At 42.6% G+C, this 126,427-nt stretch overlaps 3 protein-coding genes across 5 annotated transcripts; 2 read left to right on the forward strand and 1 right to left on the reverse strand.

Moving 5' to 3' along the window:
* Positions 1–1,134: 1,134 nt before the first annotated feature.
* Positions 1,135–55,028, reverse strand: LOC119651456 (ubiquinone biosynthesis monooxygenase COQ6, mitochondrial). The gene is made up of 9 exons (XM_038055061.1): positions 54,795–55,028; positions 54,547–54,737; positions 54,241–54,480; positions 7,571–7,678; positions 7,339–7,509; positions 6,919–7,106; positions 6,715–6,830; positions 6,487–6,653; positions 1,135–1,271 (listed from the first exon to the last, which is right to left on the reverse strand). The coding sequence occupies exons 1-9, from the start codon at positions 54,976–54,978 to the stop codon at positions 1,242–1,244; spliced, it is 1,395 nt and encodes a 464-aa protein (XP_037910989.1). The 5' UTR covers positions 54,979–55,028; the 3' UTR covers positions 1,135–1,241.
* On the forward strand, positions 30,457–48,789 carry LOC119651455 (transient receptor potential channel pyrexia). 2 transcript variants are annotated; one of them, XM_038055060.1, is made up of 11 exons: positions 30,457–30,828; positions 45,198–45,441; positions 45,505–45,760; positions 45,924–46,083; positions 46,198–46,327; positions 46,379–46,723; positions 46,785–47,272; positions 47,369–47,452; positions 47,504–47,660; positions 47,722–48,011; positions 48,070–48,789. In XM_038055060.1, exons 1-11 carry the CDS (start codon positions 30,808–30,810, stop codon positions 48,694–48,696), a joined length of 2,802 nt encoding a protein of 933 aa, XP_037910988.1. In that variant the 5' UTR covers positions 30,457–30,807; the 3' UTR covers positions 48,697–48,789. The 2 variants fall into 2 exon arrangements, with proteins under 2 accessions (XP_037910988.1, XP_037910987.1); XM_038055059.1 differs by lacking the exon at positions 30,457–30,828 and adding an exon at positions 36,126–36,345 and having other exon boundaries at positions 48,070–48,788.
* Positions 55,029–59,438: 4,410 nt separating the features above from the next.
* LOC119652935 lies at positions 59,439–120,465 on the forward strand. Of its 2 annotated transcripts, XR_005249623.1 has the most exons (3): positions 59,439–59,993; positions 60,090–60,339; positions 119,559–119,680. XR_005249623.1 is itself a non-coding variant. In XM_038057325.1 (2 exons), the coding sequence occupies exons 1-2, from the start codon at positions 103,397–103,399 to the stop codon at positions 119,960–119,962; spliced, it is 684 nt and encodes a 227-aa protein (XP_037913253.1). In that variant the 5' UTR covers positions 102,558–103,396; the 3' UTR covers positions 119,963–120,465. The 2 variants fall into 2 exon arrangements, 1 of the variants encoding a protein (XP_037913253.1); XM_038057325.1 differs by lacking the exons at positions 59,439–59,993; positions 60,090–60,339 and adding an exon at positions 102,558–103,676 and having other exon boundaries at positions 119,559–120,465.
* Positions 120,466–126,427: the final 5,962 nt, after the last annotated feature.

Consider the following 126,427-nt stretch of genomic DNA (forward strand, 5'->3'; position numbering starts at 1 on the left):
TTCCTACCAAATGCAAAATACATCATTGGCCCAATCTGAATAAATTATACACCTGCTGCTTGCAAAAAAAATTTTATATTCAACCATATAACCCTAAAGTAACAATTTTTAACAAAATAATTCACTTGCTTCTAATAATTTTTCATAGGTCAATACAAGAAATTAAGCTCCGCTAATATTTAATATTCAAATTCCCCTAACTAAAAAAAATTAAAAGATGCAAATTTGATTTCACATAATTATACACTACTATACTCGCGGGGTTCGCTAATCAAAACCCTCCGAACTTTTTCCAACAGACTTGATACACCTTCTGAAAAAATTGATATAATCCATCTTAACCGTCGATACATTCCTTGGGTCCCAAAAATTGATCTCAACCGTTGGGATAATCTTTGAGTTCGTCTCCTTTCCCCCAGCAATGATCGTATTTCGTCAAACATGTGTGTGTTGTTCAACTCAAAAGGCGATGCTGAATAGATAGTTTGGGAAGATGAAGTTACTAGTTGACTACTCAGTTCTAGATAGTTCACTTGCAGAGCAAGTAGGAACTCCTGGTTCGCTTCTTGTTGTATCCTGATTTGGTGATCTACTCGTTCTACTAGATTTGTTAATAAAATATATTTTCTGATATCCTTGAAGCGCTTTTGCTTAACTTCGAGGCGTTTGAAATTGATATCCATGCAAAAATTCTTGAGATCTTCAACTGTCGGACAATCTTCTAGGTCGTATTTGAAATCAAAATCGTCTAAAAAATGAGAAGCCATCTTAGCATTATTCGCAACACAAGCTCACCGAGCTGATGTTTCCACAAAAATCTAAATAATAATTCGATTGTCGCTTTCACAGATTTTTATAGCGAGATAATTTTAAAAAGTAAGTAAAAAACACAGTTAAAATAGATTCATTAGAAAAATTTAACTGTTGAACAGTTTCTGGTACAGTAAAACTTTTAACAACTCATTGCTTTCCAGGTAGGAATTTATCTAATGTTGTCTGAATGGAGAAGGATTGTAACAGTCTTTTCCATTAATGAATGCGGGGAGCACTTTATTCCTAACTGTTGAAATTTGGGTTTCCAAACTGTTTACGGATATTATAATTTCCCGGCTAAGGGTCAATAAAACTCCAGGCTTGTTCAGAATATACCAAAATCTATTTAATCGTTAACAAAAATAGAATCTTAAACCTCATATATCTTTATTTCCCCAAATAATTGTGATGCAACTAGAGCTGTTACTTTATCCCATCGCTTGTTGCATGAATATTTTCTGTAAGAAAAAAACAAAAATTAACTTTTTTATGTAGATAATTAAAATATATTGAAAAACAAATATTTAAGATTAATAAAATTATATTCTAGCATAGAGCAATATAGTGAATCTTCTGCATTCCAGCAAGGGCTATACATAACTTTACGAATCGCCGCATTCACTACCTACGGTACTTGGTTTAAATTTGAATCCATTTAATCTAGATCAAGGGAAATTCACCTTTTTGGATAAAGTAATTTTGTTCCTAAAAGTTTAAAAGAATCTTTCATATTTCAGGTAGGCAAATTGTCGCCGAATGTAAAATTTTCAAAATTTCACTCTCGATCGCAGATGTCGCTCGCCTTATTAAAATATTGCGTGGTCCTCATATGGTCCCCACACAAAGTAATCTGGTGCGGCAGCCAAACAAACTCTTTTTCCTCTTTTTCTTCAGCCCTTGTCCTGTTCAAAAGCGGGGTTGACTCGTCGTGATCAGTTTCGCGATTTGGTTCTATCAAATGCCTGATTTGGATGCAATCTTGAGACTTTCAAATCCCCATCCAGCATATCAAGCCACCGTTGTTTCGTTGCTAACTTAACATCGGCTTCGATGTTCAGACCAATCTTGGCAAGTGAATTCTCGTTAACGCGAATTACGTGACCACACCATCGAAGACACCTCTCTCGCAATTTTTCTACGATCGATGCAACCCCGTACCGACCGCGAATATCCTCATTTCGTATGTGATCAAAACATGTCACGCCACTAGTCCAACGCAACATCTTAGTCTCCATTACTGCAATACGCAGTTCATTGTCTTTTATAGTCGGCGTTAGTTTCGTTACTCTAACCCTAGTCGTTTTTCGAATACTAGTCAGTTGAAAGTAGGGGATCTGCTCTTTTTAATTTTTTTTTCATACATGTCTAGTTTTATCTGTACCTTTCAAAATTAGAGGATATTAGAATACCAAACTGAAATAGGGCTGTCAAAGGGTAGTATAGGTCCCAAGGCGAAACGTGGATTGCTGAACCAACAATATCAGCTCTACTACCAAACCCTATATGCACCTCCATTGTGATCGCTAGGAGTTCTTTCTTAATTAAAAACTGCAGACGAAGAAGGATGAAGGCGAGTCTCCCGTGCCTAAACACGGGACAAATTCTTATGGTCCTCCAGGTTGGAGATTGGCTAGGGCTGACAACCTTACACGGAAAACCGATGTTACGAAGCCACAAAAGGAGCCTCGAACAGGATGGACTTTAAAACGACGAACACGACAACGACAACGACAACGGAATAACGATTTGTGCGTTTTTTCGTGGAACATGCGCTCCCTGTACAGACTGAACGTTGCTCAGCAGCTGGCCGATACTCTGACCCAATATAAGGTTGATGTAACAACGCTGCAAGAGATACGATGGACAGGGACTGATTTCCTGGAGAAGAACCACTACACCATATATTATAGTAGCCATCCAGTAAACCTACTTCGAGGGTTTTTTAGCCAGCCAAAATATGAAACCTGCTGTTATCGACTTTGAAAACATAAACGAACGGCTATGCACTCTGCGCTTGCGAGGCAAGTTTAGAAATATAAGCTTCAAAAGGGAGATGTACCGCAGTGCAGCAATTATAGAAGTATCACGTTGCTGACTACCATCTATAAGATATTCTCCGCTTTCTTGCTAGGTCGGATAGCCCTTACGCCTAGAACATCATTGGTCCATTCCAAAGAGGCTTCACTCCAGGCAAATCAGCATAGCCAGCGTAAAGCTGGACACGACCATGATCCTGACCAATGTGCGAGACCAGATAAAAGCAGCAGGATCACTATCGAGACTATTCAACATCAACAACGGTCTAAAACAAAGGGATGCTCTATCATAGGTCCTCTTTAATGTGACCCTAGAGAAAGTGATTCGCGATGCAAATGTCACTGCGAGAAGCACCATCCTCTTCAAGTCCACCTAACGACTGGCCTATGCTGACGATATTTACATTATGGGAAGAATAACCCGAGATCCAGATCGAGCAGGCGGCGCGAGATCTCGAGCTGCACATTAATGAAGGCAAGACGGAGTACATGGTGGCAACGTCAGCGCCAAAAACCACAGAACGAACAACATCGAATGGCACTGGTCAAAACAAGGCAATAAAGATCCTATTTAGGGTCGAAAATCCCAACCGATAACAGCTATGATGATGAGATCCGCGCACGGTTGCTGGCTGCCAACAGAACCTATTTCAGCTTACAAAAACTGTTTCGCTCGAAACGTCTCACCATAGGCTCAAAGCTCTAACTGTACAAGACTATGATCTTGTCAGTCCTTATGTATTCCTCGGAGACTTGGGTTCTTAGCAAAAAAAAATTGCGAACTCTTAGCGGCGTTCGAGAGAAGAATCCTCCAAAGAATTTTCGGCTCCCTACATGAGGATGGACGATTTCGTAGCCTACACAACGACGAAATCTATGAGCGATACCATCGCCTCCATATTTAACTAATTCGGCTGCAATTCCATCCATTCCTGGCGACTTATGATTTTTAAGCCAGTGGATTGCACGGACGGCTCCTTTTTCCGTCTGTGAAGTCACTTCTCCGCTCGACGGAGTTCGTGATAAGTCTCCGCGCGTGCCCGCGTTCTTTGAGAATGCAGCATTCTTCCGTTCCGTTTCTAGCTTACATTCATCGTCAACCCAGCCGTTCTAACTTTTTTTGCGGCAGGGGCCAAGTACCTTTGTGGCCGTATCAATAACATTCTCCCGGTGGTTGTGAAGATCATTTGTTGATGCTTCATCTCCAGGATCTCTGTTAACTGCGGTTATTGCGGCATCCATTTCCCTTTTATATCACTCTCACCTGATTGTCAGAGGGGATTGTAGGTGGTGTCGTAAGTTTGGAGCACCATGCTAACGAGATAGTGGTCCGAGTCTACATTGGTCCCCTTATATGTTCTGACATTCGTCAAGGCTGAGAGGTGGCGGCGTTGAATCAGTACGTAGTCAATTTGGTTGAAAGTGGTCCCATCTGAAGAGGCCTACGTATGTTTGTGAACCGCTTTCCGCACAAACCAGATACTTCCAACAACGATTTCGTGCGATAAAGCTAACTGAATAATGCGCAGTCCGTTATCATTGGTAGCCCTATGCAAACTATGGGAGCCTGAATACGGGCTCCGTCCCTACTTGATTGTTGAAATCTCCAAGTATGATTTTGATATCATACTTGGGACAGGCTACGAGGGCCCGCTTAACTGCCTCGTAGAAAGTTTCCTTGTGTGACTCTGCAATTTCCACTGTAGGAGCGTGAACATTTATGAGGCTTATATTTCTAAACTTGCTTCGCAAACGCAGAGTGCATAGCGTTTCGCTTATATTTTCAAAGCCGATAACAGCAGGTTTCATTTTTTGGCTGACTAAGAAACCTACTCCGAGGACATGGTTTACTGGATGGCCACTATAATATATGGTTTAGCGGCTCTTCTCCAGGAAACCGGTCCCCGTCCATCGCATCTCTTGCAACGCTGTTACAGCAGCCCTATATTGGGACAGGGTATCGGCTAGCTGCTCAGCAGCTTCATCTCTGTACAGGGAACGCACGTTGCATGAGAAAATGCGCAAATCATTATTTCTTTGTCGTTGTCGGGTTCGCCGTTGTGTAGTCCGTCCAGTCCGAGGCTCCTCCCGTGGCTTCGTAACAAGTTGTTTTCCGTGTAGGGTTGTCAACCCTACCCAATCTCCAACCTGGAGGACTAGTTGGTACAATTTGTCCCGTTTTTAGGCGAGGGATACTCGCCTCCATCCTTCTCCGTCTGCAGCTTTTCGTTAAGAAAGAGCTCCCAGGGGTCCGTGGAGGTGGAGATAGAGTTTGGTAGTAGAGTTGTTGGTGTTGGTTCCGCAGGCGTTTCCCAGGTTTTATGCTCCATCATGGGTACCAATCCTCGTTTCGCTCTGGGACCTATACTACCCTTTGACGACTTCTGAACACTTCGTCAATGTTTGGATTCTCCTTTCCTCCCTATAGGAAAATGTGTGATTCATGTAGCCTAAAAGTATGTTTACGAACCCCAGACCCAAAAGCAGGCAGCAGTTGACTGAACGAATATAGAATAAGTGAGACACAATTTTGGCGTTCATCTAAATTTTATACAAAAAACAAAAGATATAGAAACTTTTGCGCCACCCTTACGATATACAGCAGAGGGTGGGATTAATTTAATGAAGTGACCATAGAAAACTATTTAGTTTTATGTCAAAACAATCTCATTTCAAACCAAATGTCAAATCGGTCGCACAATCGTGAAAACTGGTTATTTTATGCTGCATAAAAAAATCCATCGGTAGATCGGGATAACTTGGGGATGATTCCACGTTTTTAATCAACAGTTTACAGCTTAATGATCTCATGATTTCAAATTTCTACTCAGCCACAACGATGCATAGACTATAGACTACCATTGAGACAAGACACACTTGTACAGGATGCGCAGAGCATATCTCCGCACTTCGTTTAGTCGCACACCTTCTGATGATCATTTTTTTTTTGTCGAGTCTCTTTTAGTTTCGAGTGATCTCTCCTGTCCTCTTCTTACCTGTCATCATAAAGTTGTTATTGCTCTGGAACAATATTCTTCCTATCTTACGATGTAAGGGAAAGCAATTAACAGAGACCGTCGCTGTCTTTCAAAAGCTCCATGCTTTCGTCAATGCTGCATAATTTTGTCCACAATGCGTGAATGAATCACTTAGATCCAGTGTTTATTTCGAATGAGAAATTCAACAAGTTTTGGAAAAAAAATATTTTTTCGGCCGGGGAATTCCCAGAAAATGCATTCCAAGTAGCATAACATAAGTCCAAAATAATATGTTTTCCTCATTTCGTTAATAAACAATTTTTTAAACGAAGTCTGTGCGTAGGAAATTTTGAGGGAAGCTCCCTCTTGCCGGTTGCGTGTTTGCCATTGTAGCCCAGAACAAAGCACGATAATAATAACCTAACCACTAACCAAGCCAATCCAACAAAAATAAGGCTTATCTCCTAAAATTGCGATGGTTGAAGCTTAAAAATACATGCGTACTTTCCTTAACTGTTAGAACTCTTCATAGTGGAGAAAGAATCAATCCTTTCACTTACGAAATAATTTGTAAGGAGGCAAATAATTACCAACGCAACCACCAAACTTCAGATCAAACTTAAAATTAAAAAATAGAAAATATGAAACTATTTTCTTACCTTCAATGGAGGTAAATTTTGTGTTATTTGTAATCCAAGGCTTCGCAACATAACTACAGGACTAAAGGTGGTACTATATAGCTGCTGCAATCCATGAATACCAAACATAATTGGCACATTTTTCATTAATCGTTCTCGTTCATATTTCAGCAACGCATTTTTGTCGCCTGAAAATGAAAAGACAAATATACTCCCTCTATTACTCTTGCTTGTTAACTTCTACCCTACCTATTGGATAACCACTATAAACAGCATCAGCTAGAACTTGGGTCAAACATTTAACATCACCGAAACCTAAATTGACACCCTGACCAGCCAGTGGATGGACCCGGTGAGCTGCGTCCCTATTGAAAAAAGGATAAAAATAGTATTAAAATATATTATTATATTATTAATATTATATTATTATTGGAGAATTAATTCAATACAAACCCAACTAAAGCAGCTCCTTGAGCTACATAGGAAGGAGCATGACCAAATCCTAATGGGAAACACGCACGCGATTTGTCTTTTACCGCTACTATAGCTGGAGGATATTGTCGAATTGTCTTAGCTGAACAAAATGTGCTCAATGTATCCATTAGATTTGTTGTCATTGTATCTTTTGGATAATCTTTGTACTGGAAGGATTGGAAAACAAAAAATAAAATCAGTAATTTATCTATAAAGCTGTTTTGAAATGGTCGATAGTTTGTAAGAACCAACAAGCCAATGGGGAGTTGGTGAATTGAATGGATTTATTGAGTCGCTAAGAGTAAACCTATGTATTTCCAATGCAGTAATATCATTAATTCAAAACATAATTTGGTTCTTAACGGCTTATTACGAAAAAATAGAAAAAAAAGGACTCACAAAAGCATCATTTAAAGCATCTACAAACTCTTGAGGCGGCATCGATTGAAGTTCTTTAGCTTGTGCCGGTGTATGTGTCCAAACCAAGGAGCTCGTTGTATCATTGAGTGGTAATAAAGCTACAGGTCCTGTTGGCAAAAAACGTTGCCAAGCAACTGAATTGTCGCCACTCTGGAAGGTAAATCGATTGAGAATTTAAATAAGCAAATTTTTCTCTACTCATTAAACTTACATCAGAAAGCTCCACCGTCGCAACAAGGCCCATTTGGTTGTAGTTGATAGTGAACGGTTCAATATTCATACGTTTTCGTACTAAGGAATTTATGCCATCAGCTCCAACCTGAAAATTAGAGAAGAGTATTTTCTTAACTATCTATAATTACGTAGATATACGAGACTATGAAACAGCTTCATCACATGGAAGATGCAAGTCCGGAAAAAAACAGGTTCGTTATCTAAACCACATCGATTAACTCATCACCATCATCATTAATGGCGCAACAACCGATATCCAATCTAGGCCTGCCTTAGTAAGAAATTCCAGAGATCCCGATTTTGCGTCGAGGTCCGCATGGTGTTAAAGCAGGACTTTAGAGAATAAATCTCTGCCCGGGTGAATGTTTTACGAAAAATTCGGGCTCGGGAGAAAATTATGCAAGCGAGAAACTCCAAACTCGGGAGAAACATGCTATTTCCCCCCCCCTCTCTCATCAGGTCTGGGGTACAGTAAACAAATATGAAAAGGTTTCAAAAATATATATTATAGTGAAAGAAAAAATAATAGGAAAAAACTCATACCAACATTTCAATGAGCAAAAAAAAAAATTATCGAAGCTATTTTATGTTCAGTGTCCGGATGGCTCAACGGTTAGAATGCTAGGGTATCGTAACGGTTCAAATCTCACTAGTGGCAGAGGGACTTTTATCGTAACTGTATGTCGGATTTCAGTCGACTTGAATGAATGCCTGAGTCAAATCTGTGTAATAATCACAGGCGGGCACAATACTGACCACATTTGCCCCTACAGTGTATCTTAGTTCTGTAGTGTACCGTTACGGTCTTAAAATAAGTGCGTTAACAAGCTTCAAGGCCCTAATTCAATTGGATTACCGAATTAACGATTATTATTACTTTAGATTAGCAACTAATGGACACATATGTTGAGCTGGAAGAAATAATCGGAACAAAATTCTTTTCTTGCTGTGCCGAACATAAGTTCGGCATCCTGAAAACAAAACGTCGGATCAAAAATGCACAGGCAGATCAGTAACGGTTTGTGGTTGACCAGTTGCTGGTGCTGATCTTATCTGCTTAGAACGTTTGGTGAAGACTCCTATACACCCCGAAAACTTCGAGGAGGAGATGCCAATAAAATGAGAGGTCATGCATGACAAAGATCCAGAATATTCTCCAAAACTGGTGAAAGCTCATAAAACACTTGTAGATTTCTTTAAAAAAGTCTGCGAGAAATCATAAGTATAAAAATAAGTGTGCAAGAACCATCCTGGTTGGTGGGAGTCGACCAAGATGGGAGACCTATCCCAAAAACCTAAAAAAATGACGAAATTGACCGTGAAGTTCCGCCCGCAAATATTGGAGCCCCACTGAAGTGTTTCGTCGAAACGCACTTACTCGCCTCTTTGCTAGTCAGGCTCGAGAATTTGGCTGCAGGGGGTCCTTTGAATACCTCAGCCCCTCACGCGTCATTCAACAAAACTTCACGTGTCCTAACATCGATGCAAAGGAAACTGGAAAACAAAACAAACATCGAAATGTCGCGCGAGTCTATCGAAACAAAACATGCGAGCTAGAACTACAAATAAAGAATGAACGGCTCCACCGCGTGGGCGGAGACGTAGAACTCCTGATCCGAATGCCCCGATTGAGAAGGAAAATCCCCGATGTACGCGAGGAACCAGCGTTTTTTTTTCACTTAACGAAGCGGACTTTGGGGATGATCCGCCAAGCATACTGAGCATGATGAATAGATCACCGCTGAATGCACCCGCCATGCCCCTACGCCGAGTATAAATTTTGCGGATGTTGCCAAAGAGGAGGTTCGACGAGCCATAAACAGCTCGAAGATCTGGAGAGGCTTTGACCTGGATCGGGTTTTCTGGTATAAAAAGTTTACCAGTATACACAGTCAGTTGGCCCACAGCATAAATCAAGTCATTAATCGGCTTGAAGAATTTCCTTCTTTCCTTACTTTCGTTAGTTTACCGAAGCGCAAGCAGTGCTCGATAATTCTACTTATAACATGTATTGGGAACGGCAAGTTCTGGCTGATCGTCATATAGCGCACAACATACCTGACGTGCTAGTAATGACAAGGGTAACTCCACTAGAGTTCATTTATCTTTTAAGTAGGTAGAATCGTCAGAGAACAGAACAGAATTGTTTCTATCATAAATATTGATCTTTGTTTCTGTAAAAATGTCCAAAGTTGCATGCATAATCCTTCATCAGACGTTCTTTTGCATTTAGTTCCCACTTTACACCTAGAACTGTTGATATGATCCGATACAAAGAGCTTGCCTATAGAAAATTGTATACCTAGAACGCCAAGACACAATCGCCGAGGTCAGGAGCCTTCAACACGACCGAGCAGCAAACAAAAGAACTTGAAATAGTAATGGAATACATGTGACAGACAAGAAAGGCGGTAAGTTTGAAGTACAATGCGATCATTCCCTATTTGTTTTTTTTTTTTGCATTTCGACCTGGAAAATATGGGCAACGGTTTCCTCGCCAGATGATGTCGACTCTGTCGAATCTACACTGGGGAGATCGAACCGTCCTTTATCGAGCCAGCACCCACCCAATAACAATCCCAATATATTCTAGCATTGGCATTTGCATCCATAACATTTCGCTTTGGTCAGAAACATGCGTTAGCAATGCATTTAATAAAACATAACATGATTTCAGATTTCAGATCAATATGGAAACAACAAAAAAAGGTTAATGATCATTTTTGACATGTTACGAAATTTATATATTAACCTTGAAAATATGAAAGAAGATTCTAGGGGCTTTCGGAAAGTTAAAAGGTGAGAGAAAATAGAATTGTGAAAAGGAAAACAAAAAATCATCATTTTTAAATTATTGTTCTAAAATAAGTTAATGTCGGAATGGGAAGTAGGAAACTGAAGGAGGTTAATTGAAATGTTGAAGGAAGTAGGAGAAAAATGAAATAAGATGCATGCAAGGAAATGAATATCTTGTCACAGTGAATTTCGTACAATTATCTTTTCTTACACAATTTTTGACAACTAACCCCATAAGTTCTTTATGGTGCCCTCATCCGGCGACTCCGGAGACTACTCTTAAACCCGAATGTTTTCTTAATAGGAACAGTTTCGTACCGAACTTGCCGTGTTTACGGCAGTATTATTATGATGAAAAGCCCACTCACCAACTTCGAACTTCTACCTAATCTTAACTTTCGGTCGTTCCAGCAGCTCCTTGTACTGGAGGTCAATTAGTTTCCCCGATATCATAACCAAACTAATTGGGCCATGATAAGCAATTACGTTACATACCATTACGGAACCCATTCCACAGATCATGAAAGTAATATTGAAAACCATCTAGGCCATAGCCATGCCGGTTTCATTTTCATACGACGTCGCTTGGTTGTTAGGAAAGCCTTTACGATGGGTTGAACTACCCTGGCACTAACAGAGACGCCTACATTTGCTACAATTTGCCTTGCAGTCATGGTTGAACTTTCTAGCTTTCCTAAAAAAAATCTGAGTAGATGGTTGTAAGGTAAAGAAAAAATCTTGACTGACGGTTTGGTCCAGTGCAGAAGCAATTCATCAGACGCTGCCTCACCTCTGCTCTGGGAGCAGCGTGGCCGAAAATGGCGACAGGTGGTAATCGCTCCATTTTTATATAATCGCAAATCTACACCAGATCGAAGTAATTTTTTTTTTGTTGAGGATGCTGGGAGTCCTGAGTTCGTGTCCACTAAATGACGGATCGGACCACTTGGGAAGCAATTTCCTTCCTCTCTTATGGTCCACGATTAGAGCGATTACCGCCTGTCGCCGCCACCTTCGGTCACACTGCTCCCAGGGCAGAGGTGAGGCAGCGTTTTATGAGTTGCCTCTGCCCTGGACGAAACCGTCAGTTAAGATTTTTTCTTTTCTTTTTGAACTTGGATGTTTAACCCAAAAAGAGAGGAAGTAAGTTCCTACCCAAGGGGTCCGGTGGGTCATCAAGTAGATGCAGACTCAGGACTCCCAAAATCCTCAATAAAAAAAAGGTTTTAAAGTTTAGTTTTGACATTTTTCTGTTTATATTCCCTTTTTTTTAATTAAACAAAATTACAATAGAAAATAATTCCTAAATTCAAATCTATTCCAGATAACCAAAGTCCGGATAAATCTCCGATTAACGTAAGCAAACCAATCATCCGAATAAACAAATCCTCGTCCGTAAAGTATTGATAACAATACAATTCAAAGCTTTGTACTGTACAAATCAAATCCAAATTAATAAAAATAAACACATCATAAATAACACTTCATGTTTACAACTAATAATAATTTAGAATCAAAATTACATGAATGGTACCCACAGAAAACTATTGGCGTGCCACTCCGATCTGATCCACCTGGAACCCAAATTGAGCCGAACGACCGTCCCCATTCCGTTCAAACTATAAACGGCTAATTATCATGAATGCAATTGATATCACTATTTATTTCGGTATTTTCTTTTTACGAAAAGACAAATTGGTAAATATTAAAAATAAAGAGAATCAAATGAAAAATCTTTACACATGTTAAGCATGTTAAATCAGGACATCTTCATTTCTTGAGACATATCGAGAACATAAGTGTTGCTGATGTTAATATATTGACTCATGAGATTTTTAACGTCCAAGCTGCCATGGTGCTTCGAATTAGTAATAAATTATGGGGCAACTTCGAGGTAGAGTCAGAATCATCAAAGAGTTGAGCAATTTTGTGAAGATAAGACAGATCACCAAGGTGTTCATTGCACAAGGAGCCGAAAATTATATTGAAAGGATGATCACTATCACTTGTGGTATGACTTGAATAAAAGACCAAATGGAAACGCGTATAGGATTTTTAATTCTTAGATCCAGTTAATGGAGTCCAATAAAAATATATATGCGATTACAAAGGAAGTGCAAGAAGACTTCAAGGGCCGTCCCAAGCACGTTTCAAAAAGGAATAGGGATAAGTCACTATAGTTCGAATGGCCGTCTAACATCCAGGCGTCTCAGGGAGGACCTTCAAACCTATTTGTTATTAATTTATTGCATCTTCGACAATGGAAACATTGCTGGCATAATGGCGGACTCACCGGTAACGACCTTTGACTATCGTATCAGGACACGAGTTGTTTTTTGGAATCTGCGTAGCGAAGCTGAATCACCTGGTGAATGAGCTAACGCTGGTCGACCGTTCGTGAAATGAGGCAGCTGGGTGGCGATAAGGTCGGCTCAGAGCTATTGAAGTCCCTCTGGTTGGAGCGACTCCCGGAGAGCTGCCGCGCCATCTTAGCCTGCGCGAACTCGAGGTCGCTGGAGGTGTTGTCCACCACAACCGATAAAGTTCACGAGGCGTACGCAGGCCCCATGGTCGCGGAAGTCTCAAGAGACACAAATCGGGAAGTTTATGAATTAAAGACTATGGTAGCGACACTTGCGGACGAAGTCTCGAGGGGCAGATCAGATCTTACAATATTCGATACTCTGAGCTGGTCTGCTACAGGTAAGTGGACGTGAGTCTCGGACTACGCTGAACATATTCGTGGCGGTTCGTTTTGGCGGACATTAGAACCTCCATTTTAGGCGCAGGTTTCCTGTGTCACTATGGGCTGTTGATACAAAGCTTTGTACTGATGAAGGGAGTAAGTTGCTCCCGAAATATATATTTACATAATAAAATAAAGTTGTAATTTGGAGTAAGCTACTGGTCTATCAAATTTATTTATCAGTGACTAACCGATTCGTCGTCCTGATGCCTGGGTGCGCAAGATCGTGTATTGCGTGGAATGCTTCCTTGTGAAAATCACCCGGAATAAATGGCCTGGGTCCCTTATCTGAAGTCTCGCAGAGTAAATAAGATTTTGAGCCGAAAATAAAAAATTCCTTCAATTTATATTTGGAGTTTACCTTCAGGCTTTGAAGCTTTGCGTCGTCTTTTGTGCCTCGGCGATTGCCGTATAATCGATCGCGGGAGGGATTGTGACCTCCTAGATTCGAGACAAAGTGTCAGCAGCAACATTATCTTTACCAGACACGTGTTGGATATCGAAAGCAAACTGGCTGATGAAACTCAGTTGCCGAAGTTGGCGAGGAGACACTTTGTCGGACTTCTGTTTAAGCGCGAAATTAAGGGCCTTGGGGTCCGCAAACACCGTGAACGGTATGCCCTCAACGGAGCAACGGAAGTATTTAATGCCGGCGAGTAGCTCACGATCGTAGGCGCTGTAGTTACGTTGAGCTGGATTGAGTTGTTTCGAAAAGAAGCTCAGCGATTACCAGGTTTGAATTACTCGTTGGTGAAGAGCGGCGCTTACCGCTGTGTCTGAGGCATCGACGAACACAACTAGGGGTGCATCTGGCCGAGGAAATTCGAATAGTGTAGCATCAACAAGCTGTTGTTTGAAACATCTGGATTGTGTCTGTAACCTCGCGGGAATCTTTAGTTTTGGGGCCAGACAAGTAAGCGTTGAAGATCGCTTGGTGTTGGCGGCCTTAGGTAAGAAACGACTATAGAAGTTTAACATGCCCAAAAACCTTCGTAGATCCATCACCGTGGTTGGTAGGGGAAAGTTTTTTTATAGCTGCCTGGATTTGGTTGAATGCCGTCAGGGCCGAGAAATTTCACCTGCTGCTGTAGGAATTTGCATTTTTCAACGTTAAGAATGAACGTGGCCTCCAGTAGACGTTGAAAAATGCACTCGAGATGGCCCAAGTGCTCAAATTCGGAAGAAGAGGCGACCAAAATATCATCCATGTAAACGAAACAGAAGTATAACTGTAATACGCGGCATTTCTAGCGAGTAAATTATTTGAAATAAAAAAACTTGCTTTTTCTATTCACTAGTATTTATTATTGGTCTTTCAGACACCCATATTTCGGGAGCCACTTGTTCTCGAGTCTTGTTAGCCGTGATGAAGTATTGATAACCTCATATGCTTCACACTTTGAGTTTAATATTATTAGCAAATGCCAAGAAGGTAACCTACATCAAGCACAAACGAGTCGGGACACCGGAAGCTAGACGCTTCAGGTATGAAAGGTTTTGTGTATTTCTTTTATAAAGAGATTTGAGTATGCATTTGTCCCATTAGCATGTAGCACGTAAAATATGCATATATTATGTGAAAATAGCCTCTTTCAAGTGATATTGACATTCATAGTCATGAATTTGTTGAGGAGCGACAGCTTTGGCCTAGTATAATTTTGTTAGTAATGGTGCGATTTTCACCAATTTGGTTAAATTATGCTCATGCATGTAGCCTACATTGCTGCCAAATTTTGTGATTCTAGGGTGAACTTAAGGGGGGTTTTCCTGTCAATTACTGAAAATTATAGTAATATACTATTATTAACTTTATTTGAACAGGTATCGGTATGGAGGGTATTTCGGAGCCTAGGGACCATATAGTAGCAGCCCCCTGATTTTTTTCAGATTTTTCGTTTTGGCAGTTCCTGAGAATGGGTTCGTTAAAAAAATGACCACTTTCAACCCCCCGCACTCCCCACCTTTTCAACGAAATTCAAAACTAAGACCGGCTTCGAAAAGTACTAACCGAGACCTTTAATTTGATAAACCACATGACTATATTTGATGAAAAAAAAATGTACACCCCCCTTTTGCATGTATGGGGACCCCCGCCCCCCCTTAAATTCGTCACAAAAGAATGTAACTCACTATATGCGTGAGCGTTCACAGTTCCCACCTTTCTACCAAATTTGGTGTCAACCACTATAACCGTCTCCGAGTAAAATGCGTGTGACGGACAGACAGACAGGCAGACAGACAGTAAACCGATTTTAATAAGGTTTTGTGTTTACACAAAACCTTAAAAAAGGCTGGGGAGAATTAAATTTTAATATTTCACCCGAATGTCAATTATTCTAGTTAATTTTTACGTTAGCATCTTATTTGTATGGCTTAGGATGCTATTAAGGGGGTCATCCCGTGTGTCGGGTTGGAGAAATCGATTTTTTTTTTTGCATGAATTGTATCTATATATAGCGGAGAATATGTCGGCAAAGGGATTTTCCGATATTCCGAGTCGTTCAGAAATTACAGTGTTAAACAGGTAAGGAGTTTGCAGCCGCGGCTAGAGTACTTGATGAGAAAGAGCATCGAATCTTTTTTTACCTGTTAATTTTTTACCTGAGCCTTATAAATTCGAACACAGATATAAATATAAAAAGATGGAAAACCAATCAATTGTCTAAACTTATTTGCTGTTTAGAATAAAAAGGATAATCCAGTCTAGAGTGAGCACTGAAAGGCCTTCAAACTATAGTTATATTTTGTTGTAAGTATTGTGCTCTTTGTGTGTTCAGTGATTTTTTTAAATGGATCGTAGGAAAGGAGATCGCTTTAACATTCAACGTCATGCTCGCACTAAAAAAACGAGTATTTCATGGGAATCGATACTTATCAGAGAAAAAAAAGGACTTCGCATCAACATCAGCAAAGAAACTTTTAGCAAGCATGAACATGGATGTTCCAATTGCGACAAGTTTTGTATATTGTATATTGGATTTTTCTGGAGTTTTCTCCGGTATTTCTGCAAATAATAAAATAGACGTAATAGTAGAAAAGGAATGCGTAGGACATGTCGAGAAAAGAATGGAAACGCGGCTTAGAAATGCAAAGAAGAATCACAAAGGCATTGGTGGAAAAGGGGCCGGAAAACTTAGTGATAAGGTTATTAACGACCTCACTACATTTTTTGGGCTAGTTATTCGTCGACACGCAAATTCGATAGAAGGAATGAAGCAAAAAATTTGGGCAACTTTCTTCCATAAATGTTCTAGAGACGAAAATCCACAGCATCAAAATTGTCCAGCAGGCGAGGAGAGTTGGTGCAAATGGCGCAAAGCGGAAGCTAAAGGAGAACTGGATAGTTTCCACCACGAGAAGACAGCTTTGACTGAAGAAGTTCAAACAGTCATCAAACCAATCTACGAAGATTTGTCACGAGATGATCTCTTGAACAGATGTTTAGGAGCAGAGACCCAGAGTAGCAATGAGTCGTTAATTATTTTCAATGAAGGATTCAATGGCATTCTCAAAATCCTAGTGACAATGGGATGTCAAGTTGGTCACATATGTAAGGTTTATGTCGACCGCCGTAATGAAGCGCGAATTTGGCGGTCCGAACGACGATCGACTGACCTCGCTAAAAGAGCCAGAATTGAAACCAGAGAGCAACAATCGGCCTTACAAGACTTTTTTGAAGAAACGGAGGGTGCTCTCTATGGACCAGGTATAGCAGATTACTGGTGAGTTAAAATTTTACTGTTGATAATCACATTTAAATTTTCAAATGCGTTTTTCTCGAAACTGCATCTTGAAAATCGGCTGCCACCATAGCTCAAAAACTATCCAACCGAATTCTTTGAAATTTTCACGACTTCTTTAATACATATTTCTACGGTCCGCAAACTAGGATAATTGCAATCGGACGGGTCGTTTTTTTTATTCATAAAAAAAGCCGTAAAAAAACACCAAAATTCAAAAAATTAAGTTTAAAAGCCCACCAAAAATTTACCTTTTAATATTTTCTAATTATCCTAGTTTGCGGACCGTGGAATACTGTCCACATTAAAATGCCGTTTCGTTTTTTTTCTCAGATGAACACAGCGCCCTCCTCCTTAGATTTCACATAAGTGTTTTACACAAAATCTTAAAAACGGCTGCAGATAAGTAGATTCTTTATAAATGCGACTTTAATATTTCACGCGAATGTCAATTATTTCCGTTAATTATAACGTCAGCATCTTATTTGCATGGCTTCGTAACCAGTTAATTCGTGTGAAATTGCTAAGTTTGAACTGCGATAACTTTGGCATTAATGGCCAGATTTCCATGAAATACGAAATATTGTCCTCTATGCTGGTACAAAATTCGGAAGTCCTAGGATGAATTTAAGGGGGGTTTTCAGTAAATTTCTAAAAGTTAGTAATATACTATTAGTAAGTTTATTTGAGCAGATATTGGAATGTGACATATTTTGAGGCCTAGATTTCATCCCTGTTTTTTTTCGGATTTTTGGGATGAGTAGTTTCCGAAAATGAGTCCTGTTTCACTTTAAGTGCATACATTTTGACTCCTTACTCACGCAGTTGCAATTCACGCCAAAACTAATGTCAGTTTCGGAAAGTAGCTCGATTTCTACTTTCTACTTTCATCTGATACCCTACACGACTATATCCAGTGAAAAAAAATGTTGATTCCCCCCTTTGCATGTATGGGGAGCCCCCTTTAAAGTCCACCTAAATTTATGCCAGTCGCTGTATTGTTTTACACAAAACCTTAAAAAAAATACAAAAAAAAGAAGTTTAAAAATATTGTTTCCTCCCCTTAAAAGCTCTGGTAAGGCATACATATTTATACACTCATCTTATCAGTAAATAATTAAGTAAATATTATTGTTTTATCTAAGTCAAGTCAAAGAGGACAGAAAAGCTGAGTTCATTTGAAACTTTCGTTGAATAAACATCTCTGAACGAGAATGCCTTTAACTTTTATCTTTATCAACAAGTGATGCAACACCCATTTCTAAAAGAAACTTTATTGGATAGGGGGATTAATGAGCTAGACAATTCAAGCTGATGAAAGCAATTATAAGCAATAGAATAGCGTAAATCTGTGTGATTGCAAAATTCCATCATCAACACCCTCCAATCATGGTGCAACAAAATCCAGCTTCCAAAGTGTTAAATTCAACGTACAACTTTTCTCTTGTACGATTAAATGTTTAACGTTCCCAGACGATCATTGTTAAATATATCTTCTCCCGCAGATCCAGCTGGATGATATCTATCACATCACATAGGCGCAAAATACTTCTGCTTATGCTTCATCAAATTTTCTACCCATTTCGAATAAAAGTGTATCTTACACTTAGTTTGCGAGATACAATCGGTATGAGCACTTCGGAAATTCAAGAACAAATCAAATTCGGCCGTACGTGCGGAAACAGTTCAATTGTGAAAAAGTTTTTGAATTAATTTTTTCAATCGAATACGCTCAGTTAAAAATAGAAAAAAAAGTGTATAAAATAAATAAAAATATATTTTTAGTTTGTTTATTTAAAATTAAACTATTTATTTCGTTAGTGGCATTTGACAACGCGGCTAATCATCGTCTTAAAGTTCAATATGATCTTGGATCGTTTGGTGAATAATAATTGAGTGTCGTCTGTGTTGGAAGGAAAATAAATTTAAACAAAAGAATTCGGAAGTAAACAACAACTGAGAATGTTATTTCCCAGGAAAAATTTAATTCATTGTGAAAAATGTAAACCCCTTGGGAAAAAATCACTATTTTGTGAATAAACAAAAAATTGTGTTTAATTACGGAAAAACCGGAGAATCAATGAATCTTATTTTCTCATTTTAATCCTTCGTCAGAACAGTGCCTCAAGTTTAAAGTAATAAACAAACAGAAATTCACAAAAACCAGCTGCAATTGCGCAAAAAAAAATGTGTACTCAGAGTGCAGTTGAAATTTTTTGAAAAAAAAGTTTCCGTTTATCTGAAACGTTAAAATTTAAAAATTGTTATGCCTTTCAACTACTATACTTTTCCAAGCTTTCTGAAAAGCATTTTCACAGAGAAATTAGAAACACTAGATTCTTTCTTCGGCAGTTTGTACCCTTGTCAGGAGTTATTGTAATATTCAATACACTTCTCTATTAATGAACCCCCTCCACAGAGCTCTGTCTGTGAATCTAAAGAGCAACTCGTATCTTATTTTTTAAAAGATGATCGAAAAGACTTCAGAAGCCGGATTTAGGTTGATAAATTTAGGGCAAAAATTGTGGCTTTCCATTCAAATCCCAAACAATTTTCATCTACGAATTGGAGAGATTTTCTTGAGAAAATACTTGACCCAACTAAATTAAGTAAATTGATTAGATTTATCAGGAAGTTCGCAGGAATTTCCTGGATTTCAGTCCCGCTGAAGGAGATGATTATTGATCTGTGGTCACCCCCTTAGAAGCGTCCATTATAAAAGATTATGAAGCGGAAACAAAGGCTCATTCGTACTAAAAATTTAAAATAGAAATCACTAAACTATGTAAATATCCCACGCATAATAAGTTAATCCGTGAAGGCTGTTTAGATTTTTTTTTCATTTTCATTTTTATCTGACAGAAATATCTTTTGTCTAATGTATATTTTATGTTTTCTTAAAGATCACATTTTGCGGTAGTTTAGAAATATTTAAAATTTGATTATTTGATTTTATTTCGGGATATATTCAGATGAGTAGAAATTAAGTATCAAACCGAAAAGATTGACGCATGGTTATGCATTAGCGCGGTTCTAGATTTGTTTATACCGTTTTCTTGATTTTGTGCAAAAATTTAAAGCAATTGGATGCTTTTTGAAATTAGTTCAATATCTTGATGGCTGTGGTAGTCAAGCTTTTTGAAGACCTCTCAATCTCGTTACCCCGGATTCAAATCCCAGTCGTCATGGATGATTGTGTTCGGCTTTGTGCTATCCCGCTACTGTAGGCTTACCACTTGCACAACATTAGGTGTGATAATAATGAAACTGGAGTACAGTCTGTGTAAATGTCCTATACTCCAGAAGGAAGTGGACGGGGTGCATACAATAAAGCCAGTCCATCCGTTTCATTATTTATTTAATTTTCTACAGAAATACTGTCTTTAATATGACAGCCGAATTGCTTAAATATGGAGGCGACCAGTTACACCAAGTGGTTCATCAACTTGTGCTCAAGGTATGGGACAGCGAATCAATGCCTGACGATTGGCAACGAGGCATTATCTGTCTCATACATAAAAAGGGAGATATCACACAGTGCAGCAATTATAGAGGTATCACGTTGCTGAGTACCATCTATAAGATATTCTCCACTATCTTGCTAGGCCGGATAACCTCATACGCCCAGAACATCATTGGCCCATACCAAAGAGGCTTCACTCCAGGCAAATCAGCAACAGATCAGATTTTCTCTCTGCGGCAAGCGATGGAAAAACTGTTGGAATATGGACAACAGTTGCACCATCTGTTCATCGACTTTAAAGCCGCCTATGATAGCATAGCCAGGGTAAAACTGTATACGGCCATGAGAGAATTCGGTATCCCGACGAAATTAATAAGACTGACTAGGCTGACCCTGACCAATGAGCGAGGCCAGATAAAAGCAGCAGGATCACTCTCAAGACCATTCCACATCAACAACGGTCTACGACAAGAGGATGCGCTATCATGCGTCCTCTTTAACCTGGCCCTCGAGAAAGTGATCCGTGATGCTGAAGTAAATGCAAGAGGTTCGATCCTCTTCAAGTCCACCCAACTACTGGCCTATGCTGACGATATCGACATCATGAGAAGAGCCACCCGAGATGTACAAACTGCCTTCATCCAGATCGAGCAGGCGGCGCGAGATCTTGGTATATCGAATTGGTGGACCTCGGCGCAAACTGGGATGTCTGGAGTTCCTTATTAAGGCAGGCCTAGACCGGATACCGGTTGTTGCGCCGTTGATGATGATGAATATGACCAGGGTGTGGAATCTCCATCTAGTCAAACCCTTTACAATTTCTCATCTTTCCTTCGGGAACTACCTCAAAATATACTCTGCTCCGTCGACAGCGCACTTAACTACGACTTCCGGACTGATTACATTTTATTAGGGAGATGATTCCATTACAATTTTCCCCACGTATATTTTCCAATGTCACCGCCCTAGGTAGTCCTTTCTTTGGCGTTCTTATTTCATCCGTAAATCTGGTAAAATAAAAGAATTCGTACTGTAATTCTTCCAGAACACTATGCTGAAATGTTCAACTGAACTCTTGTAGTATCCGTAGCCTCGCGTCATGTGAATTATTTCGCTCTATCCTCTGAGGAGCTGACGAAAAGATTCATTTGCTACTATGCACCATTTTTTCTACCTTTACTTAGCTTCCTTCAACACCGTCATTAACCGCCCTTAACATTCCTATTTTTCACTCTGACATTCACTTATTTTAGAGAACACTCATTTAGGTATATTTTTATTTTAACTGATGGCCCGTGCTTAGAGGGTCCTGTCGTCCTGTTTTTGTTTAAGAGAGTTCTTTTAGTTCTGAGGACAAAATGCCGATTCTGGACCTCAGAAAACTATGTACAACTGAAGGCGGGTGGCTGGTTCGCGGTATCGCGTTGGATTTAGCTTTCTTTGTTCGCCGAATTTTTATAGGAGTTTTTGAGTTTTCTTTGGAATGGGTCGTGTTTTTGAAACCGGTTTGTTTTGGATCTTGTGCAGATGTTTTTTCCAAAAAAAACGATAGTTTCCGTATTTTATAATGCGATTTCAGATGATCTAATGACTATCCTGAATGGCCGACGACAACCAAGAGGGGAGAGCTGCCCCGAGACCTAAAAGGAAAAGAAGGTTGGCGTAATTGGCTGTGAAGGCCCGACAAGGGTTTGTTTGGCTGTTTGCTAGCGGGGCTCGGAAATGTGTATTGGAGGGGGCGAGGTCCTTGCATCTCTCACGTATCATTATACAAAACTTCAGGTCTCTTTAACCGAGACGTGGGTCCACACTACAACCTGAAAATCGAATCTACATGGGACTTCGCGTGCAAGTATCGAATAATCAACATGCGAGCTAAATTTTGAATTGAAGCAAAAAAACAACGACTCAACCGCGCACATGGAGCGGTCAAACTCCGGACCTGAGTACCGCGGACACTACAATCTGATAGTTTAAACAAGTCGGGAAACCGGAAGCTGGACGCTTCAGTTATGATAGGTTTTCTGTATTTCTTTTATAAAAATATTTGAGTGTGAATTTGCCCCATTACTACATAACACGTAATATACGCACAAATTATATAAGAATATCCACTTCCGGGTGATATTGACATTCAAAATCTAGAATTTCCAAAGAAGTGACAACTTTCACCTTTTATAAGTTTGTTAGTGATAGTGTGATTTCCACCAAACTTGGTAGGATCAAGTTCTATATAATAGCCTATATTGCTGCTAGGATGAACTTAAGGGGGGTTCTGCAGCCGATTACTGAAAATTATAGTAATATACTATTATTAACTTTATTTGAAGGGATATTGGTATGAAAGGTATTTGGGAGCCCAACCACCATATAGTGGCAGCCTGTTGATTTTTTTCAGATGTTTCGGTTTGGCAGCCTCTGAGAATGACCCCGTTAAATAAATGATGAATTTCGGCCTCCCGAAATCCCCGCCTTTCCAACAAATGCCAAAACTAAGACCATCTTCCAAAAGTACTAATCGAGACCTTTCATTTGACACATGACTATATTTGCTGAAAAAAGAATGTACACACTACTTTTGTATATTTAGGGGGCCCCCCTTAAATTCGACGTAAAAGAATGTAACTCACTGTATGCGCGAGCGGTCGCAGTTCCTACCTTTCCACAAAATTTGGTTTATCTTCAAACTGACTTTGTTGGTCTCTCTCTCTAAATCCAGAGCAATTTAGCCAAAGTCGATGCCTCAGTGAAAGAGCAAACAGATGTCATTAACATAGTCGAAGTATTGAAAAAAAATCTCATAGTCCATTGAATCCCTCACGTCCTCCAGACAGCATGAAGACAAGATGAAACTCTGGTGAACTCCGCTTTGAACGTCAAATTCCTCTGAAGTTTTACCTCGATGAAGTACGTGGCGCTTTACGCCATCATATGTCGCTCTAATAATAACTATTGATTTCGCGAGAATAGCACACCAGAGACACTTCGTATTCACGCTGTCCAAAGCCTTCTCGAAATCGATGAACACAAGGTCTAATCTAGTCTAATTTCCGTGCACTTTTTCAAGCAAAACCGTGAGGTATTAATGTAGTCAATGCAAGGAGATCCAGAGCGGAAACCTAGAGACTCTTTGTCGATCAAGCTCCTTGGTGAATTTCAAGATTATTTTAAATATTATTTTTGTAATGGTACAGAAAACGCAGATATCATTGCAATTGTCTCACTCGAGACGAGCACCCTTCTTTGGAATCTTAACGATCATCCCCTTTTACGAGTTTACAAATTTTACAAGTAGCAAATCTGCAGAAACTGTAGTTTCGACGATCAGTAAGTCTGCGAGGGGACCGTCAAACTCAGAGGCTTTACTCCGTTTGAGTGCATTTATGACCGAGATGATTCCTCTTCAGATACTAAACACCTGGGATTACACATAAACAAAAGCAAGGCAAGGACACACTACTCAATTACAGATAAGAAGATACATCTTCGAAAAAATTAAATCATTCTCCTTTCTGGGGCCAAAAGTCACAGCCGACAGCAATGGTGCATTCTAGGAACTTTCGAATCCTTTAAGCCCAAACCGGACCTCAGTTGTCATGCCATTGTTGACGATAGCCCCTACATCAAACATACTAAGCAGTTCCTTAAGTAGGTTTCCCGCTCGTCAGATGGCGCCGCTAGTGAAAAACTCATCCCTGTTGAAAATTGTCGTCCTTTCATAAGGTTATTGCCAATGTTATTTCTATCGCAACAATTCATTATTATAGTCACTGACAATAAACGACTTTCCCATTTTCTTGGAAAATAGAAATAAATGAATCACGATATAGAGATTTTACGTTGGTATAATTTTTAAGAGAGAGTGTAGCAGAAGCAGTCCGTACAATTCATCGGCTTAAAAATCATAAGTCGCCAGGAGCCGATGGAATTACAGCCGAATTGGTTATATAGAGGCGACCAAGTGGTTAATCAATTTGTGCTCAAGGTATGGGACAGCGAATCAATGCCTGACGTCTGGCAAAGAGGCATTATCTGTCGCAAACATAAAAAGGAAGATATCGCACAGTGCAGCGATTATAGAGGTATCACGTTGCTGAGTACCATCTATAAGATATTCTCCGCTATCTTGCTAGGCCCGATAGCCCCATACGCCCAGAACATCATTCACCCATACCAAAGAGGCTTCACTCCAGGCAAATCAGCAACAGATCAGATTTTCTCTGTGCGGCAATCGATGGAAAAACTGTTGGAATATGGACAACAGTTGCAGGGTAAAACTGTACACGGCCTGAGAGAATTCGTATCCCGATGTGGGAGGCCAGATAAAAGCAGCAGGATCACTCTCAAGACTATTCGGCATCAACAACGGTCTAAGACAAGGAGATGCCCTATCATGCGTCCTCTTTAACCTGGCCCTCGAGAAAGTGATCCGTGATGCTGAGGCAAAGGGACAAGATCCTCTTTAAGTCCACTCAACTACTGGCCTATGCTGACGATATCAACTTCATGGGAAGAACGACCCGAGACGTACAAAATTCCTTCATCCAGATCGAGCAGGCGGCGTGAGATCTTGGGCTTCACATCAATGAAGGTAAGGCAAAATATATGGTGGCAACGTCAGCGCCAAAAACCACCAACCAACAACATCAAACTGCACTGGTCAGACGGGAAGAATAGCCTACTTCAGCTTACAAAAACTGCTTCGCCCGAAACGTCTCACCATAGGGTCAAAGCTCTTACTATACAAGGCCAGTCCTCAGGTATTCGTCGGAGGCCTAGGTTCTTAGAAGGAAAAATTAAGAACTCTTGGCCGCGTTCGAGAGAAGAATCCTCTGAGGCTGGACGATTCGGTAGCCTACATAATGACGAAATCTATGAGTGATACCACGACCGTCTCATTATGGATAAAATCCGGCTCAATAGGCTGCGTGTGCGGGTCACTTAAACCGTATGGATGAGGATGATCCAGCCCGAAAAATCTACAAGGACAATAACTATGGTAGAAAAAGAAGACGAGGCAGACCGTACCTAAGATGGAACGATGGGCGCAGGCCAGGACGCCAGACAGCTTTTAGGGGTATCGAATTTTTAGATCTCAGCGGAGTATTTGGCGTTCCTTACTAAAGCAGGTCTAAACGGGCACTGGTTGGTGCGTCGTTGATGATAAATATTGACTAAAGATACGTTACTCCAGAAAAAAAGTCGAGAATCCTTTTTGGTCTATTGATATTACTCCTCCTTCTTTACCCTATATAATTGAGTATCATTTAATGCTGTGCTGCTGGTGAGAAATTGGGACATAATCTGGCCTCCAAAGGATCCCAAAGACTCCACTGTTAAAAATCAAGGCGAAGGTGATACATTATGAGGACCCTAATAGATGTGCATACCGGGATATAGTTCAGGTACAGATGGGATTGATTATAGTTGCTTTCATTAAACTGCCAAATTGCAATACATCATTATTAATGTAAGGAATATTAGTCGCCATTGTTATACGTCAATAGTAAGACAATAAAATCAAGAAATGTTAACAAAACTTTTCGACTGAACTATAAAGTTTGGATCAAGAGTACCCCCAAACTGACATTGATGCTCCTGTGCAGCAATACACATGATGACTCCAGATATAAAGTAAACAAAAAATTAATGACTTTGTTTCAAGTTTGCAGAATGTGGAATTTTTGGCTATTCGTGAGCAACACAATGAATTCTGCTGTTTTCCGCAAATTCAATTCCTTGCTCTTCTTGGATTCTTTGATGAGAGTTTTATATTTAAAGATTTAAGAACTCAGAAAAAAACTATGACACACTTATTTCCGATTAGCAAGTAGAAGGGCATAAAAGTGCTCGCCTCATTTATAGTTAATTTTTCTTTTCTTGTGTCCGCAAAGTAGAACAATGATATGCATCATTGACACACTCATACGAGTAATGCAACTGAAATGTGCATATAAGAATGCACCCACTTTAGATCGTTGTAAAGAAGTGATTCAATTTGCGTTTCCTGATGACATATTGCATTTACTCATATTCTCGTTGCATGTTCAATATGACCATTTTCAGAGCAAGAAAATATTTTACAACCTACATTGGATACTGACTACGTTTCATACTCCCCACCATTTCTTTTGCTTTAGCCTTTCTCGCGTTTGGTAGCGGGGTCGGCTTGGACCCGGTGGAATCGGGAGACTCTCAAATCACCGTCTAGCGTATCAAGCTACCAAGGTCGGCCATTTTGTCATATTTCATCGACATCAACGTTTAGGCCAGTCTTAGCTAATGATTTTTCGTCAGTGCGAATTACATGATCATACCATCGAAAACGCCTTTAACACAATTTTTCCACGGTCAGTGCATAACCGTATCAATCATGAATATCCTCATTTCAGTTGTTCAGTTGTTGCGTGTTACGCCACTGATGCAGAGTAACATCTTCATCTTCATTACCGCGGGCAACGTCCATTATCTGGAGTAGTCAACCAGAATTCAGAACCAGAGAGGAAAACACGCCAAAAAACAATGCGGTAGATTTTGGATTTGAGACGTTCATTGATCCATAGATCACAAGGGCCACCAATTGTGGGACACTTCATCCAAGCTGGACTGATGCAAGAAGCAATTTTATAATGTAGTCCGCCGTTGACTGATATGCTCTAATTTACCAATTAACAGATAAGAATATGTAGAACGAGCTAGGAGGTGGTGCAATAAAAACAAAATTCCTTCCCCAACCCAAAAACGATCCCTCCACTTCAATGTTTGCGCTAAGTGATAACAATCCTCTCATAAACATATGTAGGTTAGTACCATCAACGAGAATCTCAGGATGAAATGTTAAAAATGTTGACCCATTTCACGAAGTGACAATAGGGAGCGTAGCGTTACCAGTACTTTTCGATCATTTTATCATTCAGCAAAACAAGTGATTGCCAATTTTCAACTTCATTTCGGTTTCTCTCGAAAAAATGCTAAACAAGTCGGGAAACCGGAAGCTGGACGCTTCAGGTATGAAAGGTTTTGTGTATTTCTTGGGACGTAGCACGTAATATATCCATATATTATGTGAGAGTATCCACTTTCGGGTGATATTGACATTCATAGTCTTCAATTTTTCAAAGAAGCAACAAATTTGAGGTATTATAACTTTGTTAGTAATAGTGCGATTTCCACCAAACTTGGTAAGATCATGCTCTATATTATAGCCTATATCACTGCAAATTCATGGTACTAGGATGAACTTACGGGGGGTTTCTAACCAATTACAAAAAATTATAGTAATATACTATTATTAACTTTATTTAAACAGATATCGGCATGGAAGGTATTTCGGAGCCCAGGCACCATATAGTGGCAGCCTCCTGATTTTCAGATTTTTCGGTTTGGTAGTTTCTGAGAATGGCCCCTTAAAGAAGTGATCAGTTTCAACCCCCCGCGCTCCCTACCCTTCCAACGAATGTCAAAACTAAGATCGGCTTTGAAAAGTACTAATCGAGACCTTCAATTTGATACCCCACATGACTATATTTGATGAAAAAAATTTTGCACCCCCCTTTTGCATGCATGGGGACCCCCCTTAAATTCGACGTAAAAGGATGTAATTCACTGTATGCGTGAGCGTTCACAGTTCCCACCTTTCTACCAAATTTGGTGTCAATCGCTATAACCGTCTCCGAGAAAAATGCGTGTGACGAACAGACAGACGGACGGACAGACAGACAGTAAACCGATTTTAATAAAGTTTTGTGTTTACACGAAACCTTAAAAATGAGAAAAAGTACTCAGGTACTGATGAACCTCAAAAAGTACTAAAGGTAGTAAACCTTTGGTACCAAAAAGACAAGAATGTTTGTAATTTAAGGTAATGAAATATCGTCTTGTCATGTACGTACGTATTTGGAACGCAATGATTTCAGAAGTGTATACCGCATCTCGAAAGAGCTTGCATGGGGAAAAATCTTTTGATGGTCCTGTAAAGGACGTCAGTGGTCGATCTATCATCCACAATGACAAACAACTGAAGAGATGGAAAGAACACTTCACCACATTCTTAATCGTATTACATTCGGTATGAAGTTCCTCCTCCTGTGAATGAAATAAACTCAAACGGAGTAAAGTCGCTGGGCTTGACGTTCTCCCCGCAAAGTTGTTTATCGTTCTACCAGCAATTTTTGCAGATTTGCTACCGCCACTCGTACAGAAATCGTGGGAATCCCAGACCTTTCCCAAAGAGTAGAAAAAGGAGATGATCAACAAGAACGCAAAGAAGGCAACCCATTTTTAATGTGACGATTGGAGGGATATCTGCGTACTCCCTGCCATCGCAAAGATAATAGCCATCCTCCTGCATTGACCACATCAAGAACCTACGGATCATTTTGGAACTGTGCGCAGAGTTTAAATCTTCGCTGTACCTGCTCTTTATCGATTTCGAAAAAGCTTTCGATAGCGTGAAGGGAGTGTATCTGGAGTGCTCTACATAGGAGGGGCATTTCGAAGAAACTGATAGCCACTATCCAAGCGATATATGATGATGGAAAATGTCACGTACTGCACCGGGGTAAAACTTCATAGGATTTTTAGGTCCAAAAGGGAGTCTACCAGGGTTGCATCTATCACCGATATTATTTCCTCTTGTTATCGTTGACCTTCTTCACACTGGCTGGTCCTGGGGGACTTGGAGGAATTCAATAGACGATGACATCTTTCGTCAAACACTTCAACATCAGTTTGCTCTCTCACTGGGTCATGAACTTTGGCCGAATGGCTCTGGATCTGGAAAGAAGGGAAGTAGAGTTGGACTGAAAATAAACACCAACAAAAATAAGGCTCTTAGTGTGACGGTCATCGTACTCTCCCACATTGCATTAATGGGCAGAGCATCGAAGGCGTCGGTCAATTTGTATATCTAAGAAGCGTGGTTTCCACCGACGGCATCGAGCTGGATGTTCCCCGACTTATTAACACCGCTAGTTCCGCTTTCGCTGCCCTGCCTAAAATCTGGAAATACAGTTGTCTCAACAACAGAATCAAATAGAGACTGTTCTGTGATAGTGTTCTTTCTGAGTTGCTATATGCGAGTAGCACATGGAAAGTGAACTCCACTATTACTCAAAAGCTCTCCACTTTTTCTTCAATACCTATCTGCGGTGTACCATCGAAGTACACTGACCTGACACTATTTCAAACGAAGAACTTTTTCGGTGCACAGACGTGGCACCCGTACGCACTGCGATCGGAAAACGGAAGTGATAGTAAATAGATCACGCATTAGGAAAAAGTGGCAGTTGCATTGGGGGCTACGACATGAAGTAGAATCCACTCTCCCAACATAGCCGACGGGTGGGTCGTCCCAAGGGCGCTTGACGCAGAAGAGCAAATCGTGGGGGGAGCTGAAGGACATTTCAGGTAACCGCGAACCATGGAACGTAGGTGTGGTTGACGCGCTATACCCCACTAAGCAGTAAGTAGCAACCATATATGTATATCATTGCGATGAAAATGTTAGTTAGGTGTTTGGACCATTTTGTTTGTCACTACGGAATACTTTTTCGGTCTTTTCAGATTACTATAGGCTTTCAAAAAGGAAGGCTGTCGAACCTTAGAGGTAGTTTGGCATACTCTAGTGAGTTCTATTGTTCAGAGCGTTTCGGAGGTTTTTCGTTTCATATAGATTTCATATTTTCAATTTTTTTTTCAACCTAAATTCACGAATTGATGATGACAGAGACATTCATAATGAATTCTAATCTATATAGTAACACATCCACTATTGAATATAGTGTCATCTGATACAGAAAGCAATTCGCCAAGGTGCTAAAATCTCAGCGAAACGATAAAATCTCCAATCATCACTGCAAAAAAGATTACATCTCATTTAGCGTCCAAACTGCAAAAGCCCGCTCAAATGCTGATATTACGATCATGCGAACAATAAAAGCTTAAAATTAGTTGTCTGTCTAATATTATGGAGAAATTAGGACCACCGACAAGTTGGCATTCCGCTTAGATTCTCCAACACCCCCGACTACATATTTTCAAAACAAACAATACATCATATATCGGATTCGTTGGAACAATTGGCGAATTCAACCTCTTTTTCTCTATTAGCGATCGTAACAGCATTCTGGAGGGTACGAAAAGTAAATAGCTGGAATGTGGGCTTTAATTAGCACCTCAAATATAATAAAGTGATCATTACACAAATGGAATCGAAAAATAGTAAAGGAACGTGTCCGCTTTAATGATACAAATTGGTGCATCGCAATGAGGTGTTCTCAGTAAAATTGAAAACATGTTTGTGGTTTAATTTGCGAGTGATTTGAAATAATAAACTTCCGATCTAATTTAAGGTCAACTCCAGGCCAAGCAAGTGTACGCGAGTGTTTATGTTAAAGTTTGTTATATAACAAAAATATAAGATTTATGGATAATATTGTAATTTGGAAAATACCAGGAGTTTTGCTGGAATGGATAATGCAGGACTCATGGTGAGTAATCATCTGGTAAACTTATATTTTAGTTGATTTGTATCTTTTTTAAAACTTCTTGCTTGCCCGATTTTAAAAACAAGATGTTTTTTAGATGTACAGATTTATAAAACGATATATATGCAGAGTAAAAAGATAATTGTATCTACCCCCATAACATACGGTTGAAAGGGTTCCACACCTTTTTGCTCAAATTTTAATTTATACTTCGACAACCCAACGCTTCTCTGACATTTTTGCACTTTTCTGATAAAACCACTTTTCAGTGGTAGCGGTCCCTTCCTAATTTGATCCAAATATTTTTCCCTAGAATATTCTTTTGAGCCCTGTAAGCATGCAAAAATCGCTGGGGCCAAATCTTAAAAATACCAACAGTATTGTAATTGAATTAATTGAGTTGGTTTCCGTACGAGCGCGTTTAAATTTAGCAACCCAATGGAGAACTAATAATAATTCTGGCACAGAGCCCTGGTAACATTTATCAAGCCACACCTCTGCTTAGTTAGCATTTTTTCTATCAAGAAACCATGTTTAATCAACAAGCGAAACTCTGTTTTTCCATAATTTTCAAAATAACAGAAGTAGCCTTACCAAAACCACTCTAATGTGTCATGTTCTTCCCACATTGTCATGAATTGTTGATACGTAGCGTTTGAAGTTTGAGACTCTCTAAAAGTCAAGTGGACTTTATACTAGAAACGCCATCTAATTGTGAGACCAGTGATTTTCTAAATCTTCTAAAAAAGATTATCCTCTTTCCTACGTTCTGGCAATCAGCTAGAAAACACCCTTGAATTGAAAATTGAAGAAAGCAACGCCTGTTCAGAGAGTCGAAAATTGTAAGGCGCCGTAGAAGGCCTAGTTTTTGTTGTATTGAAATTGTATCCTGTGGTACATTTAGCCACTTGAGCTCCGAATTCGCAGTGGTACCAGCAAATCCTCTGGGCCGATTAGGGTCCCGACCTGCGACTACTCGAACGCCAATTCGGGAAAGCAGACCGTGGCTCTCCCTCCCGAAGGCAAAGTACCTACCGTCGTCGTATGTTTGGAAACTACGTCCGCAAATGTCGTTACTATTTGCTTCAGATCGTCAACCTCCCGACAAACGTCTCTAGAGACTTCCGTGACCACGGAACGTGCGTACACCTCGCGGACTTTGTTGACCGTGGCGGACAACAACTCTAGCAACCCTGAGTCTGCGCATGCCAAACTGGCGCGTGTGCTCGCCAGGAACCGTTGCAACCAGAGCATTTTCAAAAGCTCTGAGCCGACCTTATCCCCACCCAGCTGCCTCATCTCTCGAAGCAGCTGGTTAGGGGTACAATCGCCCAGCCTCAGCTTGTTCAGTAAGTGATTCAGCTTCGCTTTCCCACTCACTGGCAGCCGGCGTTTGAGCTGCTCCTTTAGCCTGTCTTAGGAGCCGTCCTCCAATACATCGTCGACTAATCCAATGTTTTCCTCATCGAGACCGATAAGGGCGCCCAATTGGCGGACGTTCTTAATATCCTGCAGCTTTGGGTGAACTTGGCTTCGATTCGGGGGAAGTAGCAACTTCACGTTGTTGTTTGATGCTGACGAAGTTGAATTGATGTTGTGGAGAGGTCGACCCAAGCGGTGGCATGTATCCTCGTCGGTTTCCCTTCAATTCCAACAAAGTTTCGCAATGTCAAGGTAAAAATTATTTGGACGATGTGTGTTGTGGAAAATTGCACATCCAAATAAGGTGTTGTGGGCTATTTAGTTCCCCGTGTTTTCGAATTCCACAAAGTTCAGGTGCAGTGTTAGAAGTTGGCGAATAGCGTTAGTGGATCCGAGCGACTGGTATGGTGTGTTCAGGTCTGCGCCTCTTTTGGTCTGGTCACTTTAATCGCATTTTCCATTTTCATCGAATTCAGGAGCTGAGATTACATTGCTACCAACTGTTTGCTTGCGTCCTAATCATCACTTTCCACGGTAGCTATGTCGCCTACCATTTGTCTTAGCACTTTTCGCAGACAATTAGAATTTTTGTGTCACAAACACGAAAATTTTCAAACCGCACCGTTACTGAATAATCTGAGGTTTTTGCAATAGTAAAATGACGGCCACTATCCCCTGCCGAGCAGAATTGATACGACAAAAAAAGTTTCCACGCTACTGACGTTTTCCTTCTTCTTTCCTGGTCTGTTTTATTTTAATTTAAATACTTGGTCACCACTTTAGTGATTAATTGGACATACGTTCGACTTTAGCGTTTAATTGAAAGTACGTCCGCCCTCGCTAACGGTCTCGTACTAGGTCGGCAACTGTGTCGACGGCAGTTCAGTGCGTCTGGAGTAGGTCATCTCAGCGCCGGCAATGCAGTCCATGGTTCTTGCCTCCAATGTACCGCCACACTTTCGTTATCTGTCTTGCTTTATCTGTATTAACCTGGAAATAAATGTTTTGGTCTTTTCATTATATTGACCCATACGTGTTTAAATTCGTGCTCTTCAAGCTCCTCCTTTCTCAACCAATTTTTCGCTGTGTACCAACAATTTTGGTGCAGGATAAATGTATATGTGTATGATACAATCCATTCAATCCATTAATCCGCCCTGTTTTTGACATCGTCGTATGATGTGCTGAGGGCATGGGCCATCGTTCGGAAGAGGTAGTGGTCGGACTGAGCGATCTCAGACGAGTATAGCGGGAGGAGTAGAACTTCCCACTTGAACGTTTCCAAATATGTTTTGACCGGGTTCACAACATGGAACAACCATTTCCAACATAGAAGTGGTTGTTCGATCAAGTCCGAGTAGTTCTGCGAGCTCTTCTGGAGTTTGACACGAGTTTTCTTTTAGCGCTTCCTCTAATTCGGCATCTTCAAACTTTTTTAGCTGTCCGGGGGCTATCACTGGTGTGAAAATCACCACTTACGAAGCGTTCAAACCATTCGTAAATGTGTGCTTTCGATAGTGCGTGCTGTCCGTATGCTTTTATATACAATTGGAGGCTTATTGCCGCAGATTTCTTCAATAAAAAATAGTGCAACAAAACTTCCCGCAAATGTTTTTTTTTTTTTCAAATTTTCTACATTTTCCATCGTCGACTTTGTCCACATGCGTTCGTATTATTGGAGCTACTATAACATGTTCACAAGTGCTGCCATCTACTGGAAAATTCCGGTTGTTAATTCACAGCCCATTACTATTATTACTTTAATTTGAGTAGTAATTGATATGGAGAGTATTTTGACACCTGCACACCGTATGGAGACAGCTTCATGTCTTTTTTTGCAGATTTTTCTGTTGGGTAGTTTCTGAGAATGGATCCGTGAAAGAAATGATCACTGTATGGCCCCCGCGCTGCCCGCCTCCACCAGCTTCGCAAAGTAATAATCGAGACCTTTCATGCGACCCCACACGACTATATTGAGGAAAAAAAAAGTACACCCCCATTTTGTTAGTAGAAGGCAGTAACCCACTGCAACTTAGAAGGATGTAACTCACAGTTTCCACCGAATTTCGTGTCAATCGGTACACCCGTTTCTGAGAATAGTGCGCGTAACAAACAGACTGACAAACAGACCTTCAACCGAGTTCAATAAGGTTTGCTTTACATAAAGCCTCGTGGTAACGAAATTAAAAAGAGTACCAAAAACAATGAAGCAAATTGTATAGGGAAAGTCTATAATGTATAAAACGGAGATTGCTGCTATAACTTTGACACTAATTTTTCGGATTTCATGCGTATGCACGATACTGCGACACTCTGTGCCGGAGCAAAATTTAGTACTCCCTAAGATGAATTTCATTCAATTTTAAAATCGAAATCGCACATATTTTGAAGTCAAGATTTCATCCAAACGCATCACCCTGATTTTTTCAGATTTTTGGTTTGGGTAGTTTCATAGTTCCCATCTGGATGAAGTGGCGTTCCACAACTGGTGTCCTTTGTGACCGACGTATCAACGAACGTCTCAAATCTAAAATTTACCGCAATGTCGTCCGTCCAGTCGCTCTCTATGGTTCTGAGTGTTGGCCGACCGTTTAGGTCATATCCGAAATGAGGATATCCGCGATCGTCATGGGGTTTCACCGATCGTGGAAAAGTTGCAAGAGAGGTGTCTTCGATGGTATGGTCACGCAATTCGTGCAAACAAGAATTCACTAGCCAAGATTGGTCTGAACATCGAAGTCGATGGTAAACGACCAAAAGGCAGACCTAAGCAACGGTGGCTTGATACGCTGGATGGGGATTTGAAAGCCTCGAGATTGCACCCAGATCAGGCATTCGATAGAGCCAAATGGCGAAGCCGATCACGACGAGCCGACCCCGCTTGTGAACGGGACAAAGGCTGAAGAAAAAGAAGAAGAAGAAGATAGTTCCCATCTGTCCACTAAATTTCGTTCGGATCGGTTTGGCCGTTTTGGAGACAAGTGCGTGTAACAGACAGACAGACAGATAGTGAATCGATTTTAATAAGGTTTGGTTTTACACAAAACCTTAAAAATGATAGTAAAAAGATATCAGGGTCGGCACATGATGGCAGGTTACCAGTCATATATAAAAAGAGACTACCCAAGGCCTACAAAAAATTTTTCTCCGTTGTGTATCTACTTTTCACCTCCATTTTAGGGATAAATAAATGTTTTTCAATCATTCTCGGGTTTTCAAGCTGTATAGGAATAATATCGCTGTTGACTAATTATTTAGCTACTATCTATCCTCGCGACGATAAATTATCGACAACTACAAATCCAATAATTGCACTCAAGATAGGCGCTCACCTTCGGGATCTTATCAATCCCCCCCCCCCTTTCGCTCATTTGAAAAGTCTTAACTTCTCGCATATTCAAGATGAATGAGTATAATAGATTTGCTGAAAGTGCAGAAGCTATATAAAGTGCAGGGAAAACGTGGAGCCTGCCGAATTCACCTACCTTAACTAATCGTAAATGTAGTATCATATTTCCATTCAGGGCAATGACCATCATAATCCAACAAACAACCAAGTTCATATTCAATTAATCAAAACGTTGTAAACTCCACCTACTCATAGCGTATGATATTTACAATTTCTAGTACTTAATCAATTACAAACGCACAAGTTTCCGCTGACGTTCTTAATAAAAATGCTAACCGCCTTTAAATGCAGATACCAATTTAGAAATGAGCCATTACACCTTAATAGATAATTTCTTGAAATACTCAAAAGAACATTACTAGCGTAATTGAAAAGAATATTTTCACAGTCAATGATAACGATAACAACAAGATTGATCTGAATATTTCTCAGATACCAGATCGATATATAACTCTATTTGAACCGTTTGCTGACGAAAATGTCCTCAAAAATGAATTGCGATTTAGTAAGTTTCCAGCGATTTGTGTGAGTTGAATCAGTGGTGCTAAAATAGGAAGTTGGAGGTTTATCTCCTCTTGAATGTAGTGCTCGAAGGAAGTGATCTTCATTTTCGGAAAATTTGGATTGATTTTCTTAACGAGATCATGCCTAGAGTGTCAGTGCTTTACGTTCAACCAAGACGTGAAAGAGTACGGTGAATTTTTTTAATAAAGATTTCGAAAATTAGCTTAAATATAAAGAATATAGGAGCTAAATCTTGAGTTTTGTGATAGTTAATTCCAGAAAGATACTCCTTTGAATTGACAAGACAATGGATGTGACTAAATAAAATAGCCTAAACTTAGCCTGTGCTTTATGTTATCTTTTCCACTTGATTCATTGTTCCATTTTATTGGAGAAATCTAACAAATCCCCAACAATATTCCTGATAACTCAGTATAACTGCAGTCCTTGGCTTTGCTTGAGAACAAGATGAAATCCACTCAAAATTATCTATTAAAAGATTTGTCAGTTAGATACCTACAATAAGGTAAGCTTTCTAAATAGCGATAAAAATTTGAAGAGTCCCGAAAAGTTGTAGACAACCAGATACCCTTCAAAAAGGTGCAAAAGTGTTAGTCAAAATAACCTTCCAGAAAATGGAGTGCGTTCAGTGAAATTTTTGTGAATGCATTGAATATATTTTTAAATAATTTGCAAATTGCATTAAATATATTTTAAAATAATTTTTGAAGTGATCATCAAGAAAAACGTGCTATTAAATTTCTGTTTCAACCAGTTTGACAATTTTCGAAGTTCCAATAGCTTTAAAATATTTCTGTTTGAGGATTAAGTGATCCTGAGTCCTCATCTACTTGATGGCGGACCACACTAATTTTGAAGAGGAACTTATTGCTTTCCACTAGTAATAAACCTACTCTTTCATGAGCACCTTTTCAAAAATTACTAATGGCTTCATCGTCTACGCAAAGACGGTCTTTCACATGCTGCCTCACCTCTGCACTGCGGAACAGCGTGCCCTCAATGCAAACACTTTTTTGTTTGAATTTTAAGTAGTCCTGAGTGCCTATCTACTTGCTAGCGAGCCGCACTAATTTCACTCAATAGCGTTGTTTTGAAAATTGTATCTTTGCACTTAATCCACTAACAAGAACTATCTGTAACTAGTTTCTGTTCAAAATTATTTAAAGATGAAATAAGACGATATGTGAACAAAATCTCCCGGTCCAATGTATTTTTTCTAGATTTTGTGATCCACATCGAAGAGTATACATTATAATGACAAATTGAATGCCACTAATAAAAAGGCTATCCTGAGTGACCAGAGACGTCCAAGAGGGGAGGACTCACCCAAAAACCTCGCGGCGGGGTCACGGGTTCACGGTCACCATTTAATTTAATTTTTTTTCACAAGATGTAATAATCTGGGGTATCAAATGAAAGGCCTCGGTTAGTATTTTCTGAACCCAGTCTTAGTTTTGACATTTGTTTGACAGATGGGGAGTGCGAGAATGCACACCCCAATGTCTTTATAAAAGAAATACACGAAACCTTTCATAACTGAAGTGCCCAGCTTCCGGTTTCCCGGCTTGTTGGCATTTACCCCTTAGTGGAATACAGCGCGTCAACCACACCTAAGCGCCATGGTTCGTTGTTACCTGAAATGCACTTCAACTCCCCCACGATTTCCTGAGACGCATGCTCTCGTCCTCTTCTGTTCTGCATCAAGTGCCCTTGGGACGACCTACCTGTCGGTCATTTTGGTAGAGTGGATTCCACAGCGGGGCGTAGACGGCAATGCAATTGTCATCCTTCCTTAATATGTGACCTATCCACTGTCACTTCCGTCTTCCAATCAGAGTGCGTACAAGTGTCAGACCTGTGTTCCGCTCAATTCATCGTTTGAGATAGTATCGTGCCAGCATATTCCAATAATACGCCGCTTTTGAGTAACAGTGGAATTCACTTTCCATGTGCGACTCCCATATATCAATACAGAAAGAACACTAGCAGAAGCAGAACCGTCCAACTTGATCTTGGTGTTGAGATAACTGCATTTCCAGATTTTAGACAAGGCAACGAAAGCGGATCTAACGCTGTAAATGCGTCAGGCAACATCCAGCTTGGTGCACCATCAGCAAAAACCACGCTTCCTAGATACAATTTAATCAAGACTTTCAATGCTCTACCCATTCATGCAAATAGGGAAAATGCGGTGACCGGTCAGACTGAGAACTTCGGTTTTCTTGATGTTTATCTTCAAGTCAACTCTACTTCCATCTCTTTCCAAATCCAGAGCTATTTGACCAAGGTCCATGACCCGATTAGAGACCAAGCAGTCGTCATCAGCGCATTCAAGGTGTTTGAGCAAAGTTGTCATAGTCCATTGAACCCCTCCATGTCCTCCAGACGAAATATATGTTTTTGACTAGTCTCCGCCATAGGGATTTATTGTAGTAAATGTCTAGTGGAATGATTCGTCCAAAAGTGGGAATTTGTCACATAACCGCTGAAATGATTCAATCTATTAACGAATTGCAGGATCGATTGTATTATTAAATACTTTCTGTTTTCGTAGGAAAATAAAGGTGTTGGGACAGTCTGGATTTGAGGAATTGGTTTATACAGTGCCATTAGCGTTCCCAAAATCCTTGATGGGAACGGAATATCCAGAATGATAGAATCGTAGTCAGGAATGGGATAGTGTTCGGATTAGGAATTACTGTTTGTCAGGAAATGGTCATGATATGCATGGCTTCTTATATTGTTGGTGAACAGTGCCGGACTAAAATGGGAAATATTACGTGCGACCAAGTATGTGACCAGCCGGCGGTCCAGTTTAAATCCGTTATTATTTATAAAGGGCCCAACCAGGGCATATAACGGCCGTTTAGTTCACCCGACTGGAATCACAGACAACGATTTGCCAACATATTTTTTAGCATTCCCCGCCGTCTTAACTTTGAAAAAGTTAGCACATTTGCGTTAATTAGCGTAAGGGCCGCTTACTCCACTTATAACTTATATCCGATATCTTGGAATACTTACCTGATGCGTGCATGACCGACTCACTACAAAAATCTATTTATTCATAACCCACTCAAAGCGAACTAATGGGGTTTGTCGCTTTAATTAGGGTGAAATCATTGAATTTGAACTAGGTGTCAAAGACGGACGGTTAGACGCACAGTATGCTCAAGGCGTCTTCGACTTTCAAGTCATCAGCGATCTTCTCCATGGAGTAGGTATGGTAGAGAGATAGTTTTCTCCGGAAGAAGAGAATAACTTCGCTTTGTTCTCCAATCCTCTTCAGATTTGCGGAAATTTAGCCATTGGAGCTTCCTGACGAGGGCATTAAAAATATTATCTACGTGACTCTGAAATTCTTTGCAGTCTGAACAACAACAATAAGATGAATCTCTCAGCTATTTCCTCCGAGACTGTAGCATGATATATATTTCTACCACGTTGATCGCGAAGAGTTGGTCTATGTGGAGCTGAGTGGCATAGTGGCATCAGGTTTTTAATTGTAGTCTAGCATTGGATTAAATTCTCCAGAGACTTTTCTATTGCAACGACGAATGATATAAAGAACACTTCGATTAGAATCAAAAAAATCTGTAAATTCAGAAGAACCGGCACTTCATAAATGCACTGAAAGGACTCAGACTACGTCCAATCAGCACCGACCATTTCCGTTGTACCAACAAGAGAAACGAAGATGTATTCATGCTTGTAATATGTTACACATCAATACCAGCCCCTTTACAGTCGAGAAATAGAAAATAGCCAACTTCAAATAATGCTGAAAAGCTTCTAGCGCTACAGATCGAGCACTTGAAGATAGTAAACTTCCAAGTAGAAAACCTACACACAGCAAGACTTCAATATAAAAGAAAACAAACACGGTGGCGACTCCTGCTAATTCACCTGAGGAGCTCAAACCCTAAGTGCAATCGACGAGATGCATCGGCTAGAAATGCTCTGTCGCCAACTCGTCAGCGGTCAGATAACAGTAGCAACTTGACACCACATACGATGTTCACCTCTTTTTCACATCCATTGAGGTATTGGAAAGCGAATTGCCAAATAAGAGAGCCACGTCGATAGACCTTCACTTCCCAGATAGGAACGTTTCGGTGACAGCAGGGCCGGGCGTCACATACGACATTCTCAAATATCACAAAAGAATCACAGTTCCGTCTCAAATCCAAAATTTACCGCACTATCTTTTTCCCTGCCGGCCTCTATGGTTTTCTTGGTCGACTATAAAAGGCAATGAACGGTGCCTTGCGGTAATGGAGACAAAAATGTTGCATTAGACAAATGACATAACACACGATGATCACATCAGAAATGATATGAGTTTGCACCGATCGTAGAGAAACTGCGAGAGCGGCGTCTCCGGTGGTATGGATATGGACTTATACCTCTATGACCAATAGGAAGTTAAGTTACTTTTACTTTACACATATATGCAGAAAACTTCGACGTCTAAAGCGTATGTTCGAATATAAGCACCCACAATTTATCAAAAATTTTCTTATTTACTCAAACTAACCTACCTAAGGATTTCTGAACAATTGGCGGGACAGCATCCCTGACAGGAGCAATTAGCAAAAGGGAGAACATCCTTGTTGTGGCACCGGAAAGTGCTTCCCAAGATGTTGAAGTTTTCAAGAGTTCCTTGGGGAAACTTTGAAGCACGGTAAATCCAAGTTACCGCGATGGTAATCATCCCTGAGAAAGGGGGGACTTCGTTAAGTTGAATGGTGTCAAAATTGAAAGGATTCCTTTTTTTGGGCAACACCCCGCATTCTTTTCAATAGTTAATTTGCGTACCAAGTAAGGTACCGCACAATACAACCACCCGTAACACACAAGTGAAAATTAAAGACATTATAGTGATTATGAGCTCCTCTTTCTGGCATAGGACTACTACTAACGCATTCAGACTCCAAAGAGTTATGATTGCGTCCAAGCGGACGTTACTGGAGTGATGCATTGTGTATGTATATTTTTTCTGCAGACATTGAATCCCGCTTTTTCATTTTTGTTTATTATCCATGAAGGGAAAGCTGTTAGCCATTTCCACCACTTTCATGAAAAGCATATTCTTAAGCATATTGTTATGGCCCCCTGCGGATTTTTGTGTGTTTTGTTTCATATTTATCGTCCACATATCTTACCCGAAAAGTTGGTATAAGCCCTTATTATTCAATTGTTCCTGCAATTCTCTCAAGAAAACTTCACCTATAGGTGTTGATAGGGGCTTCTAATTACATACAACCCCTGAAGCACCAATGAAAATCCTCGTTTAAAAGTGACATAATTTTCACTGATACACGGAGAATACCAATTTAAGCAAAAATTAGCTTCCACAAAAGGCTGGCTAGAACGACATGAGATTTAAAACATTAAATCACCCGACCATGCAAAATACATAAACTGAAAATGTTACTTTTTGCAACCACCTATACGAGGCAGGTCCAGAAACTAAGGCTAATGGGGCTCTCACGGCCGTAGGGAATGGCTTTTCAACATGTTCGTGAAACTGCCATGTAACATAACCCCTCCCCTTCAAAACGAAGCCAATTCCAGTTTAGCATTTTGGACACTTTTCACCCAAGAGTATCTGTAGCAAAAAATCTCGATTCGATCTCCCGCCGTCATTCGCTACCTCATTGTGAAGGAAAAAATTCCAGTTGAGTTTTTTAACGAGGTTAAAATTGCTTTTGGGGATGGAGTCATGAATCACACTACTTGTGCACAAAGAGTGTCGAGTGTTTAAAGGCGTCTGTACTTCAGTGCATGACGATCAGACGAGGGCAAGACCTTCAATTGCGACAACAAACGGTTCACGGCAATTGCAGATTGATTGATGCAGATGAACTTTCTGTAATGTTTACACAAATTTTCAGATCTTTAACGCACGAGATAATCAAAAAATCTTCAGATATCGGAACTGTTTGAAAAGTGGGGCCCAAAACAGCAGACAGAACAACACAAGTTAAATCGAGTGTAGACCTCCAAAGAACTTTTGGAGCGCTAGAAACTTAAAGACGATGATTTTTTCCACTCCATTGTTAGTGAAGATAAAACTTGTTGTCCACTACACACCTGAAATTAAAAGACAATCTCAACGGTGATCCAAACCTTTTTATCCACCGTCAAAAAATTGAAAAGGACCAACTATCCATCCGGGTTTTAGGACCATAAAGGCATCATTTTGATTGAATATCTCTCATCAACGCGACAAAATATGGCGAGATTTAAAAAAAAAAATTGAAAAATACTAGGAGCGGCATACTCACAAAGGGAGTCTGCCTATTGCACGGCAATGCCAAATTTCACACAACTAACTCCAAGAACCAACTTCTGGATTCGTTTGGATAGGACGTTTTGAGCTACACTCTCCCATCACATTCCTCTGACCAGGCATTAAGGATCCTTTCAGATCACTATCTCTGAAAATATCCATGGGTGAAAAAGGGTTTTCAACGGAGGAGGAGGTGAAGGAAGTGATAGAGAAATGGAAAAGCTGATTAATCCCCCGGCTCACCACCTGTATTGAACGGGGTGGTGATTATGGTGAAGCCTACAAAAATTTAGTACATTCTCTTTCTGGACGTGACTCCTGAAGTTCCCTTGAAGAACCGCCCTCTAAAAGTGAACCTAGATAGCCTAGATATTTAGATAGCCAAAGTACTGAACGACGATGAAATCCGCGCACGGTTGTTGGCTGCCAACAGAGCCTATTTCAGCTTACAAAAACTGTTCCGCTCGAAACGTCTCACCACAGGGTCAAAGCTCTTACTGTACAAAACTATGATCTTGCCAATCCTCACGTATTCCTCGGAGACTTGGGTTCTTAGCAAGAAAAATTGTGAACTCTTGGCCAGGTTCGAGAGAAGAATCCTCCACAGAATTTTTGGCCCCCTACATGAGGATGGACGATTCCGTAGCATACATAACGACGCGATCTGTGAGCGATACCATGACTGTCCGGTTGTGGATAAAATCCGGCTCAAAACCGGGATGTCTGGGGTTCCTTATTAAGGCACGCCTAGACCGGATACCGTAACGGTACACTACAGTAGTACACTGTAGGAGGCAATGTGATCAGCATTGCGCTCGCCCGAGTTTATTACCCGGATTTGACTGAGGTACTCATTCACAGCTGGGTCGACTGGTATCCTACGTCAAATCACGATACAAATCTCACTGCCACCATTGAGATTGAAACCGCGACCTTCCGTATGACAGCCTTGCACTCTAACCACGCAGCTATCTGGACAGAAACCTTTTAATAAGCAAAATACAATCTTATTTTAAACCTTCTAAGGCTTTGCTGAATCAAGTAGCTTCCCCTAATTCCTGAAAAACACCTTACATTCAAAACCAAATACCGAAGAAGGCGATAAGTAGTTGCCGAAATATGCATATTTGCAAAAAATAAAAATTATTTAGCAAAGGAAATGGTTTGGATTTTTTATTTATAGTCACCCTATGGGGGTAGGTACTCCTAAGACCGTGACTGTTGTTATGGGAGCAGCGAGGCCGAGTCGACCCGGCTCGGATCTTCAGAGCCAGCCCGTAGCTTTGACGAAGGAAAGCAGCTCTCCGACCTTGCAGCTAGAAACCTCTCAGAGGTCCCCAAAGAATGGTTTACCCAGAGCCCGCAGTCTGACTCGAGCCAGAGCTGGGCAGTCGCAGAGAAAGTGCATGAGGGTTACCCTTCCTTCTCCGCAGCTTCGGCAATGCGAGTTGTAGGGTATGCCGAGCCTAGCGGCATGGTCCCCTATGGACCAGTGCCCCGTGCAGACCACCGTAATCTTGAATGCATTTCCACGCGTCTGGCACAGGAGCTCTCGTGATCGGGCTATGTTATAAGCGGGCCAAATTCTCCTTGACTTGGCACAGCTTGTAAGCCTTCGCCATCTCAGGCCCGCGGCTGGTAGGTAGTGCGAGTATACTCCGCCCCGACAGCCGCCAGTGGAACACCGACTGTATTCGCCGAGGGACTGCCAAGAGCAGAGTCTTGCCTGGCCAATCCGTCAGCCTGCTCATTCCCCTCTATGTTCCTATGCCCGGGAACCCAGAGGAGAGTGACCTTGAACGTGCCGCCCAGATGGTTGAGTGCGCCTCTGCACTGCCCCACCAGCCGGGAAGATGTCGTCGTTGAGTACAAGGCCTTAATGGTCGCTTGGCTGTCGGTCAGAATGGCTATGTTACGCTTGGGGCTCGAATCACGCTCCAGCCATCGACAGACTTCCAATATCGCCAGTACTTCCGCCTGGAATACACTGGCGAAACCTGGGAGACCATACGGCTTGGATACACCGTGTGTATTCGGGAAAACCCCCGCGCCGACTCCATAGGCCATCTTTGATTCGTCCGTAAAGAATACCGTGTCATAGTCTAGCAACACGCCGCCGGTTTTCCACTTTGCCCTGGTTGGAATTTCATCTAGGATGTTGCTGTGGCCGTAGGACTTCGCTATCCAGCATCCGGACTCAGGTAGCCTGATGGCACTGCACGCTGAAACATATTTGATGTGGAGGTCTAGGGGGAGGAGATGCAGGAGTACATTGACAGCATCTGCCGGGCAGGAGTGCAGAGCCCCCGTAGCACCTGCACACACAGAATCCTATTAAGCTTCGTTCTATTGTATTTCTTCTTCAAAGCCTGCCACCATACAATAGAGCCGTACGTCAGAGAATCATCCTCGGCCGGAGACCCCATTTCTTTGCAAAGGTTCTCTTACATGCATAGAAGGCTATACAAGCCTTCTTAACCCTCAGTTCTATGTTCAACCTCCAATTTAGCTTAGGATCCAGGATTACACCCAGATACTTTACATTAGAGGAAAGAACCAGTCTTTGTTCATTCAGCCGTGGTAGATGGAATTCAGGTATTCTTGGCTTGGTGGTGAATAGCATCAGTTGCATTTTGTCACCCTATATTTGCCAAAATAAACCTAGAACGAATTGAAACTCATTTAAAATAATTGCTACACATATTTCTATAATCCTTTTAGGAAAATAATCTACCATGGATCGAACATCAAATAGATGAACAATCAATAGAGTGTGATGATAAACACAGCGAAATATCAAGTGAAAGCAGCGGCGAAGCTATTTTAACCAATGAAACGCAAACTATCCTTCATCGGCACTCTCGAGATCATAGCCTATGGGACGAGAAAGAGATCGATGAAACCCTCCACTTACTACCTGGTGCTGAAGAAATAATTCAAATGATAACATGGGGAAACCAACTTGGTAAATAGAATTGCAACTTAGCTCTCGGAGAAAGATATATGACCCCGATAATTTCATTCACAGATATTTCATGCCCCAGACTCAGCTGCAACGTGGCGTTACTCATCACATCGTGGTATGGATGCGTTGAACATGTTAACGCTCTGTTATCAAATTCTCGAGCTGATCCTAACACTACTGATCCTAAAGGACGATCACCGCTACATTTTGCATGCAGTATAGGTGAACACCAGATCGCAAAAGTACTTCTTGATCATGGAGCTGACCCGAATCGATGGGATAATGAAAATAAATCAACGCCATTACATTGTGCTGCAAGGTATTGTATTTGTGCTACGTGTCCTGTATCTTAAATGATTGTTCTAGTTCTCGGAACAATCTTAGAGATTCAAAAGGATCTTCTTAATATGAAATAATGGTTAAAATCGGCTTATAAAGAGAAGGAAATTCAAATGGTTATGACAGCATTTTTCTATTTTTAGTGCCGGAAGCATTGAGTGTATCTTACTCCTGTTAAAGAGAAAGGCGCAGATAAATGTGGGAATTGAAACACGATCAGCTTTACACTATGCAGTTGATAATAACTCATTGGAGTGTGCTGAAATTTTGTTGAAATATGGAGCAAATCCTAACACACCTCAGGTGCTACATTAGTTTTAACATTGAATCTCGAGTTTAAAATGTATCTAATGCCGTTTTTTACTTCAATTCAATTTCAATTGCATCCATCGACTATTCAATTATTGTAAAAAATAGGTGTATACCGAGACCCCTCTCCACACAGCAGCTGCACTTGGGCATAAAGAATGTGTAGAGCTTCTACTAAAGTACGGCGCTGATGTTCGATCCCAGTTCGGAAAGCGAAAATTAACAGCTTTGCATTTAGGTGTGAAATATTTAACATTTAATATTTTCTTTGACTTATAATCTGTTTCAGCTGCTGAAGGTGATTATGTAGACTGCGTTAAATTGCTTCTGGAGCACGGGGCTCAAGTAGATGCAAGAAATGCCGACAATCAAACGCCACTCCACTTAGCATGTCTTGCACAATGTACGGAAACTGTAGAGTTGCTGTTAATAAACAAAGCTAATGTAAATGCTAGCTATAAGGATGGCAGGACAGCACTCCATGCCGCTATTGTGAAACAATCAAAATGTTTAGAGTGTGCTCGGATGCTTGTCAAGGCTGGTATTGATGTGAATAAGGCCGATGATTATGGATATAGCCCGTTACATATGGCAGCGTTAAATGAGTTTGGATCTTGCGTTATTCTGTTGATAGGTAAAGAAATTGAGTGAAATATTTTCTCATATTGAACAGATAAAAAGTTACCAATTTCCAGATCACGGAGCTGATATAACTGCTCGAACAAACGGGGGAGTTCCCGCTCTTTCCTTCATTGTACGTCGAACGCCAGAAGTTATTCCAAAACTAATTTCAAAGTTAGATCATTGTATAAAAGTCAATGATCATGAGATTGGGGATGTTGACTGTGAAATTAAATTAGATTTTCGGCTCCTGGTTCCCACCACGGAACGGGGCGAAACTGAAATGTTGAAGACATTCATTGAAGTGGGTCAAAAACGCCTTCTGAATCATCCACTCTGTGAGACATTTCTATTTTTAAAATGGCGTCGTATACGAAAATTCTTCCTGCTAAGTCTGTGTTATCATGCTATCTACGTACTTTTGTTTACTTTTTATGTAATGAGTGTATACATGCAACATTGCAGCAAGGAGAAACCATGCCGAGTTTCTGAACTGACTCCACCGTTTGGATACTTAGTTGTATCATTGAATTTGATTCTATTGGGAAAAGAATTTTTTCAGGTAATTCCAACAAATGCAATATTTATAACAAGACTACAACGATATTTTTAACAATAAACACTACAAAATGAAATAACTTAACCAATTCATTCTCAGATGGGGCAAGGCTTTTACGGATACGCAAAGTACTGGGAAAATTGGTTGCAATGGTCCATAGTTTGCGGTGTATTTCTATGTGTGGTAAGTACGCTTCATTAATTTATTAAATCAAAGCTAATATTCCCTCCGTAGACTCCTGAAACATTGTCGCCTACAAGAGATTCACTTAATGTACCTCCCTGGCAGTACCACATTGCAGCTGTTGTTGTATTCCTAGTGTGGCTCGAGTTAATGATGTTGGTCGGTCGTTTTCCAATTTTCGGCCTGTACGTGCAAATGTTCACCAAAGGTACTATCCACACTATATTTTCCCAATAGTGTCAACCATTCTTTTGAATTTACTCGAACAGTGGCAGTCAATTTCGGAAAGTTCTTAATGGCATACTTCTGCCTACTGGTAGCCTTCGCACTATCATTCTGCGTCCTCTTTCCCACCTACCCCGCGTTTCGGAATGTTGGCAGAAGCATAATGAAAATGATTCCCATGATGTCAGGCGAATTAGAATTTGAAGATATCTTTTTCGGAGATTATCCACCAACGTACCCCGTCACCTCACAAGTTCTATTCCTGGCATTTGTACTCCTCGTGACTATAATTCTAACGAATTTGGTAGTGGGTCTTGCTGTAAGCGATATACAGGTAAAGTATGACGTAAAACACCAGACCAGACCGGTTCTATATTTCAAGCAATTTTCAGGGTCTCCAAGAATCTGCAGGTCTAGATCGACTTATTCGCCAAACTGAATTAGTTTCCCGATTGGAAAGTCTGTTTTTCTCCAGACTCCTACGAAAGGCTCCACCTAAGTTGATGTCGCTTTGTCAACGAAGTGCTCTCCTCCGTACTTCACGTTACCAATTACAGTTTTTAACTCGTCCAAATGATCCGCGCGACAGACAACTACCAGAAGGAATCAAAATGAACATCTACAAACTCGTTGCAGAAAGGCGTGATCGTAATCAAAGCATCAGACGTAAACGTGACCATTTTATGAGCACGTTCCAAAGAAATATCAACCGAGATAGTCACAAAGACGACATTGTAACCTTAAGGGGCCAACCATCATTAAACAGGAAAGTACGAGTGCTATCCGATAGCCCTCACAACTATTTTAAATATAAGGAGAATAATGCGAACGAATACAAAGTGAACTACAATGACGCAGTTCAGGATATAATAAAGATAAAGTTGCAGTTGTCAACGGTTAGTGAAAAGCTTGACAGTTTAACTGATAACTTGACGAAACAACTAAGCGCAATCGCGGAAGAATTCGAAAGACTTAAAGGACGACAACCAAATCGAAATATACACGAAATGAGTTTTTGAAATATTACAATGAGTTCTTATATACTATTTTTAATTGAAATTATGACATTTGTAAATTATTTCATTCCAATAATAAAAAAGAAAAATTTCCTCATCATTTTAATCGAGATTTAACAACGGAAACCGCAAAATTAATAGTCAAAGCACGGTCTACATCGAGAACAACATATTGCCATACTTCGTGACCAATAGTTCTTGGTCATAAAAGAAAAATTCTAATACTAGTGGCAAGCCGGAGTGACGTCCGAAATTGGCGGGGGAGTCGTCTGAAATGGCCCTTACCACAAAACCTCGTTGGGAGTTATCTGGTACCATGCAAACCGGGATAATCCTGCAAAACCACATGCTCCGGGAAAACTCATGGAGGAAACATTTTTGGTCCAGTTTTTTGCGGTTATTCTAGGTGGTCAAAGAGTAGTATACGGGTAGTATAAGTCCCAGGGCGAAACGTGGATTGGTATCCACGATGGAGCATAAAACCTGGGAAACGCCTGCTGAACCAACACCTACAGCTCTACTACCAAACCCCATCTCCACCTCCACGCTCAAAAACGGGACAAATTGTACCAACTGGTCGTTCGGGTTGGGAGTTGGCTAGCGCTGACAACCCTACACGGAAAACAACTTGTTACGAAGCCACAACATTAGCCTCGGACCGGACTGATAATACAACGACGAACACAGCAACGACAACGGAATAACGATTTGAGCATTTTCTCATGGAACGTGCACTCCCTGTACAGAGATGGAGCTGCCAAGTAGCTAGCCGATACCCTGTCCCAATATAGGGCTGATGTAACAACATTCCAGGAGATGCGTTTGACGGGCATGGCCACATGGATTAGGTTTCTTAGTCAGCCAAAAAATGAAACCTGCTGTTATCGGCTTTCACAACATAAGCGAACGGCTATGCATTCTGCGCTTGCGAGGCAAATTTAGAAACATAAGCCTCATTAACGTTCACGCCCCTACAGAGGAGACTGCAGAGTCGGAGAAGGATACCTTCTACGAGGCAGTAGAACGAACCCTCGAAGCCTGTCCCAGATATGATATCAAAATCAGATTTGGGGAATTGAAAAGTCAACCAGGGACGGACCCAGTATTCATTTTGTCTTGGTACGACTTTATTCGTTTACGGTTCGATTTGCTCCGAAATGTCCAACATCGACTGCAGAACGAAAATGGAATACTCTTTTCTAATTCCAACACAAATTCCTTCTCTCCTCAGGACCACCAATTGTTATAAATCACTTTTCTAATTAATAACACAGCATTATAAGTTCTTACTTTAATAAAGCTTTATTTTATAAATATTGAATTAAAACAATATCATTACAAATCCCCAAAAATTGTTAACTAACTGTCAAAAATTCAATTTTCTTTTACGATTTTTCTCGTCAAATATCAAGGCCTACTCCGCCACGGAGAACGCCGGTGGTGGCATTTGTCAGTCGAATTAACATTTATTTAAATATTTCGTTGCTAACCCTGCTGCGCCATCACTCCGCCCCTAGGGGTTTCAGCGACTGAACTCGGAACTGCGTCCTCCATCATAAGGCGAAGCGAACCCAATGTTGATTTGGGACGCAAACGGGCTTCAGCCTGAATAAGGATACAGCCTTTTTGTGCCCCCGATCTCGAGCTGAAAGAAATGCTCCCCGCGCTCGAGAACACGGTACGGGCCTTCGTATGGAGGCTGCAGCGGCTTGCGGACAGCATCCATCCTGACCAGGACGTGCGTGCACGTGTCCAGCTCCTTGGGAGCGCAGGCAGATACGAATGTGTGTCTGGTTGGAAGTGTAGTTTTAAGGCTGTGGATATTGTTTTTCAGAAAGCGAGGGGACGCTTTGTCGGGCTTTCGTTTCAAAGCATATGTGAAAGGCTTATAGTCCTTGAACACTGTGAACGGCCTGCCTTCTAGGGAAAAGCGGAAGTATTTAATACTCAAGTACGTTGCGAGCAGTTCTCGATCGTAGGTGCTGTAGTTTCGTTTAGCGGGGTTCAACTGTTTAGAGAAGAAGCTCAACGGCTGCCAGACTTGGTTCACCTTTTGGTGGAGAGCAGCACCTACTGCGATGTCAGAGGCATTAACAAAAACGGCGAGGGATGCATTTTGTAGAGGAAATGCCAAGAGTGTAGCGTCAGCCAATTATTTTCGGGATTTATCAAACGCGCGAACAGCCTCTTCAGACCACACAATCTCTGGTGTGCCTCTTGTTTTGGGGCCAGACAAGTACGCGTTAAAAACGGACTGGTGTTGGGCGGCCTTGGGCAGGAAACGACGATAGAAGTTTAGCATGCCCAAGAACCTCCATAACTCCTTCACGGTTTTTGGACGCGGGAAGCTTGTGATTGCTTGCACCTTGTCTGAGTCGGGCTGTTTTTCGTCTGGGGAAATGAAGTGGGCGAGGAATCTCAACTTGCATTGATCAGCATTTAGGCAGTTTGCGAGATGATGCGCAAAGTCGTGGATGAACGGAATAGGATATCGGTCTGGAACAGTCTTTGCGTTTAGCCTTCTATAATCCCCACAGGGGCGCCATTCGCCGTCTGGCTTAGGGACCATATGGAGTGGGAAAGACCAACAGCTGTTTGAAGGTCTGCAGATACCCTGTTGAATAAGTTGCTCAAATTCTTTCCGCACAATAGCCAGCTTCTGGGGTGGTAGAGGACGCACCTTTGAGAAGATAGGGGAACCAGCGGTGTTAATGTGGCGCTTCACATTGTGCTTCACTGGTTTCGAGAGACTACATTCGGTAGTAATCTGGCCGAACTTTTGAAGGAGTGCCCGAACACGAGAGTCAGTAATGTCCCCCAAAAGTACGGAAAGATTGTTGTTGGGGTAAGATGAGATTTGGACTGACGAATTAAGACTGGTCGTGGGATCTTGGGATCTCTAAGGGACCTGCTCTGCAAGTCCACCAGCAACCCATACATGATACAAGAAGTCTGCGCCTAAAATGGGGAAGCTGACATCCGAATCGCCACGGGAACGTCCTACGCAAGCCAAGACTCACGTCCCCTTGCCTGTACCCGTAAGTGTTAATTCGAGAGGAATTTGCCGCCGCGAGTTTTAAGGGTTGCGGGAATAGCCGATAGTGCCGGGGTACGGGAAGAACCAGTATCTACAAGATAACTGGCGTGGTTTTTTGAGGTAGGCGCGAAATTACACGGGAGCGTACATCTGGTAGCTTTATCGGCGAATCTACGATGGTACCAACAAATGCTTCGGTCCGTAGGTTGTCCTGACGACCTGCTACCCGATCGCTCTTTTCGAGCAGTAGACGGCGAGCGAGCTCGTGACCTGCCGCCCAAACGCTGAGCGTTCAGCGTCACCCTCATCTCCGCCATGCTGGCCACAAGAGCGGCCATCTCGCGCTTCCGCTCGCCAACTTCATCTGAAGGCTGCTGAACGGCCGCTATCGTGGGACGCGCGTGCAACTCATGTACTTTATCGGCCGCAGCTGCCAGCGCCTCCAAAGTACCCGAGACGCACGCGAGAACCGCCTGGGTGCCCTCCGGAAATCGTCGCAGCCAAAGCGACTTCATAAGATCGTCGTCGATCATGCCTCATTTCGCGAAGCAATTGGCTGAGAGTTCGATCGCCCCACGTCAAACCTGCCAACAAGTGATCCAGGCCACCAGGAGGATGGCCTCCTCATCCAGGCCCACAAATGCTTAATTGAATTTTGTCGCGTCCGCTGTGATTCTGGACATCTGGAAATGCGCCTCCAGATTGACGAACCACAGCTCCGGATTCCTCCGCCACGGAAGGACGAGTACAGCGCGGGCGGCCACCTGAGGGTCCGTTGGGCCTGCGGCGTCTTTGTTGTGTAGCGACATAACAAAAGCTAAGTTTCACGCTCTGAGTTGAGTCCAGGACGCGACTGTAACGAATTTCAAAAGACCCTACTATGATGACGACACACCGCACCCCCAAATGCCTGTAGGACCGTCTCCTGCGGTGTTTCAACAATTATTAACTCTATACTACAACAATTATTATTAATTCTACACTTCAAAAAAAAATTTTGAAACTTTTTCCCTGAGGCGGCTTTGTTGAGGTTCGGGCTCCAGAGCGTGCGGATGATCCAAGTCGGCGGCTCCGGCTCCCTACGGTGACGTCGTCGAAGTCAGCTTCCGTTTCTTAGCGGCTGGTGCTATCTGCTGAGGATCGAACTGCTACTATGTTGCTGGTGGCAAGCCGTGTCGTCGGCTCTCTTTCGGAAACTGCGCTAAGGTGAGGACCTATATCAGGTTTCCGCTTTGTCGCTGCAGGTCGGGAACGACGGAGCTCTCGCACTCAGGCTCCATCTGCTCGGCTGCGACTCAAATGCGAATTCGGCTGCACGGCTCTGCCTGATCAGTTTCCGTCTTTCGATCGGTAAACCGCCAATGCGGATTTGCAGGAAAAATTGGGAGTTTACTTCAAAAACGTAAACACGCGCACCAAAATCCTTCGTCTTCGCTCGGTTGCGGAAAACTCGGTCGCACTGGAGCTTTTGAACGTACAATTGATGCTTGACGGCGACTCAACGGACTGAAAAATTATTTCAGCTCTTCCGGTCAGCGCTGATACGGGACGTCCTCGGCAGAATTCCACTACGTGCCGGCCACGTCCATAAAAAATAAGCGCTGCGTCTGGTTCCTTCTGGCTTTCGAATGCTGTTAACCCTACTGCGCCACAGACTCTTCCTTTGAGCGAACTATCGTCTCCGTCTCGACACACTCATGCATCATATTCCTTGCTAGCCTCTACTGCCCTAACCAATTCCTCGATCCAGCCGATATTACGCACCTAATCTACCACCTTAGGATAATAATAATAATAATAACTGTTGACGCAACAATCCATATTGGATCATGGCCTTGAAGTGTATTAGAGCATTTCATTCAAGACCTTAACGGTACATTACAGTACATTGTAGGAAGCAATGTGAACAGCATTGCGCTCGACCGAGATTATTATCCTGATTTGACTCAGGTACTTTCGCAGATGAGTCGACTGGTATCCGACGTACAAATCCCACTGCCATCCGTGAAATTTGAACCGTGACCTTCCGTACGACAGCCATGTGCTCTAACCACTCAGCTATCCGGGCGCATCCTTAACAAAAATTCCATAAGCCCCGAAATAAAACTATTTTCTTGTAAACAGCTGATAAGACCGTTGATTGCATACGCCTTCGTCGCCTGGTGCGACCTCTCGTCTCATCAAATGGAGCGAATACGTGTCTGCGAGAGGAGGTTCTTCCGTCTAGCCACGCCCGATTCCTATCTCCGCTCCAACTAATTCCTCCATGGTAGTGGATATCGATAGATTTCTCTTCAACTCCCTCAACTTCAACTACTACTTAAGATCTCCCGCTTTAAAGCTCGAAGACTTGGTTTTTGTTAGAAGCGGGATGAGAAATGAGTGCATCCCAATCACAAACAACTTTTGAGTTAAAAGAATACTCCTTTTGGTACTACAGACGCAGAATTTGATGGTCAAGAATATAATCTTGTCATAAAAGATGACGTGAACGTGAAAATTCGACTCACCAATAAGTCGCATGTGAGCTTGTCTCCTCCTTTCATCGCTATTTCACTTTTGTTTGCACCACTTCCAGGCAGCTTAACATCTTCTATTCTCGCTTCATATTTCACTTCGACGTTAGGTGTCTTCTGCAGCTGCTCATAGACCGCATGAAGGACTAAGTCGTTTTCTATGATAGTCGCAATATCAGCGGAAAAGTTATCATGGTTGAATGTAATCGAAGCATGAGAGGATGCATCCCAAACCTAGAAGAGAATAGTGAAATTCATTAACATCTTCCTAAAGAGGCTGTTACTATTGTAAAACCTTACATGCATTTGCTTAACAGGTTTATATCGTGCAGAAGCGATAGTGTCCCATGCCCCAATAGACTTGAACAAGTTGATAGTTCCATTGTTCAAAGCTGACACCCGATTTGCATATTCCCCGCCACTGAATCCTTTGAATTTAGGGCCACCCTCAAGCAGCAGGATGTTCTTCTCTCCTAGGATTTTGTTCTTTCCTGCAAATGTTATCAGTTGGATCAGTAGGAAAATCGCCAGTCATAATGACTCTTTACCTAGAGAGCATGCTAGGGTAGTTCCCACTAGTCCACCGCCTGCAATGATGATGTCATAGTGTCTCGATTTCGGTTTCTCACCCAAAGTATCACCACTAGTAGTTTGGACTCCCCGGGCGAATGTTACACTAACGATTTTTGTTACTTTACAGCTGGAAATTCTAGATACCGGCAACCTGAGCATCTTGAGGCGTTTCTTACAATTTGACAATCAGCTGTTTGCTTGAATTATCCAAGCAAAACCGAAGAATATACGAAGACATTTGATGAGCTTGTGAACCGAGTTCTATAAAAAGCTTCAGTGGAGGCAGCAACCGTTAGATTTCATGCAGAGCAATCTGGCGGATGATGGCTAATAGTAGATAATGAACACGCTAAGCGTTATGGTTGAAACGAACTCGGAGCCCATGGGCTGGATATGTGAACCCTTGCCTCGACATAGGGAGGTATATGATGGGTTAAGATCTTCTCGTTATAAACTAGCCACAGTACAAAATATTGTCTGTTTGGGCATTACCGGCGCTATAAGCACGACATCCGGCGCAGCTTTAAATGCATTACTCAATTTGCTGCCCATAGATTTGTTTATTCACATTACTGCAATGAGAGCAGCTCATAGACTAATTCGATTAATTCGGGGGAACAGACCATTCGGAAAACAGAATCCACTTTCCCTAGTATGTGTAGGCATTTTAACTGACAATAATCTAACAATTCTTCAATATGATACGCGTCCATTCTGTAATGAGGAACCGGGATCCACGGAACATTTTGTGTGTGACTGCACCCTCTCCCCTCCCCTATGGACGCATAAGGCATCCGATCTTGGTGCTGATGTGCTCCATTTACAACGGGTACTATCACATCCACCAACAGAAATCCTGCAAAACATAACCGAATCTGGGATATTCCTATTAGGGTCTGAATGCTCCTTCCTCCACCTTATACACATGCGCACAACCATTATGGAGCATGAATTCGCAATCGACGCAGTTATTGAAAGCAATAATTCCGATATTGTCTTTTCAAGTACCCTGTGACAGCTTCATCCATCGATGAAGACGTTACATTAGCTGGTAAGAAAGTTGCACGGGTTCCTTCTTTCTTCAAATCTTTCTCATTTTAATCTGAGCAAGAAGAGCCAGGATGTCTGGAGTGCAGGCCTAGACTGGATACCGGTTGTTGCGCCGTTGATGATGATGATGAAGAAGAGCTTTTATGGAGGACCATTTTAATTTAAATATGCAGCAAACTCAGACACAAAAACCAATTAGTGAACTGGTTGCGAGCGTAAATTCAAGTATTTAAAAGCCCTTGGTTCCATTGATTTACTTATGGCTACCATTATTACATGGAACTAAGTTCTATTCCTACTGGGAAGCGCATAATTTTTTATAGGCAAATTCTTGATGTTGGTTTTCACATAGTTTCCAGATTTTGGACAAAACAGCGATGGCGACAGTCCAACCCTTTTTACCTCCTTCTTCAAATCCAGACCCATTCGGCTAAGGCCATTGACTCAGTGGAGGTGCAAGCAGTTTAAGCAAGCAGTTTATCGTTGGGGGAGTTTATCGTCTAAGGTTACGCCCAGGTCGAGGATAGATTTCAGATAGGACAGAGAGCAACCATCAAGAGAGTAGGAAAAAGGAGTGGGAGAGGTTTTAAGCGAGTGACATATCGAGTGGCATTTGCTGACATTAAGAGCTAACTTATTAACTGTGCACCAATGAACAAAAGTATCCAGGTTTGCCTACAGGAAAGCACAATTCATTGAGGACGAAACAGAGGAAAACAGCTTGAGGTCATCGGCGGATACAAGCAAGGACACTTGAGGACAGAGGAAAGGTCTTTAATAAAGAATAAAAATAAAAGAGCTCTTAGATGGAGGCTTCAAATTACCAAGTGCCAATTCGACTTCAATACTGTACAGATAATCCTTCCTAGACTATCAACGGCTTAACTGAAGTTCACAGAGCGCTGAAATGGGCAAAGTCTGCACGGCTTTCGGTAGATAAAAACTTTTTCCTCGCAGCTTGCTTCAGGCGAAGTTTTTTTATGGATTTCAGTGCTGAACCATAATGGATAGGCGTTCAACAATTTGGGAGGAGGAAGGATCGTAACTAGAAAGACAAAATGGAATAAAATGATAGGAGGGTTGGATCACAGGTAAATGGTGAGAGAATAGGTGCCCAATTGATTAACGCCATAGTTAAGTTCAAACCCTCAAAGTTGCCCTTACGAAAGTTGAGCTTAGAGGCCTTATGCATAGTATGGGAGTTGAGGTGCAATAGTTTTATCTCGAACTCAAGAACAGGATGATGGACATCAGAAGCAACATGGGGAAGAGCAAGAGAAGGTTTAGAAAAGAGCCGTTCAAGCGTGTTGGAGAGGACTAGATTGAGAGTACGATTTGGATGATTTGGCGTGCGGTTGAACTGAAGAGCAGCACAGGTGTTCATGAAAGTGAATAAACGGAGGAACAGATGAGAGCAACAATTTGGAAGTTGTGATGGGCCGAGAATGTTAGGCCAGGAGAGCAAAGGGAGATTAAAGTCACCACAAGCAATGAAGGGAAGAGAGGGGAACAGTAATGACTTCTGAAAGACGGTCAAAGAATTCATCGTACAGATAGGAAGGACTGAGGCAAGGGAAGTATACGCAACATGTAATAAAAGGACCGGCGTTGGGAGGGAAAACACGTAAGGTGATACAATCATAGGGGATAGACAATGAAGAAAAGATGGATTCGCCTCATAAGGGGACTTAACCGCGATCAAGACACCTCCACCAGCTGACTTACCTGAAGCTACGCGATCTCAAAAATGTAGCGAAAGACAGAGAATACCTCGAGAAGCTTTAATCCTATCATCCAACCACGTTTCTGTGATACAGATGAGATGGTGTTGGAAAGCCAGGGCAGAAAGATTGAAACACAACAGCTTGGTAGGTAGGTGACTTGACAAGTTGTTTATGCTGGGCGGCGAGGCAGAGCGGCACGGAAATTTGTACGTAATTTATTCCGCTGGTAAGACTTACTCCTTCCAGTCAAAAGGAGGGTTGAGCGACGACATCGATGTCATGTGGATACGTCACTTTAAAGGATGCAATTGCGCTATCGGGGGAGCCATCCTTCGTCAGTTTCACGCACGAAAGAGGCAGCAGACATAAACCAGCTTTAATTCTGATGTAATTAAGAACTTCATCAGAAGAAGTGGAATAGGCAAGTCTGGTGACGAAAAGTTGCTTAGGCGGTCATACGACTTGCAGCAGAGGACAACTCGAGTTCGTACGCAAAGAACTCGGAATGAAGGCGGCTGATATCAAGTGGAAAGATAGCGCGCTGAAGATGGGTTAGTTGCTACTGGAAGAGCTATGAAGCTACCAAATACTCCTATCGGCGGATGAACAACAACCTCTCCTGATGAAGCTCGATCGACGGCCGAAGTTTGGGCTGGAGCGTTCCCCGGGAAGGCCGAAGCTATCAAAGTCGCAGCAAAACAGTGCGAAGCAGTTAGAGTACGTGGGTTACGTTACCCGGGGGGCTTAGGTATAGCACCAGTACTTTGCGCAACTTTTACGGGCATGCTAGCCGAAGCTTGTAGCGGGGATGATCCAATGGCCGGTGATATTTTGACGCCAGATAAAGCGCCGGGTAGCGGCGGTAAGCCCGGGAATGCACCTAGTGGCTACAAATTGGAGTTGCCCGTTCCAACTGTTTTCTGGATCGCCGCAACTGCTTGCTGGATCGCCGCTAACGTCACTGTGTGCTAATGCAGAAACTGATAAGTCTCTCCGCGCATAGCAACATTACTCGGTATGCAGCATGCTTGCGTTCCATTGCTAGCTTATATTCATCGTCGAACTAGCCGTTCCGACTTTTCTTACGGGTGGAGCTGAGTATGTTTGTTGCCATATCAATGATAACGCTCTTCAGATGTTTGTAAAGATCATTTATTGATGCTTCATCTCCAGGACACCTATTAGCTACGGTTGTTGCGCCATCCGTTTCCGCCTTATGGGCGTTATTCACTCTCACCTGATATTCAGAGGGATACTCGTCCCTACCGCCTTCAAAAAAATATGGAATTAACAGAGTAAAATGTTCACACCTGCTAGGCTCTACGACATTGTGCAAAGTACGCTGGACGAGGTAATTTTTATATATCTGCATATCAACGCTTATCTTGGAACCTGTTGTTGGACATCGAGCTATAGAAACTCATCGACCTGCAACTCCAGAAGGCCTCGGCAATGCTCGTGGTCTCCAACAGATTGTCGACCGGTTACCGGGTTTCCCCCGAGATTTTGAGCTACACGCGACGATACACCATAAATTGCTTCAGGTGTCTTCTATTTTTCCATAGATATCGTTAACAGTTTGCACCGCCAGGTTCAATGACCGGGGGTCCTCGAGCGTCGAGCGAGGATCTGTGCCCACACGACCATCGTGACAACAAGTAAAATTGAATCCGCCTTGAGTGGGGGTGTTTCAAAGGAGATGCCGATGGCTCATAGCATGGCAACCCTCGGTAATCGCGATCGCTAGAACTGTGGGGAACTGACACACCGCCATTAGTATAGTCCAACAGAGTGATGCCTTTTTTTGTTTTTAAGACCTTCAAGGAAGCCAGGGCATGCAGATCATCGCCCTCCGCCCCAGTTGAACTTTATTGATAATCCAAACTTTTGAAGTATATCAAAGTCACCAATTTTGTTTATATCAATCTAATTATATTTGCTTCATGACCAGTTCCACAACCCCAAGTGTTGACTTGTTATAATACTTACCACTTCATTGCACTCCTCGACGCTTCCATTGAATACATATTACAAAACTTCAGAATGTTTCTTCTTCCTAACTTAAGCTATTTCCATTCGACTTATCCAGCAATATCGAATATTTTGTGTATTTCTAGCAAATCCAGCCCCACAGTGCTAAAATCATACATACTCGTATTATAAGGACTAGTAAAACCACAAAGAGAAGAAAACGAATTAATAAGCTTAACTCAATATCAACATTAAACATGCATTCTGCGGACTTCTTTTCTTTACATAAATTCCTCAAAGTCCCCAGAGGGTACTCCCCACAACATGAAAATATTTACAAGCAAAGAAACAAGACGGTCTCACCAGCTTTCAGATAGTTTCAAAGTCTTCGAGCGGTTAGGTCACGACTACGTTACGGCGCTAGTTCGGGTAAAAATACACACTCTTGGCTGCATAAATTAACATAATTAAAATATGTGAAATTACAATAATAGTGATGACAAAAATGTACTTTTCATCTTCCAGGATAAGCGAACGTTCAGCTTGAGTAATGCCACCGGCAGTCCAAACACCAGCAGCCACGCAAAACGACCCTGAAGCCATCGTATTCAAAAAGGAGTCAAAGTTACCGCGAATTTTGGCAGCTGTTGCATACATTGTATCCGTGAGTTCATTAGGATTCATCTTATCAGTTTACTTCTTATTCTTCTGGGATTCAACACAACCCCATGTTCTACCAGATATACACAATAAGTCTTAGTTCAATAAAGAGGAGGTAAGTGATTAGGACCAAAATGTCTAAGAAATACAGCTCCTGATTTTCGGGTGATTACACTGATTTCGATTAAATACAAATTATCCTGTTTTTACACACAAAGTTAGAGGATATTCCATTAAACGTAGATAAGCTCAGTGTGTAATTAATTTAATGATTAACTCAACCCGCACAAGTGCACTATATTGAATTAAAGGTAATTCTTTCAGTGAAGCATAAAATACCTAGCCAAGCCCACTTAGTCCCTGTTTTCCGAGTTGTTACATTATAGGTGATATCTCAAAAAAAAGACTGATGGATTAACATAAAAGATTGCTCGCCATTCCACTCCAAAAGTGCTTTGGTAACCAGTTTTTCAAGTGATGAAAATAAAGACGGATCTTCCTTTGGCTACAATGTAATTTACTAAAGCAAATACCATACTTAGGGAGTCAGTTGTTATCCTTTCCGGTGCTTTTTCTTTTTTCCTCTTCTAAAGAGGAAGGGATGTGTGGATCGCGGATTAAACTCCTTTAATGGTTCCGGAACATATTTCAGCAGCCTGGTGTAATGAGGAGATTTAAGTGGTCAAAGATGACCTAGAGGAAAGAGCTATCCCAAAACCTAAAAGAAATTGGCTAAGTAGACTGTGAAGGTCTGCCCGCAAATATTGAAGCTCTACCAAAATAGTCGGTTGACCCGTTCTTGCACGCCTCTGTGCCAGCCAGGGTCAGGAATTTGGGGAGGTAGGTGGGTTCTTTAAGTGCTTCGATCCCTCACGTGCCATTATACAAAATTAACGTGTCTGTACCAATGCGTGGGTCCGCACCGGATTTGTAAATCACTAAACAAACAAAAGAATTCGCGACCTTCCTTAGCAACAGGGATCACTCCCGCGATCACCATCGGTGCGCAAACATCACCCGCAAAGCTCCCCGTCTCTTTACTTGTGCGAGACACTTAGGATATGCCTTCTTGCCAAGAGCATCAACCCATACCTCTGCACCGTAGAGCAGAACAGACTGCGATGAACTTATCAGGAGACGTCGCCTGCTAGACGTAGGACTCCCAGTATTTGCCATTAGCCTACATAACGTCCAAAATCAAGCTGCAGCCTGGTTCGCTGCCGCTTTGACTTCCTCAAAAAAACTCATCTTTGAGTCAATAGTCAGCCCGAAGTACTTTACCGCTGGTTTTGACTCGATAATCGACTCGCCGAACGATATGGGACGCAGGTTCGGAATTCTCTTTTTAGTCAGGATGACTACTTCGGTTTTTTCCAGCGGAAGGTTGAAACCATGAGTAGTCATCCATCCGCTTACCCGTCGCATCAACAGACCGAGTCTGTTCGACAGTGCGTCCAGCAACAAGCGCCATGACATCATCTGCATAATCAACCAGACCCGACTCTTCTGGCATGTCGAGTTTAAGTAAACTATCATAGGTAGCGTTCCAGAGGTACGGTCCTAGGATGGATTCCTGTGCTACCCCCAAAGTGACCTCCATTCTCCTCTGACCCTCTAGCGTTTCACAGAATAGGGAGCAGCTCCTCCCAATATCTGTAAGAGATGGTTCGACACTTGAAAAGTATTGTCTAGTGTGCCTAGAATGTCTTTCTATCTTACTAAATTAAAAACATTTCTGACTTCAAGCGTTACGAGCAGCACCACCCGTCGAGTTCGGCGGCTATGTGCCTCCGGTCCTCGAACGGCATCCACGACTTACATGACAGCATCGACTGTGGACCTCCCTGCTCTAAAATCGAACTACCGTGTAGATAAATTTCCGGCAGCGCATATCGCTTCAGCGAGTCTACTTCTAAATAGCTTTTTGAGGCGGTATGAAGACGACAACTTTTCCTTTGCTGATCAGCTTAACCCTTGCCATTTTCCAACGAGCGGGGAAAATGCCCTCTTTCAGGCAAGCGTTGAATGCGCCGAGTAGTAGGTCTGGCCGGTGTTGGAATACCACCGGGTCCTGACACTTTCTTGCTTTTCATAAAGAGGACTGCCTGTTCCAACTCTTTTATAAAGAAAAGTGAACAATCCTCTGAGCTCTCCGCGCCAACGTCAACGGGGTGCGCAGGGAATAAGGCCCGTACAATGCAGCCCATCTGCTCGACCTTAAGGGAACAGCAGCGAGCTTTGCTCTTGTTAATTGCGCTGCGGAGTCTCCTTTTTGCTGATTTGTACTCCGTCATTATGATACATACCTCCTCCCGGCCGCTCGTTGTGTTAAGCGGCGGAGCCTGTGATACTCCTTCCGGAGCTCAGTAATTTCCACCGTCCACCATACATAAAAGGTTTCCCACGTTTCGATGCCCTACATGGAGGTCATTTTCATAACTAAATATACGACAGTGTGTCTGCTGCAGCGCTAGCACCCCCAGGATTACCGTCCAGTGCGGCCCAACCAATTCCAAGAGTTTTGGCAAACCTCCCGCTGTTCACTTTCGCAACATTTCATGCACAGAAATAGCGCCGGGGTGGCGCAAACGAGAGTCCACCACTTCGAAGGCAATGTATAGATTGTCGTTTGTCGAGAAGTCTTGTAGAACTCGCTACCCGTCCGCCAGCGATACCAGTGACTCCCTCGCAGCCTGGGCGCAAAACGTTGGGATGAATCCGGTGTTTAGAACTACCAGTCCAATTGTCACCGCCATTTCAAGAATTCGTTTCCCTCTAGAGTCTGTGTGAGGCGTGCGCGATTGAAACCACCCCGACCAGGATCCACCCATCTGTGCCTAAGATAGCGTCCTCCAAAGCATCAAGCCTGCGTCGATCAGCATACTCCACAAAAGTGGCGAAAACACATCTCCTTGAGGGCAGCCTTTCGTTGCTTCTGATGTTAGATTGGGATCGACACCCACCACAGGGCACAGCAGTCTCTGCGTTAGCATAGCATGGATCCACTTAGTTAAAGCATCATCAACATGCTCTGTGACGGCACCACAAAGTTTTTGAAAAGGCGCACCGTCAAACGGCCCTTCATTGTCCACGAACACCCCCATCGCGACCACCACTATTGAAAGTTGCATCCTCTATCTTTGTAACCAAAGAATGAAGAGCAGACTCACAGGACTTTCTAAGCATGTTGGTTTTCAATAAGTGGATGCGACCTGAGTCCTCCACCAGTCTCTCCAAACCTTTCAGCAAGGATGAAGTGAAGCTGATCTGTCTGAAGTTCTTTGGATTAGAATAGCCATCTTTCCCAAGCTTCGGTATGAAGACTACTTTAACTACTACTTTAATCCCTCTAGGATTGCATTTGCTACTGCCCCAACATCGCACCGCATCGTTCGAAACCACTTGATTCTGCATACGCTACCAGATCCCTAAGCTCTTGCGCCGACGGAGGATACAAAGAATCATAGGATAAATAAACGGAGGCAACTATGATGTTTTTCCTCTCACCATTTATCTGATATTGTACGATGACGGTAACTGAGTCCTGGGAGCAGAACTGTCTGAGAATGGCTGTCTCTAACCGGCTTGACGTCAGGACATAGTCTGCATAAGGTGCATACGTCCTCTTCCATCCCACCTTCGTGGCCGTATTCCTATGGAAGGGACCAGCTTCATTGATCTTCCCTCGCTTCCACTGAGTCGGAACTTCGAAGTCTGTGACTTCTTACAACTTGGAGAGTTTAACTCCTTCGTCTCCATATTCATGGTTTGGACACCCTTAGCGTAGTAGTAGACTAAGGGCTCAAAATCCCCATCACCAACAAGGTGGTGTCCAAGGGGGAAATATGGTTGGTAAAGCCGAAGTGAATTGAAAGTCAATGGTTATTATGTAACATTTTATTAAATTCAACAATTAGGATGGGTCACCTGCTTAGAAATACAAATGTTAAATAATTAATTATTATATAAAAACGCCCAAAAATATTTGGGCAACTTCACACCAGTAATCAGAACCGCCGCCTCCAGTTTGCAACCCTGCAACAAACTGCACCAGGTGCGGCACGGTACATGAAGCACTTCTTACAAAATCGAGTCGATCTAACGTAGCAGTCAATCAGCAGCTCCTCAAAGGTTTCCAGCCTAACATTTGGCAGTGTGATGAAGGCTTCACCACAGACACCACTGAACATGGCTCTGAAAGTGGGGCTACATTCTAATACGGCTCTGTGGGCAACATAGTTACGCCTCCCCACTAAAAACTCTACATCATGATCCTCTTTACCGGTATTCTGATTGATCATCTTCCTGAGTCTGCTCCAAATCGGTTGGTCCAAAACTTTAGTTAGTCGTCGATTAGGAATTTCAGTCACATGAGTACTGAGGGCCAGGCCAATTTGCAGAGCTCCATTAGGCAAAAGAAAGCCTTGGCTGGAATCCAGCACAACTTCGGTGGGGGCTAAGTTAGCGGTATTCCACATGAAATCAGGTGAGAAAATCAATTGGTATTGCTTGGTCAGTGCAGCAATCACTTGGTTACCCTCCAATGTCAGAATATTGACTTCCATTGTTGTAAAAATGTCTACATCCGGCTTGGACTCCAACCCAATATATAAGGTTAACCAGTTCTTGTCGTCGTTGGAATGACCCCTCGGGTAAACTCTTAACGAACCACGTATTCCGTTCTGAAGTTGAAATCTAGATTTCAGGTGGAAACGATTTGTGTGCGGAAAGCGACACTGCTCTGAGAAATCCTCAACAGTGAGACTTAGAGCTTCTTGTGAAAAAAAGGTTTTCTTTCCTTTTGAATTGACTTGAGACATCTTAACTGGGCTTGCCAAAGTTTTAAAGAAGAGAATATTAATGCTCAACTGTGTTGAAATCACAAAATGGACTGAATGATTTTCTAAGAGCAAAATTCCTTTTTAAAGGGTCAAGAATTTAATTTATTTCTTAGAAATTAGGTAGCTTTTAAGACAAAGACCCAGATTTCCTTGAGAAGCTTGGGCTAAGAGAGATAGTTTCTTGAATTTGATTAAAATATCTCTAGTAATTAAAATATCTTGAAGAAAACTCTCTCTCTCCCTATCTCTGATATCCCTAATTGAATGGTAAAACCTGAACAATGCTTTGTCAAAGGAATAGAATAGTAGTAGACCAAGTTTTCTTGTAATTACTCAACATGTTTTCAATAGAACACAGAAGACAGGGGTCGTTTTGGCATTTTGCTTCCTTGATCGCGTTGCTATACGCAGTCAGGGCATTTTTGTATCTCTGCCAGTCCCCGGTTTGTTTTGGCCGGTTGAAGAGTTTTCGTACCTCTGTTCTCATTCTGACCAGGTTCCTATTCCACCATGGTACATCCATTGATAACTTAACTGCTTAGCCGAATAGTTGGCCTTATATGCGTCAATGACGGCTGTGTCACTAACATTTTACTCCCTCAATCATTCCGCTAAGATTGTGACTGCGTGAAAAAGGCACAGAAAGCAGAATCTAGTGAATTGGTCCCTCGGTCAAGAATATTATGCTATAACCTCGAAACCATCGTCCTTGGTTGGAAATTTTACCGCAAAATTCCTCTTGAAGCTCAACTGACGTACACTACACATCCGTTGGAAATCGGCCGAAATACTTTGTCTGCAATGTTACTTTCACCGCAGGGCTTCGCTTTCCAACATCAGGATTCACGACGTCCACCAATCCAAGGTAGATTACAGACCCCACTAACACTTGCACATGCGGTTCTTTGGATCCCCTTAAGTAAGGTTTAAGCTGACTTGAACAACAGAACCGTACTTTAGACTGGAACGATCGGCGGCTGCCTTCATCAAGAATACCATCCCCCTTTTGTTACAAAAGTTTGCACATGTTTAGTCTCCAATTTAACTTAACATCTAAGATCACGTAGGAGAAAAATACCACTCTTCGTCCATTTATCCATATCCATCCATTTATATCCCGCTCCGTTTGGCTAGATTTATCTTAAGTGTGCATCTTGCCGCCTACAGATACACCTTTCCCAACGCGCCCTCCATAATCTCCCTCATAACGAAAGGAAACATATTTCGTCCCGCTGCTGTCGGGTATCCCTTGAATTTCATTCATCAGCATCAGTCAGAGCATTGTCACTGTCCCACCTCTCGCAAGAGAAAAAGGTGGGTTCAGCGCCATCCTTCACTCACTGCAGTGCGTTTCCGCTCTTCACGGACAACCGCCTCTCTTAGGATTTCGCCCTTACGGCGGTAGATAGCTTTGCGCTCCTTGGCCAGGAGGACAAGGGGGATCACTCCCGCGATCATCATCATGGCCGGTTCGGAGACAATACGATAAGCAGACGTCACTCGCAAAGCTCCCCGTCTCTGCACTTGAGCAAGGTGCTTACACCTCCTTGCCAAGGGCATCAGCCCATACCTCCGCGTCATAGAGCAGAACCGACTGCGATGCTCACATAAGGAAACGTCTTCTAGTAGATATAGGCCCCCAACATTCGCCATTAGTCAACTCAAGGCCACGACTCCAGATGCTTCGATTTACTCGAAGAAGGTCGCTCGCTTCGAGTCGAGCATTAAACCAACTGATTTTGATTCTATAGTCAATTTGCCGATCGTCAAGATGACTACTTCGGTGTTTCCAGCGCAAGGCTGAAACCATGAGCAGTCATCCAACCGCTTACCCATCGCATCAAAATGCCAAGTCTGCATTGCACCTGTCCAACAGCGCGTCGGGCAAGGTCGTCTGCATAACCCACCATGCGCGACTCTTCGAGCATATCCCTCAGCAGGTCTCAGCAGGCTATCGTAGAAAGCGTTCCAGAGGTCCGGCTCTAGAATGGATCCCTGTGCTACTCCCGACGTGTTTTCCATCCTCCTCTGGTCATCTATCGTCTCATAGAGCAGGGAGCGGTCGTGAAATGAGTTTTCTAATGTGGCTAGCATATCTGTCCATCTTACGGAATTAAAGGCATCTCTGACCTCAGGCGTTATGAGGGGACTATCCGTAGAGATCGGTGGCTGTGTGCTGCTTGATGAACCGTATCTACGACCTCCACAATAGCATCCACTGTGGATCTCCCTGTTCTAAACCCCAACTGCCTTGGGGATAAGTCAGTGCGCAGTGCGGATCGCTTCAGTGAGTCTACTCCTGATGAGCTTCTCGAGCACTTTCCCCGCTGTATTAAGCATACAGGGGTCGGTATGCAAATGGAAGCTTCGGGTCTCCTTCACCCTTGCTGATCAACGCAAGTCTGGCCACTTTCAGCAGCAAGGAAAAATGCCCTCCTTCAAGCAAGCGTTGAACGCTTCAAGCAGCAAGTCTGGCCGTTGGCGAAACACCAGTTTGTAAACTTCGGCCTTGATGCCATCGCTTCTTTGAGCTCTCTCATTGTGAAAAGGGGGCAATCCTCGACGTTTTCCGCGCTATTGGCATCAATCAGTACAGGATGTCTGGAGTACAATGCCCGTACAATGCGGGCTATCTGGTCGGTACTTAATTTGCAGGGGCTCCGCAGAGCGCCGATTTTTCGGGTGCCAAGCTTATAGCCAAGCCCCCACGGGTCCTCATTCACCTCGTTGACAAGGTTCTGCCAGCCGCGAGTTTTGCTTTTATTTATAACGCTGCGGAATGTCCTTTTTGCTGGTTTATACTGTGCCTTTATGTTGCATGCCCCCTCGTTGGCGTGCAAACGGTGAAGCTTATAACACTCCCTCCGTAAGTTGGCAATTTCTGCCGTCCATCGGTAGATAGAAGGCTTGTCGCAGCTGGAGACCCTGCGGGGCATGGAAGCCTCACATGGCATCGTTATTAGGTTCATCACTGAATTTACAACGGCTTCAGCTGCGACGCTACCACCCCCCGGAGTGTCCTCCAGCTCGGCTCTGCCTGCTCCAAGAGCTTCGGCGAACTTCCCGATGATCACCCTCACGATATTCCACAGGCAGGGGGAGCGTCGCGTTGGTGCTCCCCGGCAAGTAGCGTCAACCACTTCGAACGCGATGTACTGGTGATCACTTGCCGAGAAGTCGTCTAGGACTCGGCACCCGCACACCGATGATGCCAGAGATTCCGACGCAAAAGTGATGTCTGAAATACTTCCTTCACAGCCTGGGCGCCGAAACGTTATCGTGGATCCGGTGTTTAAACCTACGAGCCCGGTTCTCGCCGTCATTTCCAGACTCCGCTTCCCGCTGGAGTCTAACTAAGGCATGCCCCATTCAAGGGGCCTGTTATTAAAATCACCGCCAACCAGGATTCGTCCCTCCGCACTCGAAATGGTGTCCTTCCAGGTAAACGCTGAAAAACGTTATCCCTAAACACCGGATCCAGACAAACCCATTTCCTCGGTTTTCGGCAAGAACACAAATTCGAACGTCGCCCCGAACATAGATGGCAGCGATGCCCGCTAAGTCTAGATACCATGAGACCGGGTCCCTGTTTCGCTAATTAGCACTAGATCAACATTTACTTGCGCAGCGAATTGTCCCAGTAACTGGTGAACGGTTGCACTCCGGTGCATGTTAATTTGTAAAATGCGGATCATGATGAGAATGCAATTTTTGCTTTCATTACAGGTCTTTGCATGATGACCTACTTAGCCGTATCTCCGGCATGCTGTCCTTCTGTCCGGTCCATGTAGCACTTGGTGGGGACTATCCGCATTCGTACCCTGCATACTACCCATCCAATTTTGATTTTCCGGCTGCTAAGGAGTTTCCTCGCATATTGCTCGAGGATTTCCACCACGGCGAGTTTTTGGCCTCGAGCATTTATCGAGGTGATACCTATTCGAGCATTGGTTACCTCTGGACATTCACGCTTTATCGCCTCCTCCACTTCGACCTTTTCTGTGAGGCAGCTAAGATCCCGGATTTCTAGAAAGCACATGGGCTCTAGGCTGGAAACAAGAGCCTTCTCCCCCAATAACCCCTTGACCGCTTCGCAGAACGTACTCTTGCTAGTCGTCTTCGGGCCCAGCTCCACGAGGACTCCGTCACTCCTCGTTTTCTGTATAGAAGACACCTCTGCTTCGTTGTCTTCAGGTTTCATTCTGTAGCGGATTTCACTAAGGAGTTCCGCAAATGTCTTGCCTTCCATCGGTTTAATGAGCAGAGCCGACGGTGTAGTCCTTCTTCGTTTCCTCGATTTTTCTGCCCCTGGCTTTTGGTTTGGAGCCTCCTTGTTTTTGGACAGACGGGTCTCTGGTGAAGTAGTCAGTTGTTTTCCTTTTTCCTTTTTCGCCTTTTTTTGGGGTCTGGAAACTACTTTGGTAAAGTCTCCTTCAGGCACGTCGTCCTCTTTCCGCCTTTTCGTCAGTTCGCTTTGCAGTGAGCTATTTGCTTCCGTTTGGCGCAAGCAAGGGAGCGCGGCTGTTTCTGTTCTCCAATCATCTTTCGCTGGTCTCCACGTTCGCCTATAGTAGGAAATACTTTCTTCTTCGGCTCTAGCTAGGACGGTCGACTGCACTTGCACTCGGCTTGTGCCCAAATCCATCTGCTCAGGACTATCTATTTTGACTAGGCTTTTTTACGGAGCAGGGGCACTACAAGGTATTGGAGTTACCATCTCCACACGGTCAGTCGCGCCAGTTGATAAGGCTTCCTACCTATTTGGGCGCCCCGGTGTCATACCGGGTATGTCAGCCCCCGCTGCCTCTTTCGCTGATCGCTGCAGTGAATGACATTTTTGTGCTGCGGCCAAACACACTCAGGTCTTCCTCCCTCCCTATTATTTGGTCGATTTTTTTACTTGATTAATGTGTATTATCCATCCAAAACTCACCAGCGCATCGTGTGCAAGAGAGCGGGCCGCAATAGTCAAGAACAGGTGTACCCTCGGGGATACAGCCCCTGCCCCAGTTTCCTGAGGCCTGACCTATGCTAGCTGATCCCGGAATCCACGGACGAATCAGCGATCGCTCGGTGCAATGCGACCTTCTAACACGAGTTTAATGCATACTACCCGAGCAGGGTCCCAAAGGGGGTGGCTCCTGATGCACGCCACAACTACCATCTTGGCAGAGGTACGCTCACATCACCCCATCGACGTCGACAGAGAGCTGTCGACGGCTACAGAGACTCCAAGTGTGTTCCGACGTGTACCGGTCATCCGCGTTTCGCTTTTCGCCGAGCTTTCTCGAGGCTACTACCTAGGACACAGGTATACTGCCAGCTGGGGGTCAGAACTACTTACTCGAGCACCTCGGGGACGTCACACCCCGTATCGTAAGCGACTCGTTAAGGAAACTAGAAGGTGAAAGGGACAGTCGGTTAGGTTGGACTCTCTCAGAAAACCGGATGGTACTGCCGCAAACTCCAGAGATGAGTCTATACAAGCTCTCTGGGAAGTAGGGGAAAACAGGTCTCAGAAGTGGGAGGAAAAGAATTGGCAGTTTCTAGGAACACGAAGGTATTGCAAGGGGAATTGGGACACTGGGAGAGTGGTTGTTACCAATGAAAAGCCGAGAACTGCTATACTATCAAGTGAATACTTCAAAGCACCTAGCATGGATGGTATCTACCCAGTGATGCTAAAGAAGGGTATAGAGCACTTAGTGCGACTTCTAAGAAATAATTTTCGTGGATGTCTTGCTCTGGGCTACGTGCCTTCGTCTTAGCAGAAGGTTAAGGTGGTCTTCATACTTAAGCCTGGAAAGATGACTATTCAAATCCAAAGAACTTCAGGCAAATTACCTTAACATCATTTTCGCTAAAATGTCTGAAGAGAGAGAAATCAGATTTCCCTCTTTGTCGCCACACGATGAAAATCGAGATGAATAAGGCTTGATGCTGCTGACCTGTTGGTTAAAGTTACGCGTCTCGTACGTTTGTTCCCAATACTTTTCGAGCTCACAAACTTATTGGTTATCCCTCGCTTCCTGTTTTCTGTCTTTGAAGTCGCTTTGCCGCGTGACGGAATTCAGGATAGGTCTCTGCACGTGTCTTCGTTCTTTGAGATTGTTGCAACCTTCCATTCCATTGCTAACTTACGTTCATCGTCGAACCAGTCATTCCTACTTTCTTGCGGCTGGGGCTAAATATGTTTGTGGCTGTAAAAACAAAAACGTTGTTTATCCGGTTATGAAAATTATTTGTCGGTGCTTCATTTCAAGGACCTTTATTAACTGCGGTTATTGCGACATAAATTTTCCCTTTATAGGTGTTTCGGGGGATTCTTTTAGGGATGGTTTTACTGTTCACTCTCACCTGAGTGTCAGAGAGAATTCGAGGTGGTGCTGTTCGAGCTCAATGCACCATGTCAACGAAATAGCGATCCGAGTCTACATTGCCCACCTCCTCCCCTACTCTCGTAAAGGTCCAATTTGTTGGGCTTGACCTCTTTCAGCGCCGTTATCCTTTCCATTCTGTGGTCATGTTTTACAATATGCCAGGCGACTGCAGAATTGATATGTGTTTTTCTGCCCCGTTTTCTTAGCTCTGCGTCTTTTAAATGTTCCTTGACCCGAGTGTTAGCTAGCCGCTCGGTTTGCCCTACATATGTACAAGGGCAATCTCCACAAGACATCTTGTAGATGCCGCTTTTTCCGCTTCGTTTTTGAGTCTTCTTCATTGCCTAGTTGCGTTTTGACCGCGCGAATCCTGCTTCAAACTATTGCTTCGATGCCTTCTTTGGACAAGATTCGCCGCAAAGCTAGGAACATTTGCGTTGAGTATGTTATGCTGGCTCGTTGTATGTCCATCTTCATCCTCTCTTGTTCGAACAAAGTTGTTAGACGGTTTCGTTGCTTCGTACCTTGCATCTTCCTAATTGAGCTCTGGATTAGAGCTAGCCGAAATCCGACGACCAATGGGACAGTGATGGGTAACCTCTTATCCCCACTATTAAGTGAAATATTCATGGCAGGCCTAGAAAAGAAAATCAAATGACAGATGATCAAACCTAGAGTTTGGTTACACTATGTGAATGACTTTGTGGCCATTGTAAAAGAGGGGGATAAGCAAGATATACTGGATCAAATCAACAAATGGAACCCTAATATAAAATTTACGATTCACGAAGAATCAAAGGGCAGCATCCCCTTCCTCGACATCAAAGTACTAAAGAGGAACAATGGCTTCGAATTCGATATATATAGGAAGCCATCGAGTACACTACATACTATTGTGCCTTATCACTCACTATCATCATCATCATCAAAGCGTAACAACCGGTATCCGGTCTAGGCCTGCCTTAATAAGAAACTCCAGACACCCCGGTTTTGCACCGAGGTCCACCAATTCGATATCTCTAAAAGCTGTCTGGCGTCCTGACCTACGTCATTGCTCCATCTGAGGCAGGGTCTGCCTCGCAGGTGTCGACCATAAATATTGCCCTTATACTCTAATCACTCACATCAGCATACAGTAGCCGCCTACCGATCCATGGTGCAGAGACTTTTGTCTGTGCCACTTACAAAGGAAGGTTCGAAAAAGAAAAGGCATACATTGTGGATACAGCTACAAAAAAAGAACTTCGGCCAACTTTAATCCAGAGAGAAGAAGAAAAAATCAGACGCTTCCTTACCTCTGCCCTAGGGCCCCTGCAGATGTAAAGAAGCGTCTGATGAGTTGCCTCTGTGTTTAACCCAAAAAGAGGAGTCCGTGGATTACAAGAGAGGAAGTAAGTTGCTTCCCAAGTGGTCCGGTCCTTTATCAAGTGACAAAAAGGAAAGTAGAATCAGTTTGTTTGTTCGAACCCCTTAAATGACTCCCTATCCTTGGTTTTCCATGTGCAGTTGTCAGTCCTACACAACCCCCAAGCTAGGCACTGGAGATTCGCCTTCATTCTTAACCGTCTGCAGTTTTTCATTAAGAAGGACTTCACGGGGGGATGGAGATAGGGTTTGGTATTAGGGCTGTTGCTGTTGGTTCAACAGGCGTTTCCCAGGTATTATGCTCCGTCGTGGGTACCAATACACGCCCTGGGACATATACTAACCTTTGACCGAATGGTAGCTAGTTAGTTAGTTATTTTAATTAACTGGGGGGAGCCGCAGCTCCGAGCACTCAGGCCATTATTAGGCCCATTGTACTATCCCCGTAGTTGCCTATTCAATTGCTTCCCGCCTACGGTGTTCGCAGGCATTAGCGAATCTGAGAACATTCTCCAGAGGCAGAGAGTGTGCAGATTCTTCATTGAAGAAAACCTTGCCAAGGTGTCTTCGTCTGAGATCTGAGGATGCCGGGCAGCTGCATAAAAGGTGCAGGGCTGTCTTCTCCTCCTCCTCACATTGGCTGCACACAGCCGAAACCACTACCCCAATCTTTTCCATATGGTAGTTTAAGGGGCAGTGTCCCGTCAAAAGCCCTACTAGGGTTTTCATGTCCGACTTCTTAAGAGACAACAAAAATGCCGCTCTAGTGGCCCTAGGCTCCTTCACAAGGATTTTCGCTTGCCGACAAGAGTCCAAATTTTTCCACTCGGTTGCGTGAATCCTTGAAATTTCACTCTTCAGAGTAGACTTGACAGTAGATGGTCGGATTCCAAGAGCTGGTTCTGGCCCCACCATTGTGGATCCAGACCCTCGGCGAGCTAGTCTGTCAGCCTCCTCATTGCCGGCGATGTTAGAGTGCCCCGGCACCCACATCAGGAATGTTTCGTTCAGTCGGCCAAGTTTCAGCAGCACCTGATGACAACTCCACACCAACTTGCTTGATATATTGTTGCCATTTAGCGCTGATAATGCCGCCCGACTGTCGGAACAGATTCGAATGGTGCGACCCCTCCATTTCTGTCGCAGACATTCTTCTGCTGCCAATGAAATGGCATATATCTCCGCCTGGAATATGGTCGTCATTTTTCCGAGAGGTCGGGCCAGCTCTACAATCGGATTCTTCGAGAACACCCCTGCACCTGATCCATCCTCCATGACTGACCCGTCGGTGAAGATTATTAGGTCTGTAATCTGAAAAGACTCATGGCCATTTATCAACCATTCTTCTCTTTCGGTGATTACGACAGTGTATGTCTTTTCAAAGACGAATCTGGAAACCATATGATCGGTCGGCATCAGGGCTACCGGATGTTTTTCAAGGAATTTCCAGATAGACGCATGCCCGTTGGATTGGCCGCCTTTCCACGCCCCGATGGTATCGAGCTTATATGCGTCGTTGGCCGCTTTCCGTTTCACCTCCAAGTAAATTGGGGGTAAATTTAGGATAGCTTCAAGTGCTGCAGTCGGCGTAGTACTCATTGCTCCAGTAATACTTAGGCAACCAAGTCTCTGAATCTGCGTTAACAGCTTCCTGCTGTTAGCAAAGTTCAGTCTTGGCCACCAGACGATGCATGCATACATCAAAATGGGTTTTATTATGGATGTATACATCCAGTGTATCCGTTTAGGTGAAAGTCCCCAGGTCTTACCTATCGCATTCCTACAGCACCAGAGCAATCTGCAGGATTTCTGATATTGTTCCTGGATATGATGCTTCCACGTTAACTTGGAATCGAGATGTACTCCTAAGTACTTGACTGCTTGTGCCAGCTGGATTTCCGCCCCTGCTAAGGTGGGTAGCGTATAGCTACCCTACCTGACGTTCCTGGTGAACATAACTAGTCCAGTCTTCCTAGCGTTCACCGTGAGTCCATTGCGGAGGCACCAGCTGTGGATTACATGCAGAGTTGCATTCAAGCGGTCACATACTGTGTCCGCAAACTTTCCGGTAATTATTACGGCTAGGTCGTCCGCAAATGCTTGCGCGAAGACTTTTTTGTCCTCCAGGAGCCACATCAGGGTATCCATCACCAAGAGCCATAACAGTGGAGAGAAAACCCCCCCTTTGGGCAGCCCCTGAGACATCCTGCTTCAATAGACTTCTGGCCGACCGATATGGGGATTTTTCTCCACTCTAGCATGTGAAGGATCCAACTGCTTAGCAGCGGTTCGATTCCATGCTGTCTTGCCGCATCACAAATTGCCGCGAATGAGGCATAATTGAAGGCACCTTCGATGTCCATGAATGCGCCTAAGGCGTATTCTTTTTCGGACATCGCAATTTTTGCCGTAAGTTCATGGAGTGCTGTCTCCGTGGATTTGCCTTTCTGGTAGGCGTGTTGCCTATGGTGAAGTGGCCACTTAGGAATGTATGTATCCCTTATGAACCGATCTACTAGTCCTTCTAGTCCTTTAAGCAGAAAGGACGTTAGACTGATCGGTCGAAAGCTTTTTGCGTCTGTGTAGGTGGGTTTTCCTGGTTTGGGAATGAACAATATCTTCACATCCCGCCATTTAATTGGAATATAACCGTGTGCTAGGCATGCTCGATATATATTCCGAATATGTAGACCCAGGGCATCCATTCCTTCTATTACTAGCGCAGGGATGATGCCATCCGGACCTGCAGACTTGTATCTATGGAACGAGTTAAATGCCCATTTCACTCGCTCCAGTGATACTGCTTTGCATGCCAGATTCTAGTCTCTCGGTTGAGAGCTGTATGCACCTGTTGGCCCCGAGATTAGATTTTGGATGCTGCCTGGGAAGTGTACTTCAAGAAAATGATTTGCCGTTTCTTCATCGCTTTCTGTGTACTTCCCATTCTGTAAACGTAAATAACCCAGTTTCTGGCAACGTTCTTTGACCAGAATCCGCTTCAGCTTTGAGGTTGCCTCAAGAGTTAGTCCCTTCGCAAAAGCGTCTCCAAGATGATCGTTTAGCCGATCTTATGCTCTTCTTTAGAGCCTTCTGTGCCTCTTTATAGCGATTCCAGCTAGTGCTTGACTCACCCTTCAGAGCACGATTGAGGAGCATCCTTGTCGTTCTCCTCTGTTTTGCCAAATCCGAGTTCCACCATGGTGTTTTACCCATCTTTGGCATCTTGAGTGGACAGCTTTCTTCGAAAGCTTCTCTCATGCTAGTTGTGATCATCTGGGTTGTCTTCTCAATTCCAGTAATGGATTTGATGCGCTTCCCAGGGATCGTGATTTGGGCGTTCAATTCTGTTTGATACATTACCTAATCTGCCTTCCTCGGATTCCGAAATGGAGTGGGTGGAGGTGGATCCATGCCCATAACGAAATCAATGCGTCTGTGATCCGAGAGTGTGATATCGTTTGATACTTTCCACTCTCCGATCAGAGCCGTGATGTCAGGAGATGCCACCGTGATGTCGATGACCTCTCGCCTGACCACGTTGAAGAAAGTGAGTTCATTACCCACATTTAGCATCTGCAAATCGGTTCCTACTAGATACTCCAGCAGTCTCGATCCTCTTGCATTGATGTTCGAACTTCCCCAGCATATGTGGTGAGCGTTGACATCACATCCTGCTATTACCCCCATGCCTCTACTTTTGGCATATTGGATAGCTCTGATGAATGTTCCACTGGGAACATCTTCTGCGTCGTAGGGGAAATATGCAGAGCACCATAGTATCTCTTTATCTCCCTGTTGACTTTTTACGGTTAGCTTAGCCGATGTGGTGTCGCCATCACATAGGTCGTTAACCAGGTTAGCCTGGAAGTCTTTGGAGACTACCATGCAGGTACGGGGTCGATCGCTTCCATTGTCATACAATAGGTCAGCATGTTGGAAGTTTAGACCCCTGACTGCCCCACCAACAACCCACGGTTCTTGTATGAGGTATATAAATGTCTTGCAGCTATTGATCCGACGACTGATAAGTGCAGTCGCCGCTTTAAAATGCCGCAAATTTACTTGGGAAATGTGGCACCTCATCTACGTTTCAGGTGTAGATGCCGGGGGCTGCATGTCCCCTTCAATGGTTTTAGGAGCCGACACTTGTAACGTGACGGTCCCCAGCCCATAGTAGAGCCGGCAACCCGATTTTTCCCGAACCTTCTTAACATCAGGTTCGGGAACGCCGATAGTGAGAAAAGTTCCCGGCCTATCGGTTCTCTCTCCTGTTTTGCTGCCTAGCAGCAACCAGGTGGAAGTGTTAAGGTTGTTCTGTACACCAAGTTGTTCCAGAACCCCAACGCCATTTCGCTCTTCTTCTGGAAGCCAAAGAAAGCACTTTTTGATCGATGGAAGCTCAAAGACCCTTTTCAAGGTTAGTCGCGCACCCTCCCACACATCGTTAAGGGAGGAGCAGTACTGCCTGAGCCACTCGTTCGTGTCTTCGTATGGTAGCTAATTTTATGCACTTTTTAAAATTTATTTAATATTCATTCACTGCACATAAGTCTATCCGCTGGAAGCGATGACTGCATCACAAGTCGATATTAAATCACCTTCAAATCTGACACTTCCAAGTGAGAGTGTCTATAAGCGTATGTGCAATATAATGGAATCATAATTGCGAAGAATCCATAGTCCTTAATAGAATAAGCCCAACCAGACAAAATTTCATTAACAATAAAATACTATTCTTGGGAACACATGCCTCGAAATGCATAAATCCATCTTAGGTGAACAATTGAGAATTATTCAAATGCGTTTCACTTTGAAGCCCTCCAAATTCGTCCTCGTGCTACCACCCACAATGGGCGCCGTAATCACAATTACATGAACTCCAGGGTAACATTGCTAGCGTTCCACAATCAACTTTTAATTCAGTTCGCGACAAACTTTTCAACAGGAAACTTTAACATAGTTCAGGGAAAACTGTTCTTAAGTGGAATTTAGATTGAATTTTGTGTGAAGCATATCGTTCCCGTTGAAGTAAGACCACAAGGAAGATGTCTGATACGGAGAACCAGGCGGCAAATGCTAACGACACCAATTCAACCGCTAAGAAACCTGACGGATCCCCTGACCAGATCACTTTGGAGAAGGAGGACAGCAAATTTCTTCGACTATTTTTCGTTGGAGTGTATCTTTGTGCTGTTACAGGAATGGGCATGACACTATCCATTTATTATTTATTCCTGTGGGATTCGAAGATGCCCGAAATTCCTAAGATCACAAGGCGGCACTGAGTTCTTTTTATGCGTTTACATTTAAGTGAGATGTTTTTAATGAAAGGTAAGCCATTTAGACTCCCTTACATAAATATAGATACTTTGTATCTTCGGTATCTTCATGGTGTTGTATGATAAAATAAAATCTATCTAATTTTTTCACAGTTACTCATTGAGTGAATTAATTGAGATAGTGCTAACAAGTGTCTTCTACTTTAACTAACTTAAAACAACAATCTGAGTGTTTCTTAAGACTATACACAAATTTCTCAATGAAATCAAATAAACAAGTGCCAAAGATACAAATAACTAAATGTTTTAGACATCATTACCAACGGTCAATTTTCTCGGGAATGTTTATTTATAAAAACTATGTGGTGTCTTCATGTATGTTATGTATATCTTTCTTATCCAGCTTAGTCATTCAATCAGCTTTCAAACTAAATAATTATCTGGTGTTTCTCATATTCCCCGTTTTCGTTTTCAAGTGTAGTAAATGTTTTCTAATTCCTAGGAATACAATAATTAATTGCCACGAATTAACAGTTCTCCAACATATGAAAAAAACTGTTTTGAATTCTTATTTTGTGACTAAGCCGAAATACTTCCAAGAAATTTATCTAGATAGTTTCCCCTTATAATATTATTTTAGGCTGATGTTAGCTATGGAGATTTTGGGATTGAATATTTTTTCCCCATAAATTATCGGATTTTTCTGAAATATTTGGTAGTATTCGCTTTTTTTGATGATCAGCAAAGTTCCTTCTTACCTTCTTCCTTGTTATATAACAAATTTATTTAATTACTAGCTGACCCGACAGACTTCGTACTGCCCCAATCCATAAATAAAAGACCTAAACTTTTGTATAATATAATTTTAAAACAAACAAAACGAATCCATATTTAATAAAAAAGCATATTGTGAAGCATTCCGTCTGCGGATTCGATCAATTTCATTATGTCGTGATTGCTGTTGTTGTGTTTGATGTGCATGAACTCGTTGCATTCTAAGCCTATCTACTTCATTATCACTCACTAAATAACGCAATTCTGACATAGCAATACGACTATTTTCTTGATCTGTCTCTCTCTGGTCATCAGTGCGGTTAGCACGCTCTTCGCACATTTGATTGACTGCGACGACCTAAGTCAGGTCGTCTTCTCCTCGGCATCGTAAATTGTAAATAATCAAAGTGAGAAAATTTTTCGCTCACTTAGCAGTAAAGTGTCACAATCGCAAAATATAAAAAAAGAGCACATTTCCTGGAATGTCACTATCACAAAGGATCGCCAAAGTAAAGAAAGTTCTCGCGCACTCATAGATATCGTAACACAATATCGTAATACTTCTTTCCGTGTTCTAAAGTGCAACAGGATGGATTGACATATTAGTTGGTTGTCAAATCTAATGTCAAATATTATCGTTGCGTTCAGAAATTTAATTTGTAACAAAACCTAATATCTAGTCTAGGTCTAGCTAGTCTAGTTTGGTTTTGAAATATTTATGGAAATTCAGAAAAGGTTTAAACCGTGAGAAACAAAAATACTAAAAACAGAAATTCTATTTTCCAATACAACATGTTCTGAGCTGTGAAACATTTGATGTCTTTTGTCTTTTTAGAAATAAAAGATTGTCACTTGATTGTCAAATATTTCTAGTTGCGTTAAAAAATTTGTCCATTTCATAGCTGTAATATGAGGTCCGATGAACACAGTGAGTGATTGAACTTTATTGAATATCAATAAAGTTCAAATTGACTCTACATTTTATTTAGAAAAAAAACGTCTATATGGGAAGAAGAAAAGTGGTTTTCCCGGCAATTATTCGAATTTTTCTCACCTTTTAAACGTTCCCTAGACCTCCACGGACATTTCAAAACCAAGATAAGATAAATCCGTTCAGCCGTTCTCGAGTTTTAGCGAGACTAACGAACAGCAATTGATTTTTATATATAAGAAGATTACTTGCTTGCGTTTTCTCGCTCCCCCTAGCACATTTTATTCGCTTCCATACTCCTAAAGTGCTACTCGTTATTCTATATAATCATCATCATCATTAACGGCGCAACAACCTGTATCCGGTCTAGGCCTGCCTTAGTAAGGAACTGCAGACATCCCGGTTTCACGCCGAGGTCCACCAATTCGATATCCCTAAAAGCTGTCTGGCGTCTTGACCTACGCCATCGTTCCATCTCGGGCAGGATCTGCCTCGTCTTCTTTTCTACCATAGATATTGCCCTTATAGACTTTCCGAACTGGATCATCCCCATCCAAACGGATTAAGTCACCCGCCCACCGCAACTTATTGAACCGGATTTTATCCACAACCTGACAGTCATGGTATCCCTCATAGATTTCGACGTTATGTAGGGAATCGTCCATCCTCATGTAGGGGGCCAAAAATTCTTCGGAGGATTCTTCTCTCGAACGCGGCCAATTTTTCCTGTAAGAGCCCAAGTCTCCGAGGAATACATGAGGACTGGTAAGATCATTATCCTGTACAGTAAGAGCTTTGGCCCTATGGTGAGACGTTTCGAACGGAACAGTTTTTGTAAACTGTAGCTGTCGTAGCTGTTATCGGTTCTGATTTTCGATCCTAGATAGGAGAAATAATCAACGGTCTCAAAGTTGTAGTCTCCTATCTTTATTCTTCCCGTTTGACCAGTGCGGTTTGATGTTATTGGTTGATTGGTTTGTGGTGCTGATGTTGCCACCATATATTTTGTCTTGCCTTTATTAATGTGCCACCCACGATCTCGCGCCGCCTGCTCGATCTGAATGAGGGTAGACTGTACATCTCGAGTTGTTTTTCCCATAATGCCAGTATCGTCAGCATTGGCCAGTAGTTGGGTGGACTTGAAGAGTATGGTGCCTCTCGCATTTACGTCTGCATCGTGAATCATTTTCTCCAAGGCGAGGTTGAAGAGGACGCATGATAGGACATCGCCTTGTCTTAGATTTTTGTTATAGTTGAATGGTTTCAAGACTGATCCTGCTGCTTTTATCTGGCCTCACACATTGGTCGGGGTCAGTCTAGTCAGGATGCCGAATTCTCTTTCTGTCATAGGCCGCTTTAAAGTTGATGAAAATATGGTGCAACTGATCTCCATATTCCAACAGTTTTCCATCGCTTGCCGCAGAGAGAAAATCTGATCTGTCGCTGATTTGCCTGGAGTGAAGCCTCTTTGGTATGGACCAATGATGTCCTGGGCGTATGCGGCTATCCGGCCTAGCAAGATAGCGGAGAATATCTTATAGATGGAACAGATAATGCCTCGTTGCAAGTCGTCTGGCGTCGATTCGCTGTTCCACACCTTTAACGTATGGTGTATTTGGTTGCCTCCATATTTAACCAATTCGGCTGTAATTTTATCTTATGATTCTTAAGTCGATGAATTGCACGGACTGTTTCTTCTATGTTTGGTGGTGGCAGAATTTGTCCGTCGTCTTCAGTTGGCGGGACCTCCAACTCGCCGATATTTTGGTTGTTAAGCAGTTTATCAAAATACTGAACCCATCACTCCAATATTCCCATTCTGTTGAAAATCAGATTTCTCTCTTTGTCTCCGATGTTTTCGCAGGATGAGCATCGAAGTATATAAGGTTTCATACTGCAGACTTGTTGGTAAAAGTTGCACGCTATGTGCGGTTGCTCCCTGTACTTTTCGAGATCACAGACGTGTTGCTTTTCCCAGGCTTTCTTTTTTCGCGTCCTTTGAGAATACAACATTACTGGGTATGCAGCATTCTCCCGTTTCGTTGCTAGCTTACTTTCATCGTCAACCGTTCATCGTTCCGACTTTTATTGCGGCTGGCGCCAAGTATGTTGGTGGCCGTAATTATGATGACGTTCTTCAGGCGATTGTGAAAATCATTTGTTGATGCTTCATCTCCAGGGTCTCTGTTGACTGCGGTTATTACGGCACCCATTTCCCTGTTATAGGTGTTGCGGAGGGTTGTGTTGTGGATGGCTTCAGTGTTAACTCTCACCTGATTGTCAGAGGAGATTCTGGGTGGCGTTGTTATTCGAACTCGGAGCACCATGCCAACGAGATAGTGATTCGAGTCTATATTAGCCCCCCTATATGTTTTGACATTCATCAAGGCTGAGAGGTGGCGGCGTTCGATCAACATTTGGTCAATTTGGTTGAAAGTGGTTCCGTCTGGAGAGGCACATGTATGTTTGTGGACCCCTTTCCGCGCAAACCAGGTACTTCCAACAACCATTTCGTGTGACAGTGCTAATTAAATAATCTGCAGTCCGTTATCATTTGTATTTTAATGTAACCTATGGGAGCCAACATATCGCCTAAATACGGGCTCCGTTCCTACTTGGCTGTTAAAATGATTTTGATATCATATCTGGGACAGGCTTCGAGGGTTCATTCTACTGCCTCGTAGAAGGTATCCTTCCCCGACTCTGCAGCCTCCTCTGAAGAGGCGTGAACGTTAATGAAACTTATATTTCTAAATTTGCCCTGCAAGCGCTGAGTGCATAGCCGTTCGCTTATGTTTTCAAAGCCGATAACCATAGATTTCATTTTTGGGATGACTATGAAACCTACTCCGAACACATGGTTTACTGGATGGCCACTATAATATATGATGTAGTGGCTCTTCACCAGGAAACCAGTCCGTGTCCAACGCATCTCCTGTAACGCTGTTACATCAGCCCTATATTGGAACAGGGTATCGGCTAGCTGCTTGGCAGCTCTATCTCTGTACAGGGAGCGCACGTTCCATGAGAAAATGCGCAAATCGTTTTTCCGTTGTCTTTACCGGGTTCATCGTTGTGTTATCCGTCCGTCTTCGTAACTTCGGTTTTCCGCGTATCGTTGCTAGCCCTACCCAACCCCCAACCTGGAGGACCAGTTGGTACAATTTGTCCCGTTTCTTGGCGCGGGAGACTCACCTTCATCCTTCTCCGTCTGCAGCTTTTCATAAGAAAGAGCTCCCAGCGGTCACCACGTGGAAGTGGAGATAGGGTTTGGTAGTAGAGCTGTTGGTGTTAGTTCAGCAGGCGTTTCTCAGGTTTTATGCACCATCGTCAGTACCAATCCACGCTTCGCCCTGGGACCTATACTACCCTTTGGTCACCTGCAAACACCTGCATCTTAATTTCAAGATTCATTATTATTAGTTAATATGACACTCAGATATATCACAAACACCTATCGCAAGTGTCTTGGAGCAAACAGTATATATGGTTGCAAAAGTATCCAAAATAGACTCCTCATCAATAAGAATGAAAAAGACAAAGATATTGAAGTTGGTGATAATGATAGGCCACCCTCGAAAGTTAGTTTATGTTATACAGAACACTTGTCATGTGGGTGAAAAGGCAGACGGTAACAGGTACCATGGAGTAAAGGGATTGGGAGCGCGCAATGAGGGTGGGTGGCGTGCGTATAATCGATTTTGCGGACGCCCATAACCTTGTACTTATGAATACATGGTTCACCAAACAATTGTCTCATCTTCCTATATTTTATAGTGGAAACAGTAAAACGCAAATCGACTATATTCTCATAAGACGCCGACATTTTACCGTTGCCATTGATTGCAAAGCCGTTCCCTATGAGACCATAGCACCTCAACATCGGCCATTGATTGCCGTCCTTCGAATTAAGCCACCGATAAAACAGTGTGAAGAACACACTGGCCCACGGCGCATTAAATGGTGGCGATTTGGTGAGAAGAGAGAAGAAATAAACTCACTCACACGATTACCGACCATTGCGAATGTGGAAGAATCGTGGAACCAAATGAAAGACACGATCCACAAAGCGGCCTCTGCAACCCTCGGGGTCACCAAGCCGGGTAAGCGGGACATTACTGACGGTTTCATCCAGAGATATTTGGCTTTGGAATGACGATGTTGAAATAAAGGTCCGTCAAAAGAAACACCTCTACCACAAATTTCTCGACGATAAAGCACCGGTCAATTGGCAAATTTATAAGAATGCCAACCGGGAAGCAAAGAAAGCAGCCGCTGTCACACGAGCAAACCATTACAAAAATCTTTACCAAAAACTAGACACTCGGGATGGCGAGAGAGATCTGTATCGACTTGCTAAGAGCCATAACGAACGTACACAGGATATCGAACACTTCTGTTGCGTTAATGACAAGAACGGTACTTTGCTTACCAACCGTCGAGCCGCGACGGATAGATGGCGAGAATAAAACGAATGAAATCGGGGAAAACCACAGGACCTGACGAGATTGCATCTGAGCTCTGGAAAGCGAAGAGCTAGGACCCAACACTGTGGCTCAGTGAATTCTTTATCGGGTTATTCAGGAAGGAAGAACACCATCTGACTGAAAGGTAGTCCAGCAGAACGTTGAAATTATCGTTCGGTCTGGTTACTTTCCCATACTATCAAGATTTTTGAACGCATTATTGACAACCGTATTCGCGAAGTCATTGAAATAACCGTGAATCAAGCCGGATTTGTCAAAAACTGCGTGAGAAGCATGGCCCTCTTTATATTGCATTTCTGGATCTAAGAAAAGCATTTGACCCTGTGCCACACGAACTCATCTGGTAAACTTTACTACAACACTTAGTACCAGAAGAACTCGTGCGCTGGGTGTAATTGCTCTACCACGATCCGAAAAGTAAAGTTCGAAGTATGGCGGGTGTATCAAAACCGCTTCGTGTCTCTGTTGGAGTTCATCAAGGAAGTGCCCTCTCACCACTCCTCTTTGTCCTTGTTATGGACACCGTCACACGGGATATCCAACGTCCAGCGCCCTACACACTGCTTTATGCAGATGATGTTTTCCTAGCATCTGATAGCAAAAATGATCTCGAGCAACTTGTTCAAAAATGGAATGATCGCCTCATGCAACACGGTCTCAGATTGAATCTAAACAAAACTGAATTTTTGACGATCGATCCCCATGAAAGAGACACAATCACTGCCGGCAATGAGCTGCCTAGAACTGAGTGATTTAAATACCTCGGGTCGACGCTATCAGTCTATGCAGAGCTGCGTTATGAAATTGCTTCACGCATTAACGCAACCTGGATGTGTGGAAGTGGCGTCCTTTGTGATCGACATATTAACGAATATCTCAAATCTAAAATTTACCACAATTTCGTCCGTCCTGTCGCTCTCTATGGTTCTGAGTGTTGGCCGATTATAAAAGACAATGAAAGGTCTCCTACGATAATGGAAACAAAGATGTTGCGTTGGAGCTGTTCCTCATGAAATGACGATATCCGCGATCGTTATAGGGTTGCACCGATCGTGGAAAAATTGCGAGAAAGCGTCTTCGATGGTATGGTCATGTAATTCGTGTTAAAGCCTCGAGATTGCATCCAGATCAGGCATTCGATAGAGCTAAATGGCGAAACGGATCATGACGAGCCGACCCCGCTTGTGAACAGGACAAAGGCTGAAGAAAAAGAAGAAGAAGAACACTGAGAATAGCGCAAGCAAGGGAACGAAGTTAAAGTTAGATCGGTCGAAAGATAGGATATTGGATGCTTTCTGAATTATTTACTACAAATGCTTTATAAAAACAGCAAGACTAACCCAGTGAAGTTTGTCAATCAGTTTTGTTAGTAGCCTAACAACATCGATCATTTGCTTGAGACAAGACTCTCAACGTATAATCTGCATCTAAATATGACAATCCAAACATTTTGGTTGCGCAGATAGGATATGGCTTTCCTTTACATGATACAGATAAAAATAGAAGAGAAAGAAACAAGCAACAAGTTCACTTAATATCTAATTCTGTTAACCTTAGCAAATACAATGTAATAAGTGAATCGAATCAGCGTGCTCCACCATAAAATCCCCATGAATATAAATCACTATTTCTCCGCCATAAAGATCATACATTTGTGTACATGAACTTTCTAAACTTTCCTCCTCATTCCTTGTGCTCATAATATGATCTCACCTCCCCAAGTACGTCATAAAATTACAGAGAACGATAAATTAACGATCAAAGTATCTCAAGAATAAAATATAAATCTTTTCTGTGATGCATTTTATTTGCCAAAGAAGTGAATTAAAATTCTAAACGTTTACATGTGATCGTCCGGAACCTGGAAGCTTCTGTGGAATCTACAGGTGTTTCGAATAAACACAAAATAGCATGAAATTCTTACGACCATGGAAGCTGTAAAATTCGATTCGAATGTTTATTTATTTCCAATCGTATTTCAAGCTGAAAAGATGAAACATACCGAATAATTGTTACAGGCACGTATACAAGTGAAATGCTTGTAAATAATTTCGAAAATTTATGGAAATTCAATTTTTTTTTTATTCCAAAATGAGAAAATTCGATTCCACACAAATGCAACTTTTCAAATGTTTTTAATTTTCAAGAAAGAAACATTCCATGTTCGTTGGCCATATGTTCACACTCGAAACATCAATTTTTATTAGAGCATAACAACTATAAACTTATCGACAGGGAATTTTTAAAGATTTTTAAAGATTCAATCATTTTGCTTGAAAATTCCGATTCTTACATGAATGATTCATAAAAAAATAAATGATACACATAAAAAATAAATGAAATTTTCATAATAACCTGGATACTCCCAAAAATAGTACAAATAAATTTTCCTTCCAGTCCCCATCTAAGTACTAACACTCCCAACAGCGCTTAACCTCAATGATCACCTCAGCCGCTGGGCTTGAGTTTTCTAAATCATTTAATTGACAGCAAATAATACGTAGATAAAAAAAAATGCATAGAAAAGATGATCAAAAATCGTCAAATTCTCTGCCTTATTTGGAAATCACCTCCTGAACAAACTTTCAGCTATCCAAATCGTTTTAGTTTCAGTTGATAACTATAGGAGCATCTCTGATTTATGTTTTTTTTTCAGATTTTTGGATTAGATAGGTTCTGAAAAGCGAGAATTGATTCATTTTATAATGCATACATTTTAAATTTAATTTTTGCTGCTAATATCCCTCCTTGGTGCAATCGTCACAGTACCCCTGACTCAGATATGTTGATCAGATTTTAACTAGCCTAATTGATAGTACTAAAATCTAACTATGAAAGTGAATAAAGTGCAGAACGTTCTTAACATTGTCCATATCATCATTCCTTTTGGAATGACTTAGATAATAGATACATACCCGTAGGTAGTTGAAACTAGTTGTCGCTTTGTGGCTGTCAAAGCTTTTGCAGGATAAATAGTCTGCATGCACTCATTCCACCTTATTAAGGAAGAGAGTCTTTCCTATTTAAAATAATAGTCGTAGTGAAATCCTGATGGAAGCTTAAACAAGCCGGAAACCGAAGGGTCGGTGCGTCAGATATGAAAGATTTGGTGTATTTCACTTGTGGCAATATTTTCTTACACGATGGTTGCATTTGTATTGCACAGTGAATGAATTTAACACATCATTTACCTTTCGACCGAATCGGATTTTTTTTCTCATTGCGTACGGACTTTTTTATATCTTCACCGTCGTCAAAGTGATGACCACCCAGTTCTTCTCTAAGAAGCCTACTAGTTGTAATTAGGATTGACATGGAGCTCCTCCCTCCCTCAGTTTCACTTTATATGCCATTCATGGAGAAAATCAACGAAAAATGTGCCTCTGAAATCAAAAAAAAAAATTGCAAGAATTTTTGCTGCAGAGCAGTCTTGGCGGCGCTGCTTTGCCAGGTTTTCACCACTCCATGCTTGCCTGCTTAGACTCCGGGGTGTAATGAAGCACTCACGTCTCATCGCAAGTAGCAATGTATCTCAAGAAATCAGTGCCCTCTCTCTGATATTGCTCCAAATGTCTTTCACCAGAGACAAGATGGTTTGCTCCCTGATCCCCCCCCCCCCTGATCATTTGAAATTACTAATCGGATACTCAGTTTGCACTACGTCTCGGCCATCGGATTTTTTTTGTGGCAGTCGTAGACTTGGAACCTCAATATCATAGTTTCACCGAACTGTGTAATTATTCAACCCAGAAATTCAGAAGTTATGACGCTTTTCCGCGACAAAAGCTTTTGGTTAACAGTGGAATCATTTTCCATGTACTACTTCCATATAGCAACTCAAAAAAACACATTTGACGTAAGATGTTGATGTGGTCAATCCAGAAGGATCCGGAGTGGAAACTAGCCTGCTCTCTGTCGATCAAACTTTCTAGACGTTCTTTGATGTATTCCAGCTACATATTATCTTTACAAAGGCAAGGAGCAGGCAGATACCCCTTCAATTGTCACAATCCAAACGGGTGCCCTTCTTTGGAATTTTAATGATTGTCCCATTTTTCTACTCACTGAGGAAGGTTTCGGATTTCCAAGATTTCCTTACGAATGGAAGTCGCAGATTTACAGTACACCAATAAACGACTCTGCGGGGAGAGTCAAACCCAGCGGCTTTACTCCGTTTGAGTGCGTTGATAGCCGAAATGATTTCCATTCTACTTGAGGGAAAAGTCCGTATCCGCATTTTACGGTCACTGCTAATTTCAGGAACATCGAAAGATTTGCGGTCACACGGAAATCATTGGGTACTGCGGCTTCCTCCGCTTCCCTGACCAGCACAATAGCAAATTCCCTTTTATCGCCGCACAACATGCTGAATTTTCCGGGATTTCGCTCGGTATCGGACACGTTATTCTCAACCATCACTCGCAGCGAGCAATAGAGCCTTCAAACCCTCCGTTCATTGATCCACTTCCACTATTCCGCAGTCAGCCAGATCTTGTGACACCCCTTTGAGAGATCATCGATATTCTCAAGTAGTTTACTAAGCGTACCTGCCGTCCGATCAGCAAAATAGTTCTTCTACTATCGGGCAACAGTTGGATCATAGAAGTAGCCGATATTGAACCTTGGAGTCGCAATGAGAAGCGGTGGACACAAGACTCAAGCGACCATAAACGACGATCAGATGAAAACACCTTCCGAAACCGATGTCTAGTTACGCACATCTAATTCTACTAATAATCCTAAAGTGGTCAATTTTATTGCTATCAATGACGAGCTAGTGGAAACTGTAGAAATCCACCAAATTCCACAAACCTCCCACCAGTGTTGTCATGGTCACCCAGACCGTATTTGTCCATTACATATGCGAGCAAGGTGCTACCAGAGATTCAGATCACCCATCACGATCCCAATGTCACTTTTAGGAAGCCGCTCGAGTTGGAAAAAGGAAGTATTTTGGGGAACCACGCTAACCTTATCGAGGAGTGTGCGCACATTCCAAAAATCAATGATAGTCAATTTTCGATAGGCAAAGGTCTTCGGCGTGAGGTCATTCCCTATCCAAGGCATTGTTGACGTGTCGGTAGCAATAAAGTTTCAAAATTTGCAGATTGCTGGCCCATAAATTTCTTTCACTTTCAGTCGCCTCTTACGACAAACAGGGAAGACTTTCAGCGTATTTTTAAGCCCAACTCACAGGGGATCTTCCGCCAGAGGTTATGGTCAGCAACCACGCAAAGTTCCTTAAAGCATTGTCGTTTGGAGTGCGTATAGTCTTCTTAAGTCTACCTCGATGGTTAGCATATTCTTGGTGGTTCTCATGGAAGTCTGGTCTTCCTCTAGATCGTTGGGAGATTCTTTCTGCTCGAAAGTATGCAGTCCGTAAGTCCTTCAGTCTCTCTCCTTGGCATGGCAGCATAGCATGCTCTCGTTATACATCTCATAATTTGCGGCGTCACATCATCTGGATCATGGCCTCCCAAAAGCATCTCTATGAATGCATCACTTTCAAATATTTCACGGACCAGTCCTAATTTTCAGCTCCGCGGGAATGCACATACAATAAGTTAGGAAATTGCCTGGTGGCTACTATTTGCAAATGTGGTAATCCCTTATATTAGGCGAAGACGACTTTACGTTTTCTTACCAGGGCAGAGGCAAATCATCAGATCGTCGTCAAGTGCACGCGAACTTAGGACTCCTCAATCATTAAATAAAATTTGGTAATCACAAACCTATGTCTAATTGACTATTAAGCCCGAGCCTGTCCATCGAAAAGTGCATATATTTCTAGTAGTTGTAAGCGTCGGGCAAAATATGGCCCCTGATGTTCGCAGTTGATTTGCCCCAATTCATAGCCTTTGCATTGCAGTTAGCTACTAGTATTTTAAGGTTTCGACTTCTTGCGTCCAAAACTCGTATTGGGGCATCGTGGCGCTTGGTGGAGCAAATCAACTGAATATATAAATACCGGCTATTTTTGCCCTGACGAATCCAATTTCCGGACAGTCTAGCTTAATTTCCGCAGGCACACATTGTCGCCTTGCCAGTTACATCTATGGCGAAGCTCCATTTTTAATTTTAACCGATCGATGGTCTATGATAGTAGGTCATTTACTGCCTCACAATGGTTGAAATTGATTTGTGTGAACCTCATTTCTTCATCGCATCCAAGGCTTTCTTAAATAATGGGCATTTTTTGCTGCCTGCGATGTGCCAACAGTCGACGCCCTTTTTTCCCTTGTAGTCTCCAGTGCCTGTCACCGCTATGTGACCAATCAAGACACCTAAAACAGCGCTGAAGGGTCGCTAACTCTCTGACTCGGGAAACTAACCAGCCTATTTTCACTTTACTAACTAATAGCATTTTGAACGCTGCTTCAGCCGGTAAGCTGATAGTTCCCGTTTACATGCCTCAATACGTCATCCTCAGTCGCCTGATTGCGAACTCTAGCAAACCAAGTGGTCCAAAATAATTTCTTAAGCCTCGAGGATATTCCACTCGATCGTAATTTCATCAATATCTTTACATTGTGTCGCAAACTCCTGATTTATGGTTCATGCTTGTGCCTCTTCTCCTAAAGACGTCCTTACCTTACTGAAGAAATCTTCAGCTGTCCTGTCCGGAGACTTCTTTAGCTCCAGTATCAAGTCTCATTTTTGGGAACGTCTGTTTGGGCATGCACTTTCTCCAAGATCCATCAGTTTCGGGCCGAAATCCTTTTCTATGAGTCACTTTCCTCTTTGCACCAACCTTGGTCGATGCTTCCTCGGTTCCTTTTTGGGGCTACACCGCCATTGAGTTCAATGTTTCGCTGTTTCCACAATGTTGGTAATTTTATTTGACTTTCCCCTCTTCGGTGAAAGATCTTTGCTCTTCTTTTGGTGTTCACTGTCCTTTGAGCTTTGAAGGGGCTTCACTTGTGTGATCTGAGTTACCTTTGCTTTCTTCGAGGCATATTTTTCGTCCTTGAAACTGTTATACAGAAGTCGAATAACTTTGGCCATGTTCTTAATGACGTGATAAACATTATGCTTGTCCTTTATGAATTCGGTCAACTGTATTATTTTTTCTCCGCTTGAAATTTCCCCCGTTTCTATCTTTCAATTTTTCGGGAGATCGCTAAATAGGTCCAACATTAGTTCTTGCGACATCTCCTGACCAGGTGTCGTGACTTCACTGTGAACTGACAAATCACCAGTCTGCGAAGCATATTTCCGTGTCTTTTGCAGCAGGCCTCTTTCTCCAGATCACTTGTACCATTAGATGCCATGGTGGCCAGGTAATCGAGCAGTCCAGAGATATCGACGACCGACATCTACTTGCTCAATCACAAAACCACCGAGCCCTTGCACCGTACATTTAACCTCTTTTCTTCCTCCTTATTGATTCCTTGCTCTGGCATCCTTCCCATTTTTCTTCACGGGCGGATGTTTTCCTCACATCTACGCAGGTCTGATAGACAAACCTCCCAATGCATACAAATGCATGTTCATATGCATCCCCCTAACATTCCTATATCCGCATGAGGGGACGCACCTGATGGAGATCTTTCAATTCGGCACAAGTCTATCTGTCTATCCGCCTGGCATATGGACTTTTCTTGGAAATGGTTACTGTCAACCTCATTGCATGTAGTGAATAACATCATTCTACGTTGAATTTAAAGAGAGTCCCCATAGATGAGATGGGAGGGGGGTGTAGTAAAAATGAAAAAAAATGAAAGATCTTGACTTCATTTCTGCCATTTGATGCAAAAGTGAGCAGTGCGGGGATTGCAAAATGGTAATTTCTTTCACAGTCCCATTCTCAGAAGCTACCCAACTGGAAAATCTGAAAAATCAAGAAGCCGCCCCAAAACAGTACTCAAATAAGGAGGAAACCCCTCTTAAGTTCATCGTTGAATCGTAAAACTTTACAATAATGTATATATGATATACCGTATGATACCGCTAAGTTTGGTGGAAATCGCACTATTAGTAACAAAGTTAGAATAGATCGAAATTCTCGCTTTTGTGCTAAGCGCAAAGCGATATTTTGGCTAAATCAACTCAAATACAATAAGGAGGAATTTTGGTTTGATAGTCTAATCATAAACATGAATCCAATTTCAAACAGAAACAAGAAACTACCTTGCCTTTGACAAAGAAAGGCCAACAGGTAATCGATGAAATTCAACAAATGGACATTGTAAATCAGTCAAGTTCCCAATGTTGTTAATCACCATACGTATATCAACATCTAACGTGACATCTGACTAAATGTCGTCTTAGTGAAACCATGTGCATTGTAAAAATACCAACTAAGAACTCAAGTGTGCAAATAAATGCAATCCAATTATTCCAGTCTTCGAAAGGAATCCTTACAACTGTTTACTTATCGTCTCTATGAGGGTCATGGCATCAAGTGCAAATACACTTTACATTGGAAATAAAATCACATTATTGATTCCATTGAACAACGTATTTATCGTTGCAAGTGGGACAGCCTGTCGTACCGGAACTATTGAGTACTTTAGTGTGGATTGGGGTAAGACACGTGGAAAGGGCATTCTTGTTAAGAAGGACACAACAGATAAAAGAAAATGGATGGTCCATGAGGCAGGTGTATATCCATAATAGGATGAAAAGTTCGCCTAAGAATAAAGAAGGAACATCTATTTCTATCCTTCAATGTTATATCCTTAAGTAAAAGTTGCAGTTTCCTACATTCCTTCACAGTTGTTTGCCTTTGAAATAATACGGTTTGTCTAGCTCTGAAAAACTTCCGACTAATAGCCACGTCCTCAAACCACGAAACAAACAGATATTACTGGAAGTACGATTTAATCAACATGGTGGGCGGAGAAGCGATTCAAACAATGTGGATCAAGACAACCAGTTCCTTTTATAAGCTACTTTTATTTTATTATATTACCAGACCTACAGTACTCTTAGAAAAGTAACAAATGGGAGCGGTAGTACAACAAAAGCTGTTAGCACAACAAAAGGAAGCTTCTGGTGATTTACTACATTGAAAAAGTGGCTATTAATCCAAGCCAACAAAAGTTAAAGAGAGGATATTATTTTCCGTTGTACCTTAAATTATAAAGTATCAATTAAGGTGTACTCCTAATTAATTTCCGATTTTTGCGATAGATGGCTTTCTATGTTTTGTGTCGCTGTTGGTCACACATACCTGTCATTTTGTTTAGTTGTTTTCGAGTATCTAAACTGCGTTGACGTTTCCCCAAAAAGTTCCTCCAGCAAGTTTTTATTGCGCGTCAAAAATGTCGGCGTACGTACCGAATTTCGAGCATATGCGCCATGCATTGCTTTTCATGTTCAATTAAGGAAAAAAATATCCGAGAGCCACTGTGCACTTGTGGAAGTTTATGGCGATCGTGCATTAACACTTCGAACATGTGAAACGTGCTTTCGACAATTCAAAAATGGAGATTTCGACCTGAAAGACGCCGTACCCTCCGGCAAGCGAAAATCGTTTGATGACGCAGAATTGCAAGCATTATTGGATGAAGACAACCCGCAAACGTAACGACAGCTTGCAGATACGTTGGGAGTTCAACAGCAAACAATTTCGAAACGTCTACGAGCCATGGGAAAAATTTATAAGTGTGGAAAGTGGGTGCCGCATGAACTTATCGAGAAACAAATGGAGAACCGAAAAGTAGAAAATCGTCCGCAACACGCTGGAAAAACTCAAGTGGGAGGTGCTTAACTATGCGGCTTACTCATCAGACCTGGCCCCATCGGATTACCACCTCTTTGCCTCGTTGGACCACGCACTTTCTGAGAAGCGCCTCGACTCGTACGAAAATTTGCGAAAATGGCTCACTGAGTGGTTCACCTCCAAAGACAGTCAATTCTACAGCATTGTGAATACCACACAAATTACTAGAAAGGTGGAAAAAACTATTACGCTTCCCTTGGAATTATGTGTTTTATTCACACAAAAAAACGAAATTAATTAGGAGTACACCTGGTATGCGGCGATCTTACTTTAATTGAAGCTGATGAAGGGTTTAATCAACCCATAGACCTGGCGAGAGGAGAGTGAAGATGGGGAAATTCCCCCGGAAACAGAGCTTTCTCGGAGGCCGAAATATAAATTTCAGTAAAACACGGATAATATGAGGGCCTACATAATTATAGATTGGTATCATTTTCACCTCGGGGGTGATTTTTTCGTATAATTTTCATTCCGAACCGCAATTTTCTCTCCGCGGCTCTGTTAACACACCTATGAGAGCAGGGAGATACCGCAGAACCAGAAAGCAACTACGGAAATAAGTTTGTCATGCGAAAATCTAGTGAATCTCATCAAAATATTTATAAATTAGAAACATCAAATACCATCAACAATATTGCATTTGGATAAGTGGCCAATTAATTACTTCTATCTGAAACTGAAAACCAGAAAATGCAGTTCCACCTGCATTAATGCTCCATGAACTGGTAATAAAATGAATTGCCGGGTAAAATAAAACTCTTCACATCTAAAGCGAAAACATTGCCACCCCTGGCCTGTTGAAAGATTATAAAGTAATTAGAGTTGAATTTATACAGAACTGGGAACGTTTACCACATTATTGCAATACGACCTGGGTGGATAACAAATCAGGGTCAATAAAAATAAGTGGAAAACAAATCAATAAAACAGTTCCATTTCCCATTAAATTTAAACAAAGTTTATGAATACTTAAAATGCACACCATGGGGTGATTATCGACCCGAGCAATCAATGAAATAGACGTATCGGAAAAAATCCATTCAATGGTTGTAGAAATGATGATAATATTCAGGCCAACTTTAGTTAGTGAATTCTCGTCAGCGCGAATAACATGACCATACTATCCAAAACGTCTATATCGGAACTTTTCCACAATAGGTAGAACTCCATATCGACCGCTGATATCCTCATTTCAAACGTAATCATAGCGTGTTACGCCACTGATCCGACGTAACATCTTCATCTCCATTACCGCGAAGCGGCGTTCATTGCCTTTGGTATTCGACCAGCACTCACTCTCTTTAGTCCGAATAAGGCTAAGTTTGCCTAACGCTAATTCCACAATGTTGATTTTAAAGGCGAACAATCGAATCTTTACCGTTGTAATCTCGGTAGGCAAATTGTACCAATGGTGATTTGCACGAAATGCTCAAACAACTGTAATAAAGTGGAACCGAGGAAGCATCATCATCATCAACGGCGCAATAACCGGTATCCAGTCTAGGCCTGCCTTAATAAGGAATCCTGCTGACTTGTTGGTAAAACTTCCACACCTGGTGCGGTGGCTCCCTGTACTTTTCGAGTTCACAAACTTGTTGGTTCTCCCAGGTTTCCTTCTTTTATCTATGAAGTCGCTTTTCCGCTCGATGGAGTTCGTGAGAAGTCTTTGCACGTGCTCGTGTTCTTTGAGAATGCAACATTACTCAGTATGCAGCATTCTTCCGTTCCGTTGCTAGCTTACATTCATCGTCGAACCGGCCACTCCGACTTTTCTTGCGGCTGGGGCCAAGTATCTTTGAAACAGCATTTATAATAACGTTCTTCAGGTGATTGCGAAGATCATTTGTTAATGCTCCAAGATATCTGTTAGCTGCGATAATGGAGGTATCCATTTCCCTCTTAAAGGTGTTACGGAGGACTGTGGATAGCATCAGTACTCACTCTGACCTAATTGTCAGAGGGGATTGTAGGCGGTGTTATAATTCGAGCTCGAAGCACTCTACCAACAAGATAGTGATCCGAGTCTATATTGGCCCCCTACATGTTCTGAGAAGAAGAAAGATAACGAGATATGAGTCCCAAGATATACCCGTATCAGGAAGAAACATTGGTGAAGTCGCTAACCAGTTGTGGTGGTGAATGGGGCTCATTCGAAGGGCGAGGATGAAGGAATGGAAAGTGATCAACATGTACGAAGGGGTTTTAAAGAAAATGGGCGCTACCCGCGAGCGAAATAACCCCATGGTTGTTAAAAATGGTATAATGTAGACACAGGATATAGAAAAAATAAAGGAGCTTTTCCGTTAATGATAAAGCAAGAAGACTTCCACGAGGTAGCAATCGAATAATACAAGCAGGGTCGAATAAAAATGGGAATATAGGAACAACAGCATAACGACCCAGGTGCACCAGGTTGCGGCATTGTGTTGGATTCTCACATACTGAAACTACCCCATGTTTCTACCTTTACCCCCTTATCAACAGCACAAGTGAGTCACGCGTCCTTCGCGCTTTCCGGGCTCAACCCAATTGTTGCAGCTTTTCGTGTATCGCAGTTATTGTTGCATTTACCGCGTTCCAAATTGCTTCCGACCTCAACATCTCCTTGATGAGATTATTAGGTCCGATAACTAAATTCAGGGCGTCGTGTAACCACCCTCTTTCTAGTGACTTTCCGGAAGTCCGCAATCACATCGGCCGGATTGACCTTCCTTCTCTAGTAAAGACAGTGTGCCTCATTCGCAAGCAAATCTAGCCTAATTTTACCAGCCAACTTCGGATCTTTGTTCAGAGTCCCATCCAATCTCAGAGTTTTATTATGTCCAATTCGTCCACAGCTCTCTTATAATTTCTCCTCGATCACTCCGGGGATCGAGAAGATCTCCTGTTGCACCGTTCGCTTAAGTCCATTTTCTTTCTGTTGTGGGAAAGAATTGCAAGTATTATGATGATTTTTTTTTTATTAATTTGCCAATATGCATATTTCGACGACTAGTTGTCGCTTTGCTCCTTGTTCATTGCAACCCGGTAAGCAGTATACCACGAGACCATATGGACCTCAAAGGACCATCGTGGTATTATAAAGTCATCTGCCTCAGTAACCCCCAGCCCTTACTAAGTTGGCTCCCGTGTTTCATGTATGACTTGCCTTCCGCAGCCCCATATCGCCCCGCTCCCAGATGGATCCTTGAATCACGTAGCACTACCGTAATTTCGATAACGTTCGCAGATTACCGCCACGTCCAAATTCGATTCTCGAATGGCTTGCGAGAGCAAATCTTGAGCTCCCTCAAAATGATTGTATTTGATCAACTTCATTCAGTTCTACGATTCAGCTTTCTGAACGCCTGCCACCACCTGCAACGTGTCGGACATCCAAACCCTCTTTCCCTTTGCACAGCATGCATCATGGATCTCTAGTATAGTCTTTGACGAAATGATTCACTCCTCCGCACTTCCTGCCCCCTTTTGTCCTATCATACTGACTAGTGTATGCTGCTGCAAAGTGACCAAGTGAATCAAAACATCTAAAGCATCTCTTGAGAGATATTTTCTCCCTAAGTCGGCACACGACCCAACCTATTTTGACGTTGCATACGGTAATCAATTTAACCGCTGATTCTACCAGGAAGCTAATAATAACGCTCTTTGTGCCCCCTTATGTCTTGTTCATCCTCTTTATTGCTATTTCGCTAAAGTTAACTTGCTCTCTTAGCGGAACACAGGTATCCTATCCTCAGGTGACATGCCCACGGCTCTTGTTGCAAATAATTACAACTCTTTTCCCGCAGCAGGAGCAGGACGAAAGAGAACCCCAACTGGCAGCTCAGCAGGACGTCTTCTCGATCCCTGATGTTACCGAAGAGGAACTTTGGGAAATCTGTAGACGTATTGGAGACAGCAAGGCTCCGGGATTGGACGGAATTCCAAACAGGGCTCTGAAGGTGGCGGTCAAGGCCAGACCAAGGTGGTTCGCAAGCACATTCGAATCGTGCATGGCGGAAGGAGTGTTTTCCGCCCAGTGGAAGAGGCAGAAGCTGGTCTTGCTACCGAAGCCCCGAAAACCACCCGGCGTGCCCTCTTCATATCGCCCTATTTGTCTCTTAGACACCATGGGGAAGATGTTAGAGAGGGTGATATACAACAGGCTGCTCCCGTTCATCGAGCTTGCGGGTGGTCTTTCAGAGCGGCAATATGGGTTTCGGCGAGCCCGTTCTACGGTCGATGCAGTAGCAAAGGTCGTGGAATTGGCTCGAAATGCAATGGCCATGGGCAAATGCTGTGCTCTGGTGACGCTGGACGTCAAAAATGCTTTTAACTCAGCCAACTGGGGCTGGATTAAGGACGCTTTGGCCAAACTGGGTGTACCTAGCTACTTGGCTCGGCTCATCGAAAGTTACTTTTCGGACAGATTTCTCTGGTACGAGACGGACGACGGGCCGAAGGAGTACATTGTGACAGCAGGTGTGCCTCAAGGTTCTGTATTGGGACCGCTGCTGTGGAACATAATGTACGACGGAGTGCTTGGCCTTCGCGTGCCGGAGGAGACAACGCTGATTGGTTTTGCGGACGACTTGGCGGTAGTTGCAATTGCAAAGCATCCCGAGGACGTGGAGCTTTATGCAAATGAAGCCATTCATACCATCAAGTCATGGTTACGAATGGTCAAGCTGGACCTGGCGGACGAAAAGACGGAGGCGGTCCTCATTACCAACCGTAGGAAGAACAACACGGTTACCATCCAGGTTGGTAATCGTGAGGTCGTCTCAAAATCGGTTGTCAAATACTTGGGGGTGATGATCGATGCCAAGCTGAGTTTCAAGGGACACTTGGATTATGCGCGAGAGAAGGCAGCAAATGCCAGCTCATCCCTTGCAAGGATGATGCCTAACGTGGGAGGGCCGAAGTATAGTCGCAGGCTACTCATTGCGGGAGTGGTGAGGTCGATCCTGCTATACGCGGCCCCTGTCTGGGCGGGAGCGTTGAACCACGCTGTCAACCGGAGAAAGATATGTTCGGCATACCGGTCAATTGCGCTAAGGGTGTGTAGCGCATTTAGGACGGCGTTGACGGAGGCAGTGTGTGTTATCGCAGGAATGATCCCTATAGATCTTCTAGCGAGCGAGGCACACTGGCTCTACGAAAAACGGAAGGCAAATCCAGCCGAGGTGAATGCGGATTTCCGAAAAGCCATCAGGAGGGAGTTGTGTAGCAAGTGGCAACAACGGTGGGATAACTCCGACAGGGGCAGGTGGACCCATACATTGATCCCGTGTATCGAGAAATGGGTCAACCGAAAGTACGGAGAATTGAATTACCACCTGACACAGTTCCTTACGGGACACGGTGGCTATAGGAAGTACTTGCATCGCTTCGAGTTGGACGAGTCTCCCAACTGTCCTGAATGCGGTGCTACACCCGAGAACCCGGAGCACGTTATGTTCCATTGTCCCAGATTTCTGCAGCAGAAAAGGAGGTTGAACAGCATCTTAGGGGCGGACATCGAGCCCTCTAACCTGGTGGAAGAGATGTTGAAGTCGGAGGAAAACTGGATGGCGGTAAATGAGGCAGTAGCCGTGGTGCAGACAAAACTCCTGGAGTTGGATCGAGCTCGGAAGGCGGCGCGACGGAGACGTGACATGGACGAGCTGGTATAGCGAACCAGAGCCTCCCCCGCGAAGTAATACTTCACGGTGGTCCCGCGGGGAGGGGCGGAAGAGTGGGGGTGGTTTTAGTGGGTGTGAATCTCACACACTGCTGCAACCTGGCGCAGCAGCGTCTTTCTAAGATTTCCACCTCCATCCAAAAAAAAAAAGGTATCCTATCATGATTTAACCTCGTCTAGGCCCTTGCTTTATTTTCTCAGCCGCTTGCTTGGCACCAACGGGATCGCTAGCTCCATACCTATTTAGTTTCATCGCGTTTTCACCTACCTTATGTTGAGGGGGTGTCACTTGTGTTTCTCGCATGACTTTGCTACATAACGCTTGATCACTTTTCTTCTCTACTGCCCAATATAGCACAACTTAATGCCCCGTATCACAGTCCTGATGTTTTGCTAGATTTTCATCTCTCCTTGATGAACTCACAGAGTTCATTTGTGGGTTCTTCCAATGAAAGAAACAATGTTTCAAGTCCCGCGACGAATCCTATGGGTAACGCTGCCCACAATGATGACCTTCCAGGTTCTTACCAAAAGAATTAGTTGCGGACCTCATTTGCACTTAACTAATGCCTCTTGTAACACTAGGTGCCAAGGTAGCCGAGTTTTCCACAGCTAAGGAAATGCAATCGCTGAATATCCACCACCAGAACTGGGTTTCCGAAGCACTACGCCGTAAAAAAATCCTTTCTCGTCGTCCATATTTAGTTTGATTTCTGGATATCCTTTTCATAGCCAATTTTTATCAACGGGTGGACATTGGCATGGGCGCCCATGTGCACACATCTCCTGCTGCATACATGTGAATGTCAACAATGCATCCCCAGCGCGTTTCCTTATCCGCAAGAAGGGATGCGCCTGATGGGAGAGTCAACAAATCAACACAGGATACCTATATATTAAGGTCGTCAAATAATGGTTTTCCTAGTATCCGTTGCCCAGCATTAGCTAAAGTGTACAATCGCAAGGAAGGTGCATGATGCTCTTGCTTTACGCACCACAGCTTCAGCCACCCGCCACTGGCCAGTCATTAGTGGAATCACCCCCCCCCCCCCCCCCCCCCCCCCCCCGGTCCCTCCTACGTTCCTGTGTTCGATAACGCAGCAAGAGAAACTTTGAGTAACCATACCATCCCACCCTTCAGTTCGTCCCTTCACCGACTCCCCAGCTGAGAAGTTGTGACCGCAGACTCTAAAGCTTTTATTGGGGCTTCATCAAGACATCAAGCCTTGTATATCGCGAGTATCTCCGAATTTCCACCTGTATGCCGCTGAGTGCCGTGAAAAAGGGTACGATTCAGATATGATGCATAATTCCAAGAAAACCCTCGCTCCAACTTCATAGCCCATTTTTTATCCTTTGAAAAAAAATTTTCTGTCATAACCTTGCAAAATATCCACTCCTTCTTGACTGAAAATGCCGTAGAGAAGTTTTTTCTGAAACCCAGTCTACTGTAGCGTAGTCCAAAGTCCTCTTGATAGCCAGTCCAACATGCTGCTATGGCCGAAAAGCTCCGATGTCTAGTACCTTGATTCCCGGGACCTGACGGCGGCCCTTGAAGAGGTAGAGGTGTGGTTTGTAGGCTTCCATTGGGCAGGATCTGAATGCTGATAAATGGTCTCCTATTCTTCTTTCTGGTCAACACAAGTCAGGTGACAATCACACGAAGTGGTTGTGTAGATCTATAGAACCATTTTCGGACGAAGCCTTTATTCAACTTCGGTACTTTTACTTACCATAACCAAAAAAAACTTCGCAAAAAATGATCGATAAATTCTTCCCCTGACATAAAAAAAACTACGTGCATTGGTCACCTGATGAGCTAACAAGATAGCAAGTATCAGTATACACCCATCTTAGCGTAATAAATGATTACCGAATACATATGTGTGGACGTATGCATCCAGTAACATTGTATTATCAACACGTAAATTATTATCAACCCCATCAGTAGACCATAAGGAAGCAACTGAAAATCATTATCACATTATCATTATCATAAAATAGATACATATGTATCTACATGCAAAAATATATACATAACGAACAACACTCTAGAGATTATGCCTGATGGAAACAGATATAAAGCACATTGTTTTGTTGTTTTTATAGAAGCCTATTGATGTCATTAGCTTGAATAAAAAATAACTCCAGTTCAGGCACGAAACCATAAAGACATCTTTTTCCTAGCAGAGACTGTTATACCCAAAGATACTTTCTTAGCATAATGATATTTAGGAGAAAGGAAATTCCTCAAATATTGTGCTAAGCCATGGAAAATTAATTATCCTTGGGTCCTTTGAAATGAAATATGTATGCACATCCTTCGAATGAAGCCTGGAAAAAGTCCCCAAAAAAGTATTTCCACGAGTAGATGTTATATGCCCAGCAAATATATCCTTGTAAATGGTGGAGAGCAACAATTTTACCCTTTTCTATAAAAAAACGAGGATTCTATTGCTATTCTCAGGAGCCACTCTAAGGAATTCGCCAACTAACAGTGGAGAATTACATCCACGAGTGTCGTGTCTAATTTTTAATGCTCGTAATTCCCCTAAAGACTAACGAGGAAGTAATCCATCTAATACGGTAATAATTCAGTGCCTGGTGCTCACTACTCCCGTCTGAACACACCATAACGTTGTAATGTGCAATCTTCATTATGGATATAAAGTACAGAATAAATATAGAACCCGCGCAGAATCCAAGAATATGTGAACATCTCGCGAACTATATCGAAGCGGAAACATACGTATGTGAGTCTTTTGAATATCCAGAATCTGTTCCAATTCAGTACTGGAACTCCCGTCGCCTTATCCGTTTGTTTGCTCCACCTTTGCGTCAGCGTCCCGCTAAGTTCGGAATTTTATCGCAATCAATCCGTGCCTCAATGTATTTCCATAACAAATAGTACTACTCCCTCGGGATTCCATGTTATGACTCACCGGAGAAGTAACATATCGTTCTTATGAAATCACTTACGGAAGCGAATCTCGCGAGGATTTACTATGGATGCATCGTCCATACGTAACACTATCCTTACCCGCTCCAAGTGCAGGGTGGCTAATCCCCCCAAACTACCAAGCACATGCAATGCACATCATACCATCGTCGAATGCATTCGCCCCAACTGGGGCTAAGGAACTCGACCGAGAAAGGACGCAATCAGGATAGCTGTCGACGGCCTACTAACCCAATTTCAGTTTATTTACCCGCAAACGCAAACTAGTGTGCGACCGTTATAAATCTATCGATTTATAAGAGGGAAAGGATTTCCAGTTTTCATCCATATCGTGCCAAGGTATACGTTCTCCAAAGTTTTGTCCTTTTTTTTGCTGTGCAACTTTTATAAACTCGGAACGGATACATCGCGGTGAAAAGGACACAAGTGATGGTGAAGGAAGCCAACGACCGCTGCAATCGAATTTGTTCGGGGGAGTTGTAATTACAATGCACCACGCCATGGTTGCAGAAGTGCACTCCAAAACTAGGCTACTGCATTGGAAAATGCAAAAGGATTTGTGGTAGACCAGTTGGTTTTCAGTTTGTGAGAGTTATGCAGAGGAATCGTTTCATGGAACCGTGAAGTGTTTGAAGTGTTTTCGGGAAGCAAACACTGCAAATTAATGTGCTCCCTGGAAGCACTTGCTTGAATTATCCTATTCCCCTTGCCAAAAAAAAAATTAATAATAGATGAAGTGATTTTATCGTAAATAACGATGACGCATGATCTGGAAAATCGAATGTGATCGTGATTGTGATCAATTTCGCGCCTCTAATATGGCGTCTTCCAAGCAAAATTCAGTGGATGAGAAAGTTAAATTGCCCGTTACAGAGACGATTAGTCGGTTTTATCAGCCCCGGAAAAATCGAAAAGCGATCCGGATATTAACAGTGGCCATTTATGTTTTATGCGTTTCACTGGCAGCAATAATGCTCTCCCTTTATTATATATTCATCTGGGATCCAACGATAAAACCGTTTATACCCAAAGTATCAAGTTGCGGTAAGAAGTAGTTGTATATCAAGTGATCCATTTTTGTTGTTAATTAAATTATGATAACTCAGATAAATAAATCTTCTTTAACAAATAAATAATTAATCTAACTGGGTGAAATGTTGGAAAGACATCATCGTTTTTAAAAGATTAGATTTTCATCTGCTACTTGTAGTCCAGCCTAAAATTAATAGACAATACAATTTTTGGTTTTAATCGTAAATATATATTTCGGGAGCTACTTGCCTCCTTTTTCAGTACAAAGTTACTTTCGTTTTTGCTTAAGAAATTTGGCTAACGAGCGATCACAAATAATAGACAGTAATAGGAGGAACAGGAAATTTGAAACCATAAACAACTCGAAGAACTAGAGGGCCCTGGTCTGGATCGAAGCACATAGCATAAACCAGGACATTAGTCACTGTGTGGATTGTCTACCATGTTCCAAAAAAAAGACGCTGCCAACACAAGACTTCCCAACCCTATACAAGATCATACCGTCCAGTCAATATGCACGTTGAAACCAACAAATTTCACTCCGAGAAACAGAAGGGCTCTCGATTTCAATCAAGAGTTTGCAAACAGCAACTTATTATCGACTCGATAGTTTTAAGGCAGGCAACCAGAGGTCAAATGAATCTATTTAATTGCTATATCGATTACGCCAAGACTTTTGGCAACATCCTGTGCACTTAGCTAATCTATGTCTTGAGTGACGGTTTCGTTCAGGGCAGGGGCAAAACACTCTGCTCTGGAAGCAGCGTGACCGAAAGTGGCGACAGGTGTTAATCGCTCCATTCATATATAATCGCAAACACGACATGAGTGCGAATTATATTGAAGTGAAATCCGTCGTAAATTCAAATCTAGACTAGGCCAAAGAGAATTTTATTTGCTGAGGATGCTGGGAGTCCTGAGTCCGCATCCATTTGATGCCTCTGCCCAGGACAAAACCGTCCGTCAAGATTTTTGGAAACCCAAAAAGAGAAGTTCGTGGACGACAAGAGATCAAGTAAATTGCTTTCCAAGTGGTCCGGTCCGTCATCAAGTGGATGCGAACTCAGGACTCCCAGCATCCTCAACAAAATAATCTATGTCGTATCGTATGCTTCCAAAACTACTAAAGTTTTTTGCGACAATCGTAGAAAGGTAATACACCGCTTTATCAGTACTCTCATCTACCGGTGACAGTACCTCAGAACCCATCCGCATAAAGAAAGACATTTTCCAAATGGATTCATTGAGTCTCCTCTGGCTTTGTAAGACGCTAAACCCCTTTCATGACTACTAAATTATACCAGAGGGCATGGTCTTCCAATCAAATATGGTTTACGTGATAAATGGGAGCGGACAAACTTTACACACTTATGAAAACCTCATCAAATTGTATACAAGTACTAATGACCATCTCAGGATTCAGGTGTGCACAATTCATATGTTCAGTCGTGATATTCGGATAGAATTTGCTTCAGACAAATTGTCGAATCCAAGTCATTCGCAAAGCTGACACGAGCCGCATCCCGGACATACAAAGCCTTGGTAACATCCAAGTTATGACTGGGGCAGGAAGGAATCCATGTTCGAATTGGTGATTTAAATGATGCTCTGCTGTCCGACTTCCTGGAACGTGTAAAGCTGGTGCATCTCTTGGAATAGAATAAGCGCATTGTTCGCCATCCCCCGCCAAATTCTGCTGTGGAGTAAATGAATCGGCCAAGTCAACTCCTCACATGTCTTTTTAAGCTAGTAGCTGACAAGTGCATTAAATGCAGTTGTTTAGAAAACAAATTGTGGGATGACTCCACTTCACTTGAAAGATCTATCTTTTCTTATTTGAATGGATTGATCAGTGGAAGTCGAGGGCAATGCAAGGTAAACAGGTGAATTTTATCTGGGAGTCGGCTGTGTTCCAGGAAGCTCTTTGATGAGACGGAGATACTTATATGCGTCAGCCAGAATGGTGGATTCACCACCCGTGCCTACAGAAACATATAAAGGAAGAGCGGGTGAAAAGCGGTCAGTACAGAATGTATGCATGAGAGGCCTTAGACCTTAGACCATCTCATAATGATGTTTGTAAGGTAATTGAACCTTGCATACAAACTTGAGCTGATCACAGAAATATGTCCGGTTTCCGCGGACATTGTTGTCGATGCTATCTCCCATTATAGCAACACTGAGCGAAAACACGCGAAGAAGAAGGTGAAATGTGAGCCACTGTTTCGGCAAATCAAAGAAATTTAGCGTCCCGAGAAAGTGGTTGTAATTCCCATAATATATACAGTCTCATACCTAAATCCTTTACAAATTCCCTTGATGAAACTGAAAATATGGTTCTTATAATATTAACCTTCCACCGGCCACCACCACCAAACCCCCTTTTTTAACTAGGTAGAATTGTCCGAACCTTACCGCCCGCACTTAGTGCTGGTGTTAGATAAAATTCGGCGTTAGCCAAGATTGTGACAACTCGAAATTAATAATAATAATAACATCAAGGAAAATTCCACTACGTCCTAAAGAGCCATTGCACTCCTTTGGTGGTTATAGTATAACTATTAACTACAGTGTATTTGCCGCTGCTATAACAGTCAGAAGTTTTAGGATGTTTCCCACTTCTAGGTATTTTAGCTTCGGATCTGGTATCAGAAATCTGTCTGCACAAGTGCCGGACGTTACCCCAGATTATGTGTAGAGATTTCATTGTTTTCCCCACAGAATCTGCAGACAACATTCGCAAACAACTCCAGCTTCCACAGGTAATAATTTAAGCTGCCTGTGAATATTATTCCCACTACAATCCTAAGGCTGTGAGCTTTGGTTCGTATTTACCCGTTAGCACCCTGGATTGTTCCATTCCATTGGTAAATTCGCTCAATATAGTTCCCTCAACCGTTCCCCGTCTTTCCCGAGTGTCATGACCATAAAACAGCTCTCGATTGCACAGAAGGATTCTGATCCATAAAGCATTGGCTTTTTACAGAATATCCAGATGACACGAGTCAAGCGTATTGAATATATAAATGCATTCTCATACCAATCGTGAGTTCACATGATTGGACCACAATGCATTCATAGTAGCCTGACTGTCAGTTCGGATCGCATTGTTTTACTCTTTATAGTTCCTTTGGAGGTTAAAGTAGGGACATCTATCTAAGGCATATATTTCGGCTTAAAATCTACTGATATGCTTACTCACCAGTTCAAAGTATGTTTTCCGTGGACAATGACCCTCTGGTCTGAGGGACCTATTGATGTATATATTACCGCCCCAACCTTGCTATTGTACTATATATCCAACGGACGCATACCCTCATTTCTTTTCTCTTGTGGACTTGCAAATCATCAAATCTCTTGTAGCTTTCCTACATACATTTGCGTGGTGCATCTTTCCTATTTGAACTCTGTTTCCCATTTAGCTTCCATGCAATGTAATCTACTGGCTCTTGTCTTGAATTATGCCTAAGCCCCGCCTTCGTGCACTAATTACTAGTAATTCTCAATGCCATTTGGATTCTGTTACGCAAGGCGTCCTCATATTCACACCTTTAAATTAATGATATCGGTTCTGGATAACTTCAGAGGCTTAAAAGTTTCCCTGTCTTGCTATAACTTATAAGCATACGGATTTCATTTCATTTCACCCCTCTGTCTGTTATTGGGACGCCAGGCAGAACATTACTGTCCTCCACCCTAGGATTGGACCCAAAAAAACAAAATTTTGAGAAGTAAATGTATCTTAATCTCCTCATTCTCGATAAATGTCACATCTTCCTTTTCAGGCAGACAGAGGAATTTATTGTGTCCTTGACTAAAACCTTATGCAGCCTGGATGTTCTTATGGTTTGCTCAATCCTTGTAAAGTATTTTCTGAGGTTATTCACTTTGTTTCTCTGATCGCGTTGCTTTACGTGATCAGTGTTTTTCTGTATCTAGTCCCCAGGTTTGTTTAGCCCGATTGAAGGGTTTTTTGATTTCCGTCCTCACCTTGGTTAGGTTACTGTGTGATCATGATACCCCCTGATGCGATGCCTGTTTTAACTAAACAGTTTGATGGAGTATTCCACTATTGTCTGCGGTTCCAGCACTTGATTTCAGTACCCACCTCTAGATGGACCATGTTATTTCTTAGGTGCCTTACATAGGAATCCTAATCTTTTTTCCCGGTATTTCTTACTATTTTATTTATTTCATAGTAGCCCTCAATGTCAATTCTCATGATTTTATAATCTTGGATAGAGGGTTCTTCCGAAACACTCCAAATCCTAACTAGCCTTTTATAAGAATATTCTACATTTTCTTTGCTAACAAAGCTTTAGATTGACACTGGGCGTCTGTAGGGGCAACATTTTAAATGAGTGCTTCAGAGCTAGGTTTGTGAGCTTTGAATTGGCAGTGAATAAAATACTTTCCGGGACTTTAAGGTTCTATAAAGACGTTCAGAACATAGTTAGTTCGCTGGGGCACCTTCAACGAAATTCGGAGTACGCACCTAATTTCCACTTCACCGTGACGATCATCCAAGAACTACAAGAGCTCAAAAAAAGGGCGGTTGCCATTATCACGTCACGTTCAGTTTAAAACTCCTTCATCATTAGGGGAGTAAGATTCCGCCTCCGACATTAAGTACCGGGTCGTTGGCAACAGAAAGGAAACATAGATACAGTTAGGCGATACGATTATGGAAGTTGTTGTGAGACAGATCATCATTAAACCACCACCCAATTCTGTGGCCCACTTCGACTTTGACTCACACGAAGCTAAAACTGTTATCCGGGATATCAAAGAAGCCTACGCTTTCAATCCTGTTGAAGAAGCAGAGTTTAAAACGGAAGAACCTAGCGCTCCTCACTTTGTTTGGGTACGAATAGTTGGTAACCGTTTACTCTACGGTTACCACCAATAAACCCAGTCTTGCCTCATGTAGATGTCACTGTTTGGGTACTCGGATCTCATCACTGAAGTGGTTCGAAGCCACTACTTCGCATTTCGCGGGGAAAGTAGTTAACAGCGGGTCGATACTACGGGCTCAACTGTGGATCTATCTCAAAGCAATTGTTAGGCTACTCACACCAGAGACGTGATAAGACGAAATCCACCACCATAAACACTAAATAAGTCATCAAATCTTCGCGATGCGCTAAACATGATGCACATTTATCTTATACACGAACATATTTTTCCATCACTCTCAAGATAAACGACGCTGATACGAGCCAATGTCTATTCCGCCGACGACATTTCTCTTTCATATCACATCTAACTCGGGTTTGTAAGTGGTGCAAGTACTCCCAAGTCCACCTCTTCTAGAACACCTGACACAAAACCTAATTCTGCTACCATAGTTCATACAGGTGGCGCTGGGTTCTGCCTGCCTGAAAATTGACAATAATTGGCATCTTGTTAACCTCTACTCTGGGTCGTATCTCACTATTTTCAGCCGTAAGTCGTCCCTTGTTGGGTCCCAAATCAGTCCAAGGGTGGTAATTGCGAACTCCTGCATGATCTTGAATAATCCTGATCCGTCCAACAAGCTCGGACCGTTGGAAGCCCATTTTCGTAGATTGATATCGCCTGAACTCTGCTGATCTCTGCTGCTTTTGTTGTTCCAACCCCGCTTACCATGCTGTCTATTTTGAAGTCTGCCTTTAAATGTTTGGCCCCACTGTATTTTGGTTGGCCTGTACAAAATCCGCTGAAAACTTTTGTGACAGCTTTGAATTTTCACCATTCCGAACATCTTTTCTTTATCCGCTAAGATCGTGAACAATCATTTTTTCCATTTCAGCGAAATCTGAGCTACTTTAGGCCTATTATACAGCTTGTCGTTTAGGCTTACCCCGGTCGTAGTTTTGAGAGAAGGATTGAAACCCGTATCTTTATCGTAGCACTTGCTCTTTGAATAATGTGAAAGGTAACAAACGTATTTATCCTCCCCCTCGCTAGTTCAATATGTTTTGACTCGACATATTTATTCACAGCTTAATGATACTCCTTGCCTAAATCAAGATCCCTGTCCAGTTAAGCAAAATCAAATTGCTTGAAACATGCAAAAGCCTTCTTCCTGGGATTTCACCTGAGGTTCCCCAGTGCATGCCGAATCACCGAGCTTTGATAAATTATCTCGCATTTATTTTTGGTTGATGCAAGCTTTGGTGGAATATTGGAATCAAAGAATCGAGAAGAGTGCGGTTGAAATCGACTGTTAATATATTTCATAGAACTATCCCAACTTGGTTTATCTGAGCCGGCTTATCCGGCTTGTGTATAATAGCTTGTCAATCATGGAATCCTCATCTGGTAGAAGAGTTACTAGAGAATCCACAACGAAAGCCTACATCCTCTACCAAAATAAAAGGAGTTTATAGCCATGTTTACCACGTTGCCATTCGATGTAGCAGCTTTTAACCCAGACCATCGGGTTTCTTGTAGAGCGCAGACATCAATGCACTTTTTCCGAAGGACTCCTGGGAATACCTCCGCCTTTCCTGTGAGGATGCCATTATTTAGCGTGCAGACATGTATTTGATTTGCTCAGACTAATTTACTTACGTCCTGACGCCGTCCATGCACCACGAACAATTCCGCATTTCTCAACAGAGCCGGGGTCTGTCCTTCGCGTCGACTGAGGTGGACGGCCTAGCATTTCTTCGAGGCTTGTGACCCAACCCGATCATTTTGTTTTTCATGACATTGGATGCATTTTTATGGTCGCTCTGTCGAGGGACCTGTCACCAAGAGAGGTTAAGTAGGATTTAGGATAGCAGAATAAGTATCTCTTTCTCTGATCTGAGCACTTTATTTTTGTTTTACTGAGGATATGAGTAGCGAATTCGGCTCTCATCGGGATGTCAAGCCTTTTATTTATTTTTGAATTATTTTAATTTTTCAATCGAGCTTGACAGGTTGAGTTTATTACCAGTTTCGGCTTTATCTTTGCATGAAAGCTCAACTCAAATTTTATGACGGGAAATAGCAGAATTTTCCTCATTAAAGGCTCACAAATAGATACAAAACATATGTTTTCGACATTCAGATAAACACGGTAAAATTGGTGACGACATCAATTCTGAAAAACATCAATAATTTCGCCTCCTTTTCTCGTGATACAATTTATTGACATCCGCCTTCCTGCATTCCAAACCAATTGGCCACCTCAGATATCATTTTAGAGCAGAAGTTGGAACTGTAAACTGTAGGTGTCAATAACATCCCAATAATCATACGTGGCCATCAGTCATCATTATGCACCATTTCTTTCTGAACCAATTTCCGAACTGTTTACAAAAACCAGACACATATAACGCACATGCTCACTGTTACTGAAAAATCATTGAAATTTCCTCTCATTTCCCAATCAAATTTGTGAAAATTCTATTGTTTTACTTTCTAATCATTTTATTCACTTCCTGAAAATGAACGCAATTCATTACAACATTCGCCCAAAATTCTGTTTGAGTTTCTATTCTATTCGCGCTGTTCAATACATAAACATAAAATTTCGCCAATTACTTGCGAATTTGAAGGTATTTTATTTGGAAAACTGTACGCCACCGTGACTATCGGGAAATATGCTGAACAATGAAGTCATGAGCGTTTCAGCGCAAACAATACACTCCCCCACACTGTTTAATCAACAATCAACGTTAATAGCAGGCGCTTATGTGTCCCTTCTTTACGGCAGTTTCGCTCTCATTACTAGCACGCGTGGAAGGAACTAGGACCTGGTCAGGGAATCGCAATGGTGTATAGTGTAACCGCCGTTCAGGATAACCCTCAAATAATTACTCATTACTTTAAATGTCGCTTCTGGGAGGCATCATTCAACACTTTCTGAAGTATCGACTTCCCAGGGTCACGGTAGGATACATAGGAATATATGCTCGTATTATCCTTACTTGCAGATAATAGATACATTTATCTATGCTTACTTTTCCCAAATTAACCTTAACAGTAAAGTTCTTTCATCAATTCGTTGAGGCTCGGGCTTAGTTAAGGTGGGTCTTTGTCAAGGATGACACCAACAAGGATCTAGCAAAAAGTTACTTCTGTACCCGGCTAGTAGCAATTAGATGCATTTTATTAGAGCGATTAGTTTCGATTATCACTTCATAATATGGCTCTTTCAAAGTTTGCATATTGCAAATTTTCCAGGAAAATCACAGAACAGTCGGTAACACTAGATTACCCAGAACGAAAACTTTTAGCATTATGTTTGCGTAATATTTACACAGTACATAAGTACACACTAATCGAAAGGAATTAGCCGGCCTAACAGGACTCGTGTGGTGATGATTCGAGTTAACAAGACACAGTATATGGTGTATGGCGTGACTAACAGCAACAATTCTTGAAAGCAATATTAGATATCCAACTTTAAAAATTTCCCGGAAAATTATTTAATATCGCTCGGACCACTCCCACACATCATCATATGACATTATTATTGTTTTAATCAATTGGACGTGTGGGAATTAATTGAGGATTCTCGAAAACTGTTGACAGCTGAATGAGTGTTCAACGTACTACGAATATCCGGAATTCCTGTGACTAATTTATCATATGCTCTGAAATCGTATGGATGTACACAGGCCATTAATTTAACACTGTTGGAAGTTTCAGAATGAATTGAAAAATGGGGAAAATGCCGCCCAGATCCGACAATAAAAAATATGATCCAAATTGTTGTAAAAAAAACAAATAGCTGAATTTAGCGAACATATAAACAGATTGCGGATATGTTCAATGATATTAATCATTCTGATTCTGCAAGGTCGAAGTGCAAGGATAATAGCTTTCCTGTATATATTATCCTGAGATTAGATAGCTATGTTGCAACTATGCTACTAAAATCACAGAACCTAGCTTATTATCTGGCATAGTTAGTAACATTTTGGAAGTCTTCAAGAGACTAACACCTGGATTAACATTAAATCCACCTCTCGGTAAACTATTGTCATTCCCAACACCTTGGCTAGTTTTTCTGTAGAAGAATCCATCCTTCACCACCAAGAGCAACAGTCCTGGTGGGAAAGGATGGATTCTCCGGTCCGAAATTTTCTGAGGGTCTTAGGATTAGAATTTTCATAAAAAATAGGATAATGAGAAAGGGACATATAATTTTCAACCCGAGCCCGCATTTTCTCCATACCGCCATGCTCATAAACTTTAATCCTTTGGGAGCTTGTCATTTGACTTAACTCCTTTCAGTCGGGTCGACAGACTGGTAATATCTGTCAATTTGAGGTGAAAATTATGCGAGCCCAATTATCACTTCTTTATTTCAATAAAGCCTCTTGAACCTCCGGAACAAATCTGGACCAGGACCTGACTTCTCGTCAGACGTACTTCTGCAAAGAAGCACTTTGATTGTGAAAATTATGATATGTACAGTATTGAACTCTTTCCGGTAAGCAAACATATATGTTAAACCATAAAACAAAATCATCAACATGCGAGAGATATGTAAGTGTCACACGTTTTTAAGGTTTTGTGCAAAACAAAGTCTTATTAAAATCGATTTTTTTTTCTCGCTGGAAGCTTCAAAAGCTAGCATTCGCTCCTACCAGACGGTTATGTGGGACTCTTACCCGCTAAAACCACTCTTTTCTCCTTCTACTCACCCCGCGGGATTCCCATATGGTACTACATCGCCGGACGAATTTCTTTTATACTCGTGTTCACGTTCGTGTTTCTCATTCGTTCGTTCTTTCGACTGACTTCTTCCTATCTAAGCTTGTTATGAATTACCGTTAAAGGGTAGTATAGGTTCCAGGGCGAAACGTGGATTAGTACCCACGATAGAGCATAAAACCTGCCTGCTGAACCAACACCAATAGTTCTACTACCAAACCCTATCTCCACCCCCACGTGGTGATCGCTGGGAGCTATTTCTTAATGAAAAACTGCAGACAGAAAAGGATTAAGGCGAGCTCCTGCGCCTAAAAAAACGGGACAAATTGTGCCAACTGATCCTCCAAGCTGAGGGTTAGGTAGGACTTACTTAATCCGTGTGGATGAGGATGATCCAGCCCGGAAAGTCTATAAGGGCAATATCTATGGTAGAAGTAGAAGGGGAGGCAGACTCTGCCTGAGATGGAGCGATGACGTAGGTCAGCACGCCAGACAATTTTAAGAGATATCGGGGTGTCTGGAGTTCCTTACTAAGGCAAGTCTAGACCGGAAACCGGTTGTTGCGCCGTTGAAGATGATGAATAGCGAAAAGAAGACCAAGGAAAAATAACATTTCCGCTCTTCTTTGCTAGACATAGTTTCAGAACAAGACAAAACATCTCTCCTCAACACCGAAACCGGACAGGCCAATTCTACCAAATAAGCGCACTACATTTTTTTTTTTTGGGGTAGGGTAGGTGAATGCATTTACGCACACAGTGTTGGACTCCCGATTCGGTACGTCGTTGGACTACGAACTAAACACCTCCCCATCGTCAGAGAGCTAGCCTGGAACCGTTTGTCACATTACTTCGGGATAGTCTCCGAACTCTCCCGCTTTGCGGAGCCTTCAAATCAGGAAATTCATTTCACCAACGGGAGGGGAGAGGAGGAAGGGAACTGTCAGTTCAAGGAACCCCCTGCCATCCGGCTCCTCCACCGGTTGAGTTCTATCTTCTTAGCAACGAGAAGGGCTCGAACGTAATGGGTAACACGGTTCCACCTGTCAGCAGTCCTCAGCATTTCTTCGACAATGTTATCTGGAGAGAGATCCCCTGTGTTTAAATAGAGCTGCTGACGAACCCCATCCCACCTTCCACAAGAAAAAAAAGTGTGGTGGGCGTCGTCCACAACTCCATTGCAAAACACACAATCCGGAGAACGCGCCTTCCCAATCTTGTGCAGGTAAGAAAGAAAACCTCCATGCCCACTTAAAAATTGGGTAAGGAAATAGTCAGTCTCACCATGCTTCCGATTCAGCCGCGCACCTAAGTTTCCGATGAGCCGCGCAGTCCATCTGCCTCTAGTTTCGTTTTGCCAAGAGAGCTGCCAGTCGTCTAGAGTGTGTTGCCGTTCTTCGCGAGCAACCACCTCCCTTGGCTCATCTCCCTTGCGCTTGTATATGGCCTGACGCTCCCTAGCAAGAAGGGCAACGGGGATAACTCCCGTGATCACCATCACGGCCGGTTCAGAGACAGTGTGGTACGCAGACGCCACCTGTAAAGCTCCCCATCTCTGTACTTGCGCGAGGCGTTTACGACATACCTCCTTTTTGAGAGCGTCAGCCCATACCTCTGCGCTGTAAAGCAGGACAGACTGCGTTGAGCTCATCAGGAGACGTCGCCTACTAGACATAGGACCCCCAATGTTTGCCATTAGCCTACTTAACGCCGAAACTCCAGCCGCAGCCCTGTTCGCTGCTGCTAGGATTTGCTCAGAAAAGCTCATCTTTGAGTCAAGAGTCAACCCGAGGTACTTTACCGCTGGTTTTGACTCGATGATCGACTCGCCGAACGATATGGGACGCAGGGTCGGAATTCTCTTTTTAGTCAGGATGACTACTTCGGTTTTTTTCCAGTGCAAGGTTGAAACCATGAGTAGTCATCCATCCGCTTACCCATCGCATCAATATGCCGAGTCTGCTTTGCGCCTGTTCGACAGTGCTTCCAGCAACAAGCGCTGCGACATCATCTGCGTAGCACTACATTGGTGACCGGCTAGGGTGCCAAATATTGTGGTTGAAAAAAAAAAAAATTTCGGGAAGATTTTTTTTATTGCAGACTTTGTTTATATTCTTCCCCGCCTTAATTCGTTTATTTGAAGTCTGCTTTTCTCATGCGGGATCTGCAGCTTCTGTCCTGTGTCGTATTATGTTGATAGTGTTTTTGGACAGATCATGTTTCTCCATTTTTCTGATGATATTTTTCATTTTTACGCATTAAATAACCATACCAAATAGGTTCATTGCTTTCAATTTTCTTCAAACATGCAATTCCAACATCATAACTATTCTTGTAAGGTCCTAGAGCCTTCAGCTGACAGGATAATATCGTACACATATAATATTGCCTAGTGGAAACTATCTCGTATACTTGATACAAGGTAATCCTTCTCGTTTGGTAGTGAGATCAGTTCATTAGATAGAAATTATAAAGGGACTTACATTGAACGAAGAAATTCGTAGGCTAACACAGTCGTAAGAGAAGGAGGGTGAGGAAAAGATAGACTTGGCACGGAGGGAAATGTAACAGCGATCAGAATACCTCCACCAGTTGTAACAAAAAAACCATCCTGAGTGGCCGGAGACGACCAAGAGGTATCCCACAAACCTAAAAAGGGGGCGATATTGACCGCCAAGGTCCGCAAACAAATATAGAAACTTCATCGGAGTGCTCCGCCGACACGAGCTTGCACGCCTCTGTGCTAGCCAGGCTTGGAAATGTGATGGGCCCTTCGAACGCTTCGATCCCTCATAATGCCATCACCGTTAACGCAAGTGCTACAGAGCAATGATAACCAAGTTCTTTTGGTCACCAAGATCATGCGATTTGACCCCCTTAAGGTTAGGTTTTCTGAAGTCGAAGGCCCATGCCAATAAGCCGCCATCGATTGATGTCCTCAACATAACCCAGGCCATTGGCTACATTTAGCGGCACAGTGATTGGAAATTGTTCTTTTCTGAACCGTGCTAGCATGGGATAATACCTCACACAATGACTTAATTTTATTCATTTCAATATCGATCCGCCCTTATTGGAAAACCCGATAAGAGCATGTGCCGGGAATAATCGTTATTAGGCTTTCTGGGCCATTCTTGGATCTCAACACATTCCATACTATCTGAAAATTTCTGTGTCCTTTCAAAGGCTACGTTGATTAAAACCGCATGCAAATCTTTTCTATGCCATACCTCAGTTTTTGAGGGAAACCAGATTTATCATTGTTCTCAGTCGATTTTCCAGTAATCTCTCTAGCAACTTCAAGCCATATGATATCAATTATATGCGTCAAAACATTGCCTCCTACAATGTACCTCCTGTAGTGCACCGTTACAGTCTTGAATGAAGTGCTCTAATACACTTCAAGATCCTGATCAATTCGAAATGTCGTGCCAGCGATTATTATTTTTCAACCTGCCACAATCTCGGCATATCCCGGATTTTACCTAATACTAGCAATAAGTGCCAAGCATTTAGCTTCGGAGGATCCTACCTACTTAAAAGGTCTCTGGAAAGGAGAAGAAAATCTGTCAAGAACCCACCGTAACATCGAACACGTATGCAAAATGGTGTATTTTTGCATGCTTTGAACCAAACTGTGTGAGAGTGCCAGGACATCAAGAGAAGCCATGAGGGATTTAGGTACAGTACCTGTAGCTGACAATACTATGTGAACACTTTCTCGAGACCCCAAATTTCTTTGATTTCAATGCTGCTATTTTGGGGAATAGCAACGCCAGTAATATACGCGGAGCGACCCGTCTTGTGAACTAGCAGCACTTCAGGCTTGTTGTGTGGAATATGCCGATCAGAAGAGTTTGGATGATGCATTCGGAATTTGGATATAGTAGTTCGTATCCGGCGCTAGAGGTTTTCCAGATCGGTTTAAATCTACGGCAATATTCCAAATGTATAAGCCAATAAGGGGATAGCAAATACATTCAATGTGCTTACTTTATTCCTCCCCGAAAAATGCGATTCCAGCACCAGCTTTACTATTCGACGGCGTGATGATTGTGGGGATAGAGCGTCAGCCTCTCAATCTCGCTACTCTGGGTTCGAATCCCAGTCGTCATGGATATCTGTGTTCGTCTTGTGTTTGTCTCGCTGCTGTGAGCATATCACTTGCACAGCGTTAAGTGTGAAACTAGAGCACAATCTGACTTTATGGATACCTTATACTCTACCAAGGTATGAACAGCAAACAGCAGAGCATCCTTCAGATCCCCAACTCGAGCATGGATTCCTTGCAGAATTCCTAGGTACTTGTAGCGTCATTCAGTAGCCATGAAAGGAGGTTCAGTATGCAAAGTCGACCCCAATATTCGTTCGCTTCCGTTATCGAAAACTGCACTCTCTGGACGGCTCTGTTGGGATTCGTTGAGAGATCTGAAAAACCTCCGGTGGATCTTTACGTACGTTGCACTCTGGACACGTATGGAGTGACTTTTACCATACCGTCGCAACTAACAAAAAGACAGAAAGTTTCTGTTTTAGTGTGTCCAGAATTTCTACTACGGATATCGCACTCGGGATAGCATAGTTCCGGTAAACCCTTTACACTTTATTCTTCACCCGACTGTTGGCATTACCAAAGTTGATTTGAGTCAGCCTAGCAATGGATTCCTTAGTGAGTCACGCTGACATTCCAGACGAATTTCCCATGGTGGATCTCTCCGGTCACTCAAACGCGAAAGCGAATTCCTCCTTTTTTGCCTCAGGAGCCACCTGGTATCTTTTAATAAATTGTTGTGATTTTTTTTGGTAGAAAAATTTATTTATAAATTGTATTTTTTCACACAACACATAGTGAATTACACAGAAAAAAATGGTGTCCTTTTTGCCTCTGATATAACTGGTTAATATAATATTTCTTCTCTGAGAATTGTGACGAAAAAAAATAAAAATAAAAATAATGCGCAGCGCCTCAAAGTTTTCAGATACTCAAACTGGTGAGCAGTTGTGTAAAAAATTGTTAGCTAGTCACCTATCCGTAAGGTGACAGTTGAGTCCTTGAGGGTTTAACGTGAGCACCTGTCTGGAAGATTTAATCCCACGGTCTTCTTAAGACACGGATTGGTTTTTGTGACTACAATCAGAGCCCCGCTGCGACAACAACGGTACCAGTCTATACCAATTACATGGCTCAGCATTCATACTGGTGGATGCAAGACCTACCTAAATCTGTACCGAACTAAGGAGTACGGCACCCGTGTTGAAACGTCTCTTCTCGCTTGAGCATCACCAACAACCCCCATGAAGCTCCCACAAGGGGGCCAACCGCAAACAACCGAGCTGTACTCACATACAACGGGAATTCACCCGAAGTATGAGAGTCCAGGGGCTATCCCGGTTCCCATGGTACCAGTATACCCCTGGTAAGGTTTGGTGACAATTGCCACTTCAGATGAGTCCCCGTGCAGACTCGGGTCTGATCGCCCTGATTAGGCCTTTAGAGCATTCGCCTACTGCATAAATGCCAGCAAGCCAATGCGATACAGCGTCTCCCGGTGCCACCACTATGGAGGTTCTCCTCGGCCACTTGGTTTTGGTTCAGCTGACAGGGTTGCCGCCCCGTCTTCCTCCTCCTCACCTCCTCTGAGAACCACCCGCAAGGTGACTGCAAGAATATAAAGTGGAGCTATTGGCAATCATTGGCCCGTTTGCTGCAGAGGTCATAAAAGATTCTCCATAAAAACAGCAATTAGCCAACTCAGAATAAATTAAGGGGCATGTGGATTCCAGGTTGCTCACAGATTACCATTGACAAAACCGCAAATAACTTGCATGATCACAACGAACTGCAATTTTTTATTCTTGCTTTGTTCAAGCCATGTGTCACTTGCGTTACATTTCGACCGATTCGTTTTTTCTCTGCCATTATCCAGGAGTAGTCACTTTTCTTGTGATATTCCCAAGCCTGTAGGGAAAATCCAAGCCCGCAATGAAAATGAGAGAGGGGTGGGGCTCACTAGATATTTCGTTATGTCTCTATTTTGGTCCCCTGTTCCCCTTGTTCGAGAATGATATGGGGGAGAATAATTGTTGCGTTACCAGTTTATTTCACTGAAATCACGGTCCAAACAGTCCCGAGCATTAAAATACAACTTCTCATAGTAGCGTATTTTCCAATATAAGTAAATTAATCTAGTTTCAACTCCTAATAAATCTAAATATTATACTTTATTGCAAAGAATATATATTCCTTATTTCTTTCCAGATAAAATTGTCATTCCTGAAAATATTGCAATAAGGCTTCTCAACTCAACTGAAATATCAGCTGAGCAATTCTACCGAAGCCTGCAACAATACAATCATCTACTGCATCGTTTTAAGCATAATATATCCACCCCATATAATCACACCCTCGAAAGTTATGAGTTACAACAACGTTCATTCCATCATCGCCGGAAGACCTACCGGAAACAGCTTAGAGTAACGACTACTACTCTAACAACACCGCCTCCAACGACAACTACAACACGAATGATACCAACTTTAAAGATGTATCAACGAAAGTATCTTCGAAGGATAAACAAGGACGACGAAGACGACCTAGAAGAGGCTTTCGACGGCAGCGGGCATTTTTTAGCAAAAGAAAGTACAGAAAGTGATTTAAGTTAGGAATCGAAGTAGGAAAATTAGGAATCAGTACAGAGTCCACGTAATTCAAAGCAACAATACTTAATGTTAAAATAGTCTACATCAACGAAAATAGAGGATAAAGGATAACCGAATAATCACCACTTTAAATACAATAGAATTACCCAAATGCAGAAGGTTTGAATGCACCAAAACTAAGTTTACTGTACTTCAGCGCTAAGCGAAATCAAACGGAATTATGATATTGTAATTATCCTTGAGGCCTAAAAATTAATTATACAAAAAATCTTTAGACAACTATTATTTACTCTTAGCCTTAGGAATTTTTAGAATATACACATATGAAATCATTTAAATAAACGGATCATCAACGTAAAGGACGATCGTAGTACAGTACGATGACGGAATATTGTGACATGTTATGACACTAGTCTAGAATATAAGAAAAGATACTATACATATTCCAATGATTCTTGTCATTTCAAACTGTAATAAAAATGATATCACATAGTGAAAACATTCAATTTGGGTTTTTTCGCTTCAAAATTATATGCAAATTATATCCTGAATTGGGGTTTAAGAGTACACTCAAAGTCATCCCTGCTTGTCGTAAAAGGCGACTAACAAAGATAGAAATTCGTAAACTACCAACCTGCAAATTTCGAAACTTTACTGCTATCGAAACGTCCCTCGGAAAGGGACTATCCTCACAGCTACGACCTTTGGTTATTGAAAACGGACTATGATTGCTTTCTTGAATGTGCACAAACTCCTCTACATCGGTTTTAAGTGTTTCCAACGCGAGCGAGAATTCCACCGATATAAGCGAATTAAGACGGGGGGACTCTGGAGAGTACTCCTATCCTTCTTGCAGCAATATGCTGTTGTACCTTGGAAAGCCAAGTGGTAGCAGACGCGAATTTGGTGTCGGATATTACTGACGACCACCACAGGGAACGCTCTCTTGACCTCGTCCAGTCAATTTCTGACAAACTTATGACTCCAAGATTCCGGTCCAGGTTAAGGAGCATCCCAATTGTATAGTGCTTTGCACCAACGAAAATTTCCGATAGTGGAGAAGAATGCTTTCTATGAGCAATTGCACGCAGTTCAGAAAACACTTCCTAAAGGTGATGTTGTGATCGTGATGGGTTTTCTGATCACGAGAACTTGCATGTGGTCACAAATGTTTTGATAGTCCTGTGAGAGATGTTAACAGCAAACTCCTCTTCCACAACAACGAGTAACTGAAGAGGTGGAAGGAACACTCCACCACGGTTCTTACCAGCGCAGATCCAACTCTTCAGACGCTGCCTCACCTGTGCCCTGAGAGCAACGTGACCAAAGCGGCTTGCAGATATTACTCTAGACATCCCGACTTTGTGCCGAGGTCCACCAATTTGATATCCCTAAAAGCTGTCTCGCGTCTTGACCTACGTCATCGCTTCAACTCAGACAGGGTCTGCCTCCTCTTCTTTTTCTACCATAGATATTGCCCTTATAGACTTTCCGGGCTGGATCATCCTCATCCATACGGATTAAGTCACCCGCCCACCGTAATCTATGGAGCCGGATTTTACCCACAACCTGACGGTCATGATATCGCTCATAGATTTCGTCGTTATGTAGACTACGGAATAGTCCATCCTCATGTAGGGGTCCAAAAATTCTTCGGACGATACTTCTCTCGAACGCGGCCAAGAGTTCGCAGTTTTTTCCTGCTAAGCATCCAAGTCTCCGAGGAATACATGAGAACAGACAAGATCATTGTCCTGTACAGTAAGAACTTTGACCGTATGGTGAACCGTTTCGAGCGGAACAGTTTTTGTAAGCTAAAATAGGCTCTGTTGGCAGCCAACAACCGTGCGCGGATTTCATCGTCGTAGCTGTTATCGGTTATGATTTTCAACCCTAGATAGGAGAAATTATCAACGTTTGACCAGTGCGGTTTGATGTTGTTGGTTGGTTGGTTTTTGGTGCTGACGTTGCCACCATATATTTTGTCTTACCTTCAGCCCAAGATCTCGCGCCGTTCAATCTGGATGAATTTTGTACGACCCGGGTCAATCTTCCCATAATGTCGATATTGTCAGCATGGGCCAGTAGTTGGGTGGACTTAAAGAGGATCGTACCCCTCGCATTTACGTCTGCATCACGGATCACTTTCTCCAGGGCCAGGTTAAAGGGGACGCATAATAGGGAATCTCCTTGTCGTAGACTGTTGTTGATGTCGAATGATCTTGAGAGTGATCCTGCTGCTTTTATCTGTCCTCCCACATTGGTCAGGGTCAATCTAGTCAGTCTTATCAATTTCGTTGGGATACCGAATTCTCTCATGGCCGTGTCAAATTTTACCCTGGCTATGATGTCATAGGCGGCTTTAAAGTCCATGAAAAGATGGTGCAACTGATGCCCATATTCCAATAGCTTTTCCATCGCTTGCTGCAGAGAGAAAATCTGATCTGCTGCTGATTTGCCTGGAGTGAAGCCTCTTTGGTATAGGCCAATGATGTTCTGAGCGTATGGGGCTATCCGGCCTAGCAAGATAGAGGAGAATATCTTATAGATGGTACTCAGCAACGTGATACCTCTATAATTGCTGTATGAGACAAATAATGCCTCTTTGCCAGTCATTAGGCATTGATTCGCTGTCCCACACCTTGAGCATAAGTGATGAACCACTTGATGTAATTGGTCGTCTCCATATTTAACCAATTCGGCTGTAATTCCATCGGCTCCTGCCGACTTATGATTTTTAAGTCGATGAATTGTCGGAAATCAAATTTCCCTCTTTATCTCGGCAAGATAAGCATCGAGGTGTACAAGGCTTCATCCTGCTGACTAGTTGGTAAAACTTGCGCGCCTGTAGCGGTTGCTCCCCGTACTCTTCGAGTTCACAGACCTGTTAGTTCTCCCAGACTTCTTTTTCCTGTCTGTGAATTCGCTTCTCCGCTCGCGGGGAGTTCGTGATAAGTCTCTGCGCGTGCCCGCGTCCTTTCCCTTCCGTTGTTAGCTTACATTCATCGTCAAGCCAGCCGTTCCGACTCTTTTGCGGTTGATGCCAAGTACCAACAATGGCCGTATTTATGATAACGTTTTTCAGGTGACTGTGAAGATAAATTTGTTAATGCTTTATCTCCATAATCTCCGTTGACTGCGGTTATTGCGGCATCCATTTCCCTTTTATAGATGTTGCGGAGTTTTGTGCTGTGGATGGCTTCCGTGTTAACTCTCACCTGATTGTCAGAGGGGATTCTGGGTGGTGTTGTTATTCGAGCTCGAAGCACCATGCCAACGAGATAGTGATCCGAGTCTATATTGGCCCCCTCTATGTTCTGACATTCATCAACGCTGAGAGGTGGCAGCGTTCGATCAACACGTGGTCAATTTGGTTGAAAGTGCTCCCGTCTAGAGACGCCCACGTTTGTTTGTGGACCGCCTTCCGCACAAAGCAGATACTTCCAACAACCATTTCGTGCGATACTAATAACTGAATAATTCGCAGTCCGTTATCATTTGTATTTTGATGTAAGCTATGGGAGCCAACTTGTCGTCTGAAAACGGGATCTGCCCCTGCTTTGCTATTGAAATCCCCAAGTATGATTTTGATATCAAATATGGGGCAAGCTTCGAGGATTCATTCTACTGCCTCGTAGAAGGTATCCTTCCCCAACTCTGCAGTCGCCTCTGTTTCTAAACTTACCTAGACCTTCGCTTATATTTTCAAAGCCAATAACAGTAGGTTTCATTTTTTGGCTGACAAAGAAACCTACTCCGAGCACATGGGTTACTGGATGGCCGCTATATGGTATAGCGGCTCTTCTCCAGGAAACCGGTCCCTGTTCATCGCATCTCTTGCAACGCTGTTACATCAGTCTTATATTGGTACAGGGTATCGGCTAGCTGCTCAGCAGCTTCATCTCTGTACAGGGAGCGCACGGTCCATGTTAAAATGCGCAAATCGTTAATCCGTTGTCGTTGCCGGATTCGTCGTTCTAGAATCTATCCAGTCCGAGGCTCCCGTTGTGGCTTCGTAACAAGTTATTTTCCGCGTAGGGTTGTCAGCCCAACCAACCCCCAACCTGGAGGACCAGTTGGTATAATTTGCTCAGTTTTTACTCGCGGGAGACTCGCCTTCATCCTTCTCCGTCTGCAGCTTTTCGATAAGAAAAAGCTCCCAGCGGTCACCACGTGGAGGTGGAAATAGGGTTTGGTAGTAGAGCTGTTGGTGTTGGTTCAGCAAGCGTTTCCCAGGTTTTACCAGGTTTTATGCTCCATCGTGGGTACCAATCCACGTTTTGCCCTCTGTTGTTTGTGTTTTATTCCAAAAGGCTTTAATGTCTGATAGACATTTCTTCCCATAACTCATCGCAATGTTTCTTTTTGGTTTTCTTAATTTCTTTCCTCCAGTTTCCTAAGGCGTTTGTTGTTCTGAGGAAGTTCCTGAAGTTAGGCCCCCGCCGGAAATCCCTTAGGGCACTCATTTTTTCTAAGAGCTATAATTTTCTCTTGAATACTATCGGTGAAGCCTTCAATGGTGCCCTGTGGTTGCGAATTTGCAATTAGATTGGACTGTAAATGATTTGCTTTGTATGAGAATTGGCTTGTGATGTCTATTTGAGCAGGCATCTTCCAAGGTTTTCCAATGCCAGAAGACCACCTGAGATTTGGTAAGAGGCTGAGGACCTCAAACTCTCTGTTAGGGTTGTTACGACAAGTGTTTGATCACCGTTATTTAGTACTCGAAAGTCACAATTACAAAGCTTCCTTAGTGGTATGCTACCTTTTGCCTGGTTCATAGTATCCCCAAAGGCTATGGACATGACGTATGCAGGGCTATTGAACCCTGGACCATTCCTGATTGTATCATTGTATTGCTCAACCTCCGGAAAATTTCTGGGAGTTATTTTGGGTTGAGTTTTTTCAATAGTGCACTATATCTGCTCGGGCCCCTCAGGATATCATTTAACACTACATTGCTGTTTCTGTCATTGACCGATTTTTGGTTGTTGTTCCTTAACGATGGGAACTCCCTTTCGTACTTAATCTCGTTGTCAATGGCATGGTAATAATTCCTGTTTGTTTTTGGCTGCTGCAATTTTAATTGCTTTTTTATATTCAGCCCATCTACAATATTCTTTATTTCGAGCATTATGCTCTGTGCCATTGTATAGTATGCATTTTTTTGTGCAGGATGTGCCATCGCAGTTTTCACTATTTCCAAAGTTCAGGCGTTTCGGTATTGTAATTTTGCATAGTTTCGCAATATGCCCGAGGTGTCTGCAATTGTAGCACTGTCGCTCTCGCTGTTCAAAATGATCTACTTTGAAGTAAGTTTTTCCTGTGATTACATGCATAGGGAGGTTTTCCCCCAGAAAGGTCAGCTTAACTGTGCCCGTTAGGAAATGTAGATCTTTGTTTTCTTTGTCTGTTCTGCTAAACCTCTGAGCTCCGGCCGACTCGCTGTCTTTTCCTCATTCCAGCTTAGAGAAACGTGTTTAATAATTCCGTAGCGATATGTTGCGCTGAACGGCATAAAGGGTTTGTTGCCCAGAAATTTAGGGATTTAAGCGGTTCGCTGCTTGTACGGTTTTGAAGATGCCGTCGCCCTCGCATAGCCTTCACGCTTGATATTAATGATATCCTTGTCGTACCTTACGGACTCCTCTAATGGGTCAAGCCTAACTCCGGGTTTGCTTGAACACAGTCAATTAGGACCGAATAATTCACATTGCTTTTGTGTCGTATAAGTTTATTTCGGGGACTGATACCGTTCCACTGGCATAAAGGGATTTTGGGGAAAGATTATTAGGGGCAACGCTCGGGGCTGCTGCAAGAGGCGTACTAATGGTTGCTGGTTCGAAAAAGGGGATATAGGGTATTCTTTCCTTTGGGTCACTCTGTAGGGCACGTGTTAGTTTTGGGTACTTTGTTTTGTGGACACGATGGAGGGTAAACTTGTGCGCTGCGTAGCGATCTTTTTTCTTTTCGAATGATTTGTTTCCCAGACACTGCTTTAGAATTGTCATTGTCGGAGGAGGAACTCACACCCACTTCCATACAGCGGAGTAACAAGCAAACATGGGCGGTATTTCTGTAGAACTGCTTTTAATAGAACTCTTCGGCTGTGAAATATACATAATAATAATAATAAACTCCGCCGAAGCCGGTCCCAAGCCCGGTTGTGAAAGGTGGAGGGATGGATAGCTTCAGTCTGAATGGCTGTACGCCACCGCAGCGTCTCAGGGGGTAGGTGAGAAAAGTGCAGAAACTTTGCAGTCTTGCAGATTACTCACTAAGGAAGCTATCTCAACACCTGGCAGCTAGGGATAAAACGCACCACCAACAATGAGAAGAAGGAGAAATTTGAGGTCCGGTACGGATAACCGGCGGGAGTCGTCTGACTTGGTGACTGGGTCGGGCTCTCGTAATGGACAGCACGGCGTCGAAACCGCTAGTCGTGGGGCGATTCGACGTCTAGGCGCC

The sequence above is a fragment of the Hermetia illucens genome, chromosome 3, assembly GCF_905115235.1.
Source record: "Hermetia illucens chromosome 3, iHerIll2.2.curated.20191125, whole genome shotgun sequence".
Classification (NCBI taxonomy): domain Eukaryota; kingdom Metazoa; phylum Arthropoda; class Insecta; order Diptera; family Stratiomyidae; genus Hermetia; species Hermetia illucens.

Bases quoted from the DNA above. Each gene is read 5' to 3' on its own strand.
- LOC119651456 (XM_038055061.1), bottom strand. From the start codon at position 54,978: ATGCTCAGGTTGCCGGTATCTAGAATTTCCAGCTGTAAAGTAACAAAA. The intron at 54,481-54,546 runs GTAAGGTTTTAC...ATTCTCTTCTAG, and splicing joins AACCTGTTAAGCAAATGCAT to GTTTGGGATGCATCCTCTCA. The intron at 7,679-54,240 runs GTGAGTCGAATT...TCTAATTTTCAG, and splicing joins AGCTCACATGCGACTTATTG to GTTGGAGCTGATGGCATAAA.
- LOC119652935 (XM_038057325.1), top strand. From the start codon at position 103,397: ATGATCTGGAAAATCGAATGTGATCGTGATTGTGATCAATTTCGCGCC. The intron at 103,677-119,558 runs GTAAGAAGTAGT...ATTTCTTTCCAG, and splicing joins ACCCAAAGTATCAAGTTGCG to ATAAAATTGTCATTCCTGAA.
- LOC119651455 (XM_038055059.1), top strand. From the start codon at position 36,301: ATGCCTAGAGTGTCAGTGCTTTACGTTCAACCAAGACGTGAAAGA. The intron at 45,761-45,923 runs GTATTGTATTTG...TTCTATTTTTAG, and splicing joins CCATTACATTGTGCTGCAAG to TGCCGGAAGCATTGAGTGTA. The intron at 47,661-47,721 runs GTACTATCCACA...TTACTCGAACAG, and splicing joins CGTGCAAATGTTCACCAAAG to TGGCAGTCAATTTCGGAAAG.